Below are 142454 nucleotides of genomic sequence, written 5' to 3'. Positions count from 1 at the left end.
TGAATAATGTCTTTTAAATCGACTAATTCACAACAAGCATTTTATTTGAATATGATTAGATTAAAGCAAAGTAAATAGTTAAACAATTGGATTCACACATATTCTTGTCAGTTTAAATTGATAAATAAAAATGCAAATGTGGTCCATGTGTCCATCCAGCATATCAGCTTGATAAAACACATCCGAGTAGCAGCCAAACATGAAATTGTCATGACATTTGGTTTAATATGCATACCTACTTTAGGTGACCCTTTGACCTTTGCCAACATTGAGTCAAAATCTTGGCATTATTTTTGATTGATGATGATTTAACCTGCCAACAGTTTAGGAACACCTTTCCTAGTAAACTTATACTCAATAATAAAATAGAGATTTTGATTAGTGCCACCTCAAACAAAGCTTTTTTTTAATCATGATTTCAAATACCCAAAGGATTATCAGCCTCCTTTAAATATCCTATGGGTGCAGGCTATTCTTGGACAGTGGGTTCAAGGTGTCACAGGGTTAGAAGAGGAAACTCAAGACGTGTGCCACTGCCATGAACTTAAAATACTCCACAGGCCTGGGTGGACGCTGTGACTGCTCAGGATTTATTTATTGAAATATGTCTCGAGGTGTAGCAGCTCTGCTTGTTCTGTCTGTCGTACAAATGAATATTTTACACTGACATAACTCTCCTTCAGTATGCCATTCATCCCCCACTAGTCTAAATAAATCAGCACGTCTGCAAAACAGAGCTATTTAAAAAGCACATTAATTTTAATCAAACATAACTCAGATTTGCACATTCAGTGATTTTATAGTGTGAACGTTTTCTGACCACATTAGCGATGCATAGCAGAGCGGCTGCTATTAGTATTCATGCAGCGGCCTGTTTTTTCTTTCAGACTGTCTGCAGCATGAATGGAATAAAGATGCTTTTGATTCAAACAGAGGTGGCCAACATTTGCACTTGTGTCCTCAAGCTGAGAAACGATTTGGCTCTCCACTATGATATCAGCGCTGCTCCGAAGCTGTCCGTCAAACACAGAGAAAATGAGAGGGGCTTTAAAGAGGATTCCAGTGGGGGGGATAAGGCTTGGTGGAGTCATTCACCTGAAGAATTATCTTGATGAGTGAGACTTTAAGTAATTATGTTCACAAAGAATGTGTGCAGTGATATCAGCCAATCATCTGCTATCACGTTTATTAAAAATGACTTCAGTGATCAGAGGGAAGACAGACACTTTGTTAATCTCAAACTTATAAATGTTTTATTCATCAGATCCTCTGGGAAATGATCTCCTTTGCTTGCTGTAAGTTCCAACAAATATTTTCCTCTTATGCATTTCAATCCTGAAACACTGACTGAAGACAAAGCAGACAGAAATGAGATTATCCATAAGGCTGCAGAGTTTCCACATGAAAGATACATGGAGTAAACACCGGCACTTCACACACAATGGGATTGAGATGTGGAGTCATGTGACCGTCATGCTTGTTTATTAGCTTTACAAAATGTGTTCGTGTCATAAACATTGGTTGGCCATCGATTGTATTTTCTGAAAGATTCCAAAATCCAATGCAGGAATCCCCTTTGTTTGTTGTCAAGGGAGCCCTTTGCAATGCTATCTTCCTCAAACAACACAACTCTATTATGAACAGCGTTAAATGCATTTTAATTTAATGTCAGTCTGTAGCTTCTGCCACAGCTGTCCTGGGACTGAACTCCTTCCATGATATCCCCGAAGCAACAGTTCATGGAAAGGTTTAGCCATTGAAGTCACAATGTGTTCTTTAGCACAAAGTGTTTCCCTAACATTAGTCATGTAATCTCTGTGTTTAAGTCAGCTGCCATCACCATTATCTGTCCTTAACTGCTTCCATCTGCTCCAGTTCTGTGATATGGTCATCCAGCTATGTAATTTGCCTTTGCAAGCTGTGCCCCCCAAACCCCCCCCCCACCCTGCCTGACCCCGCCCTGCACACACATCCTCCTTCTCTTAATGTTGCCTCCTGGCCGCTGCAGTGTTATCAGGAGGCTGATGGGGGGGCACTGAGGAGTGAAGACAGTGTTGGGGGGGCTTAAGCTGCTTGATATTAGAATGGTCTGCCTCCTCCATATCTGCCCAGCGGTAATGATTCCTGTCTGCTTCTTTAAAATGTATTCTCACTGTCCTTCCATAACCTCTCTGTACTCGAGGAGGAAGGGGATATAAGAGGGACTTTAACATAAAGTTTTAAGTATATACTGTATAGGGGGATTAGGGTAAGAATGAAACGTAGAGCTGTGTAAATCTGAAATGATGGACACGGCGCTGTTTCCTATCATGAATTACAGAAATGTCACAAGCTCTTGAAAATTGCCTTTTTTGTTTTGAAGGAATACTGGCAATGTTTCATCTTGAAGTTATGGAGAGATTATGGGAATTAACTGGCGAAGTCAATTCAAAAACGTTGCTTAAAGTGGATATTTGCATATAAAGCTACACATGTTATGTACATCGTCTGTATCTCATACACTTAAAGAAGTTGGAAAGCCAGCAATTCAACACAGAATGCATTAGCTCAAACAATATTTTTTAAATGAATGCAAGTTCATTTTCGGTGTAAGTTACTTTCGAGTCTCAGAAATCAGAAATATATGGGTACCACTTTACAATAAGACTACCCTTATAAAGGATTCATAAATAGGTTATTAATTAGGTTGTAAACACTTTATTAATCATTAAGAACCATTTATAAACCAGTTCTAACATAGTTTTCATACATCAACACAGGCTCACTATTTGGCAAGATGACTAAGCCTTATATTGGCACTAGCTTACTTCGTCTTCTTCATCAGCCAACATCCTTGGTATCTGTTGTTCACTGAGTTGATTCCCTCCCATCCATCTTGATGTTTCTTGGCATCTCTTTATGACCATTTATTTACGAGTTACTAACATTTATAGTTGCCAAAAGGGAGCCTTATTGTAAAGTGTAAAACACATTCCCATGTATTAATGAGTTACTACCGTTTCTAATAAGGCTTAGCAGTACAGAGAAATGTGGGCTCACTATTTGGCAAGCAACCGGTCACAGTTGCCCTGTTTATCTCATGTCTTATAAAAGATTATTAAGGATTTATAAAGTGTTCACAACCTAATTAATAAATGATTAACAAACTATTCTCAAACCCTTTATAAGGGTAGTCTTATTGTAAAGTGATACCAATATATGTATACTGTTACTACTTTTAAGATCCTAAATTCAGAAATGTGCAAATCATATTGCAAATGAATGTGTCTTATGAATTTGAGATAATCGTTGGCATATTATTTAAAGAATATCTACATTTAAATCACAAAAGCAGTAGATTTATGATAAAGAACATTCAATGAACTTTATTAAAAAGATAAGAATCTGTTTAAATTAGGTGATATTCCTCAAACAGTTATTCAATGCTTCTGCTTTATGCATTAATGGGGGACATCTTAAATGATATATTGCGATGAAAAGGATTTGGTGTGTGTGTAGCAGGAGGTATTAAACTGTAGCAGTTTTCTGCCGTGTCTCAGTGTGATGCTGGGAGGTTAAAGGGAATTACATTAATAACAGCTAGTGATTACTGTATCTTTATTTAATCATGATTTTATTTGGATCATCATTAAAAACTAATGGTGAGTTACTTTATGAATACTTGAATGCTTTCATTAGATAATTACTGACTCATTTGTCATCCTTGCATGGCTTTTATGAGGGGGGGGGGCACGCAACTAGCAATTCATAATCGAGCAGTGGAGTGTTTAATTATTCCGCACTGAGACCTACTCGTGTATGCAGAATGTAAGACAGGGTATCATTTAAATGTGTACCAGCAGCAACACATGCTGTACTGCACGGAGCTGCGGGATAAACAGAAAGCTTGAGGAGCGTTAGAATGAGGATGCCGACGGTAGAATTAGACTGGGTGTGGGTGTGTGTTCAGCTCAGTGATGAGGTATTTTGTAGGCTGAGCCAGAAAGTAGCAAAGAAATGGCTACCGGGACTAAAACCAATGGGACTTTTCCATTGGATTTTGGGTGAATGTAGAAAAGGGGTTACTATGCTGTGTTTTCCATGCATGGTATGGCTCGTCATTTTTGATAAGGACAAGTTGTACCTAATTGGTCGGTGGTCTGCTACTGAATCGAGAAGGGCAGGTGGAAACACAACTTTGGACAACCTTAAACACTCATGCACTTCTAAAAAGGTACAGTTTGTCCTTTAAGAGACACTAAGTCAGTGTTAGAAGGCGTCCTTAGCTTCAAATGTAGATTACAAACAGAGTTTTCTTTGAGCTCCCATTAGACTGCCATAACTGTGCAAAGAATGACTGGATGTAAAGCAATGAGGCAGTTGTACATAGACTCTAAAGGTCTTTAGTGAGGTTAAGGACAGGGTAGACTTAATGAGATACGATGTTGATTATATAGCCTTGTATACAATTGCTCCAGTACTAAAGTCTGAAGCTTTAGCAAGTGGAAGTGTCAGGAAAACTGCTGTTTGTTTGTGTGGGTGGTGAACTGCTCTCTGCTCATTTATACAATGAACCTAATTTACATTGACAAATGACAAATATACATATTATGTTAGGGCAGCAAAATGTTCCGTCAGGAGTATTTTAACTGCAAATGAGACGAGACAGGATTTCAGTGCTTCAGTGCCACCCAAAGGTACACAGGCCTGACACTAGCTGAGTTTACTCGAATTGGACACTGAGCTTGATCTCCAAGTAAACATTTTGATCTTTTCTTGCCTGATCTCCAGCAGCAAACACAGCAGGATGGAGACATCGCGGCAGCAGTCCGACAGCTGAAGGATTCAGACTGACAGAGCCTGAGGCCAGCAAGCAAATATACTCATGCATCGGCCTCAGTTTGCCCAGAAACAACAATTTCCTTACAACTTTCACCCTTTTTCAAGCAGAAAAGAAGAAAGCACATGACTAAATGCTGTAACTTGGAAAGTAAGTAGGCCTAACATTGTTTCATTGGTTCCAGAAGTAATGTGCATTATCAGATTGATGAGATTATCTGTATTCTTAACAGTTAGCAATATGGAGACAACACTACTTAATATTCTTCCCTGGACCGTGGTAATAAGTCTTAAACCCTTTTTTTTGTTGCACTTTCCTGTTCCCTTGTCTAGAGAGTCAATGGAATCTGGAAAGTGTTTATGGTCCGTTAACTACAAGCTGAGGAGATTTCCACGATTTACAACACAAAATAAGTCAGTAAAAACACAGCTGGTGAAAGTCTGACGCTTGACTTGTCTTGATATTGGCGGCTGCTAACAAGTAGCCAACGGAACATTAGCCGCCTTTAGCTTAGCGGAAAAGCCATGTGATCATGTGGTCCATAGAATTATAGTTGGCAATATCAATTAACAGCAACATTATCAGTCTGCCATGACATTTTTCAGACATTTAGGATGACTAACTCTTCTGACACACCTGCATTCCCATTAGCCCTCAGTGTAGCTACCTTGTGTTTACTGCTTATGAGCAAATAAAGGATGCTAACACAATTGTGTACATGGCATGGTGAGTCATCTCACTTTGAGCAGATTATTAGTATGCAAAACGTATTTGTATGCAGCAGCATACACTGTGGCTCTATTGAGGTTGCACCGGGTGATAATTATTCTTCCACTCAACTTGAGCCAGAAGGAAAGGTACCAGAACATCTCCACCCACACATCCTTCAAGAGGATTTATGCACTGATGTATTAATAACTGCTTCATTAAAGTTTCATATTACCACCTGCACCTTTGTACAGTCCTGAAAGTGTTGTCTCACTGTTCAACAGTAATATATATTAGTATCACATATCCTATGAGGGAAACACATTGTATGACATAAGGACAGTTTGTACATGACGTATTCTTTTTGTCTTATCAAATCTTTTGAGATAACTAGGATTATATGTAAATAAAGAGAGGCTTTGATTGGTGGATTGTCTGATAGAGGACATTCTAGTCTCACTGAGCTGAGTGTGAAGGAGGATAATTCAGATCCTGATAAAGTTCTCAGTCTGAAGGAAATGTCACTCTGTAATTAAATATGTTTGTCAAGCATCAACTCCAGAGCAGCATGTTACTGCTTAACTACTTTATATATAGCTCCCCATCATCCTTCGAACAAGCACTCAAACCCATTTCTTTAACACGCTTTTCCTGTCAGTTCTTACTGCTTCTCGGTTTTATCTCTAAAGTGTTTTTGAAAATGCTAATAGGTGAGATTTTCAGAGCAGGACTTTAAGTTGTTTTGTAGTGATTACCTGGCAGTTACCTGTGTTCAGCATCTATTTCTGTTCAGAGACTTGTCCTCAGTATAGCTACCCCGCTGTGTTTTAGCCCCAGCTCCCTTGTTCCACACAATAAAGTCTTGTTATGTCATTTTCAGTGTTGTGCTAGTTACTGAAAACCAGTAACTAGTTACCATTACTAGTTACTTTACTAGTTACTTACACACAAAAGTAATGCGTTACTGTGAAAAGTAACGTTTTCGTTAGTTGAAAACATGTCTCCCATTAATGCCCTTATCGCCTTCATTTCAGTACTGTTATTGCAATGGAGAATAATACAATCTGTTGATCAACTTGACATGCATTATATGCAATCTGGATTGCATCGATATTAGCTGGCTTTCCATTTTTGTATATTCTTTCTCCAGGTAGTTGGAAAACGTTTTCCGTCCCATATGCCGTGTGCCGCCCGGACATGCTATCATGCTAACTAGCTCTCTGAAAGCGGGTGACTCCACTGTAGCAATAGCCTGCATGTGTTCTACAACATACCGTGCAATGGCTTTATCCACTTTTCCCTGGCTAGCAGTCCCTTGGTTAAAATCCAGCCGCTGTTGCTTAGGTGGAGTGGCGTCGGCTGAGTCTCTGTGGTCTTAGCTACTAGCTTCGTCCCAGCATGTTGTTTTTGCAGATGTTTTAAGAGATTTGAATTACTGGTTTGGGCAGTAGATAGGATATTTGACCCGCCAAGACACAACTTACATTTAACTAAAACGTTCTTTTCTTTGTGCTCGACAAAAGTGAAATAGTGAGAATATCTCCAGGTGGAGAAACTAGACTTGAGCTCCGCCGCCGCCATGATAGTCTTGTTAGTAAACAACACAAACACGCCCACAGCCCGTCTCCGCATGTGACACAGGAAGTATCTAAGTACATTTACTCAAGTACTTAAGTACAGTTCTCATCTCTGTTCGCCTGGCTGTTGACTATATACAAAAAAAACGGAGTAACGCACCATGTAGTAACTGAGTTACTGAATATAAAAAGTAACGGCGTTACAGTAGCACGTTACTTATAACGCGTTAGTCCCAACACTGGTCATTTTAAGGGCAATTTGAGCTCATGACGAGCAGCACTCTGTGGCTCCGTGGCAGAGTGCTGCTTGTTTCAGAAATCCAGTGATTGTCTGGCCATCTGTCGCTGCTACAGAGCCAGCGTCTGAGGCCTCACCCCCGATGTTTAATGAAATAGCACGGTCCTCCAGCAGGGTCCGTGGCAAACTGAAAGCATCTCCCTTCTCCTTAACAGTCAAACAGCTCCGGGGCCAGACGTGCTCTTCAGACCGTCCCCGCTATCCGACCACCTCTCGAGACGAGCGTCTTAGATAAGCCGTGAGTGTTTGATGGGAAAAACCGTCTCCTTTCCTTTATCAATCTCAAACAGAAAGCCTTTTTGCACCATTATTCTGCGCTCTAACTGATAAGGGTTGGAGAGCTCAGGGTAGCGTGAAAGACATATTGTGAAGGCCCGCGGTTTGCAAAGATAAAATGAGACTGAAGGACAAAGGTCAAAGGCATCGCGAACACTCTGAATGACTCTGTGGAACGTTCAAGATCATGTTTAATTCTGAGCCTTTATCCTGAAAATGTCCTGTTGCCTCTCAAAGCAACCTGGATACGATTCTGTAACAGAGAAGATAGGCGTTTAAATAATTCAACTTGAGCCCACTAGTTGGGTACAAATGCAATAGTGACAATTTAAGTTATATAACAAATAGTTCATATTTTTTATTGTGTAATTTTCTGATGATTTGTTGTATTTAAACCATATAAAGGCACTATCTCTTAAAAACTATGAACTTAATTGAATGGCTCTATGGAATAGCCACCCATGAGGAAAGGAGCTAAAATGGCACTATGAGAACCTGACAGTGCATCACTATGAGTATCAGGAAATATACAAACCTGTGTGTGTGTGTGTGTGTGTGTGTGTGTGTGTGTGTGTGTGTGTGTGTGTGTGTGTGTGTGTGTGTGTGTGTGTGTGAGGTGCTACGGTAGTATCAGATTCTGTGTGAGGCTGCCTGACCTGAATCTGCCGCCTGATGCCCCCAGCTACACCATGGGGGGGGTCACAAAGTGTCAAAAATGTCTTTCTTGACTTTAAGGGGTTTCTAAAATCAGCCCTCTGCTTCTGCCTGACATCTGGAGAGGTGTCGGAGAGGAGTTTCTCAGGTCACAATTCTGTTGAGTCGGCTTGAGTTACAAACATACAAATATGCAGTAACGCACGTCTTTAAAACATCGGAAACCAAAAATAGTTCCTGAAGTCAAAAGGAACCAAAGTCAAGTGAAGTTGAATCTACCTCAGGCTATGAAAGGCCACAGTCAAGAAGTGTTCTACTTTGAGCTTTTAGACACTTTGACGGCTCAATATCTCAACCACCTGTGGACAAGTACTGCTGACGATGCAAAAATGTTCTTCTTTCTGCCTACGAGCCTATAAGTAAAGAGACCTAAAAAGAAGCACAAGCAGAAGCGCCCCGTGGAGAGATCTTAAGTTAAAATCCTGTGCTTTCTTTTAAAGTATTATAAGGTTTGAACTCCATACAAAATGTGCTTCTTAACCTCCCATTAATTCTCCAGTTTGTTCATTATTCACCCCATCGGTTTAACTGTACCTAATAGATTCCAGGACTCCTGCTCTATGTTTAGCTATAAGGCTTTTATTGCCCAGTGTAAATGAATTCCAGCCTCTGGTAATAAACTGTGAACATCATGCGTTCAGCTAATGCAAACACTTCTCATGAACCTGGGTTAATACTGTGTGTTGTTATAGTGAACATTTATTATTCTAACAATGTTAGTCCCACTGAGATAAAGGCCAGCAGTACACTGTAAATAAATGAAAATCAATTAGCAGCCGCTTGGAACTTGCTCGCGTTGTGTGATCCATCACAGAAAACATGCAGTCTGCATTATTCCAACCGTGGTGCAGTATTTATGTTTTCACTTTGGAAAATTACCACATTGAAATTAATTTGACATTTCCGACCCAGTTAAAAATGGATAATGATGTGACTGAGCACATACCTCTACTAGCTTGTTTGCTCCACTTGAATCTGATCCTTTTGAACAGAGATTTGGTTTATACCAATATCTTGAGGCTTGTGCCCCCACACTCCTGATATTGTGAGAGTGCAGCTATCCTCACTGTCTTTTGGAGCCCAGCACATTAAAAACACCACTCTAAAACTATTCTGTCGCCACCAAGCATGAGTTGTAGTATAGCAATAAATAATCCAAGCAACTGAGGATGTTTTGATGTCATGCATTAATCAAAGATTAGATTATGTTGTAAGTATCTCACTGACTTTAAGACTACAATTTGTACACGCTTGCAGCTAAATGACCCGTACCCTCTACATCTTGTAAATGAAATATGGCAAATCCATCCACCGAATTCAGAGCAACATTAGCATTCACCTGGAGTCGGCTAATGAACATATCTGTCTCTTTAGCTGCGTAATGCTCAGTACAGAGGCAGTTGCACTGTGACTAAAACAACCTATTGTTATGATCCGTACATGTGGACTGAGGCCCCTAACCAGGGTCTGGCATCATGGGGGGTCATTCGCGAGCCATGCCCCCCCAAATGAGTAGTCACTGTGCCCCCCCAACGCAGGGAGGGCAAGCCTTGCCACTTTGCCGTTTTTTTTTTTAATCATTTAAGTGAAAACGTTTCCACTAAAGGTTTTTTGTGTGAAATACATCAGAAATAAAGAATACAAATATAAAACACAGCCTGATTGGTGTGTTGCTTGACCAATGACCCCCGACTTTTGTTTTGTTATCATTACGTGGCTGTGTGTTTAGATGAAAGCCGGTGGCAATCTGTTCATCTGTTACACTGATTATACAGTAAAGCCATCGAAAATAATATGATATACAGTACAGTACAAGTAGCCTACTTTTGGGTCTCTGTGTTTCATTCAAGCTCGGCTCTGTGTGTGTGTGTGGCACGATCACATTTTGTGAGTGTGAGAGGATCGTATAACATCAGCTCAGTGAGGTAAGGACAGTGTTTAGATAGTTCACTTTAGTGTAAGTTATCTCAGTGGGTCTCAAACGGTTTGGTCACCATTTATGTAAACAAGTATTTGCGAGGAACACATTTATATGATCATTAGCCATAGTTATTAAAAAAATAAGAGAATAAATGAAAAACGGGTATGAAATACTATAGGACAGTAACACAAGAATACAGTTTAAAAGGGGAGTGATTAGTAAAATATCCATAAAGAAAAAGTAAATCTGTGTACAGTTCTGTTTCATATGGATGCTGAGAGATGTAGGCTATCCATAGATCTCTTCATTTTGCTCTCAAAGTGCACCAGATTGATGCATTTAACTTCAATATTTTAAAAATAATCTTCCCGGGGGAGCATGCCCCCAGACCCTCCTAGAGGAGGTTAGGTCCACCCCCACCTAAAACATGTTCACATGGATAGGATACTAAATACATTTGCACACTGATCACGGGCTTTGTCAAGCTAAGCACATGGTGTAGTCCCAAACGATAGCTGAGGATTCTGGGTAGTGGAAGAATCATTTGGTGTTTTTGAGTTGATGAGTAGTTCAGATATCACTGTAAAATCAATCGACAGTAAGGAGAATACTTACTTCCGGGTGTAAAATTCTCCGTTATCCAATGGGAATGGACGCTCGTAATACAATAAAGGGGACATGATCATTATCTTTTAAATAACGTTAACTAAAGGGAACAATCTATTTGACACAGCTGAAGCTCTGGCCTTCCTTAAAAACTAACTAATTTAATAAAAATCACAGTTGTATTACACACAATGCACTGTTTTTTGAGAACAAAAATTCGTAACTAATGTAATTTTTACATTCTGAATAAAAATAAAAATGATTATGAATACAAATAAAATAAAAGAAGCCTCCGGTGAGTTACTACAAGCTATAAAGTAGATTTAAAAAACGTTTTATAGAATAAAAGCTCACTGCGGGACGTTGTAGAAATGCGTGTGTGCACCACGACAAAAGAGCCTCATTCACTTTACATTGGGGTTGTTTGCGTGGTGCCGACACGTAAATGTAGCAGAATGCGTGACTCCACCACGCAATGCGCTGTTAAGGAGTCGTGGTGGAGTCACGCACTCCTGCAATGTGTGCGAAAGACAATAGACTTCACAGCATGTTTTTTTAAAATTGAAGTTGCGTTGGTGTTTGTGTGTTGGTTGTTGACGGCAGTGTGTGCCCCCCCTTGGTAAATGATTTCCCCCCCATTCGATTTGTTCTAGAGCCGACCCTGCCCCTAACCTTTTCACATAAGGAGCATCAGTGATCCTAGTGGAAAAATCTAGTCTAAAGCCCTGACAGCACTATCGACTTACCAGAGTCCAATAAGAGACTCAAAGGCCTGAAGCCCCTACCTCCTATATAATGTTTTAGAGGTTTATTGCAAAAAGAGGCTATTTTCTACTAGGTATTTGAGATAACACTCCTGGACAACATACATACACAAACAGGAATGGGTTAGTTGTAATTATACTTCTGCATTTGGGTCTTATGTACTCTGCCCTCCAGCCGTGACACGTGATAAATATATATAGAAAGCTTATTACTGAGTGTGCCCCCATAGAGTGCCACAGTGACGCGTCCTAAAACCCGGAAGTAAGCTTCTTCCGGTTCCCTCGACAAAAAAGCAATGCCATTTCTACATCGGATTTTGGAAAATAGCTCGATATAAGGTCTGTGGTTGACACATATTTAAGAGACGGATTACGTTTTGTTCAGTCGGATAATCTCCACATGTCTACCCTACTTTTATAATACCTGTGACACTTCCCTCCCCCTCCCTTTTATTCCCTTCCATCCGTACACATGCCAGCTGTCTATCACCGGAGAATGGCAGGTTTTGGAGAGTACTTAAAGACAACTTACAGAATGGCTTCCTGACCAAACATAGCAAAGCCCCTCTGGCTCTGGCTGGAGTACGCCTGTTGTGCCTCACGCCTCCTTAGCATGGAGCTCTTTCTCCATGTCTGGCCATGGTATAGGGTGCCTCCCTTCACTGCCATGTGGGGGCGCTGTGGAGCTTTGCTTGCTGCAGGTGTGCCACAGTGTTGTTGATTCTGCTCTGCACTGGAGTTTAAATTAAACATTAAACACTGAGGAAAATGAGAAGAGAGGAGCGGGAGGATGAGAGAAATGGAGGGAGAGAGATATTCTATTCATGAAACGTCTACTTTATTTCTTTGCAAAATCTGACATAATAACACAGTGGGTGAATGATTCATTGCTCATGAGGGACGATGCATTTCAGCAAAGGACGAATATCTTTGCGTCTTGAGACCTCATAGCCTTTTTTGTATCGCAAATATCTGAGGTCCCAACAGATGTATTTTTAATTCTGCTAGGTTGTATACCAAAAACAAATCAATTAAAGCTTAACAGGAGTAAGAGGTCTCGGACGGGTTTGGGGTTAGATGTTGCATTGGACTGTGGTTAGGGTTAGGGTTAGAGATGTGCTCAGCCCTTTATTCGTGTTGGGAAGAGTTCAGATTTATGGATTGCAGATGTGATTTTGTGAATGAATAGTTATTTATCCAAATAATTGTATATCTTTAAGCACATTACAAATATATGAAGTCCTAAAATACATGTTGTTAATCTAGCTAGGGAACAAACTCACAAAAGAAACATACCATTAACCAATCAATTACCTCTTTAGCGTCAGGGTAGAGGTGTTTAGGGATAGGGTTCAGTATGTGAAGTGTCGGGTTAGAAATGATGGGGTTGAGTTTATTGTATATAATATGTTCTATCTTAATGTATGTATTTGTGGTTGCGCTAGATTATAAACTCATACAAAAAGGTACCAATAACCAATCAATAAAGTGAGAGGTCTCTGGAGGACTGGTTAGGGTTGAATGTCGGATTGAACTGAGTTTCAGGATTCAAAATGTTGGGGTCAAGGCTAGGGTTGGGATTAGGTTAGGGTTCAGAAGGTGAAGTGTTTGGCTAATGGTCAGGGATTTAAAATGTTGGGGTCAGGGTTTAGGAGGGTGAAGTGTTAGGGTCAGGTTCAGGGTTTCAAATGTTGTTGTCAAGGCTAGGGGTTGGGATTTTGGCTTGTTATCCATTTTGTTAAGGGTTAGGTATTTTCAGGATTTTATATCTTCATGTTGCCACTGTGGACAAATGCAGCAACATGCCTGCTTGCTTTCACATTTCAGGGCCAGATGTGATGTAATCGGGTGGCGGAAATGTCAAAAGTGGGTGCAGGCAGGCGGAGTGAGAGGATTAATGCAGTGGCTCTGAGCCATGCAGCCAGTTTTGCTATCATGACCTTGTCGACTAACTGTCAGTCAACTCAGACCTCAGAGGGTTTCTGCTTCCTTAGCCGAGGCCGCTCCGTGTCTGTCACGCCAAAAATCCTCCTGCCTCGCGGCCCCCCCGGAGGACGCCACATGGCAGGTAGGCAGCAGTAGCTATTCATTGAACTTCAAGGAGCAACAGCACGCGCCCCCCACACACTGAAAGCAGAAAGAGATTAGAGACCCAACTCAATCAACCTTGGCTTGAATTTTCCCTCTGAATTAAGAAATCAGCCGGGGACAATTGGAGGATTTATTCAAAGACACACACACAATAAGTGATTCTCTCATTGTGTAGCCAGGGATTTTTGTGTCTAGAAGAAAGTGAATAAATTAAATCACATTAGATAGCGCCTAAGTACTTGACACCGGTGCCCAATTAAGATCTGTAAGGCTCGGGGCAAGGAGCCTATAGCTCTTTCATAGCAAATATATAACAAAAGTGCTATGCTTTACTCTTTGATAACCTTGCTTTAATTACGCAATGACATGGCCGTCTTCTAACCCGGCTCTCTTTGGTGCATTTAAAAGCAGCCTCCACAGTCAGGGCCATTTGTTCAGCATAACGACAGCTTTGAACTTGCGGGGAAATAATATGCAAAAATCTCTCCTTTGATGAAGAGCAAAGTGCGCTTATTAAACAATTAGCATAGTTATTCTGGTGGTAATCACCCAGAGAGACTGCGAATAGGCAGGAGAGTTTAAAAATAGTCTTGTTTGAAAATTCCGTGCAGCGTTTAATACCTTCCTGCACGCCCCGCGGCAAAACATGCCTACTGTGTCTCCAGTGTGGCTGTGAAATGCAGATATACATTCATAAAGGCAATATTTTAATGTAAATGTAATGCAAATGTGTTTTAATGTTCCCTGTTATTGTTCTGTCTTAAAAGGTTATTAATGTTGCACACACGCATCTTTCCAATTCCAGTAGTGACTAGTGAGAACAGTGCTGTGAGGAGGAAGACGTGATACATCTCACAGACTTGGTTATGGATGAAATACTGATGAGGCAGGAGCTTTTTATTACCTCGAGATGCTTCAGTGATGATCGGAGCGCTTTAGCCCACATCACACATGTACAACATTAAAGTGCTAGTCCTTGAGATCAACGTTTTTCTTTTTTCCATTATGCCGTGCGGCAAAGCTTCGAGATCGGCTGTCAGTCAGTGTGCAATACCTGAGGTGCAAACTCCTAAGGGGGGAAAAGCTGAAAATAGTGATATGATGCACAGGAAGGTAGCAACATTTCTAAAACAATGACCAATAAAAGGAGTTTGCACTATATGGCCAACACATTGATATCCTTTAGTGTTGGTCTGTTCCCTGGTTCAGAAGGATTGAAGATAAATGCTTATACTGCACCATTCAATGATATGTTAGCTAAAAAGTTGCTTTCTAACTATTTTCACAGTCCTTCCTTCCATCCATCCATCTTTATCCCCCACACTTAGAATTCTCTTCCTCTCCAGGAACCATCTCCTTATCGTGTTGGAGACCTTTGTGTGTCCTTATTAACTGGGAACTTTGGTAGGGTCTCCTTTGGCAAATTGGTCGACCCAATGGAGACACAAAGGTAAAACAGGTCAAAGGAAAGGACTTTACCAAATGAAGATTCAAAGTTAGTGATCCAAACCGTTTAGTTTCAACAGGAGAAATGCTAGGCAAGGTTATTTAATATAACACGTCACATTACCCATAGCAACCATAAGTGCTTTACAGATGACACAAACAGGTCGTTGTAAGGACACTAAATCAGAGCAGTAAGAGCAGTGAGCACTCTTCAGGCTCTCACATACATAAGCTGCCTCCATTGCATTCTAAAGTCTGACATGACATTTTACCAAACACGGTGCCAGCCTTAAAAAATGTATGCATTACAACCTTGCAAAGTGTTTAAAATAATATAAATAAAGACCTACTATGACCTGATTGTCTGTTTGGAATTAAGATTTGATTTGATTAATACTAAAAAGTGAACACTATAAATATACTATTCAATTTAACTCTAAATATATGGAATGCTACCTTCTGGTAATATATATATATATAGAAGTGCATATACTGAATACTATAGGCAGGTGCCAAATTGGAAACACATAGATGAGTGTTAAAAGTAAGAATCTAATATATCTATTCACAGGTATGTTTAGGGGGCTAGGTTTTGTTGGACTCTGTTATAGTCAAAAGTAACCATTCAAACACTTACACACACACAACCGTCAGTACCACCCCTGATTTAATCCACTATCTTTTTACTCCGCTGTTGATTTTATGAGAATGTGTGTGGTCATTTGGATTCTGTAGCCAATGCCTGTCATCCTGATTTTCTTATTCTCATCCAAAGATGTTTCTGTGGGCCAACTCCTGCTTTTTTAATTCCACTTGCTCGGATGATCGATTGCATCTTTTCTCTATCTTGTTTTTCCACCATCATATTTTATCAACTGTATTTTCTTTATTGTCACTCAGATACTTTGTTTATCGCTGCACAAATAAACTCAAACCTGTTTAGTTTGTGCGGCTAATACACTTTTTCTGCTGCCACGACTTATCTTTACAATAATAACCTGTTTCATTCACATTGAAGAATTAACCACCTGTGGCAGAAGCTATGATGCATAATTACTTATTATTCATGTCGTGTTACAAGACAGGTGACAGCAACACAAAACATTGACGTCTTTGACATGAAGTCAACCCAGTAACCTTGTCACATTCTGTTCATAATGTGAGTTGATTATTTCAATGTTTTTAATCTAAATGAGAATATGTCACGGCCACATATTGACCGTTTATTGATTTTGTGTTTCACTGCTGTGAATAAAAGTGTTTCTCCTCGAGGGGAGGCTCAGCCGTACTCACACATAATATCTGATTATGAATGATTTTGTACTGAAATTCTGGAACATGCATGAGTGTGTCATCTTAATAATCACAGCTGAATGATCTCTAACAAAGTTAAATGAAGCACGGAGCCTTAACTCTTTCCACTCCTCTCAGTAGGATTCAATCTGCCTCACATCTGTTTCACAACTTCATCTTGTAACATAAGCATATAGTGCTTATAGATTAAAAAACTGTCTGATTTTGGTGTAATGCATCAATAGCCCTCTGACGTCGAGGGACCATTTCCAAACAGATGATATAGTCATATATCGTCTTGTCTGGCCTGTCAGAGGCCAGTTAAACGATGGATGATATTAGCCCGGGGCTGGTTCAATACCTAATTTAACCTCCCTCTCCACTGTCTTGAATGATAGATCAATCAAACATGGTCAATGGCTTGATTTACATTTCAAGAGAAGCAGACAGTCACACTGCATACTGCTTTATACAGAAACATCTCTGTACTCAAATAAAGTATAATTTCCGGGCAGGGGGATATTAAATATATTTCAGTAGTGTAATGATATATTGAATTTATAATGACATTTTTGGCACAGAAGGGTCAGAAAATGATTATTAAGATCCCGTCCGACCACTTTTTAAATGGACTAGAGACTACATTTGAACTTTTATTATGAAAAACTCAAAACATTTCAGTTAAATCTACTGGTAAAGACACATAGCCACTGTTTATTATAAAGATAAGCAATACCAATGCAGTTCTAACAAATACACACTTTATTAGCATGTTTAAAGATGACAAATTATACATATTTGTATGTTGTGCCTCCACTGTGACATGTTTCCATGCTTTCATTTTCAAAAAGGGCTTTTATTTTTTTGAGGTGGTTCGGGCACCTAGTTAGGATGCCACCTGGGCGCCTCCCTAGAGAGGTGTTCCAGGCACGTCCAGCTGGGAAGAGACCAAGGGGTAGACCTAGGACCAGGTGGAGGGATTATATCTCTTGGCTGGCCTGGGAGCGCCTTGGGATCCCCCAGTCAGAGCTGGTTGATGTGGCCAGGGAAAGGAACGTTTGGGGCTCTCTGCTGGAACTGCTCTGCGACCCGACCACGGATAAGCGGGAGAAGATGGAAGGATGGCTTTATTTTTCCCAAAGAAGCTTTGGCACTACTTGGTTCTGAAGATATTTCAAGACGAACACGGAAGAAAACAGAGGTCAAATCTTTCCATACAGGAGTACTAACAAATACAAACAATTGTACCTTGTTTCATACACAAGTCATTGCAGGATGAGTTATTTTGAAGCTCTGTTTGCTAGCCCACTATAAAAGACACTGTAACAGTGAAAACAGTGTTGGCACAGTCCTTGCTGCTGAAGATAATCGATTTATTTATATAGCACCTTTTGAAAACCGAGTTTACAAAATTGCTTTGTCAGAAAAAGACGAGCAAAAGCAGGATACGAGGCAATATAACAGAGAGCCAAACCATGGGGCTGAACAGCAAGAAAACGATGGTCGACTTCACATTAAGACAGATGGCGCAAAGAGAAGACAAATGATGATTAAAGATAAACAGTACCATAAATAAAAACCACAGTAAAAACATGTCAATACAATAAGGAAAATGATAAAAGCAATACAAATGACATAGCAAGTCTATAAAATCGGAAGGATTTAAGAGAGGTTACTGGTTCTGCAAGCCTTATCTCCTCAGCAGGGGCGGATCTACCGGGGTGGCATGGGGTGGCAACTGCCACCCTAAACAATAGCCTTGCCACCCCAGTTGGCATCTTTGTTTTGAAAGAAAAGTTGTGGCTCATCGGACATTTATGAGAGAAAGTCTCTAATGTCCGAGTGCAAGTGAATGCAGCACAATATGCACGTCATGTAACCCCTTCCCCGGTCCTGGCGCGAGAGTGGAAATATGATTGGTGGCGAATTCACTTGAAGGTGGGGACGGCGCAAAACGAGAAGCCTTTCGGACCCAAGCACTGAAGGAATGAGGTAGTTGCGGTCTACAATGACAGAGAAGAGAATGTCAAGTTTGGCTGTACTCAGCATTGAATCAAAACGCACTACAGCTGTTGATCTTAATACATTTGTGAGGCGTTTTGCTGAACAAAATAGTAATCGCCGCATTCAGCTGTAATAGACATGCCAACTTGATGCTCTGCTCACGGATGACTCGATGAGAATAACAAACTGTTAAGATGATGACCTTGTATGCGTGTATATATATTTTTCTTTGAGGGGGTCTGCCCCCAAAAAACAGTTTTAAGTCCTGAGAAAGTAAAATAAGACGGTGTGTAAAACTACACTGCCCAGCCAACAGAAAGTAACCACTTTGATTTAACTAGGCCAGTAGGTAAGGACCTTCCACTGGATAATAACTGCAGCGATGTTTTAGCTGAATACACGTTTTTTAACCCTAACTGATGCAGTTAGTCACTTCTTTAATGTTTGTTCTTTCTGATGTAAAGTCAAGGTTGTAACTGTATATCAATAATGATATAATTACTTGTTTTTCAAATTTGAAGGAGGGTGAGTAAGCATCTTGATGAACATTCATCATTAACTCTCCAAAAAATATAGTTTATTCAATAATAAATGAATATGTGAATCATAACAGTTCTTCACTATATCTGTAAAGCGTCTTTGAGCACCTGTAAAAACGCTAACAAATTAAATCTATTATTACATTACATTACATTACATTGCATTTAGCTGACGCTTTTGTCCAAAGCGACTTACAATAAGTACATTCGACCAGGAAGACACAACCTTGAAGAAACAGAATCATATAAGTATATCAGGTTTCATAGAGCCAAACATTTCAAGTGCTACTCAACTGGCTTTAGGTAATCCAGTCCTTTATTAGTATAAAAGTGCTTCGTTAATCGTTCTAACGCTCGAAGTGGAGTCGAAAGAGATGAGTTTTCAGTTTGCGCCGGAAGATGTGCAAGCTATCTGCCGTCCTGATGTCAATGGGGAGCTCATTCCACCATCTTGGAGCCAGGATAGCAAACCCACGTGTTTTCGCCGATGGGAACTTGGGTCCCCCTCGCAGCGAGGGCGCAACGAGTCGTTTGGCTGATGCAGAGCGTAGTGCACGCGCTGGGGTGTACGGTTTAACCATGTCCTGGATGTAGGAAGGGCCAGATCCATTCACAGCATGGTAAGCAAGTACCAGTGTCTTGAAGAGGATTCTAGCAGTTACCGGAAGCCAGTGAAGGGAGCGGAGGAGCGGAGTGGTGTGGGAGAATTTAGGAAGGTTGAAAACCTTATTATTATTATTATTTATTAACAGTGATTGACAGCTGATAGGAATAATATGATTGTTAATAGTATCATATTCATTCAGACAAACATCGATGAGACAGTTAATTAATGTACTTATTGCAGCAGTCTGCATAGATTTGGTTCCCCCGCTGGTCTAAGAGTGAGACAAACTCATTCAGTTATTGTTCAGTTAAAATTCATTAAATTACGTCTGCCACCTTATATGTAAGGCTTTACTGATGTGCCACAATAATATCACCTATGTGATTGAGTTCAAATATTAATATTGTGGCTTTCCAAGTTAACATTGATTGTAGGGGTGTAACGGTTCACAAACATTTCGGTTCGGTACGTACCTCGTTTTTAGGTCACGGTTCGGTTCGGTACGTTTTCGGTACATCAGAAAAAATTATCACAAAACATTAAAAAAAAAATTTAAATTATTATTAAACTGACTAATGTATTCAAATAAATACAAAATATAGTAAAATAAACATTATGGTGCAGCATTTCGATGAACTGAAATAATCTGTATTTGAACTGTACTAGTACCTAAGCAGCCAGCTTGACATGAGGACTCGCTTGTCATTGTATTTTCATGTTGTTTTAAAGAAAGATGAACTTGTCCACATTGCTTGCCGAAAGGGCAGATCTGCTGGCACTAACAATGTCTCCTGCTGTGGAGAACACCCTCTCTAGGGACAGAGGTAGCAGATACAGCCAGGTAGCGCTTTGCTAACATGGCAACATAAGGATATTTGGCGTTTGTAATAGCTTTGGCTCGGTCTGATCTTTCTGCGAGTGGTGGAGGCTTACATGCTAGTGGGAGTTGGGTTTGCACTTCAGTCTTTTTTCTTTTGGTACCGGTGATATTCACGTTCGGGTGATGCCTTTTCAAATGAGTGTGCAAGTTTGATATATTGCCAGCCGCGTAACCAATTTTAGTTGAACAATGCCGACAAACAGCTTTGGTTTGGTCCACCTGTCTTTGTCCGTCATCCTTGTACGTAACTGCGAAATCAAAATGTTCCCAAACCGGAGACTTCAATGATGCTGGAGGATTTTCAGCTCAACTTTATCTGCGTTCGCCATTTCGACAGTTCCTCAAATTACTGACTACATTTGAACGCATCCCTGTGACCAGCTCTCATAGTATGCCTCTCGTCCAATGAAATGACTTGGTCGCTCTATTATATATACCTGAGATTACTTCCAGAAAGTTGTTCTCAATTTATTACGTTTAACGCTATATTTATTACGTTTAACGCTATATTGGTTCGGTACACACGTGTACCGAACCTTCGGTACCGAACCACGTGTACCGAACCGAAGGGACCGTACCGAATAATTTCAGTACGGGTACGTGTACCGTTACACCCCTAATTGATTGATATGATTGCGATTTCAATCAGCATATACTTCTGTCAGGGGATGCCACCCCTCAAAATCTCCTGCCACCCTCTTGCCACCCCATGAATATTTGTCTAGATCCGCCCCTGCTCCTCAGGCAGGTCGTTCCCAAGCTGAGGGGCACTGAGGTTGCAATCTGAAGTAGCTTGAGGTAAGGAAGATGAGTCAAGATAAAGCATGATGGGAGGTTTGTATTTTGGAAATGGAAGGGAGTAAATGGGTCAAATGGAACCGTCAGAGGTGGTCAACACACCTTACTTCCTGCATCCGTTGACCAAGGACTTTATTGTACATCAGGGCAGAGGAGATTTTAGCAGACTTACTCAGAAGGTTTGAAAATAGCCTCAATGCACACCATAATCAAAATATGTCCCTGCTTGGATTGCCTTTTAAATCCAGATATCTCGGCCCAATCATCTGATGTTTTAAAGGTAGTTTTTCTGAGACAAAATGGTGCTATGAGTTGTGGCCACAGCATGTTGAACAGAATCTTTTCTGAGTCAGAAAGAGACTGTAACAAAGATTTGCGCTTGGACGATTCTCCAGGGAAATAATCCCTTCGAACTAAATTGAAAGTGTGTGCAACAAGTTTCACTTCCCTTTGCTATCTCTTGCAGAACGAGGTCCAATGACTGGGTTACTGCACTGGACAAACAGGAACCGTGGACACTTATTTTAGATTGACTTGGACAACATTCAAACATCCAGTCATGTTTGATTCAACATCAAAAGCAGCAGCCATTAAAGTAAAGTAACACAGAAGAAAATGTCCTTGGCAGCACATCAACTGATCGCTACTATCTATCAGTTTAGAGTTCAAGGAAAGACCAAAGTTGGGTTTCCTAGCTGTATGGCATTAGCAGTATCTCCAGTATTTCATTTTGGATTGTATCAAACTTGAGAGTCATTGATTGTCATTGGTTATAACTCTTTATTTTGCTGTTTTATGAAGGAGACGCCCATTTACCAGGGTGCATCATAGGCTTTTTTGTTTTTGGCAAAGATGGCGTCCAATACTCAAAGAGAAAAATCGGGACACAGACATTTAGGAATTGCTTGAATAGGAAGATACTATCTTTAGAACCTAAGTGAATATAGTACAAGCAGTTGGAGTTTTAATGTGTAATAACTCGAGTCCTCTGAACAAGTCAAAGCAGAGCAGAGTGAATATGAAATCTTATTAAATTTGACAATGTATTATTGATTCATGTTATTGTATGCAGACACTACCGAGAGGCTTATTTCACAGTAATGCTTCATTTGACGATACTTTTTGAGCAATGACATGTATATCAGATCTCTCAGAGACGAAATATTTCTATGTTTACAGATTCCCACTTTCTCTCATCACCTGTAACAAAGTTCAGACAGAATTTTCACACTAATATCCAAACCCCGGGATGCAAATCAGTAGCAGGGGGCAAATAGCTTTTTGATTAAGATTCCCCCGGCTGCCTAATGAAGAAAGCTCTCTGTATATTCCCACCTCCTCTGCAGCATTATCATACAGGAAGTGAAAACCTATTCAAATGAATTGCTTTGCTCTGGATTCGCAGATCTTGATGAGTAGGAATAGAGCGAGGTATTTCAGATGGAGGGCAGGCGGTGAGCCTATTGATCGCATCTCAAAACTCATCAAACCAACCCAAGGAAATGTCCAATAGATCTGACAGGAAGTCCATTCAGCCCCCATCATCCCCTGGGTGGCTAATGGCAAATATAAAACTATATGTCATATCGCCATGAGGCAGACGGGGGCATTTGTCAACAAGTCACGTTGCAACCAGCTCCCCTATAAGACTGATCCCTTGGCTGTTACATGATCCTGCTGAAGCTGCTACTGTAGAAGGCTTCATATACTGTGTGTACTGAGCACGGATTGTAAACAGGGGAATGGCATAAGAAAATGATTGTTATAGAGAACAATAAATGTCAGAAGAATAAGAGCTGTGGGAGGGGTGTGAAGCCTGGTGTGAAGTTGTCAACGCTGGTATGCACACATACTATAGGAACAATTGAAGTTCATAGAAATGCATTTAATGTGAGTTCCATTCAAGGTACATTGAGAAAAAAACATTACAATATTCAAGTATAAGAAAAGGTTTTTATATATCCATCAGTCTCAAGTCAATAGAATAGGATAGAATAGAATGGAACATAATACCATTGCTCTATTGTCATTGCAGCATGTACAACACAATTTAAACTATATATTTTTGATAATAAATGACAATAAGTCAATTCAATTATACGATTACTTTACTGTGCGTCAATACAAAGTCAACTTTAATCCAGGGGAATATAACTGAAACTATTTATTCAAAAGTGTTTTAGTGTGTATTTAATACTACTATATACTACTATTTGAGATAAGTAAGCACTTAGGGAACCCTACATTTAATACAAAAGTTCAGTTATTGTCGTAGACTTTCTCTAAAAAAGAATTAAAGTAAAGAAATACATTTGTCATCACGCTAAGGGCCCCTCTTCATGCAACTCTGGGATGCCTCCATCACCCCCCCATGTGTCCAGCAGGCCTCTCCTCTCTGCTCGCCCTCTGCTTCCATAAGAGGCTTTCTGTGTCAGTGAATTTTCTGCACCATGCTTCCCGTCCACACACTAACCCCAGGGGTGCGAGCCTTGTTTTATGCATGTCCTCTCCCCACTGCGATGGCCCATAAATGGTCTCTCGGTGGGGAGAAGTGGGCCAGGGCCGCTGCATGCCTCTCACATGGGATGTGAGGGCAGCTGGATGGTTATCCCGATCCCCCCCACCGAGGTTCATTAACCCCCGCGTGCTCGCTCCCTGCCTTAATATAGTCACACTCCAGCAAACAGACTGTACGGCAGTGATTCCATGGGTCATCTCTTCTTCTTCTTCTTCTTCTTCTTCTTCTTCTTCTTCTTCTTCTTCTTCTTCTTCTTCTTCTTCTTCTTCTTCTTCTTCTTCTTCTTCTTCTTCTTCTTCTTCTTCTTCTTCTTCTTCTTCTTCTTCTTCTTCTTCTTCTTCTTCTTCTTCTTCTTCTTCTTTAATAGCGGGTGGCACTTAACGTTTAAGGTGCATTACCACTTCTTGGGGGGATGTAATAATAACATTAAAATAAATAATATTAAGTTTAAATAGGTTCAATATATTATTGCTGTCAACTAACCAAAAATAGTAGCAAATGTCTCCCTTTAATATGTATACACTGTCTGGACTGATTGGAAAAATATGAGAGCAAACATTATAATTTGACATTATAAAGTTTGGGGATTTGTGCAATTTGAGATTAAATAGTGCCAATATGGTTGTGCCTATATGTAAAATATAAAGTGGTTATGGTAAATTCTTTCAAAGTTCTTCCTGTCATTCTGTTGTATCGCACACACACTTTGCTTCACTATGAAGTTAAAATGAGAAGTTAACATTAAAAAAAACTGCCGTGGTATTCAGCATATATTGCAGAGAATGAGATGAAGACACCGAGGCAGTCTGATTGGCCGGGATAATGAAACAATTGACGTTAATGCAGTTCAGTCCCCGGACGCTCTCTGGAATCGTCTTCGACAGACAAATTAGCCGCAGATTGCTCAGAGCAAACAGAAGGAAGGAGCAGAAACATCAGTTTCTCTGTGGAAATTGCAAGCCTACTGCAATGTGCCTTAGTTTGTATGCATTAACATCACAATGCTTTACTTTGCACTGAATGCGCTCAGAATCCCAAGTTCACACCGATACACTCTGAGACTTCCTCCCTAAGCGAACGGACACACATGTTGTCCCCATAGAGATAGTTGCTGTAGTGTGTAAAGCTTTCTCAAATACCCTGCAGGGATATCTCATGCTTTAGTTACAGTGCTGCTTACACCCAGCACTCCTCTCATTAAGATCTTTAATAAACAATAAGCTAACTAAACATCTGTCTCTGTCTCACCTGCAAACCATTCTTTTGAACAATTATACAAAGTATTAGTCACATTGATGAGATTTCTGTTTACATCAGAATCAGGTTTTTGCCAACAGGGTTAACACACATTTAGTTTGGTGTGTAACGGTGCACACATTAACAAAGCCAAATAAATGAAGCTGTTATCACAAAAAGAAAATGAGAAATGAAAACATCTGAAGTATGTAATGTCCAGCCAGTGTAATTATCCACCCCCACTTGACTCTTTTCACCTGCCAGCCCGATCCAGTTGTATTTGTATTTAGGTCACACAGATGCTGCTCAAAGATCTGTGGCTGAGGGAAACCTTTGTGCGGAACTTGCTGAATACTGAGCAGTCCACCTCCACTCTTTGTATAAGAAGAGATGGAGTGCAGACTGAGAGTGCAGACTGCTTTGAACCATGAGCGCGCACCGTATATTTAACAGCCAGGAAAAACCCACTGAGGCTCAGATCAAAGTGTCAGATGACAGCGAGGGTGTGTGATGTACAGAGTAGGTCTTTTTTTTATTTATTGGCTGTTATTTCCAAACAGTTTACTACAAGGGTTCCTGGAAAGATCTGTGAAATGCAATAGTGCAGTGGAAGTGGCAATTTCCTTGAAGAAATAATGATACAAATAGTTGAATTCAATTCCAATCAACTATGTTCAGCTCACCTGCTGTGTTCTGATGAATTCACTTTCTGGTGCACGAAAGCAATTTATTGCAAAGACATAATTGGCTGTGCACTCTCTGCATTTTCCCTCTAATTACAACCAACTGCCATTGTTCAGGGAGAAAAAAAGAAATGATTCATGAAATAAAAGATCTTTGAGAGTAAGGCAGTAGAATAAAATAGTTTTAACAAGGCAGAGATAGCGAGCAGGTACACTCTGCATTGTGTGTAAGGTTAAGGTTACGGTCCCACCTCCAGCAGACCACCTTCCTGCTTTTGGAGAAGTGCCTGAAAAGCTCTCCACACAGTGATGCGGGGGTGTAGAACAGTATTTGCATGGAGAAGCAGCAGAAATTAATTCCATGCCAAGTTTAAAATCAGAAGGAGTTTCCATCACTCATGCTAATGGTGGATGTAAAAGTTGAACTGTTCCTGAACCGGTGTTCCACCCAGAAGCAGCCTTTCTCTCTCTTAGATATAACTTAATTTGTCTTCCCGACCCTTAAAAGCACCCTGAGGATCCTCTTCACTGTTCAAACTAAAATAAGATGTTTTAGGTGGAAATGCAGAAAAAGATTGCAAATAAATCTAAAACAATTTGCTCTATGTGCCAAGCAATGTCTACTTAATTATACAGAGATGTAACAAGAATGGTTCAATTGAGAAACTGTAATGCACAAAGCACAATTCTGCTCTATTTTCTCCAAGAAATCATAACCCTGGTGGCTGAATGAATATATAATTAAGGGATGAGTAATGTCTCGGATGGTGCTACTAATGAAGTTCCATGAAAATAAAAATAGAGTCACTGTTATAGTACATTAAAGGAGGTGCCAGGTGTTTCAATACAAGCAGCAATCACAACAAATGGAGATTGTAGCCAGTCAGCAATCACCCAGGATTAGTTTCCTGCCAAACAAATAATCCATCTTAATCCAACATGGCAGCTGCGTGACGGTGGCCTTCCACCCTGCCACTTAGCGTCCAACAGATAGAGCTCTAATGCAGCTCTAATAAACATCTGACACCGTTTGTTTCCTCACTGTGCTGACTCACACAGCCGGGGACATGCGTGATTACACAAACTAATGCACACTGCTTATGATTTCATGTGATTAAACAACATTTCTCAAACCAGCCAATGAGAGCTGCAGCTTTGGCAGCTTGTGCCAAGGACTAATGGGTTCAGAGTGCTGCGGGGCTTCCTGCTGCTCACAGGTCAAGGTCGGGGGGGTGTTTCCCCAAAAGCTGCTCCCCAATTCGATGGCTGATAAACTGCCCAGAGATGCCATATCTAATATAAGCAGCATATAAACAATGATAGTCATGTTATATGAAATATATACTGTATGAAGGTTTTTGTTTACTGTTACTGTGAAAAAAGAGAGAGAAAAAGAGGGCGACTAATTGATCCCTGTGGGACCCCACATAGGATGTTTGGTTAATGGGAAGACGTGAACACAACGTCTCACGTGTATATTCAAAATACTGAGAGCAATGTACGTTTAATTTGGTAAGTAAAGATTCATGAATAACTGTATTGATTTGGACAAATCCAACCAAGAGTTTATAATTCATGGTTCTCTAGGGCTTTTGTTATCTAATCAATACGTTGAAAAATAGCATTATATGATGAGTTGTTTTGTGAAATCCATACCGTTCATATAATGTTGCTGTTACTATGAAAATAAGTACATGCGTTATGTGGTAGGATTGTAGGAATAACCTGTATTAATAAAGATTTCATTTTAGATTAACAAGAACATCCAGGATGTCCCTTTTATAGATAAAGACCAATAACTGATTAGAATTTTTTACATTCTTCTCTAGAGATGTCATTGCATTTATAACGAGATCTTTCGGGTCAGTGATTAGAGATTCACTATCTTTAAATGTAGCCAGAAGTCCATGGGGTGTTTCTTTTCCTGTTTAGGGGTATATTCATTATATTTCAGGTCATTTTCATACAAATCAAACATTCTCAGTTTTGTTTTTGCACAACGTACTGTAGGAGGTTAGTCAAATTGTTTTTATACCTCTTTTGGTTCAATTGGAAAATATGAGCTATACATTAAATGGTTCCTTTTTTTAACTGCATGAGGTAAAGTTCACCAAGAAATAATTTGACATTTTTCCTTCATAACATCCTAGAAGCACAATTATGAGATAATAGGCTAATTCAATGTGTGGAATAGAGGTTTGTGTACCGATATAAATGAATAAACATCAATTCACACAATTTGCGTCAGGCAACAAGGTTGAGAAACATCATGTGGCTGGAGGCAAATCAAAAATAAATAGAGGAAAAGGAGCTTTAGCAATTACTGACTTGAAAAAAACAAAGCTGCTGGAATTCATAGCACTACCCTGCCAAAACAGAACACATAGAGGAAAGCATCCATATCCTTACTGAGCTTTACAGACAGCCCAGTCCCACTGTAACGTATACAAAACATGAGTTATGAACAGGATTGGTGTCAAAGTGTCACAGCAGCCGGACCAGATTTCATTTATATCCCATTTCCAAAGGGACAGCGGCTGATATACCCCTTTGGCTTTGTCGGACTCATGTACTGTACATCATGTTAATGTTGTATGTGTTCATCCTTGGTGAAAGAAATGAATAAAGTCAATAGTATAAAGTAAAAGCCTTATAGAAGCAGAGCGGCTCAGTCCTTTGCATTGCATAAAAGCACTGTGAATAGAGAGGGATGCTTGAAGTGTATTGCAATGTATTTGTTGACATGCACAATGCGTATATGGAGTGCAGAGATGAATTGGGTGGAGGAAGGTTGCATTGAGCTGACAGCAGGAGAAAAAACGTTTTGAACATTCGCAGCATCCAGATATTCGGGTAAATAGATGGGCCGAGTCAGGGACGCGGGAAGTCAGTCAGAGTTCGGGGTGCGGGGGTGCTAGTGGAAACTGTGGCGTGACACTGTAGGTGCGCAGCGTTTGGGGGTGCGGGTGCTAGTGGAGCCTCGCAGATGGGGGTGCTGCAGCCCCCTCAGCACCCCCCCTTCCCGCGTCCATGGGCTGAGTGAATGGCCTTGGTGAACTCACAATGCGAATATTTGACCAACTAGTGTTAGGGTTGGATATTTATTTAACTAACAGAGACTTGCCTATGTTTTTATTGCGATCGTTTCCCACTTTTTATTTTCCCAACAGGTTGACACATGCACTCCTAAGATAAAAGGCTTTACCAATTCATTTAGATGTGTCAGTCAGTAACAATGGTTTCCAAATGCTACAATATTTGATTTTCAAAGCTCATCTAAGACTTGGTTTGAAGTTTTCAGTCAGAATGGCGCCAATAGACGGGTTGCACTTTATTACACGAGTAAACTGGGTTGATTTATAAAGCGTTGTGATTGAGATGTTTTGATAATGCACGTCATGACTGCTCAACTCGTCATCAGCTGCTCAAATCAGAGTGTTTTCTGACATACTGAGAGACAGGTGAATCTGATGCAATGGCCAAATAAAGAAGGCAAATAAAGAAATGACTGACAACAAGGCTTATATGTTAAGACAGAAAAGCCAGTAAGAAAAAGGGATTGCTAAAGGACAATAACTGAAACATGAGAAAAGCTAAATCCATTCTGTCTCACTCAAATACATTACTTTTACCTAACTAATGACATATATTGATTAAATGCCCAACAAACACCATCTGCACGACTGAAATATGCTCTTCACCTTAGACATTAGGATGTCCTGAACATATTGTGATCCATGACACCCCATCAGTCTGTACGCCAGCTCTCTATGGAAGCTGTCGTTTAGGGTAAGGATCAAATCTCAGATGGTCAACGGATCGCCCGGGAAATTCTGCCGTCTAAAGTCAAGAGAAACTGTGGGCAACATCAATCCACATTCATGAGACTGACGGGTGACAGGGGACGTCTGCGAGGTGCTCTCCTCTGTTTGAGTGGCAAGGATCACTGACAGGTCAAGGAGAGGGAAGGGTAAAAATATCAATGCAAAACAGGCAGTGGAAATACCTCCAGCGAATCCCAAAAAACAGAGGGGACAAAAGAACAAAAATAGGAATTTAAACAAGGGTAATACAAAGAAAGGGCTTTCCAAACACCAAACAAACACCCTGGTTTTATTATTTAACTTCTGAACTAGAGTGTAACTTGTTTTGAGTAGTGCACTTGAATGCACCTCAAGGCCTTACTCCTCACCCAAAACACACCTGGTGGCCCTCTCTGACTTTCTTTCGCTCTGCTGTCATGGTCGGTGGTGCAGGTAGGCTGCTTCACTTATTATTAAGGATACATTTGTTTCGGTTTTGCTATCAGTTTATGCTAACTTGTTGCTTCCTTGCAGATTGTCCTGAAGCTCAGTATCCCAAACCTCTTGTGGTGAGTAGAGCAGCAGCTGAATTGTTTGTCTGCCACATGGTGAGCCATTTTTAACCTTCATTCAACCATTGCTTTTGGGTTCACTTACTGCTGTTTTGTTCGGTTTGCTAACTATGTGGAAGTTTTTGTTTTCTATTCACCCTCACTGTTGTGGTGAAGAGCACCGGGGGCCAAGAGTGAGGGGCCTGTTTGCTGTGACTGCTCATGGTGAGTATTTGGTTGTACATAGTGTGGCTGTTCTTATATAGACTTTTAAAGTCACATTTTAGATAAATATTAATAATATAGAACAAATTCTATAATAAAGCTCATTTTAAATTGTTGTTTCTAATCAATGATTTGACCTTACAGCAACATTTCCAGAGTTTTCTTTTGATTGCATTTATATAAAAATAAATGTATTGTGAAACACGTCTCTGCCCCTCAGTTAACGAGCCTGCATCCTGATTTCCTGCATTGTCTTTTTGTGTCTATATCCTGGGGTCCAAGGTCCTTTATCCACTTTTTTAAAGATCCTATTTAGTATGATATATTTACATCAGACCACCCCTCCTCAAACTCTTCAAGTCATGTGATATTACACTTATTATTTGACTTTTGTAACTACTCAGAAATGAGGCACTCACAATGCTACATCCACATTTAATACGTGAATTTCGAAGAACCGGGTTTGACTTTGAAAATGGGTTATCGGCGTGGCTTTCTCAATTGGCCACACCCATGACCAATCCCCTTATCAAAACTAAATGTTCGTCACTCTCCCCACATGTGCAAACCATCATGAGTTTTCAAAAATGTCAAAAAGCTTAAAAATAATTATATTTGTCTGTGCTGGCTTTATAAGTGTTCCCTGTTAGCCCTGCGAACACCTGACCTTCATCCCCTCATCAGATCAGTGCTCCAGTAACAGCTGTGGGGGAACCAACCCTGATCGAAGTGCAAAATAACATGATACGAGTCTTCTTCAGAAAAAATCTATGAAAGGGCAGATGAACTCTAAGATTAACTCAAAAAGAAGAGCAGGACCTCTGGGCTGATGAGGCTAACGAGCTCCAGGTGTGCACATTGATTAGCTGATGCACGTGAGGGAGACAGGATCTGTAACTACTGAATTGAAGCCAAACCAGTCATCACAACTGTAAGTAAAACAAAGAAATGAAAGATTTAGCAAAGGGAAACAAAGGAAAGAAGCCACAACAGTTTGTTTTAAATCTGTCCTTTTAGTTATAAGCTTACTGGGTTACACAAGAGTTAAGCTAGCTCTGGCACATAACCACCTCAGCTAAGTGTTTGCTTGACTTGCTTACTGAATCTCAAATCCTCAAGACACAAAAAGCTTTTCTATAATAAATTCACTTCTTGCTAATTGAAGATCTTCTACTGTAGGACCTAGAAGCAGTTTTAAAATTGGTGTAAAACTATGAAGATATTACAGCTTACAGATGTTTTTAGGATAGTTTAGGTGTCTCATCCTATTACATGTTGTTGTGCTTGTTGCTGCCTGCTGATTCAAACACAGCCCCAGCTAGGCTTAGAAAATTGAGATTTTCTGTCTAGAGTCAGCTGCCAAAATGGTTGCGAGCATTGTATCCCAGCGTTCCACATTTCCCTTGGTGCATCTCAATTAAACATTTTCGTTTGAGTCTCCCTGCCTTAGCTACTTTTAAACTACGAGTTTGTAAAGCAGGCATCCATGAATATATGTTACCATTTGCAGTCTCCATAACCAAGTGGAGAAAAACTCTGGCGATATCAGAGCCACAGCGGACATTTAAGAATGTTAAGTCCTGTTCTCAGTCTTCTCTCTAGGATTGGGCCAGAACAATACATGATAGTTATATGGTGGTTATGTTTGCCCGATATAGCGATGATGAAATTGGTCAACGCCTTCCAAATCAGAAAACCTTTATGTATCCAGTGTTTTGGAAATGTAGGGCGTTACAGCAGAAAATGTAATGCATGTAAAAGGCACAAAGGATATAGAATACAGTGTTGGTGTGGTGGTCAATGAGGTCTGCAATTTTCTTTTATCTGACCCTTCCTTTTCTCTAGGTTTTGTAAAGTTATCAAAATAAGATACTTGAAATAACCCATGGTTGACAGTAGGAAGAAGAGCAATCCTATATATTCAGGGTTGGGAGGGTTACTTTGTAAATGTAATCAGTTACTGTGATTACTGAATACATGGCTCTGAAAGTAATCCGAATACAGTTACAGTTACGTGTCTTAAAAAAGTAACGTATTCAGATTACTTTTAGATTACTTTTGGATGACTTTCTTTTTCCATCACAGATGGGTATGTTTTGGTGAACAGGAGACACAAAAAGGAAACTGAACGTGTTTTTACTGTTTTAATGGCGTATCAAGAGCACAACTGAAACATCACATCTGAAACGATGTAACAACATAATAAACTTTTTGGGGATGCAGCTTGGGATGTGAGGAGTGAGGGACACGGCTTAGAACGGGCGTGTCGCCTTCTGTCCTGCCCTTTCATTTGCTCTTCCACATTAGTCTGGCCCCACTCCATATGAATGATATGAAGTCCGTTATCCCGACTGATTTATTTCCGAGATAGTTACCGGTGCGCCTCTGCTCACTTCACTGGCTTCCAGTAACTGCTAGAATCCACTTCAAAACAATGGTACTTGCATACCATGCTGCGAATGGATCTGGCCCTTCCTACATCCAGGACATGGTTAAACTGTACACCCCAGCACGTGCACTCCGCTCTGCATCAACCTAACGGCTCGCTGCACCCACACTGCGAGGGGGACCCAAGTTCCCACCAGCAAAAACACGTGGGTTTGCTATCCTGGCTCCAAAATGGTGGAATGAGCTCCCCATTGAAATCAGGACAGCAGATAGCTTGCACATCTTCCGCCGCAGACTAAAACTCATCTCTTTCGACTCCACTTCGAGCGATAGAAATACTAACAAAGCACTGCTAACAGAGCACTTACACTGAACAAAAATATAAATGCAACACTTTTGTTTTTGCTCCCATTTTTCATGAGATGAACTCAAAGATCTAAAACATTTTCTATTTACACAAAATAACCATTTCTCTCAAATATTGTTCACAAATCTGAAAAAATCTGTGATAGTGAGCACTTCTCCTTTGCCGAGATAATCCATCCCACCTCACAGATGTGGCATATCAAGATGCTGATTAGACAGCATGATTATTGCACAGGTGTGCCTTAGGCTGGCCACAATAAAAGGCCACTCTAAAATGTTCAGATTTATCACACAGCACAATGCCACAGATGTCGCAAGTTTTGAGGGAGCGTGCAATTGGCATGCTGACAGCAGGAATGTCCACCAGAGCTGTTGCCCGTGAATTGAATGTTCATTTCTCTACCATAAGCCGTCTCCAAAGGCGTTTCAGAGAATTTGGCAGTACATCCAACCGGCCTCACAACCGCAGACCACGTGTAACCACACCAGCCCAGGACCTCCACATCCAGCATGTTCACCTCCAAGATCGTCTGAGACCAGCCACTCGGACAGCTGCTGCAACAATCGGTTTGCATAACCAAAGAATTTCTGCACAAACTGTCAGAAACCGTCTCAGGGAAGCTTATCTGCATGCTCGTCGTCCTCATCGGGGTCTCGACCTGACTCCGGTTTGTCGTCGTAACCGACTTGAGTGGGCAAATGCTCACATTCGATGGTGTCTGGCACGTTGGAGAGGTGTTCTCTTCACAGATTAATCCAGGTTTTCACTGTTCAGGGCAGATGGCAGAGAGCGTGTGTGGCGTTGTGTGGGTGAGCGGTTTTCTGATGTCAATGTTGTGAATCGAGTGGCCCATGGTGGTGGTGGGGTTATATGGTATGGGCAGGCGTATGTTATGGACGACGAACACAGGTGCATTTTATTGATGGCATTGTGAATGCACAGAGATACCGTGACGAGATCCTGAGGCCCATTGTTGTGCCATTCATCCACGACCATCACCTCATGTTGCAGCATGATAATGCACGGCCCCATGTTGCAAGGAATTCCTGGAGGCTGAAAACATCCCAGTTCTTGCATGGCCAGCATACTCACCGGACATGTCACCCATTGAGCATGTTTGGGATGCTCTGGATCGGCGTATATGACAGCGTGTTCCAGTTCCTGCCAATATCCAGCAACTTCGCACAGCCATTGAAGAGGAGTGGACCAACATTCCACAGGCCACAATCAACAACCTGATCAACTCTATGCGAAGGAGATGTGTTGCACTGCGTGAGGCAAATGGTGGTCACACCAGATACTGACTGGTTTTCGGACCCCCCCAGACCCCCCCAATAAAGCAAAACTGCACGTTTCAGAGAGGCCTTTTATTGTGGCCAGCCTAAGGCACACATTACATTACATTACATTGCATTTAGCTGACGCTTTTATCCAAAGCGACTTACAATAAGTGCGTTCGACCAACAAAATACAAACTTGAGGAAAACAGAATCATATAAGTACATCAGGCTTCATAGAGCAAAAACATTTCAAGTGCTACTCAACTGGCTTTAGATAAGCCAGTCCTTTATTAGTATATAAGTGCTTTGTTAATAGTTCTATCGCTCGAAGTGGAGTCGAAAGAGATGAGTTTTCAGTCTGCGCCGGAAGGTGTGTAAGCTTTCTGCTGTCCTGATATCAATGGGGAGCTCATTCCACCATTTTGGAGCCAGGATAGCAAACCCACCTGTGCAATAATCATGCTGTCTAATCAGCATCTTGATATGCCACACCTGTGAGGTGGGATGGATTATCTCGGCAAAGGAGAAGTGCTCACTATCACAGATTCTTTCAGATTTGTGAACAATATTTGAGAGAAATGGTTATTTTGTGTATATAGAAAATGTTTTCGATCTTTGAGTTCATCTCATGAAAATGGGAGCAAAAACAAAAGTGTTGCGTTTATATTTTTGTTCAGTGTATATACTAATAAAGGACTGGCTTATCTATAGCCAGTTGAGTAGCACTTGAAATGTTTGGTTCTATGAAACCTAATGTACTTCAAGGTTGTATCTTCCTGGTCGAATGCACTTATTGTAAGTCGCTTTGGATATAAGCGTCAGCTAAATGCAATGTAATGTAAAAGTGAAGTGGAGCACACAGGAGACAACCATTTCATTGCAGACTGTTATGTTTATTGGGGAAATTACAGTGCATACATTATTTGAGATATATTTCGAACTCGGACTTCATTTTAAGGACATTTCGGCCAGGGGTGTAGAGCTATATTTGTTTAAGCACCGGATTGGCAAAACAGGAGAGTGTGTGAACCAGTCTGCCTTGATCTATGAATTCATGTCCGTGACACTCACAGTATCTGCTGCCCGCAGCTGTTTTATAGAAGGAACACCTCCTTCACTTCATGAAATATCTGCAGCACCAGGAGGCAGCTGGAGGGTTAACTCAGCCTCTGAGAAGAGGAGCGCGCAGTGCCTTTCACGCACCACCTTTCACGCACCACCTTTCACTGTGTTTACCTTCAGAATCATTAGAAAGACTAACGAGCGACCGCAGGCTGATGTGTTTTAACCACACACACACACACACACACACACACACACACACACACACACACACACACACACACACACACACACACACACACACACCACACACACACACACACACACACACACACACCACACACACACACACACACACACACACACACACACACACACACACACACACACACACACACACACACACACACACACACACACACACACACACACACGATTTAAGCAGACTTGTGTTCCTCCATGTTTCGCTGTTATTGTTTCACGAGCGGACCCGCACATTTTTTTCAAACGCTCCCTTTTTTGGTCCATCTGCAGCGGTAATAGGTTTTGTGTGCTGTGATGATTCGGCTGTACCTTTAGTTATGAATATTAAATGTTGTGAGGAAATCTTTCAATAAGTAATCCAAAATGTATTCACTTCAGGTTTACGAAAGTAGGCTAATTGTAATCAGATTACAAGCTGAATACAGTTACTTGATTTTTGCATTCTGACTACGTAACGCCGTTACATGTATTCCGTTACAACCCAACCCTGGTCCTATTACAATACTTTACATTCCTACAATACCTGCACCATGACTGGATGCCTAACTTTAGTTTCTTAATAAACAGACTTTCTTACTGGCACTGTTGGCGCCGGAGGAAAATCATGAGCTGCAGAATCATGCAATATGAACGTAAATCCTAGGAAGCTACACTCGAATGCCAGACGTAGACAAGGTTATAACATCACACTTCTTTCCTTCCAAGAGATTAACATGCATTACTCACACAACTCCAAGAGGTCACTTGTAAGGCTAATGGAGAATATTAATTTACCAAGGGGAGGAAAGATATTCCGCACATAAAACCAGAATGAACTGCATGGGGCCAGAGTTTGTTTTCTGGCAAATTGGTGGAATTTACAGAGAGTCCAGCATGGTCTCATGGGAAGGCTGAGGGAAATTGAGGGCATTAAGACCCCGGCCACACGAGGACGAAAACGGCTAAACGCATAGGATTAACGCAAACGCAATCGCAAACAAGCTTCCGTCCACACGCAATAGTTATCCGGATAGTGTCTGCCCACACGAGACCGCTCCGTTTAGCTCCAACCGCTGGAGAAGCTGCAGTACATATGCAGGAGCCTGTACGTGACGCTGTAACTTCCTCCACAAAAGCAGCGAAGAAGCATGGTTGTCATGGTTGCCCTTCTGTTTATTCTCCGCGGTGGGGGCCGAGGGAACCGGGCAGAGTTTTTCGCCAGTCAACGTGTATTCAAGTTTAAACCTTCCGACAAAATTATAAAAGTGCCGGTCAAAGGTCTTCTTTGTTATTTATTGAGCTTTAAAACAAATGAATAACGACTCTATATAATATAATAATAAAAATACACGGAGCCTCTCTTTTTCCTCCCTCTCTTCGGACAGCGTCAGTGTCTGTCTCATGCAGCAGCTGATCCGGCCGACAGTAAAAATAAACATATTTATAACTAGTTTAGGTAGTTTGAGAGGTGTCTCCGTCCTGTCAGATTAGACTTCACTCGCGTTTATGTCCATATCGAGAGAAAGATAAATAATCTGAATTCAGTGTGCAGTTTACTTTGACGCGGGGGTGAGCAGCAGAGGTGGGGAGAGGTGGGGCTATTGCCTCATCATTATCAGAAAATGATCGCTGAAGCTGCAGTACATATCCACAAAAGCAACGAGTAAGATCCCCCCCGGATGTGTAAGTCTGCTGTAGATGTTGCACAAAGAACTGTAGGATGGTCAGTAGCGTCCGGAGCACGATAGCAACTCTGCGATCCGCCATTGTTGTTGTTGTTGGTGGCGAAACACATCAGCAATGGCGCGGGGTACGCGGAGGTGAGCAGCAGAGGTGGGGAGAGGCGGGGCTATTGCGCAATCATTATCAGAAAATGATCGTATAGGGCGCACACACGGAGCTGTTTGACCCCCCAGAGCGTTGCGTATGCCGTTCTATCCACCTTGGGACCCGTTATCGTTTCCTCAGTCGTTTAGTGCCGTATGCGGTCGTCCTCGTGTGGCCGAATGGTCTATATGACACTAAACAGTAACGCAAACGGCCGTTTTTGTCCTCGTGTGGCCGGGGCATAAGTCTCTGAGCGCTCAGCAGCAGATGAGTGACCCGCATTGACTGGCAGAGTATGCTTATTTTGTGAAGTAGACCAGGGGCGTCGCCTGGGGTAGGCATCCGGGGCTTTAGCACGTTATTTAGTACGTTATTTAGTACGTTATTGTCCTTATAAAATAAAAACATACATTTTGTCCACCGAGATAATACAGGCACCTTACCCTCAAGAGATCCTCACGTGCTATGAGAATCTCCCACAATCCATTGCCGTAACAAAGCTAATGCAGGCACACGTTTGTGACACCAGATGGCGCAATTGTGTATGTGCGTGTGGGGAGTCTTGCAGTCGAACATTTGACTGTAGCGCCACCACTGTGGGCTAAGCCCCGAATGTTTCCAGGTCCAGGCGACGCCCCTGAAGTAGACTGTTAAAGATCATGGTTAAAGACTGGAAGAAAAATCTTTTCCGACTTGTCCACGTCTTCAGCAGAGAGCTATCTGCTCCTGAAGAGCTCCACCGTCATGCCTCGGCGGTCCCTATACTGCCTTTATGTAGGCCTATCTGTGCTACCCCGAGGCGACAGGGATTGTCTGTGCTTAAACACAGAGGAAGGGCGGAGTCCTTGCCGTCTCTGACCCCCCCCCCCCTCCCACACACACTCCCCCTGTATCTGTCTCTCTGCATGTGGTGACTGCCACTGTTTGTCTAAATCATCAGAGGCGCCTTGTCCTCTGTGAAGCATTAAACGGCACACTTCTTGCCCCCGACTTGTGGAGCTGCTGAACGTCTGCAGGTCTGACAGCCTCATCGTTCTGCAGGAGTGCACATGGCCACACACTCCTTCCATATACACACTCCATATTGTCTCAAATGCTTCTGCTACTTATTCTGATTTAGGTGCAAAAGTGCATCCCAATGCGAAGTATGGCAAAATACACTTCGACTAGCCACGTTTGTGTTCGCTTCTATAAACACAGCACTATAGTTATTCACGTGGTATTGTGTAATATTTGCGTATCACTGGTCTTTGAGAGAAACCATTGTTAACTTTTCGGTTAATTGAGCAATCTGTAAACTGCTAATGCTAACTAATTCTGATAGTGATGTCGTCAGTTTGAGTTCAAATGTAGAAGATAAATCTCAGGTACACACTGAAAGAGTTGTGTTTGACAGGTGTAGACGTTTAAATGGCAGTGATGGTCTAGTGAAAACCAGAATACTTTATTTATATCAGGCTTTATATTGTAATTTTCTCTGATTTCAAACCTGGCTGTATTTTGGGTGATGAAATCGTCCGTGGCAGTTCCATCCCGCAGCGGGGGGAGAAAGGTCACGTGTCGTGTTCAGAGGCGCGCTGCCACAGGTTGCAGGTGGATGTGTAATCCTACTCAACATTTGATTTGGCTTCAGCCTGGCAGCAGTGACGTCCCCTCATCGCTCTCATGAAAGTCACCGAGTCAATGTGGGCCGAGCTGCTGACTGAGGCTGATAGATACTTCAGAGGGAGGAGGATACCCCCCACCGCTGAGGGTTCTGATGTGGGGAGAGGGAATAAATCATGGTCATCAAAGGGAGGCTAGCTGCAGCGCTCTGCCTCGTCCTCAGGCTCCTCTCCTCTTCAGTCCTGCTGCAGGCCGCCGTCACTCACACCACCATGAGGAATGTTGGGGAAATCATTTCCAAGGTCCATAACTTTGACCCAGTTTATCAGGTTAAACTGTCCTGACTGAGCACACGCACCTGTAACCTTGGCTGCTGTGCTCTCAATGTTTTGTCTCCTTGTTCCTGCCTGTTGGCGTCAGCAGAGGTGTTATGCTTCTATCTTGTTATGCACAATGTTGATTATTCTCTCTGAACTAAATACATGGGTCTGGGGTAGAGTTATTCAGAATTGATTGTGGCATCTCAACCGTGTGGTCAAACCGTGGCCCGTGACATGTCTTGTGAATTCTCCGGCCGAAGCTCCAAATAAACCGTCAGTGTTTGCCATCAAAGCTCCAGCTCTCCTCGTGTCTCTCTGAGTCCTGATTCCAATTGCTTCAGAAGTTTCCCCCACAAGGAACATCCATGATTTTATTTGTGTAGATTCGATATGACCTTGATATCTCAGGCAATCCCATTTCAACTTCGGAAGCATCCATTTCCAGCTTTGTATCATTATCTCAATTTAAATGCAGACTGTTGAGGGGAAAGGATGAGTTCTGCAGATTGTGAATCTGCTGGTCGCTGCTTTCTTGAGATAAAAAATATGTGAATTGCATACGTCTTAAGATTTACATCTTCTATAAGAAAAGCAAAAAGGGGTAGGGGAACATCACGAAGACTTTAAGCATGTGGAAAAAATGCTGCATTTTTAAGGTTGAGCATCACGTTGTCCTGGAGCCAAAGCCTTCAGGATTGAGTAGCAAATGTACGTAATGGCCAAATGTTGGCATCATTTTTGTAATTTTTCCCATTGACTTACATTGGGATATTGACGTCAGTAAATCAGCATCACTTGAATAGCCCTTATTTAAACCATAAGGGTCTTAAAGTTGTTAAATGCGCAACTTCAGTGTCAATCTGTGACGTCCCAGGATGATCAGAGGATAGTCCATGTTGTTTAATTGGTGAAAACACCTGTATGTTAGAACATCTGTCCTTTACAGAAAGACCGCAGTATTGATTGTTTGTTCAAAGCGACCTGTAATTATTATTTCCTGTAAGGTGACCTCTTGTGGTCGTGCAGATAATGACGCGGGGTCACAGCAGGAAGCAGCAGGCGCTATAAGGTGCCAGAAGTCTGTCCGAGATGACACGTTAATTCTGTGTTGTTTGTAAGAGACTCGGCTGTAAGAAACAATAGATTTTCTGTCTGCTCTGTGTCTGTAATTGGTGTTAAAAGCACTTTTTTTGTTTTTACTAACAATGCTTTGTTTTAAACAGAAACCCTGCAGAAGCACACAGTTCTAAACAGACAGATCTGTTGTCACTTTCATCAAATGCCCGAGCCCAGTTTTGTGGCGATTTACCAATGTCGGAGAAAAATGTAAGCAATTTTCACACATCATTATTATTTGCTACATTTAAGACAACACAGATCAACAATAACACTATTTGGAGACCTTTATCCAGAGCTGGAAGAGGTACATTTACAACAACTCGTTATGAGACTGGCTTTTCTGAATAATATATCATCATAATATTGGATTATAATGAATCATTAATCATTTTGTTGCATCTTGCAAAGGTGGTGCTAACTTTAATGACACTTTTTAATAGTAGGTCAATCCGTAACTGCGCATCACAATTCACATTGAAGTATAGTGATCTATTCTAAGGCAACTAAAAATAAATGTAGACGAGTAAAACGCACAATATTCACCCCCAAAATTAATGGAGTAGAAATATAAATGGCAACACTCATGTGAAGTACCGTACTTAGTACTCAAGTAAATGTACTTCGTTACTTTTTATAAGCTCTGGAGCCAATTTTGTCCACATGTCTTCCATCACATGCATATGATATAACCAACACTGAACTCTTCTGTTTATCTTCATGGGTGCGTGCTGTTGCTCCCAGAGCTCCTGGGAGGAAGAGGGACGAAGAGGGAGACTCAGCCCCCCTTTACCCCCCATTCCCTCTCCCTGCCATGCTCCATGCTGCATGCCAGAGCTGCCACAACACCGCGGCTGCAGGTGATGGAGAGAATGCGGCAATCTATTGGCTGCAGGCGGAGTACATTTCAGGAGGTGTAGTCCAATGGCAAGCTGGAGAGGTGAGGGGATGGGGGGGGGGGGTGAGAGAAAGAGAACGATAAATAGAGAGAGAAGGGAAGAGATGGAGAAAGAGGGGAAAAAGTGAGAAAGAGAAATAGATAGGGGAGTGAGAGAAACAGACAGGCAAGGGGGGAGAGAGAGTGAGAGAGACAGAGGGAGGAGGGGGGAGTGAGACCTGGTTTCTCTAACACTAATCTTGTCCTCGCAACACACTCGCTCTATGAGAGCAATTAGATTCAGCTGCGTTTCCACAGCCTCTGCAATGACTCATTGAAACATCTTCTGTGCTGATAAAGCCGCATCTCCCCCCCCTCTCTCCTCACACACACGCGTGCACACACACACACACACACACGCGCGCGCACACAAACGGGCGCAGGCAGGAGGCATAGCTGCGCTGCCTTCAGCACGTCAGGACTTCTTACTTTGGATTTGCGGAGCAGGAGGCTGGACTTTACTGGGTTTTTTAGCCGTGTGTTTGGACTCGAGTCGGGACTGACGAAGGAGGGGGAGCCGGTGGAGACCCGGGCTGAGGTGAGTGCTGCCAAGGGGGGCTGAGATGCTGAGATGCTGAGCTTTCCCCTTCAAGCAGGAAAACACTGGCTGGACCTTTGTGCGTTTTCAGGCGCTCCTCCTTTCCATGTCCGGACGCGCGTCAGTGTCATGAAAAATGAGCACAGGGAATATATTCACTTTACACGGATGCCATGTATTCTGACTTATTAGGAAATATTAGCAACAATGGAGAGTTGTTTTGTCTGCAGAGGCTCATTCTTGCGCACTTTCACTTTTCACGTAAATGTTGATGGTGATGACGCGTTTTATGAAGAGTGTAAATCAGTGCAGACTGGATGCAACAGCTCGGTTAACTTTGTGCTGTTGGAGAGGCAGTGCAGCTGCTGCTGGTGGAGCTGGTGGTGGTGTTGTGGCGACACAAAGAGCATCCCTTTACATGGTAAAGCATTGAAACCGGTTTCACACCTGCGTTTCCAACTCTTTTTCTGCAGAGGCTCTGTGCGCGCATCGCTATACAAGCAGCCACAAGATGGGGGTGTAGATATCTGGAAGTGTGGGTTTTGTCAGGGAAACGAAAAAAGGGGGGGGGGGGGGGGGGGGGGGGGGGTGTTGAATAAGGTTTATGGTATGCATGATTTTTTTTCACAGCCACACTGCTGCTAATGCTGTGATTTCCAGTTGGTGCTCACACTGGGTGGCATGCAGACGGCAGGGCTCTGTCTATGTTCTGCAGCTCCACACGGGATGACCTTGTGTGTGTTGTTATGCACAGACATGCTCTGAGATTAAATCATGTCCACAGTGAGTTTAAACCTAAACCCATGGGGATGGAAGAATAAAAGTATCATAGTGGAAAATATAAGATTAGACAGATTAATTCGGCCATTTGCTCAGGTTTGCACTGCTTTTGTACCAGGGGTGATTGTAAATCCACCTCTAATGCATATATATTTCTATAAAGTGTGACATCTTCCTCCAGTGCAGTTTATCTTTGACTCGTTCTGAAGCTGATGCTGCATTCCTTCGCCATCTTAAGCAGAGATGCTCTTCCAGGTGTACGATTCACACCAACATGACATTTGAACATTATGCTAATTCTCAGTTTGACAGTGACTGAGCGAGCCCAGCTTCACATGTTAATGTAAGAAACATTTTTGTTCATGTACCACAATCAATCATTTCCCCCTTTCCTCGGATTTGGCTTCTGTCCACTCTCAACAAACTGCTCAGTTCATCCAGGATGAAAGTCATGTCATTTAAAATGGAAAGGCAAACATCACTCCTTAATCTCCTCCGACATGTTCCCAAATATATCGAGGATTCCTGGAACATGTCAGGGGACAAGTGCAGGAAATTGCTTTGACAGAGAATAATCTAGACGGTTTTACCTTCAATCTTTTTTATTTTATCTGACCATTTAAAGTAAACATGACACACTGGAGCTTAACCATCACATTGCAGATTCATTGCATCATGAATAGTAATCATTTCCCATTGTTATCACTTCCATATTGTTGTCATTTCCACTGCAGGCCTTTGTGATCTGTGCTCATGTGGCTGACGGATAGAAACAACAGGCATTGTGAGCTGCAGCAGGATCTGCTATTAAAGTAATTTATTGTGTTGTGAGATCTAATGGAGCTCTGAGGGAGAATTAGCGCACAGCTGGACGTCCGGTTGTATGTCAATCCCACTCACATTTATTCCTCTGTGCTAATGTAAAATAATAGATCTGTTGACTTTAATATTTAACCATGCATGCTGTATTTGGAACAGTGAAGAGAGTAAGGGCTTTGTTAGTGTGAGTCCTCACTGCAGACCTATGTTTATTTTGATGCTAAAAGCAGCACCTCTTCCTGCAGGGTTTAAAACAAGAACTTAAAGAGCCTTTGTTCATCACACTTTGGTTCCTGTGGTCAATTCCCTGTTTTGCAGTGTGGTCAAACCTCAGGAGCAGAGCTAGCATCGGGCCTCTTGAGTGCAAGCATGAAGCAAGCATGTCACATTACTAGAACATTTACACAGAATAGCACTTGACTAAAGCAGTGTGGGGAGCGTTAGCCACAGCATTCACACATTTAACTATGATTGGGCAGTCATTTTCTTCCGTTGCCACTTTAATGGCTCATGACGAAGTCGCTTATTTCTCAAGGGATGTGGGTTTGGTAAATTGGCATCTACCAATTAGATAGTTGGCGCTTCATTCCCCTACATTTAACATGTCTTTCGGCAAGATACCTAACCCCAAATTGCTTCATAGGCATGTCTATATTGCCAAGGTGGGGAAGGGAACAATAGCTTCATTTTCTTCTTCTTCTTCTAGTTAGAAATGCATTCTATTGGCTTTTGGAACCAAGTAACCATTTGTAAGAATGTGAAAGCATACATGCCTTATTTATTTGTGAGATGCATCATATGTGTCTATTGCACTTCCTACACCTTCCATGGTCCAAAGACAAGCTGTATACTGGCGTGTGAAGCAACCTTGTAAAAATATAAATGATAAAAGAACATGCATTTATACAACGCTCTCTAATCTCCCAGCAACTGAAAAGGCTTTTAATATACATGCAAGCATTTACCCATTCACACACACATTAACACTCAGTTGGCAGGGCTACCATACAGGTTCTAAACTGCTCATCATTCAATCTAACGCTCTTTCACTCGCACTCGACCACAATGGCGGTGCCTTCGGGAGCAATTCAGGGTTCAGTATCTTATCCAAGGACACTTGTTCTCTGGAGTAGACTGGATTCTGATTGGTGGGTGACCCGCTTTACCTCCTGAGCCACAGCCGATGAGCAGGTACAGATAATGGACGGATAGATGGATGTTTCTGAAGTATGCTTGGAAAAAACATGGTTATTGATATGTGTCTAAAGGCCCAGTATTTGTATCTGTGCAGAATGGCAATCATAAAGAGAGGCATCCAAGGATTCCGGCATTTATTTTCCGAAAGTATGTCGTTCATTGTTGTTAAGATGAAAAGGTACCAAAGCGGTTGTTTTTTCGGCACTGACGGGTTTGCTATTGTTAGACTATGGATTCTTGATTGATCAGGATAAACAGATTGTTAGTTTTATACCACAACAACAACAACAACAACAAAAACAACAACAATAAGACAGCGGCAGATGATGGATATGTGTAAAGTTGCATGAACTGTCTGAAAAGTGTGTATGTGTGTGCGTGTTGGATATTATATTGGAGAAAGTGTGTTTTTGGTTAAGGACCTTTGCATCTATTCTGTACTAATTAGCATTTGATGTCAACACTAGTTAAAAACATTCTTAACAGGCTGCTCAACATGTCAGGTTGAATGTGTCATTTAATAGCCCTGATCTACAGTATCTTCTACAAAGTGGCAGTAATGTGCAGTAGGTCTTATTAAATCTGCCCCCCATCGTGATCGTATAGTCACAACATACTGTAAATGTATATAAAGTACTGTATTTATATCAAGTATGTAAATGCAGTAATTATAAGCTGATGGGGTCGTGTAGGTCTGTGACATTTCATAGTTCGGAAGACAGGGGTCCTCTGAAAGGATCATTTTATAATGATTGAAATGCAAATGCAGAGAGCGCCTTCATTGCTATTCATAGGATTTATCTCATATAATCATTAAGAGTGAGAACAATGTCCGCAATCTCCTGCGTGCCTCCTCTAAGGAGAGCTCGCTCTGCATCCGGAGCCTTCTGAAGGACAGGTTGTCATAAAACCGCACGTTATTACACATACTGTACACGGGGTCCATTTATCACAGAAACATGTACAAGCCTACTGTGTCACCTCAGTGAACAATGAGCAACAATTTTGCAAAGTGTCGCCACATTCACTGCTTTTACAGTTCCCGTGATGCCATGTGCAAACACATATCCTGACATTCCTCATATAGTTGCAAATTGCATCATTATATAACTGCTCTTGTAGGCAAACAGCCAAGGATGAACAGCCTGTGGTTGTACTAATACCAACAAAATTATGTCTTCAAGGCAGTTTGTCTCCTGTTGCTAGGATATCTACGTATATACAGTGATATGTGGATAATTGAAAATATAGTTTCATTTCAAAACAGGTGCCATAAATGGGGTTGTTTAATGAATACATAAGCACATACTGTGTGTATTTTTGTCCCTTGTGGTACCAATGAGTTCAGAGAGTTAAAGAAAGATTGTCCTTATTAATATGCAAATGTGTGAAATGTAATGGGTGCATGGAGGAGAAGCTGAGGGGTGAAAATGAAGATCAATTATGTTCTATTCTTGGGTTCCTGTGTTCAGTAACCCATGGCCTTAATAACTCTAAGTAGGACTGTGAGTGTCCTTTAGTTTGATGATAGAATGCCTTTGAATTTAGGAAAACCTAGGGGTCTTTTGTGCATCTGAAGGATACACATGGTATCATTCTACTATTTTCTTACTGGAAACAAATACCATGAAAAGACCAAAACAAGCAATGTATTATTCTGTCTCTTTTTATATCCTATTATTTGGCTGTCAGCTCCAAACCCATGTCAGTGGTATTTCTAGAATCAAAAATTGAGTCTAACTCTTAGTGTTTCCTCCATTATATTCCTGGAAGTGATACTGGATTACACACTGGTCAAAATGGGCAACTCATCCCTGACCCTCAAGGAGCTCTACAGGCTCCAGGTCCACTATGCAATCACTTTGTGCTAATTCAATTGATTGTGTTTCTTTTAATGTCCCCTGTACACCACTAAAGCACATTGTAAACTGAAATGCTATAGGCATTAAAGAAAAGGCCTTTATTTCTTAAGTATATACAGGACTGTGCTTACATGCTGCATTGAACTAATGAATTATTTGTGTGCATAATCTAGTTGCAATGGACTGTAAATCATTGGTGGAGAACCTCAGGGATCAGTCCTAGGTCCTCCACAGATGTGACTCCAGTGTTGACCCCAGCACTATTGTTAAAAAAAAAAAATGCATTGTTATGTTTTGAATTAATCTGTATCTATCCATATGTCAATATAGACCATTGGAGAAGGGTTCATTAACTGTAGCTTTGGCCCCCTGAATAACCTCTAAAAATATCGTGTCCATGGAATGTGTGGTGGACTAACACAATGTTTGATTCAGATTCTACAAATCATCAGCCCAATCATCTGGACATGTATGATCTGTATGTTGGAAATGTCCCTCACACTTATAACACATTATCAAGTTAGTCATGATTAGGCCATTGCAAACAATCCAATATGGTCTTACTGTTAGTCCTAAAAGTAAAACCAACATTCTATCAGTCTACACATTTAGAAAAATGTGTGTCGGTCTTTGTGTGAGTGTAAATCCAGCCCGGCAAACATCAGCTAAAGTATGGATTTCTGTATGATGACCTGCCCCAACAGTGAAAGCCTCTGCGTCTCAGTGAAAGTTGAGTCATCGGTAGTCAAACATATGTGCGAAAGCCAAATATCGAAAATGCTATTATGGTTGTTAAGGTGAATAAGATGTCATCCATGTGTATAGAGCGATAACCCAGAGTGGCCCTGTGCTGCTTTCCGTATAATTTACAGTGCAGCCGGCCTCTCAAGACTTTCAGGGGATATTCAGAAATGAGACATGAAATCAACAGTAGCAGACATTTAAGAGACTAGTTTCCTCCAAAAATATTTTTAAGGGCTTGTTAGTATTGAAAGAATACGGTGCCACTTGACAGCAGGTGTCATTGATTGTTACCATGGCAACACAGCTGCTGACTCTGCCTTAGGGTAGAGAAACAAAACTATTTAGTTTTAAAGGCTTGGTTAAACCAATTAACAAAAACATTGTAGGTAACCTGAGGGGTGATTCAATTCAACATTATTGTTGGCAAGACAGTTAGTATAATCTTTGAATTTCATTTCAATTAATGTATTCATTATTATTTATAATTATCCCGTTTTTGTGTAGGCCTACATTTGTATGTATTGATGTTTTTGGGCTATTCTGAGGTTTTTGTTTATTATTGTTAACAGACAGAGATTTATCTGGAAAGCAGATTCTACTGCGCATGTCCAAACGTTGAAATGGTGTTGGGAAGTGAAAGACATTCACACAGGGAATGAAGCTTTTAGGGGCGATACAACACAAGATGTTCATATCCCTTCTGGGTTATTATCATGTGTATATCAACTTAATTTAACCTGCACAGGATGATCAGTGCCCGTCTGTGATGGCGTCTTTCCAATACACCCTGACACATAATAAACCTTTTTCTGCTTCATTCGGTGATAATCTCTGCCGGCTCCATCTCATGCTGCCACCTGTGTTAATGTGGATTCTCAGTGGTGTCTGTACAGCCATTCTCCTGTTCGAGCTAATGTGTTCGCAGGCAGGCAGGCCTACATGACAGATCCCTGCAGCTGTAGTCAGTAACCACTTAAATCCTCTGTTCTCTATTACTAATCCAAGCTGGAGAACTGTTCATTTTGCTTTGCAAAGATTGGCATGCACTTTGGCTCTATTAGCAGAATTGCGCTCATTTATTCATGCTGCTTTTTCATATATATATTTGATATCAGAAAGGAGTCAGTGCTGGTCAGCATGATATTCAATAATTGATTTGACTTTGAGTGGCATCCTGTGTTATTTGACTGAAAGGTTAATTAACCAGCATCTTTTGATTGGAGCAGTCAGGTGTGAGACTTTCTTCAACCAAACCACTTCAAATTTAAAAATATATATATTTGAAGGATGTCTCCAGACCTGGGGCGCCCAATGAGTCCAGAGCTCATTCAGGAAATTGATTTAATGGATGAGTTGCCATCTAGTTTTCACCATTAGACCATGAGACGGCCCAAGGCCACAGAGGGGATTTCTAATTCTGGGGGCTTTCCAAAACTCCCTCACAGAGAGAAAAATAAATAACAGTCATCAAATTATGTCAACCCATCTAGACCTCAGCAGGCCTCCACTTATTAATACATTTCTCTAAAACCCACCAAATGAATTGTCAGTTTATAAGTGAATTTTGAGAATTAAGATAACTTTTATGGCATTTAACTCACAAGACAAAATAATTTAAAAAAAACTTTTAACAAGACTAAGAGTTAACAGAGAATATAGAAGCTATGTGGCTGGTCATGACATTAACAGGAAATAAAAAATAGACAACCATGATAAAAAATATACAGTAGGTTTTATCTTTTCTTTGTGTGTTTTTCAGGATATCCCATCAAGCTGGAGCCAAGGTTACCACAGAGCGTCGTAGGCCCTCTCCTGACCCGGACAGGTGAGTCGTTCAGCAGCCGCCCGTCTCCATGCAGGCTCTCAGGATGGGGAGCTCTGAAGCTGCTTTGATTGGCTGCGGCTCCTTTGCTCAGCTCGCAGCCTGAGGAGCATCAGGAGTTCATCTCGGTGGAGGGGAAGGGGGGGCACGAGGACCCTCCGGTGGACCTTAACCACGACCTGCCAGGCTCCGGCTCAGCACCGCAGGAGCATGTCACCGCCAGGAGGCCCTTCATGGATGTGTTGCTCCACGGCCAGGGCCAACTTCCTGCTATGGGTGGGGCTGGTGTCCATCTGTGGGGCCGCCGCTCAGGCCCAGCAGCCCCCCGTGGTCACTACAAATTACGGGAAATTGCGGGGAGTGAAGGTTACATTACCCAATGAGATCCTGGGACCAGTGGAACAGTATTTGGGGATCCCGTACGCGCTGGCCCCGACGGGGGAGCGGAGGTTCCAGCCGCCCGAGCCGCCAATGTCCTGGCCGGGCATCAGGAATGCTACTCAGTTTGCTCCGGTTTGTCCTCAGTTCTTGGAGGACCGCTTTTTGCTCAATGATATGCTCCCAGTGTGGTTCACCGCCAACTTGGATACAGTGGTGACCTACGTGCAGGATCAGAGCGAGGACTGCCTCTACATGAACATCTACGTCCCCACGGAAGACGGTAAGCCAACGGAGTCTTCTTATATCTGTTACCTCTTCATGTATGTCTTTGCGTGGCTTCCTATTTTGTTCTATACTTGCTCTTGCCGGGCTCCCTTGAACTTCGAGGCTGTACTTTACCAAAAGTCATTTTCCAGCCACAGGAAATTGTACGCTACTTGTTACTTATGTTTTATCTGACACTTGCACATTTTCTGCAGTTTGGGTCAAAGAAGGTCCGGGCAACTTTTTTGAGTGTTGAGTAGTTCTTAGTAAGCATGGAGCAGGATTGTTCCATATAAACCTTGTCTGGCTCCTGGGGCAAAATATATGGAGATTCAATGCTATGTTGCTGCTGTGTTTTCCATAGCAGATGGGCGCTGACAAGAACCAGGGGGGTTGATAGTTTTGCCCCTCAGTCTGCCAGTTGTTCCGGCCCTTCTGCTACAACCTCTTATCACTGATTGGTAGTTAAATATTTGAAACTATTCACAGTGGTGTTGCTGAGAATGCTTGATTAGCAATTGCACCATCTTCTGTTTTGAGAATTACAAGTTGTTCTTTGAAGATAATATGTGTCAAATTTTGAAAGATTGTGCAGCCGATTTGACCCAATTGAATGATACAATAAGACCCTTTTCTTGAAGAGATAATATTTCAGGGCGTGTAAATTGTTTTCTGATATTCAGGAATCAACACTCCACTGTCTCATTATGGCCAGTGCTAAAAACACAAAAGGTTTAAGCTGAGTCAGACCGTGCCCTTTAAATGAAAAGTCATCAGAATCATGTTTTTGGAGAAATGTGACAACCCTAGTCATAACCCCTTGAGATTAACATAATGCTGAAATCAAACTTGTTTCCCTGTGCACTAATTACATGGGAGCCCTTCAGATAAATCCCTGATTTTGCCTGTGGGGTAATCACTGGGCTGTCAGACGGAGAGGACACACAGGGTCTGCTTCGTACTATCACTGATGAGAGTGCTGTTAAACAAGAGCGAAGGAGGTTAGCACTAAAAAGAAGCACAGCCTGCTCCTGTATTGCTATCAGCTGAAGGCTCCTCCGTAATGGCTTGTTTTCTGCACTCACCTGTTCCAGAGAGTACTTGTGACTTGGAGTGGGTGTGGGGAGCACTTTACCCACCTACGTCCTGCAGCGGTTGCATGAACAAGACTTTGTGTGTCATATGAAAAGCACAATGTTGAACATCACCTGGGGGGGAAGTGTCGGGCTGTTTTAGGACAGTGTGAGGACAGTGGGACACATTAAGGCGTGTGTCTGAGATCTTTGACAGCTCCGTGCTAAATTTAGTCTGAGCTCTGGAGTACGGGGTAGATTAAAAAGTGTAGGCGAGGGATAATGTCACAATCCTGTGTCGGTGCACATAGTGGCTTTTCTCCAATGATTCAGTTCCTCCAAAAAATAAGCCATTGTACTCGAGCCAGAGCATTAATCAGTAAACAGCACTCCTTTATGTACATTACAAATTGTACTTGTTTTGATTTATCTTCTACAGTGACCAATGTAGTTGAAACTATAAATAAGTAAATAGGGTCTGTACTGTCATAAATCAGCCTTATTTTTACTTCATGGTGCGTTCAGGGGTGCTTCCTGCCATTTACTTGCTTTGCTTTTTTGCTTTGGGTTTGTCCCAATTGTCCAAACTGGGATTTGTCCAATATAAGAGTGGTTACTTGGTTTATTGTGAAAAAGGGTCAAAGTAGCATGTCTGTCCTCAAGAGAACAGGGTGTCATTGGCATTTCAATAAAATAATTTCTTGGGATCGGTCAATATTGCAGAGTCTCTTTAGGGTCTCCGTTAACTGGAGGTAGAGTACAGTGATACTCCACACTCCCTTAGTTGTTCTGCTGTATTCTGTCTCCCTATTTCCTAGATGTCTTGCTACTAAGCGCTCTCTGAATTTGTTGAGTCCCTTCCTGTTTCCTGTCCTGAAGGCACTCTTTTTTTTGAGTGCCTAGATGTCTTTGAAGATCCGGAACTTATTGTTTGTGGACAATGTGGTTCAGATTCGACTTGTTTCACAATGAGGTTGATGCATCCTAGCGTCTAGGTGTCTTCACCATATGGATAGGTCACTATTCCCTAGTTTGAAGCCCCTGGATGTGATGTCACCTGACTTCCTTTGTTGTTTGCAGATGTCTGCCAGTATATTGTACCAGGTTTTGATTGGACCTGCCATAAGGGAGAAGGTCTGCACGTCACATCTAAAATACGCCCCTGTCTGATTTATTGCCTTTGTCCAAAAATGCTTCAATTTCCCAAATATACTGCACTATAACTTCATCCATTTACCCAACAGGGTTTTGAAAGGTTTTCATCAGAGCGGGATTGTGAAACACTACATTAGTCCAGACAGCAGCGTGTCTCTGAGCGATGTTTAATGGCTTCTTGAAAGCAATGGGAGGCAAGTGTGTGGGGGGGTTGAGGTGGACATGCAGGGAAGCACACCTCAGTGGCTCCAGACATGGCCGTATCTACCATTGAGGTCACCAAGGTCCGGACCTCGGTAATATTTTCCGAGCTGTGTGACAAAACTTGTGAAATAATTGCACTAAACGGGGTTCTTTGTAGTACTTCCATTTACTGACCATGGGGGCGCTGCATAACTACGTAGCCTCGATTAAAGCAAACAGAAGAAGACGACATGTATCAACAAACCACCGCAGACCGGACTTGTACCGGAGCAGCAGAGGAGTGATGAGGTATCTAGAGATCTGAGTCCAGCGGGCTGCTTGTGTTTCTGTTCATCAGGACATCATATGAGCAGCAGATCCTGTGTGAACGCTCTGTTAGTCAGTGGACGTCCGACAACATGCACACTAACTTATATTGCAGATATAGGCTATACTTTGGTTTACATTGCGTGAATAAACTAGCTAGAGAGCTACAGTTAATTACATTCATCCAATGTCAGAAGGATTACCTTTCAACAAACGTTGTAATGCTTTTCTTTCATTTCAATTTGAGTAAAACATTGAAGATATAACATTGTATTTTCTTTTTACACTGACTCAGATATAATGAAAAGACTACGTCAGTCGAAGCTCAGATTTGGTAAGAGAGAGACAGGACAGGCAGAGAGAAATAGAGAGAGAGAGGGAGAGAAAGTGATGGAAATCAGGGAGGAACTGGAGTCACACAAAATAATGTAGGCTTAATAAGACCATCTATTTATTTATCTATCTATTTATCTATCTATGTATCTATAACAATACTCTTCATTTACAATAGGTATAATTTTAAAACATACATCTATTGCAGTTATGATGTCATAATAACATACAATTGTATAAAACACAATTTGCTTACATCTTTGTTCTCTTTTGAGAATCAAACAAAACAGATTTAAATTAAAAAAAGAATGCAAACAAACGAGTGAAATGAACTAAATTGCTGAATTGCTTTTAATTCACTGGCAGGAGCGACAAGTGAAGAGGAGCAAAAAGTGAACAACGAGGGAGAGGTTGAACAAAGAGAAAGAGTAGAGGACAGAGAGAGTAAAGAAGATGGGAGAAAGGCTGCAGGTTATGGAAAGGAGAGAGACATGGAAAATGAATGTTGACAATGTTTTGTGATCATTTTAGCCTCTTCTGCATGTCCAGATCATTAATAGTAACAATCAGCTGATTCTTATGTATTACACTTTCAAAAATAATTGATGCTGACATTGTCAGCCCACTGACATGGTTTGAAATCGATATATTATCCAATTTGGGACCCCCCATAGGACTTAAAAAGCACCTAACTAGATCATGAAAATCCCAAAAATCTCGGGGGGTATCCCCCGAACCCCCCTAGCATGTTTGGACCTCGGTATTTAGGAAATCCTGGATACGGCCCTGGCTCCAGACTGTGTGTATAAATCACCCAAAGTTCAGATATATAACACAGAATGTGACGCGACCAAAGAGCACTTTGTAGATACAGATAATGTACATTATTTCCCGTTATTTATAAGCAAATGTGTGAGGGGCGTGGAAGATATGGCCTCTAATAAGTGTGTGTGCAATGTGAGCTCAGTGGGAGCGACACATCTATCCCAGTTAGAGCTCCCCGTGCTGTCCATCATCTTTATATCCCCAGAGTTGGCCTTTTCAGAAATCCGGTGTAATGTCAAAATATCCTGGCAGCCGAGGATCAGGGAGGGATTTATAGTTTTTACTGCACCTCAAGTGGGATGACAGATTAAGCGATGCCTATTCTTTGTCATCTGATTTGAAGCTGAAAGGAGAAATCCACCAGCGAGGAGTGTGCTGTCCCAGCCTTTTACATTTCCTGATGAGTTTCCTCAGTGTGTGTGCCCTAGACGTTATCAGATTACTGGTACCTTTAGAAGTATTACAATGTTACAATACATTTTATAATAATATACATGTGCATACATGTTGTTGCTTTACATAATACACTTACAAAAAAGATCTCATATTTTTTTCTGCTATTTATTTGCATTGCATTTGATATTGAGGTGTTACAAAAGTAACCAGATTACATTACTTTTGTGTTGTGAAACATTGTGTTAACAGGTAATTAGTTACACTGACCAAAATACATTTAAAATAACCTTTTCCAACCCTGTGTGTGTGTGTGTGTGGTGTGTGGTGTGTGTGTGTGTGTGTGTGTGTGTGTGTGTGTGGTGTGTGTGTGTGTGTGTGTGTGTTGTGTGTGTGTGTGTGTGTGTGTGTGTGTGTGTGTGTGGTGTGTGTGTGTGTGTGTGTGTGTGTGTGTGTGTGTGTGTGTGTGTGTGTGTGTGTGGCCTAGCATTACTATACTTGTGGGGACCTAAATCTGTTTACACAGTCACGTATAGGGACTCGCCTCGCTTATGGGGACAAAATGGAGGTCATGAGGGGAATCATTAATTTTAGGGTGAAGACTTGGTTAGGGTTACAGTAGGTTAAGGGTTAGGTTAAGGGTTAGAGTTAGGCATGTGTTGGTTATGGTTAATGTTAGGATAAGTCTCCAGGAAATGCATGTAAATCAATGTAATGTCCCCTGAAGTGATGTATACATGGTGTGTGTGGTGTGTGTGTGGTGTGTGTGTGTGTGTGTGTGTGTGTGTGGTGTGTGTGGTGTGGTGTTTGTGTGTGTGTGTGGTGTGATTTATTTTATTGAGGGGGGGGGGGGGGAGGGGAAGGGAACAATACCAAATCCTGGAGTAGTTTTTAATTGTCAGCCGCTCCCACATTAGCTGTGTTTTACTGCTCAAACACTCTGGCTCTAATGTAAAACCAGCGCCGTGTTTAAAGCCGCATTTCCCTTCACTTCCAACAGTTAATGTTGCAGCAGCAGCCGTGATTTATTCCAAGGACCAAAATTCATTTTTCAGCTTCCTGTGCCGCGTCGGAAGCGAGCTGTTAAATTACAAATACTCTTTGCAGCACTTTACAGGGCAAGATATACAACGAGGTAAGCCGAGGTAAACAGACAGCGGGGAAACGGCTTCCAGGACTACATTTTCCACTGCAGCTCGGTTTTATTTACTTGCATCTTGATGCCAAACACATCAAGTGATTATGTAATTCGCAGGGTGTAAAGTCAGCACTTCCACTTTATGTGTGCGAGCCCGCAGCCCGAGTCTGAGCAGGACTCACACTCTGCCTGCAGTAATGTGAGGAAAAGCCTAATCTTTCTGGGATTTCTCAAGGTTTTACAGATATTAAAATGCTAATCACTTGCAGAAGAAAGCTATTATTTTTGGATATTTTTGCAAACTGCAGTGATATAACAATAATATTCATTCCACAACTTGCATAACTGCACAACACATGTATGGTACATTTAAAATGTAAATAAATATAATAAATACCATGCACATTTATTACTGTATGCTACTCTAGGTATTTCATTTATTGTGGTACATACCATTTAAAAATGTAAAAAGCTTGATAAATAACCTTTTTACCAGATTTATTTTTTACATTTGAATAGTTAACATAAAAATAAAACTTTTAAAAGTGTATTTTAATCCACATCCTTTAAAAAAAAATGTTTTTAATGAAATATTCCATAATGATTTATTCTAGTTTGTAACATTTCTGCTAGTTTGGGCTCATTAGAAGCCAATGCACTAACATTTCCATTCCATGGTTTGGTTATTGATAGCTAATTCACCTTGCTTTTGAGTGTGTGTATTCACGGTTGAATACAGTTATTGTGAGTGGCTTTTAATAAATGTTTTAAATGGAATGTACTGGCTCGAACCCACTGACCCTCTCATTGGTAGACGACCATTTACCAGGAGCCACGGTGTGTGTGTGTGTGTGTGGTGTGTGTGTGTGTGTGTGTGTGTGTGTGTGTGTGTGTGTGTGTGTGTGTGTGTGTGTGTGGTGTGTGTGTGTGTGTGTGTGTGTGTGTGTGTGTGTGTGTGTGTGTGAGTGTGTGTGTGTGTGTGTGTGTGTGTGCAGCCTGAGCAGATGTGCATGTTCACGCTCGGCCTAGTTACCCCGACATGGCACTAACCCTTGTTTGTGCAGCTTGCCCTCAGTGAGCAGCTATATTGTGCAAACACACCACTCTGCCACATCATGCGCCTGTCGGGACCCATTCGCCACCATTTGTTGATCAGTGACTGCTGCAGCACACATGGAGGTGGTGGGGGCGACCATGCTACATCCAGTACAGCTCAAGGACTGTTGGGCGGCATGGCTAATGAGCGCCATCTTTTTGTGTTGTTGTAGCAGAAAGCCTCATTTATATCATGTCCGCTTCATCTCATCACAGTGAAGCAGCAGGTGGAATAACAAGCCTCCATTGTAGCTCCCAAGGTGAAGATGGTTTTGCCCGTACTACGCAACCGTTCCATTTTCTTTGAGTTCACCGTTGGTAACGCAACATGACATTTGAAGACATAAACACTACACTGTGAGAAATCTCGGATTAGTGCTGGATTAGGGTTAGCAACATGCTTTTCTGTTGTTGTTCTTCTTCAAATAAAAGTCCACTTGGTGTGATTATCAACATGTGAGTACATTTTGAATTGAACTTTTTGGTGTTTTTTTTGTCCAAAAAAGCTTCTCTTCTCTTTCTTTGTAAATGCACCTGCAGACCTCACTTTAACTCACCCTGAAGTGCTTTTAAAGTGCACCACTCATTTTTTAAACTAACCTCTTTCCTTTTTGGAGGTGAGAGGGCCCCTCAAACAGGAAGAGGGCCCAATTACAATCTCGTTTCAGCTATGCATGATATTTTTATAAACTTTTAAAAGTCATTCGACATTTCCTTTTTTCTTGCGTTGCTTTGTGAAGCATGAGCACTAACCCATGTTGTTTTGACAGTGGGATTTTGTCCATCGAAAGGAAAAAAGTCACGTCTTTTTTTCCTTTCTGCTATTAACACCTCGCTCCTCTGCATGATAAAGCACTCCCTGCTGGCTGATCTGTGGGGACTGGCAGATGACTGCAGGTGGAAAAGACACTGGAGACGTTTCAGTTAAAGGCCACCGTTTTGTCTTGCGGGGAGAGGAGAGACATGCAAGCGGTGACATTTCGGAGTAACATGGGCAGTTGTTCAGTTTTCACGGATGTTGCTCTGGCCATAGATGTTTGATCCTCAGCGAGTGTTCTCCTACAGTTAGCCAGCTAGCTCTGTGGGCTGAGTGTAGAGCTTTTAAAGGGACCCTACTATGCCCTTTGGGGGTTCCCTTTCCTGTAATATACGTTTTTGTGCATGTTAATGACCTGCAAAGGACACATAGACTGGATCGCTCATTTGATATATTCACTGGGATCAACCGGCATTAACGCAGGTTTTATAGCATTGGAATGAAATATGAATGGATAATGTTGCTGATCTGGAAAACGAGGCTGAGGAAACGAGCTTCTATTAATATCCAACACACTGGTTGTTTATGATTATCATGTGCACACTGGTTCGACATCTACATCAAAATATTGAGGGGGGAAATGGGATTTATTTTTGGCTTTCTGAGTGATTCGATGGGGGCTCATATTTAATTTATCTTCATGCTTGAAGCAAAGATGAGGGAAAAAGTGACAGATACAGTGATACAAGGTAAATGCAGTTGGATTACGATTTGTTGAATACATTAATGTTCATGCAAATTTTAAGGCGATTTAATACATGCAGCAACATTAAGACTATTTACAGGGGCATATAAATACATACAAAAGTAATGGTTAAACAGATAAATTGCCTTTGGAAGACAATACAAGAGAGTAAGCAAACAATTTAAGAAAATAAGGAAATGATCTTCCTCTGAAGAGCAAGTGCAAATAGCATTGGGAAAAATAAACAGCTTTTATTTGTTGAATATAATGTTTTTTTAATAATACGCTGAAGAAAAGCGACCAAAGGGAGAAGCAACCAAAGGGAGATCTAAAGTTGTTGTTTTGTGAAGTATAACTTATGATTTGATGTGTGTTTGGCTGATTTTACCTCAGTGTTACTCAGCCCCCTTTGTTGCTTTATGACTCTGCAGCACCACTTTAATATTTCTGTGCTTAGTGATCTCACATGTATCCCCCGCTGCTGTGGATCAGGTGCTAATTACATGCAAATGTGAACACAAATTGAATGAAAGGCGCAGTGCACTTTATAAATCTGGCCCTTGGTGGTTTGTTGGCCGGTTCCATCGAGACAATTGTTGCTAATAGAGGATCAGTCTGGTGTTATTCCATCAAATTGAATCTTTAGAAAATACTTTCTAACTCTTGTCCCTTAACCCTTTGGTTCCTACTGAAACAATAATATTTTATAAACAGCTCACAGTCACAAGTATAATTTTTAAGAGGCTCAGCAAGAATTTGTGCTGTATTACGACTACAAAGATATCTTGATTTAAAGGGGACCTATCATGCAAAATGCACTTTGTGATATCTTTAAAGCCCCTGTCACACTGTCCCGAAATTGACACCCGATGGACACACGATAAAGGAAATGTTCAAATTCGGCTGTGATCGTAGCAACATCGGGCCATTCGTGAGGGCATCTTAAGCCATCGTATGACCGCCGGTGGAGTTTCTCAGGCTCCGGCAGCAACTTCGTGAGCGGCAACTTCGTAAGGCACTCGTGAGGGCATCTTGTCAAATCGTGTCATCTTCGTGTTATCATCGGTGCATTCACCCTCACTCTGATCGGGGCGAATGCCCGATGGCACCGATGATAACAAGATGCCCTCACGACGGCCTTACGAAGGGCAAAATTGACACACGAATTCAACACGAAAATGAACCTTCGCAAGGTCCTTCGGCAATTTTTTGGCATGCCAAAGATTTTGCCACCGCTCACGAAGTTGCTGCCGGAGCCTGAGAAACTCCACCGGCGGTCATACGATAGCTTAAGATGCCCTCACGAATGGCCCAATGTTGCTACGATCACAGCCGAATTTGAACATTTCCTTTATCGTGTGTCCATCGGGTTGTTTTATTGCACAACAAAATCATGTAAACATATTATGTAAATAACCCAATTTGTGTTCTGTGAAACTAAAAAGGATATAATATATTATTTTGAAGGACAGTTGACAGGAAGTTGTTGTTGTTGTTGTTATGGAAACAACATTACGGAGAAAACGTAATATTTTCTACATATAACGACGGATAAAGTAAAGAACAACGTCTGAAGATATCAGTACAGTATCATAGTACTGTAACATAATTGTTTTTGGTACTTTCATTGCAGTTGTATGTCTTAAATGTAATGTAAATGTTGCCTTCGTGTGTGGTTCGGGGCCATCTTCGTGCGAAATTCACAATTCCATATTCATGTGTCCATCGGGTGTCAATTTCGGGACAGTGTGACAGGGGCTTTATACATCAATATGTGTCCCCGGTGCGTCGGTGAACTCACTTAGCGTCAGAAAATAAAACCCTCTCTCTTTTTCTCCATACCCAAATATTTTAAAAACGGGTGTACAACGAGCGGATACAGCTTTCCATCCGAACTGACGTGTCCATCCGAACTGACGTTGGCGGACCCACAGAAAGTTGCTATCAGAAACAATGCCTGACGTGTTTTGGACGTAATCTCGTCTTTGTTTACATTAGCAAGCCTCGCTAACACTCAGAGCTAACCTGTACTGAAGAGCACATGTGTTTAAAAAGCAGGAAATAAAAAAGGAACTCACCTTGTGATAAACCCGCAAGAGAAAAAGCATTTGAGCTCCATACTATTTCAGACATAATCCTTGACGTGGTTTATAACAGGATGGCGTTTTATCACAACTGAATTTAACTGTATCTCCGGTAGAATTCTGATCAGGCATTAGCTCCGCCTCCTCTTCTTTCTTTTTTTTTCAAGCTAAGGACCCAAAATCTGCGTTTCCCTAACAGGGCTTCAAAAGAGGGGTTTGAGCAGTATGAGGGATGGCTACAATGGGTGATCTGTTTGGTATTTTGAAAGAAAAACTTCACAGACATGTTTTGTATAGGTTTGGCCCTACAATATATTTTTCAAATATAGCATGATAGGTCCACTTTAAGCTCATAAACGGTCCACTATGTTGGAAGTCTTGCAGTTTCTGTCCAGTTTGAAAACATCTTGTGCATGCAGGATATTTAAAAGCCACAATTTCCTCTGAGGGAATTACACTGGTTTGGAAACACCATTATATATTTGATTTGCACCAGCAGATGAAGCATAGCACCTGAAATTAGAAGGGCCAGATATTTAAGAGACGGTGATGTGTTGTTAAAAATGAATAAAAGCGCACCATCTGCCCACAGCTGGTGCGGAAAAAGCCAATATGCCCGTTGGGATAGCAAGGAAAACCAATATTTAATTTCAGGCAGATGTGTTGAGCACAGGTTGTGTGTAATAGAAATAAAAGAAGCAGTTTCTGCCAAAAAGAGAGAAGTCTGAACAAAGAGCATGTTCAGGCACTACTTTGGCTTAACATTGTTCCAGGAGAGCACGCAGGATCGATGCTCCCTCACTGTTTGAACATCTGCAGTGGCAATTAATTACTGCTAAGGATCCTCTGTGGCCCCCCCACACACCGCAGCACTGCAGACCACCTCACACTCGAGCTTTTGTCTCAATAATTTTGTCTCCTATATGAAATCCAACCTCTATTATATTTAACCAATTATTTCCCTGGAACAAGTAGTGCTAAGGGAATCACAGGAAATCCTTATTAAACTAATTAACTCTTATACAGGAGTTATTATTTTTCCCATGCATGATGTATACCATTGTTTGTCTCAGAAAAATATCAATGCCAGGGTGTGTGTCATATTTGTGCTTGTGTACACACTTTGGGAACGTGACTATACGTCCAATACTGGAGGTTGTGTATTATTTAATCTATGGCCACAGGTTTGTTTTTGCCATTTTGTGACCGTGGAGAGTAGTCAGCGTTTCAGCAGAACTGCAGAGAGGCGGATGTGTGGAGGGCAGGCGGGGACATACAGAGCTGATGGCGGTGACAGTGGGTGAGGCGACAGGGGACACATTTTACATCGCCCCTGTTAACTGCCATTTGTATTCGTCTGGCTTACAGTGGGAAGTGATGGAAAATGCAGATAGACCCCCTGGAACAAGCTCCGCCGCAAACACCTTCCCCCCTGCCCATATAAAGATGAGTAATGTGTGCAACCAGTGGAGGAATATTTTATCCCCCCGGCCCGGGTGGCAGTGATGAATGTCCCGGGCCGACTCGCTGCACAGTCACAGCCCCGTAGACCCTCGGATAGCGAGAGGGGGGGGGGTTACTTAAAGCAGTTTGGTTTCTGTAGTTCTAAGTGCACTCCACACTGACAGGATCTGGACACAGTGCCCCAAGGCCAGCCTCTCCTTCCCCAGCGACAACACGCGGCTCTAAATCTGCAGGCCATCTCTCCGTTTTATCAAAGTGCCCCCCCCCCTCCCAAAGAGACGGGTAGTAACAGTCTATTTGCCTGTTTGCTTGATGGAGAGTCGGCGCAATAGTTGTGTCTGCGCCCACAGAGGCCTGCGGCGACCATCAGATGCGTATCAGAGACTATGACAACTTAATGGCGGAGCGCTTGTTTTATGTGCCTCTTCAAGGTTGTTCCCGCCCGCCCACTCTGCTCCAACAGGGTAATGTTGAGCTGAATGACAAACAAGAACCAGCTGGGCGTCCGGCCTCTGTAATCAGCTGGCCGGTGTTTAACCAGCGTCAAAGTGTCCGGGTCAGTCCAGGACGCAGACCCCAGCTCTTCCATCCTTACACCCGCCACCCCCCTCCTGCTTGGTTGAAGGATTAGCAACCCACTCAGAGAACAGCGGAGATTAATAACCTGTCACTGTGGGTTGTTTTCCACTCCTTGCCTCACTGTTTTCTTTTGCGGAGGAGGACAATGATACACTCCTCCCGCCCTTCGCCTCCCTGGTCCCGTTGCTCTCTGCCAGCCCCTCTGCATGTACAGTATGAAAGCAGCAATGATACTTAAACAACATCCTGCAGTGCACCTGGCCTACGTGGAGCACAACTCATAGAAATGACCATCGGAAATCTATTGAGTTTTAGTAACAGGAAGACCCATATACCCATGCAGATCAGAAAAACATGAGATGGTTGTCAAATCTTTCTGTTTTACCTTATGACTTCTTCCCTCTGGCTGGCTGTGATGAATGGTTTTGCAGCATGAAGAAATAAAAGCCGGTACTGATAAAGGAAGAGTAAGAGCCATTAAGGAGAGATGGGATTACCTGCACTATAACTGCTCACTCAATTCTGTACATCTACACAGCAGTTATTCATATATATTCTGGGCCCTTTTTGCTTTATTTGAGCATGGTTAAGCTACTTCCTGTTCTAATGTTTACCATAATGACAAATCCAGTCAAATACTGGCAGGGTTAGAGATTGTCGATCATTCCCCAAGCTCATTGGTTAGGGTTATCCAATCGCCTAACCCTACATGAAATTGGGAGGGAATAATTGCAAAAGGGCATGTTTTCAAATGTTGTCAACGTGTGATTTAATTTCACCATCCTGATTTTCTAGAGGTCCATTTCAATGTTTCAACCTGGTTTACACGCACTGTCTACTTTAAACATTAGATACAACACATTTTATAAGACGTACTATCACATGGAAATATCCCACTACAACACAAGACTGGACAGTTAACTGTCTGTATATATCGCTCTGGCTGGCCGGCTCCCCTCTCAGGTGGACATTTCCTCAGCAGATGCCCTCATCAAGGATGACATTTAGGGGACGTCCAACAGCCTGATGGGCAGGGCCGGGATAATGGCTTCTCTCAGCTGATGCTCCCAGGCAGCCCAAGCTAACTGTAGTGCATGAGAGACTCTGGGCCATGTGAGGACAGCAGCAGGGAGACTTTGGATTTTCTTAAAATAAATGTCAATTGATGCTGAAATGAGTTCCTGATGCTGATTTATTGTCAACCCCAGGATTTATATCTTCTCCTTCAATCTTCTGTCATGCAAAGGACCCACTCTTAATGCATAATCACCACCTACACATGTACTAATCACCCGGGCCTAATCACAACTGGAGAGCATCATCAACAAGGTATTCACCTGGCCTAATTGCAGCGTTCCCTACAAATTACAACGAGAACAAATGGAGCAGGCAGGAGGGGAGGAATAAGTAGAGAGCAGCCTTAGAAAGTCTTATCAATCTGCCAAGTATATCTCCAACACCATATATCCCTCTTAAATATGATCCCTGTGAAATGAAGAAAGGTCAAGCTATTTTCATCGTTGTGTAGACACTGAGGCTGTGTTTTGATAGCATCATCAATTATTAACGTCGTCAATGTTTCCTATGCAACTATATGCCTCCTGTGCTTCGTTTAAAACACTGTAGCCCGGGAGCAGTGGAAGATCTGTGCATCGCGTCTTTGTTCACTTCCCCATTGTGGATGTTTTTGCTTCAATGCATGGCTGTGTTGCAAAACATTGGAGAGACAAAATCCCCAATAAATCAGCCAGACTTATACACAGTAGTCCAGCCCATCGCTTCAGTTATTGACTAGTGCAGTGCCTGTTGCTGATGTGCTGACTAAGTCTATATAAAATACAACGAAAAATCTCCCACACAAAAGTATTTAGGGATCCTGTTTGACATGTATTGTGTTTATCAGCGGATATGTCATTGTTGTTGATGTATTTCATTGTAGGCTATTTTACTGCTTTACTGTGCGTTTATTCATCCACAGCACAAAAGATACCTATATGTCTTCATTTTCTCCTCGTCTTTGCAGATATCCACGATGAGAACGGCTTGAAGCCTGTCATGGTTTACATCCACGGGGGCTCCTACATGGAGGGGACCGGCAACATGATTGACGGCAGCATCCTGGCCAGCTACGGGAACGTCATCGTCATCACCATCAACTACCGGCTGGGAGTCCTGGGTGAGTCCACCAAGGGGGAGGAGCTTTAATGAGTTCGGAGGAGGCCGATTGAGTCAGAAAGCGACTTATTGATTCAATGACTAATTGGCTCCCACTGTTTGTGTGTGTGTGTGGTTTTCAATTGGCGTACATGCAGGGAGAACCCTTCTTAATCTGTTTTCCACTACATTTTGTATCTTTGATAGCTTGTATCATTCTCATAAAGCATGTGGGTGGTTGGGTTTTCTGCCTCCAGCTATATATGGGTTTTCTTTCTCGCGGTGCCAATCAGCTGCTCCTGGCCTTTTGCGAGATCATTTGTATTTTTCTACATTCTTCGCTTTATTTCAAATGCTTGTATTCAAATGTAGCCTCAAATGACTCCGAAAGCATAAACTAATCACATGCAAATTAGGTTTAGACTTACACTTTTAGACTTTCCAATTACTTTAATCATTGTGCAGCATCAAACAGCCTCGCAAATTCCACGCTGGCAAAATGGATCTGTAGCGATGGAGCCGGTATCTGCGGCACAGCGCTGTGCCTCTTATTTAGCTCCCTCTGTAAGATGAAAGTGCTTTCTGGCTCACACAGGGATACTTTAGTATGGGTAGTGTAGTGTCTTCGGCCATCCTAAACTCAGAAATGTTGACAATCGCAATGATGCTCGAAATGTCCCTTATAGGCCTACGTCTGTTTCCGGTTATTTTTATTTTGAAATTCAGTTCCTGACGGACGCCAAAAAAGCCAGAGATTATGGAATTAAACCAATAAATAAAAGCAAGGATAATTGTGTGTTATTGGTGAGTAAATAACAGTGTGTTATTTTGAAAAGAATAACAAATGATTGACTATACACAAAATAGATTATTCTGGTTTCTGAAAATGCAGAACATTTAAACGGATTTCCAGTCAATGTTAGCACTATCACACATCAAAACTCCTTCTCAATCCTGGAGTTTGCCATGAGCTTGGGCCTTGTTGACTTTTCTCTTCTGGTATAATGAATAGTTTTGTGTGATTTGGAAACCTTTCTCAAATATCCTCTAGGCCAACAGGCCTCCTAGGAATGTAAACAGGCTCTTGCAGCACAGATGTTAGACCAGATTATTTAATCATAAATTGAATATAGATACCAAACATTAAGCTTTTACAACCTCCAAATTGTTACATCTAGAATGACTCAAACAAGCATTTCCTGATCTAATACCAAAACTATATCATGTTGAAAAAATGTGTGTGATCATACAAAACGCTTGAAGTTAAGAAAGGATAGGTGATGGTTAGAGAAAGTGCATTGATTGTCAGAAGGAAACAGGAGACATAGCACTGTGAGGGTGTGATTTGAAGTAGCTCTCATCCGTTTGTCCCTCTGTTCTTTTATAACAAAGTCACCGGACTCCATTCTCAGTCATAAATCTCACAGCCACTAGAGAGATTTGCCACATGAACATAAACAGATGCCATTTTTGGACCATTGGCTGGAACATCTCATGCTGCCATTTGTCTCAATTTAAGCACTGCTGCCATATTGCTGGAGCACGACTCCATAGACAATATGGAAAAGGCCTGTTGTTAATATCTAAAAACCGCGCTGCTTCTGAGGATATGAACCCTTATAAAGCACATCATTATCAGCCTACATGTATATGATCACAATCCTGATGTGGTCCATTGTTGAAGTGAAGCTACTCTACATCCGTATGCTTATTGCTGCTACCTTTACTGCACTCTGCTCGGCTTACCATTCGTTATGAGGCCAGGCTGTCTGCACCAGGCGCTATATTTAGTTGCCTGAGAGCCGGGGGGGGAAAGGTGTTCTGGAAAAGTGTGCACCGCAGAGAGGAGAAAGGAGATGAAGCGGGAGACAGAGGGACGGAGAGGAAGAATGCAGATGAGGACTCAGATAGGAACGGAGAGAACGTCAGAGTGACAGCGTAAAAAATGGCGATCTTGTCAGGCTGCAGATTTGGAAGTAAAATCGCGTTCGTCCACCCAACAAAGTGACAGAAAAAGAGTGTTCCGTCTCCACTAATTGACATACAGAAGATTCACCCTGTGTGCTGGTAATAAATTGTCGCAGTCACTGGAGGGAAGCCATCTGTGCGCGGAGAAGTGACAACACTTAAGCCTGTGAGCCAACACAGCGCCGAGCAAACTGAACCGGACTCACTGCTGCTGGTCGCTCCCTTTGGTGCCATTCTGCATAAAGCACTACTTTCAACTAAGAGTCTGTCCCTAGATTCTGTTTTGTTATCGAGTGGATAAAAGCAAAACAATGTGTACTAAATATGTATTACCTGCTCGCATTGTGGAGCCTCTCAGGTTGTATGTCCCTATTTTTCACAATGAGCTCATATGTTCAATCTGTTGCTGAGTTCTTTGTCTGTTGGGAAGGTGCTGAGGTCTGAGAGTGTGAAGCAGACATCTTGTGAGCTCTGCAGGCTTGCAGCTCCCAGATTGTGTGTCTGCAGGCAGATACATAGAAGAGGAGTGTGAGCGGAGTGAGAGAAGTCATCAGACACTCATCACCCTCAGACAGTACCCTCAGACACCCTGTCGGACAGCTGTCAGTGGCTGTATCACTTCCACTCTTTCCCTCAGCTCACTTTCAAAGGCACCACTGTCCACACAGTGAGAGTAACTTCATCTCAATGTGGAACGTCTAGTTTTCTTTGTATTTCAATGATCTGCAGCACCTTCAGCTGGATTTTGAAACCATGCTGATCCTTCCTTCTAGGACACGAGGAGGCTGCTGCTGGCCAAGGTGCTCTCTCACGGTGTTTGCTTTTCTCTCCACAACTAAGAAAATATTGTCCGTGCACACAGATCCATCACCAGAGGTGCCTCCCTGCCAGTGTGTATCGGAGCGCGCAAATCCCAGGGCGCAAACATTAGCATGACCTTTCAAGGACGACGTAAGACACCGAGGCAGTGGCGTGGAAATCGACAGGGCCAATAGGATCCCCCTCTTTGAGCAGACCGGCCCACTGGTTGCAGCCTCCACCATGCGGCAGGGCATCAGTGCGCACAGATTTCGGTTCCAGCATTAGAGGAACCAGGATGAGGCCTCGGATTATACTGAGTGCCATCTGGCTCCAGGAAGCTGTCACATGAGCCAGAGTGACGGTGAGCTCCATTATGCTGCCCCGCGATCTGTCAGATGGTACTCTCTATTTTCCCTCCGTCTAACCCCCCCCCACGATGGGTGCCTGATAATGGTGTTGCCCTCTATTTGTTGCAACCCAAAACAAAACAAATCTCTGCAACCCATCTGGCTTTCTAAGAGTTTGGATAGTGACACATCCACAGTCCTTCTTTCTGTGAACACATCAATGATCCATGGACATGTGCGTGTGTGTAAACAGTACATGTGTCTTAACCTTAACCTCATCCCCCCTGCCCTTCATTATCCGTGTTGTTGTTGCCCTTTTATGTTTCCTTTATTTCATTCTGCATCATTCTATTCTAGTCTGTTAGTGGCCTCTGTCGTCGCCCGAGGGCAGGCACTCATTTCCCAGCTGCCTCCTCTTCCTTCTTCTTCATGACTCCTGCGTCTCTGCAAGGACAGTCATGGCTGGGAGGGGGTCATTACCACTCCTAAATTCCTCCCCCCTGGCGGTGGAGTGACGTGGAGAGCAGGAGGGGAAATGTGCCGTCGCCAAAGCGGCCTCACGACGATCGCGTCCGCTCCGTGGTGAGTCAGACTCTGAGGTGATGCCTTCTGACATGACACAGAAAGGCAGAAGTTCGCAGCTGCAGCTCATAAACCTGCAAAACATGCAGCCACACGAGATGAGTGAGGATGGGGGGAGGAGGGAGAGGGGAGTCATCTGTCGCTTTGGCAAAACAACACGACAAATGGTGCTCTGTGTGTGCTTTGGACATGTGTGCCACTGCCCTGTCCAATCACAATGAGCCTCTCCTCCGCCTGCATGTGACAGCATGTCTCACATTGACTACAGAAATGGTTCAATATGACTGCAGAGAGATGAGGTCATTCTCACATCTGTGTGTTAAGTATGTACGGAGCTGGAGTCGGGACATGGTTAATGTAGGAGCCTCAATGCTTATTTATCCTGTGTTTAATATTTAATTATTGTAATTTTTTGTTTAGAATCCATGGATTGTACTGAGATATTATCACTTCGGACAATTGTCAACTGGGTGTGGTTTCAGAGTTCTTACTCCAAAGTGGCCAAACTGGGGTACAACTGTTACGTTCTACTCCCTGAGAAAAACGCAGAGTTATTTTCCCTCTTCATTCATTTGACTGAGTTGAGAGCGAGTGATCAGGCTTCAGTAAAACTCAAGTGTGCACTCTCTATGGGTCCACATACAGGTACTTTCGGAGTCCACAGTTGCTCCACTTTTGGCTCCATGCTCCAGTGAGAGTTCCAGTTCTCTTAATACATCCGTGGTTAAAAGCCACAAAGCCTAATTTGGCTGCAGAATGTGTGGAGCTATCACGTCCCTTACCTCCATTGTTATTAGAACTTGTTTGGAAAGCTTGTCCCTTTAAACGTCTGCGTATTCACGTTTTCTTTGCCAAGTGAAAACAAATTGGAGGGATGGAAAAATATGGCTTCAAAACACTATGGAATGAGTCCGGAGCATTTATTAGCTTTTGGAGCAGCTTTCTATACAGACTGTCATGTACAGAATGCAACAGATGCACTGCAGGGATTTGAGGGGCAGATGGTTTTTCCCTCGGAGGACATGGACGTCCCCATCGGCTTGAACCTGCACATGGACACGGGTGGGCTGCGGCGGATAAAAGAAAAAAGAATGTCTGTGTTCCGGTCAGCGTCTGAGTTAATCTCGGTCTTGTTGATACCCTGTCGCTTACATTATCTCTGAGAAGTTGTAAGACCTTTCCTTTGAGTAAATGCCGTTTTAAGCAAAGGATAGTCAATATTATTGCCCGCCGCATATTAACTTTCAGCCATTACAGTTTCTGAGACGGCGTGCCTGCAATTGAAAAGCAGCGCAGCAGGTCTAGTGGATGATGAATAGCTCAAATTGATGCTTTCACAAAACAAAACATTACAAAATATCTCCGGAACATCTAAATCAGAGACGGCAAAGTGGAGCAGAATGACAGCAAAGAGTCGTGGCGGCTTTTAATCTCTGACAGCAGTGTGTCTGCAGTTTCTAGAGCTGCATCCTCCAGTCCATTTCCCACATAAGTGCATCGATGTGTAGCTCCACAGCAGGGGTCATCAACCTTCTTTAGGATGAGAGCTACTTTCAAAAAATAAAACAAGTCGTGAGCTACTTTTACTCCTCTTTTTTTTGTTTTTTGCAGTGTATATATTTAGCACATTTTAACATTATTATATGCTTAGCTTGAACCTTTGTGTGCTGTTTGGGTCTGTGGGACCCATTTTCAGTGTTCACTAAAAGAACATGTATGCAATTGAATTATTTTAACCTGCTTTATTTGGGGCTAGACCTCACCTCCCTAGGGGGGTCCGGGGGCATGCACCCCCAGGAAGATGTTTTTAGTGAAATGCATCAATCTGCTGCACTTTGAGCACAAAATGAATTGATGGATACAGCTCTCAACACTCAGATGAAATGGAGATGTATACTTTTCAATAATCCAAACATCTTTAGAATATTATCACAACCAATAACAAATCATTTAAACTTGTTTATTATCTTATGTTACCTAGTTAGCATTCTTTCTTTCTTTTTATGCATATTTTACTAATCACTCCCGTTTTAAACTATTTTTTTACTGTCCTATCATGGTGTGCTCTCTCTCTCGCCCTCTCTTGCTCTCTCTCGCTCTCGCTCTCGCTCTCGCTCTCGCTCTCGCTCTCGCTCTCGCTCTCGCTCTCGCTCTCGCTCTCGCTCTCGCTCTCGCTCTCGCTCTCGCTCTCTCTCTGTCTCACAGAGGCTGTGTGCTCCTCTGTGGCGATGACGGCTTGCGTTAAAACATTATAATAAACATATTTGTAAAGTGGGGACACACAAACGGGATTTCGAAAATATATATATGCAAGTTGCAACACACACACAGTAAAACTCTGCGCTGTTGTATAGGCTGGCACGACTAGGCTGTTCAATGGGGCTGATGTGTTGTGTAGATTCTGCCAGAAGGAAAATCACGGTCACACTCTATTTAGGGGTGTTAGATAGATATAGAGTTGTAGTAAGTAGATAGAGTTCGCTATGATTGAGGTTTCGTTTATGCATTGGGTAGATTCTTTTAATTACATTTCCTTTTTTGTTTTGTGTATTTTTTACATTTTGGATTTGCTTGGCGAGCTATTTTTAGAACATGCCCCGCGGGCGACTCACGTTGCCCCTGCGGGCGACTTGGCTACCCCTGTTCGGGTCAAACAACGTTTAACTTCTCGTATCATTTAGAGGACTTTGTAACCACTATTCTATTTGTGGCTCTAAAAACACTTTACTCCGCCTGGCGTTAAATATACATTTATCCTGCGGTCAACCTTTCTATTCAGTATGTATTGTGGATTCAGACATACCAGCTGACATGTCACATTAGCATTTTATTTTCAAAGCACGTTCATCTGCACAGTTTAAGATGTTACCGAGCCCGGCCCTGAATCTGACAACTGAGGTAACAGCCGTAATATGAAACACTGAACAGCATTGAAGAGAGATGACTGCTTTGACAGCTTTGTTCCAGACGACTCAAAGGTGAATATACAACTGTCAATGTGAAGTTCCAAAATCACACTTGCTGGCTGAAGAGCAGGTTGTGTGCACAAAGGCTCAGTATACCTTTATTCAGCTCCTGCAGACAGTTAGTACATCAAAGCCAGCGCTTCCTTACACTGGCAGAAAGGCAAAAGCTTCCGTCAGAGGATATTACTGAGATTCTCTTATCTGCAGACTGTCATAGCTTGAATTTAAGAAGTATGGAAATGAGGAGAATGGAAAGAAAATAGATGAAAATGGGCATTCAGTCTCATAGTTTAGGGATTCAACCATTGAACTGTACATATTCTTGGCAGACGCAAGGGACCGAAACATACTTGAGGTGACATCCATGTTCTGGTTTCCTGGCCATTTCTTCCTGTGGATACTTTGCCAGTTGTTGATGATTGGGTGTCAAAGTGAGACAGCTGTGCTCTATACTGTCATAGAGTTTGATAGCTGAAAATGTTTCATAGATCTAAATCCTCAACAGTAAATGTCAGGTTTTGGTGTCAGAAACAAAGCTGCTGCTTGGCACTGACATTTAGCGATCACAGGGAGAAACCACAATAGGGGAAGAGATGCCAATCATCCACCAGGGTAGACTTAATGGAGTATAATGCACTGCAGTCACATGACATGATATACTGGAAAGACACAAATGATATGCCAATGAAGGGGAGGAATTGCATTATCCTCTCTAAACCCAAATGGCTTCCATTATCTTCTATGATAACCCTAACCCTAGGTTGCCCTGATATAATTCCTAACTCGGGGTGTTAACCAGACGTCTATCCCAGTCTTGAGGCTCTTTGAGCAGCCACCCATGTGCTCCTGATGGTTATTACCCATAATGCACAGTATGCTCTACAGGGCGAGTATAGCCAGCCTGTTTACCCCACCTCTATTGGCAATCTGTCCATCCGTGAACATAACACTGCTGCTGGCTTGTGACATTTGGGATTCTAGGACTTTGTTTCCTGGGTAGAAGAAGGCATTTGGACCTGCTCATGGTAGCAGTGACAGTGTCCGTATCCCACAATCTTTGGACAGCTGTTCAAGATGTGCGCCAAGGGTCTTTAAAAGGGGGGTATAGCAGTGTGTGTTGAACGGATTCAGAAACAGAATGCACACAATCTGGGGCCAATTACATGAAGCAATTTGCTGGAACTGTTTAAAACATGACAGGCTCCAGAGTCTTTCTGCACACATATTTGTCGCTTATGGGTATAAGTGTGGGGTTTAGGGAAATATAAGTATTTTGCTAATATACCTGTGTGTACAGTAAGTCTAGAAGCATGCACTGCAGGGGCTAGCACAGGTAAGGTAGTTAACTTCCTGCGAGATGTAAAGGACGAAATTGTTAATACAAGAAGACACTTGAGTCCGATTTGGTCTTTCCAATTGGCTGGACATTGGGGATTCGGTAATTCAAGTTAAGGACGATACCCCATCATGAGTCAACAGAAAAAGACTCACAAACAAGAACTTTATTGAAGGTTAACTTTGTATTCTCTTGAGGAAACGCAGCGCTGCCTTTGCCCAGGCCTGCCTTGATCCAGTCTCCCATAATGATGGAGTATTCTGGCACTGACTGCAGCGTGGCAGACCACCAGAACGCACGATGCCTCGACACACAGCGCTCCACAAAAGGCTCACTTGCATGATATCTTTGGGGCCGAGTGCTCCCCAGATGCAAAACGGATTAAAGAGTGATGTCGCTGAACAACTCGAGGGCAAAGAAAGAGACGAGAAAGATGGCCGACCACTAAGCGGGCCAACGCTGCTTTGATGTTCTGAAGGCACCAGCATGGAGGTGGCAGCTGCTGCTTCTCTACCTAATTAACCCATATCAATCCTAAGCATTTGCATGAATCAGAGCTCCTCCACGCATAAAACTCAGGTTTTCCAGTCTGAAATAGCCACATTTTAATACATAACATTTGACCTGTATGCATCAGCATTTTTGTGTATATTCCAGCAGTAATAAGCAACATATTTTACATTATATCTTAATATTTATATAGCAGCAATAAAGTACAGATCAAAGCGGCAAGTCTACAGAACAGAATCAATTATCTCTGTAAAAATGCTGCTACAACGAATACTGAAGAATGGGACCACAATCAATCAATGGCATAATAAGGTGACTAATATAGTTATCTACGACAAAAATAAATACTAACGTAGTGTCAGAATATCCACAGTTTCAACATAACCTGCAGTTTTACTTAAAGTAATGGTTCTATGGAGCGGTTTTTCTATTGTTTCTATTCTCAAGTGCACGTGGATGGCATAACACCCATCCCTGCAGCAATGTCATAAATCATAAATGATACTCCTCAATAACAGTGTTTTCTGATCTTCTACCCCTACGTTTAGAGTTTGGATATGTTTCAGAAACTGAAAGTGCTTGTGTAGTAAAATATGAGGACGTTTGGTGTGTAATAAAGTAAAGTAAAATGCTATCAAGCCATCCAACCAATCCCCTTCTTAAAAACAACAACATCAAGCATCTTTTCCAGAGGCATGATTGCCAACGCTACAATAAATGAGGGTGTTTTGAATTGACATTTGGTAAATGTCTGCACGTAGGGTACTTCACTTTATCCTTTACATCTTTTTAACCAAGCTGATTGATATGCGTTCCTCTCAAAGTCCTACTGGCTGCCGTTGTAATGATCACAGCTGAGCGCGTTGGACTGCCGGCTGTGACAGGTGCGCTCCTCTGGGCTTCACCATATAATGGAACATCAGTCACTTAGAGCAGGGGATCGGCATTTCTAACTTGTAGTTCATTTTCAGAAGTTTCTCCTGTCTTCGATACAGATTGACTTATTATTTGTAAGTAGTCAAAGGTGTATTATTGAGCATGGATCTACAGATGGAAGAGCTTTCTGTCTCAATGTGGTATCGGACCATTTCCTGATTTGAGTATTTAGTAAATGCACACATGTACACAAGATCATTTCATTACAGTCTTTGCTGTCTTTGTTCTGTTGTGGGGATATGTTGGTTTTTTTACACCTGGAGCCTCCATAGGGGTTTTGGAATGATGCTTTCAATGTCTGTCCTCATATCCAATGATAGTTACCCTGATGAGTGTTTAGAAACTCATCAAAATGGTTTCATACTCATAATATTAGTGTGGCCTCAACTATCTGACACTCTCCAAAATGACTGCCTTTGAAATCAATAGACATAAGAAAACTGAATTGCTTACAAGTGTTGGTTGAGAATTTCTGAAGATTTGAAGCACAAAACTATTCGGTTCAGCATATTTATGAAAGAGACATATTTATAATATTTTGTAGGCAAGCATTTCAAGGCTCAGCTCCGCCACAAGAAACCCATGAAAAAGGATGTTAGTGTTATGAGATATTCAGTAGCTTTAATGACAAAAGCAACAACTCATGTACAGTTGGAGCAAGGCTACTTATTCCCTTTCACATGGTAACTATGACAACCTCAGTGCTTTAAACAGAACAGAGCTCGCCACTCTGACAATTAAGATCCATTATTGAGGAGGGCAGTGAATCACTCGGAGCATGTTTCTGGAGGCAAAGACTAAAAGTAACGCCGGCAATCATTCCTGCATGTATTACATTTCAATAATAGAGCATTGATTTCACATGTGGGGGTGGGGGTGCTGTTTACGTCCCTGTCAGCCTCCCTGTAGGAGCCGCTGTCGGAAGCCCGCTGCTCTTGACAAAGAGGATTAGCCGCTGCTTCAACATAGCCTACTTGTTTGTTTGCTCACTATTGATTACTTATGTCATTTTGTTTGCCTCTGCAACGTGACCCACTTCTAAGACTTGGCACTGAGGCGAAAAATAAAAACAAGACAACGCTCCGTCACCAGTGGCCCCGAGGAGTCAGCTTGATGTGTAATCGCGCGTATTGATTGTTTATTATAGAATTTCTCCCCCTTGTCCCGCACATAAAGCTATCAGCGCTCCAACACGACACGGCTGCAATTTGATTTGGCTCCTCCAGAAGTGTTCAAACGCGTGCTAGTGCTCGGTTGAACAATGTCGGCTGCCGCTCCGTTCCCCCTTGTTTAGCGGTGGAGGTCAGTTTTCTCATCTCCCCTGATTGATTTTCTGAAGTTAGAATGAACATCAGAACAACTGGAGCATTTTACGACCGGGGTTGACAGTAAAGATAGCGGCTGGAAAAACACCAGCTGTGCCGAGGTTAGATCTGAAAACTCAGCCGCCGTGTTTTTTCTTCTGTTCCCCGCTGATCTCTGCTGGTGTTCCTCTGCACACCAGACTGTATTTATATTATTACTCTGCATGTCTCCCCCTGTCTCTGTCTCTTTGCTTCTTCTCCTTTTTATGGTCACGTTCATCAGTATACAGCAGCCTGACCAAGAATGGTATAATATGGAGCGATCTCTATGGAAGGTCATTAGGGCCAGAAACACTTAAGGAGCTTTCTTTCCACACCGAAATGCTAAAACTAAAAACTGCGCAGTCCTATTGAATCCTTTTGAATATTATTGTTGAATTAACGTATTTTTTTTAATGAGATGTGCGCAAAAAAATAACAAGAATATTTTTGGTCGTGCATAGGAGGTAACAGGAGATTGGATACGTTCCTTTAACAACAATGGCTAATAAGGTTGTACGTTTTATTGTTGTTGACATTTTACTTATCTTATTTTATCTTTTTATTACACATCTGTAGTTCTTATGTTTGAAAAATACTTTATTTTATTTATCTTTTATATTTTATTTTATTCTACAACTGTCCCAAAACTTAATTTCCCCGGGAAATGTAAAGTATTTCTCACTCTGATTCATAGCTTATATTGCAATCGCCTTTATTGTCATTATATATAAAATACAATGAAATTCCGAATGCTGGTACCAGCGGTGCTTAAAATACATACACAATACACACATATACACAAGTATTTGCAAATTAAAGACGAAAACAAGAATAAAGACAATTAAAGTGCTTTTGATAAATAAATAAAGCAGTTATATGATAGGATAAAATAAAATACTGGTGGAAAAAAATATGTTTTTGAGTTCATGATGTGGGTTGAGAGTCCCTGTGTGTGTTTTGTTCAGAGTGTGTATGGCTTTGGGAAAGGTGGTCTGGGTCTCTATCGCTCTGTAGCTAGCAGGGTTTCTGCACAGGTTTGTAATGCAGTGTGTTAGTCCTCCCTGGTGTGTGTGATGTAAGCGAGACGTGGCTATTGTCAGCTGGCGGCTTCATGTGCTCTGGGAGGCTGACCTGCTCCCCCCGCTGGATTTGATAGCCAGCTTTAGGAGGACAGATGGTATGTAGTGAGGTGAACTTAGTGGGTGTGTGTGCGAGGGCAGCTGATGAACAAGGGGATTGAATGACTTGTGACCCAGATCCAGCCTGAGCAGTGGTGTGTGTCCAGTGTGCACAGCTCCACATGCTGCACTACAGTCTGTACACACACTTTATTATCTGCTTTTACTTCAATACACCTGCAAACACCCCCGGGTTACTGCACTATAGAAACTCTGAGAATAGCAGGGAGCTGATGGCAGAGTGTTTGAGCGACTCCCCCTCCGTCACTGTCAGACAGCTGTCCCCCACCTGGACGAGTTGTCACTCCGACTGGAGATCCCCCCTCCCCTCCTCCAGCCCCCCATTATTTCCCCTCGTCCCGCCTGTCCACCCCGCGCCGCTCGCCACACTCACTGGGTTTGCCGCACACAGACTTGATACCTGTGACAGCTCTGTCACACATCATACACCCTGCAATATGTAGGCAGGCAGAGGAGACCGGGGGGTGGGGGGGGAGGGCGGCACAGCTGGGGTCGGAGCAGGAAAGCTTGTTAAGCTGCGGACCACTGTCGCTGCCGCCTCAAAGCTCCAATTTCCCAAGTGTACAGTGTGGACGTGACAGCGAGTGTACACCTCAATGTCTATGAAGAAAACTGCTGCAAGACATATTCAGATCCTTAGTAAGTATCAGTACAGTGGAAAAATACTTTACTAGTGAAAGCCTCGGAGTCTTTTATTCACCTAAGATTGAAAAAGGTCAATATGAGGCAGAGTGTAGGAGGAAGGAAGGTAGGAAACAAAGAGAAAGCAAGAGAAAGAGTACGAAAAAAGGAAGGGAAGTGTTCATAAAGCAAAACATTTACTGGAATTTACCATCTCCTGATACAGCTAAACTGAATTCTGAATTAGGTCTTGAGGGAAACAGATTTGATCAAAGATAATAACACGTGCCTCATCCTATACCCATGCTAGTTCCTGACCATGTACCCATACCAGTCCCTGAACCTGAACCTGTACCAAATTCTGTACACGAAAAAGGAGATATTAAAAGTACAAAGAAATAATGGCAAAAACAAAGAAAGAAAGCAAATGAGGAAGGACAAATGGAAGGTAGGTGGGGAAGGAATAGCAAGGGCAGAGACAGAAAGGAAGGCAGATGAAAGGGGAAACAGGGAAATAGATTAAAAGCTCAAGGCAAGGGTCAAAAGAAAGAAAAGGGAGCACAACTAGGAAGCAATGGGGACGAAAGATGGGGATTAGGAAGGGAAAAGAGGAAGGAAGTGGGAATAACATAGGAAATGGTACACATGAAGGAATAGCCCAACACTGTACTGTAAATATAAAGTACTCGAGTACATACTTCCCACCTCTGAGGATGCGAGGGCAGTTCTGACTTTGGTTGGAAGTCTAGGTTTTTTCGCCCTAATCCATAAGCATCCTCATCAAAGAGGCCGCATTACTCATTCTGTACTTTGGTGCAGTAAAAACCAAATAATTGGATATCGCGTCCTCGTCCTTGCACGAGTATCCCGAAGGTCGGCCTTTATCCGGCGGGATGACTAAGTGACTCCTTCACCCTGTTTAGAGAGCTGCTTCCAGTGGGGCCGTCGCGCAGAGGGAACGTCTGCTTGTTGCATTTTGGAAACGTATTTCTCTCCATGTGCCCTCATTCCATCCTCTGCCCGATGCAGATCGGCCTCGGCTGGCTGGTTTTCGGGAGCAATTTGGAAACCTAAGAGGAGGCTGACATCCCCACTCAACTCAGGCGCCTGACGGGTGGAGGAGTTTTTTATAGGAGGCAAAGGCAGAGAGTATTTGGTGGGGAACTCTCCCTGTTGGCCCTTTTCCCCTTGTACCAGGCAAACACTCATTTGACTCGTTTATCAGGATCTTTGTCAGTGATTCTATATCGAGGCCTGGCCCAGCAGTGAGGATCTTTAACGATGGGGGTGTAGCAGCCTCCCCCAGGCCCGCCGTCACGGATAGAAGTTATGGAAACGAGCAAAGAGGAAGTGGCCCTGACTCGGAATGACACATGGTCTGAGTTTGACGCTGACATTTATGAAGTGACAAACACTCAGTCACACGCCCCGGGATCCCTCCATCACACCGCCATGTGAGAAATTGAGTGAGCGGCTCGATTCTCAAGGTATTTTGTCTGGGTTTCTGCTCGTCAACGCTGAAGTGTGGATTTCATACCCCGTCCCTGCTGTCGCTCAACGGCGCATACTCAGAGTGTTCAACCAACACGATTTGAACAGGGTGTCACCAACTGTTCCCATGGTGACACTCCTGCTTCCTGCTGCCATGTGCACCTAAAATAACTATTTGTTCATTTAAATAGTCCTTACTGTTTTACTGTAACTGTAGACATGTTCATATAAAAATGATATACAGATATGTTACTTCAATGATAACAATGGTTCCATACAACCCTTTTTACGTTATATATCAGTATATACATTAGGAGGACCAGGTGTCCTGCTTTGTGCCACAAATCGAGACTATGTCAGTCATTTTATTGACATTCCCACTAATAAAACTTGGTTTTTATCCAATGGCTATTTGGAAGCAAGAGAGGCCATTAGCTGTGTCAGTTTTCAATCAATCAACAATATCCGGAAATGAATTGACTTATGGGTCTAGCCTAGCCGGTGGAAAGGGATTCCCAGAGAGTTTTTGGCGACATTTGCTAGAGTTTTTTGGGAGACTCACAAGAAATGCCTGGCTCATAAAGAAAAATGTGATCTATGGGTACATACTGTAGATCTATTGAACAGCTACAATAGGATTTTTAGTTTTTAAGGGTTAGATGTTGAAATCTAAACAGCATCACAGTAACATGTCCCACATTCTCATCCACAAACATACCTATTGTCCCACATGTGGCTTGTTGTCACCCTAATTCATTGTTTTTTTTAAGGCTAATGTTCTTTTTTTTAGACCGACATCCTTAGTTTAAGCACTAAACTGATTGTGAGCAACAACACATTGACTGGGAAAGAGCCTAATCAACATATAATACATATAAAGTGGCAGACAGGAGTGGGCGTATCCCCCAGGGCCGCTAACCCTGTGTGTCAGCTGCTTTTTGATCATTTGATTAACTCTGGAATATGCACCACTAATGCTAAGAGCCTTTGTCCTGCATTACCACCTGTGTCCGTCCACATTTACCTCGAGTATCAGAGGGAACAAGCCTTGGAAATAAAGCCAGTCGTGAGGGTCTTTCAGTGAGTCAGCACTCACAAATGAACAATGATAAATATGGGCTGTCAGGATGACTTATATTGTTAAAGCAGGACTTACAGCCCAAAGTGCTTTGACTACACGCACGGCTCTGGCTAATGAGACGTTTCTAGTCGAGCAGTTGGTTTATTTCCGTAGCCCACAATACCTTGCTGTAACGGCATCTTCTCCCATTCAAGATGCCTGCAGTGTGCACGGCTGCTTGTGTCCGTGAATTGTGTGGGCACTTCTGCATGCTGTGCAAATGTCCCCCCAAGGATGTCAAATAGATTCTAATTAGCTCGGCAGGTTTTAATGAACATACACCGGTTCATCACCGGGGTAGCGGCCCGGCTGAATGCATGTGTAACCAATCGCACTTCTCCACAGTTGAGAGGGGCACGATGCCTCTCCGGAACATTCCCTCTACGTCTTCCCCAAGAAAGTATTTCACTAAGGTCGATGAGTTTTAGTTTTAATACACTTCTCTTTCCTTGATGGCCACATTGATTTCCTTCAATCAGACACAGTTCTTGAACCAAATCAAATGTCACAGAGCAGAGACGCTATTCCTCAAACGGCATTAGCTTGTGTACAAAAGGTCACGCTCCAGAGACCTGCGGTATACTCACACCTGCAATTAAAATGCAGCTGTGGTACAACTTTCAAATTGAAGGGAACACTGACATTTTGGGAAATACGCCATCTTGCCAAGTTTTATGTAGAGATCAATATCAAGTCCATTGCTATCTTTTTTTAGTGCTGAGATACAGGATGTTTCCTAACTATCTTAGCCAAGGATCTCCACAACAGATTACATACACTTTCCAACAACTCCAAAGCTATTTATTATGGGTAATGTAGTGTTGTGTTTTCGGAGCTGCACCTTAGCTGTATGTTTTTATATCCTGGAACTGTTATTTCAGTCATTACCAGTGACTTAGTGATTTCGATTTTGCACCAATTTGAAGGGAGAATACTATTGAATGTTAGAAAATCAGGTGTAAACCACGCCCACTTCCTGTCTTTTTTTCATTTTGTTGGTTGCACGACGCCGATAATAACGTCTATGCGCCTGTATACCTTGAGCAGCTTTTGAATTGCTGCTCGACTGAGTTAAAACAGTTAAGGCAGTCCTCTACACATACACATACACACACACACACACACCACACACACACACACACACACACACACACACACACACACACACACACACACACACACACACACACACACACACACACACACACACACACACACACACACACACACACACGACATCCTCCTCTCTCTGCAACATATACCCAGCGCTGCCTTTTGATCACAGCGACTTCTCCAGCTGTCAGACGCCTGCTCTGTCTTTCCTACCGCTGCCACTGACAACTGCTGCTGCTGTTCATATAGAAGCAACACACTTGTAACCTAAGTTTGCTGACACTAGTGTTTCTACAGACACTTGCATGTAGCTGCCAGAGATATATAAAAGCAGCCCTGTCACACACACAGCACACACACACACAGAATACATACATTTGTTTCTGCTCCCAAAGCTCGCTCGTCCTAGATCAGCCAAATGTTGTTTTCCTTTGAAGCCGAGAACAAACATCTGTCATTGTCAAATGAAACAAGGAGGAGACTTGTTATCGGGAGAGGAGTCACATCTCATCAAAGAGCTTCTCACGGAAAATGAGGAAAACCCAGACATCAGATTTATATTATTTACCTGCTCCGAAAATGATTAAACTGAGCGCCATCTGTGTGGCTGTCGCTGATGTGTTGATCGAGTTCATGCAATCTGGTATTAACGCTATAATTTGGCTTCGGTTTCTACTTAGATGTGTGTTTAACAAGCTTATCAAACTTGCCAAAGTGACCTTTAAGAGTGTATTTCTCTTAATACTCAGCTCAGAGACACACACACACACACACACACACACACACACACACACACACACACACACACACACACACACACACACACACACACACACACACACACACACACACACACACACACACACACACACACACACACACACACACACACACACACACACACACACACACACACACACTCCTTTTGTTTTTGCTCATAGAAAGCCAAAGCATGGCTGTAGTTCTAATTTAAGACACGGGTCACTCTGTGTTGTGTCTGCTGTTGTGTGGGTTGAGATTAACCCACGTACAGTAATTACCCATGCTCGGTTCTATAGGACAATCCTGCTTTGAAACAGTCACCAAATAATAGTATAACGATGTATCATTAAGAGAAAAAATATCCTTTATCATTTGAAAACACATTTGGGTAGTTGAAGCAGGTAATTAGCTCAGTATTCTATGTCCTGTTTAAAATATAAAGGAATGTTCAATGGAAAAGAGCCTTACTTTACACTTTTTTTCGCTGTTCCGTGGCAGATATATAAAATAGTCAATTTTTGAGATGTTTTAAAGTATTTTTGTTCATTTAGACAAGTCTTTTTTGTACATATTTTCAAAGTATTTGTTAGGAGAAGTAATACTGATGTAATGTGGCAACCGGTGTGTGTTTACTGTGTATATATATATATATATATATATATATATATATATATATATATATATATATTAGCATTACACAGTTTTACAACAGCTTTAAGCCAATCAAAATCAAGGAGCAGAACGGTAACAATTTCCAACAAGCCCTTAGACTTTAGTCCTTCACCTGATTTGGCCTATTGTGGTCTAAATGGTTAGTAAGGGATACAACGTTCCCTTCTGCTACGCTGTCAAAATCTAACTTTCAAATCACACAGTATTTGAATTCTATCAAGCTATGTAGTAGAAAAATATGTATCTGTCAGCAAACCCCAGGAAAACATTTCATTTTTCATAAGCAGTAGTACATCAGGGACTTGTATTCTTTCTAACATGACTTTATGACTTGCTTTCTGCCTCTAGTCAGTGTGCAGAGATCAGTGTGTGCCTCACTCTTCCTCCAGCCTAAAGTCAGTCTCTGTGCACAGTAATGTGAAAAGTTAAAATAGCCTCATTAAACTGCTCATTAGCTGCGTGATAAAGTCACAGCAGGACAACACTGCGGAGCACGTGTTGTTGAACAAGATTTAAGAGTGCCTTTTTGGACTTTGGGAGGTTAAGAGAACCTGCTCTAGTGATAAATACATTTAGACTTCTCCACAGGCGTTAATGATGATAGGAAATAAATGACACTGGTGTCGCCCTGGATAAATGTTGTGTAGTCTGGGGAGACAGGACGCAGCCTAGCCATGCAGCTAATCTGCAGCTTAAGAGAAAAAGGAGAAGAGGAATGTCCACATTTATTTTTTTCAGTCATTATCATAACTTAGTGAGTCATAGCTCGGCTGTCATCCAAAATCTGCCACATGATGTGACCCTCAGATGCAGCTGCTGCCCTGCGAGAGGCACGCTGTGTTTGTTTCAGTCAGGGCAGGTTATGTGTAACACCAGGCGGGCCCCATGTGGCTTTAACACCGCCGCCTAATTACAAGCCTCGGCTGATCGTTTTCTCTCCACCTCCCCTCGCCGGCCTGGTGGGCGACTTCACTCCGACAGACTCTGCACGGCCGCGCTGACCTTGCTGAGCCTTTCCCTTCCCATCATTCCCTTTGATAATTAACATTTCATGTGGGAGCTGCAGGAGAGATTATCTTCTGGACAGGGAGCACAATTAAGCACTATTACTGTCATGTGCTCGACATCGCTCTGTGTAAAGGACCTCCACTTTCTCCTGCTGCTATATTTGAGGGATATGGGATGCACAAACTAAACAAACTCTATTTGTGATATGACCAAACAAGATTTAAGATTAGACTAAAGTCAGGATTTATGAGAAAAACTCAGTTTTTAATCTAAGAATCCTGAGAGAAAAAGAGAATTCCCATATTCAGACAGCAACAGTTTTGGCTGCTACATTCATAATAAACGTGTTTGTGGACCCACCCGGTGTTGGTTTGGTCTTTTATGCCCATAGGCTGTTCCAGAAAAGTCCATCCATAATCCGATGAACTCACCCAAGATCCTATAACAGGGCCAAGACTGCGTTTTACTGTTAGTGTGTATTGACGATAGGAAGGTTCTAGAAAGTGTTTGTTGTGCTAATGTTCGGTGTGATGACGTTTCGTAGGCAATTTATTTATTTGTATTTATTTATTTTTTATTTATGTGGGAGAAATGATAACGTTTGTACTATTTATTCTTCTTTAGTCACACAATCAAACTTCCAGTCGAGTGAACAGGAAGTGGTATCAACCTATATTTGAGGTGCATGTATAATATTCCAAATCAACCCCACTCCATAAAGAATATAACAAAAGCTTCTTGTTACAGACGTTCCTCTATGTCCAGCGTGAGTGATGTCATTTAATGAAATGAATGTTATGCTCAAAGCCGGAGCTCCTGGCATTCTGCCGGGTCACCGTCCCTCCACAGAGCCGCGGGGCCATTTCACTCCGTGTCACTCACGCTGCTCTGCTGGCATCTGACGCCGCTACTTTTTAACGTTAAACTGTCTGCGAAAACATGCTGTGGCATTTAGATAACACGCTGATGGTATTTCCAGGAAAAATCATTTCAAATTCCAGCTGAGATGATTTGTGCAGATTAAGTGTCTGTGCTCGTTGTTGGCTCTGTAAGCACATTCCTGCTAAATAGCTTGTCCCCAAAAATGGCAACATTTTTTAATTTAATGACATGGATAGTAGAATTGAGCTCTGTTTGAATACTGACTTTTCAATATATCACATTTGGCTAGATTCATTGCTGCTTTTCCATTTTATACCAACCACTATTTAGAAATGAAACACAACCATTGCACCAAAGTATGAAATATTGCACATTCTTAAACTATGAGTAACTCCTCCATGTTTACAATGCATGGTACATTGTCAGTATGCCGACGATACAGTTCTTTACAACCTAGCAAAAAAACAACTAAGAACCACTTTTTTAGCAGTGTAATTGTTACTGTTTTTGATTGTGTAGAAATAGTAGGCAGTTGTTGATTTCCAGAAGGAATTGCTTTGAAACTGCCATATTATACATTTGTCTAATTGTAAGCTTTCTGGCTGAGGAATAAATAGTACAAACTTGATCATTTCTTGGCAATTTTAAGAACTGAAATGTGCCAGTCTGTCACAATTGGGAATTGGACCATTTAAATGTAGACAGTTAACTATTCCTCATACTCCGAGTACTATTATTACATTAAATTAACCGCACTTGTCACAGTGGAAGAAGACACCCTTTATATTTCTTCATATAAGCATGCAGAAGGTTTGTTCCACGTACCTTCAGAGTGGTTTTCAGTGTCATATTGACAGCTCTCCTCTGGGTCTAATTTCACTGTTGACTCTCTGATAGACACAGCAGGAGTGATATTTCCATTTCAAGAGATATTTTTACCTCCTAACATTTAAATCACTGTCAGTCTTTTTAAAATCATGACCATATCAGTGGAATACATAACCTTCTCTCCATTTCTCAGGATTTAAACAAGGACTTTCTAATATCAGAGGCTGTTTGATAGGATTTGTGATGCTTGTCAGTGAGCATAGAAATACTATAAACTGCTGCCATCCATGGTATTACTGTGTACACTTGCTAGCTGAGTATGTCTTTTTTTTATATCATATCATATAAACGCCATTTTTATTTACGTCTGGTAGGTTTCTGATCCGTTTTCTCAGACGTTGTTCATGATGTATCTCTGGTCTGGGTTTAGTTGTGTATGCAGTCTATTTTCTGGGCTTCTGAAAAGAAGCTTTGACTAATCTGCACACATCCTGGGGAGCGCCTGGTGGGCATGCTCCTTCGCTCGGTTCCTTTGAGGTGAGGAGGAGTCAAGAAGGGTAACGGGAGAGAAATGACTGGGGGAGAGAGCAGCCTGTGGTCATCCTACAGGATGTGAGAGGCTGCCAGAGGCCGAGTAATCCTCCACCCCTTCCTCTCTATCATCCCCTCCACCTCACCATGACAAACCAGATCGGCTCTCTATCAAAGAGCCACAGGCTGCCTCTCTCTTCTTCCTCCTCTTCTTCCTCATTTGTCATCCACACTGCCTGGGTCTCGCTCTGCTCGCGGGGACAGGCTGTCTCTGTCAGGCTTGGCCGCTGAGCTCACAGGCCTGGCATGGCGGAGCCCCGACTCCCCCCCCCAGTGGCAGCGCTCATAAAGCCACTTAATGGGTTTAGGCGCGTTTGTTAATTTGTCAACAAATGTGCGATTCGGAGCCGCTGCCAGGCCGGTTGCTCTGGCACTTGACTGCAAGGGACCTTTTGATTCCTGAGCCATGGGTGAAATAAAATTCAAAGGCTTGCACATCGTCCACTATTTACATGTTGGCACCTAAGGCAGCAGATCTCCATGCTGAAAGGCTTACAAACAGGCCGAGTGCTAACCCATTATTCTATTGTCCTAATGTAGATGGATTACCAACGCACGAGCAAAGACAATATATAATAATTACGCCTTGGCATATTTAGCATTGAAGATGATCGTGTTTAAATTCTGTCGGTGGCCCATTTGTTACGTTTAATTTGCAGAAGGCTCAGTAATTACCTTAAACAGCTGATCAAGGAACATTTCTCCAATTAAGGTCCATTTGTTTGGGGCTATTTTCAGCGGCGGATGAATCCACCTTAGAGTTCTAGTAGCTGGATTCCTGATAACTTTATAATATTTTTCAACTACAATGGAGTTGTGTCGCATAGAGGAGAATATATACTGTATATAAAGCTGTGATACTTGTTAACTTCTCAAGCAGGCGTTACCTGTTCTCTGTTGAAAAGAGTTGGCTACACACACAGTTTTTCAGGTCACATGGACATAGCTGTTTAAAGGAGATAAGTACAACTCAAATGCAACAAAAGAGCTATTATACACAGAGTACAACCTGCTATTTTCATACAATGAGAAGGCGAGTCTCATTTACTGAGATGAAAGCTTCTTTAATTCATGCATTTAACTGTGAAGGATGCATTTTACAGAGATGCTGGCCTGGAGACTCACATTTGGAACTTCATGAATTGAATAAATAAAATACTACATAAATGAAATAATGGAGGAGAAAAAAAGGAAGGCGCGATTAGAGTTCTGGTATCACCTCGATGCATGGTGACCATCTTCTTAAACATTTGCTTGTTTTCCACTGTTATTTTGTACCCTGTCTTTCCATTGCATTATGTTGGGGGGCTGCAACTTCAACTGTTATCTTTTTTTATTTCAAATAAAAGCAGAGAGTGAGAAAAGCACATTCCCATCTGTCATATTATCATCTGGTATACCAAGTTTGTAAAGTGCGTGATCCAAAGTGAAGATAGCACCTGCTTAATCTCCTTTGGAATGAGCTCTCAGTTTGGATTAATGTGAAATACCTTTCAGTTATAAAGTTTATATCTCTTTTCCCTTTTCATCAATCCAGGTTTCCTAAGCACAGGAGACCAGGCGGCCAAAGGCAACTACGGACTGCTGGATCAGATCCAGGCTCTCAGGTGGATCAAAGAAAACATCCAGGCCTTCAAAGGAGATCCGAAGAGAGTGACCATTTTTGGCTCTGGGGCCGGGGCCTCGTGCGTCAGCCTGCTCACCCTCTCCCATTACTCAGAAGGTGCGTCTACGAACTCACAGGCATGCAGAGCCACACAGAGATACGCTCACACACAAAGGGCAACTTCATCATGTTGTCTTTGACGCTGTGGATGTGCATCATGCTTTGATACATGGTCACATCCAGAGCGTGCCTTGGTTTTGTTAATTTGAAGGAACACTCACCCTGTGTTACCTTATTATAGAAAACTGAGGTATGCCTAACCCTAACCCTAACCCTTTATACACTATAGTAGACTTGGGCTACAATCCAAATTGATAGGGTTAGGGTTACTAACTCCAGTGACACTTAGTATTAATGCTCCAAAAGTCCTGAAAGTGATTGTGTCTGGATTGTTGATGTGTCTAACTGTAAAAAGATAACTATAACCAAGAACAAAGAACTTACTATGACTGGAAACTGCTTTATTATTTGGTTTGCATTGCAAGGCCTAAGAATGGAGTTACACATATGGCATTGGTTTAATTTCCCCCCAAAATACAAGTAAATGCAGTTTTTTGAAACCTATTATGATTAATCAATTAACAGGATTACATTCGATTGACAGCACTATTAAATATTTATGTGCAAATTCTAAATATTCCTTTTTATTTATCTTTCAAACCACCGGGAGTTACTGGTCTTTAAAGCACTTGCTGGGATAGTCAGTTCTCCATCATCATGGGACCATTTACTGCAGACTTGTATTCAGATTTTGGAGCTGCGTATTTCCAGAAAGAATGTTTTGCCTGGTATCGCCTCGGTGCATTCAGTGTTGACAGGCAGTGAATGAAACATTGCTGAGTAAATGTCTTGTGATGGTGCACAATGGAGTCTTTGGGGGATTGGGCACCATCAATCTTCATCCATTTTTAAAAAGAGGGGAGATGACATGAGTAGTAGGAATATCCCCGATGGAGACTGGTGGTGGTGCGGGGATGAAGGGGAATGCCTGAAGGTGTGGATTGATGAAATGTAGAGCTTCTGATGGTGCGAGGTACCAGGGGAGGAGGAGTGGAGGAGGAGTGGAGGTGAATGGAACGAAGGCGTGTATATTGATTTCACATGGCAACATAACTATATGATTTTATTACGAAACTCGAGGCAAAATGTGGTTTCACTGAAGAACGCCCACGGTTAGCTGATTTAATTGGAAGCCAGAGATGGAGAGATTGAATGAAAAGCATAAATAGTTCCCGAAGCTTCAATAAACACTGTATAACCACAAGCAAAACAAACTTTGTAGAGTGCACTGAATACTTTCAGTAGCATCAGTTATTCAAATATCCCATTATGCACATTTTCATCAGAATATTCACAACATCTATTTGATCCACACATGCAGAGACAACCAGTATGTGTCCATTCGAGTGTGTATTCTGCCTCAGTATGAAAGCATTAGAGGAGAAATTGGAATGGGTTCTGGATTATCATACTGTATTTACATTCTCATCTATATGTATTATTAATGGATATCCAAAATCTCATGAATGAATGGTTTTGTGCAAATTATATAACAAGTGAGGAAAAACATCAGAAGTTTCAGAGGATTGGAGCTTCTTGTAAAGTTGCCATAAAGACGAGAGTACCATCATCAGCAAACACAGGAAGATCACAAACAACGCAACTCCTTCTGTATAGTTTTGAAGTTACCGTTCAGACTTGAACAGATACTTCACATTTGAATAACAATGGCAGCAGTAAAACACACTGCTAACCAGGCCTTGTGGGAAATGTCTGCTGTGTGCAAAACATAACTCTCAAGTCGGCCTGATTGAGTCACCACCACTGTGTGTTTGCATGAGTATTAATAGCACTCTCTGAAACAAAAAAATACACATAACTCCAGTGTTCCTAGTGTATCGTGGCCTACTTGCTGATTGGCATACCATGAAGCCTCCAATATAACCAGGATGTGAAAACTGCCTGCGGTCTAAAAACAGAACATCTTTTATATTCCTGTTTGTTCATGAGGCACACAAAGACGTAATTTCAATCATCTGAATTATCGTTGGATTTGTCTTGCGATTAGTTTATGCTGTAATGACAAGAGATAGAGTTTGAGAAGGCTTTGTTTGTTTCTCTCAGTGATTTGGAATGCCCTGATCTAAATCGGCCATAATATTAATGTGGAAATGAATAAATAATCATTTAATTTAGCATGAAGCAGTCATGTTGCCAGACGGGCGATCACACTAACAAACAGCGAGGCGGGAGATGAGACATGCAAGAGCCGGAGACACCCAGCAGGGAAAAGGGCACTGCTGACACAGTCTGCAGGCTACATCACTAATTAGAAAGTCAGCCATGGCACATTGAATATCTCAAAAACGTACCTGCAAACATTACTTTGTCCCTTTTAGATTCTGGTTTGGCCCACAGTCTTGAAAACCACTGCTAACAAAACAATGTCTGCCCATTGCCAGCTACTTTTACGTCCTTTTAAAAATACACATCCATGCTTTTGTCCATGTGTGAGTGTGTTACTAATACCAGCTCCACTCTCAGATCTGTTCCAGAAAGCTATCATCCAGAGCGGCACAGCGCTGTCCAGCTGGGCGGTCAACTACCAGCCGGCCAAGTACACCCGGGCCCTGGCTGAGAAGGTGGGCTGCAACATGCTGGACACCATCGACCTGGTGGAGTGCCTGCAGAACAAGAACTACAAGGAGCTGATCGAGCAATACATCACGCCCGCAAAGTACCACATCGCCTTTGGGCCTGTGATCGATGGCGACGTCATCCCGGATGATCCCCAGATCCTGATGGAGCAAGGGGAGTTCCTGAACTACGACATCATGCTAGGGGTCAATCAAGGGGAGGGGTTTAAGTTTGTAGACGGTATCGTGGACAGCGAGGACGGGGTGTCTGCCAATGATTTTGACTTTGCCGTGTCGGACTTTGTTGACCATCTCTACGGCTATCCGGAGGGGAAGGACACTCTGCGCGAGACCATCAAGTTCATGTACACGGACTGGGCGGACAAGGAGAACCCGGAGACCCGGCGCAAGACCCTGGTGGCCCTGTTCACGGACCACCAGTGGGTGGCCCCGGCAGTGGCCACGGCCGACCTCCACGCCCAGTACGGCTCGCCCACCTACTTCTACGCTTTCTACCACCACTGTCAGAGCGACATGAAGCCCAGCTGGGCCGACTCGGCGCACGGCGACGAGGTACCCTACGTGTTTGGAATCCCCATGATCGGACCCACGGACCTCTTCAACTGCAACTTCTCGAAAAACGACGTGATGCTGAGCGCCGTCGTCATGACCTACTGGACTAACTTTGCCAAAACAGGGTGAGTGTCATGTTGTGCCATCATTTGTTGATCATGCATTCCGACTGTATTGAAAGTAACCATTTAAGCAAAAACACAAAGAGTTAGAGACATTTTATTGGTTTTGTAATTTCCTATACAGAGGACAACTTTTGATATTCAAAAGAGACTTGGGTCGGGGTTTCAAAATAAGCTTCTGTCATTATTTGTGTATTGATGATTAACTCCAAGAGTCAAAAGGATCAAGCGGAGGTTAATAAAACAAGTCGAATCCTCCTCTGGCGCTGCAGCAACGCTGGATTTGAGAGGATTTGCTCGCTGTTTAAATTTGGATCACGTTTTTGTTTCACACACCTTGAGATTAGGTATCCGGGTCTTTGCAGCCCAGTCATACTGAAAATTCACTTTAAGTTGAATAAATAAAGTCTTGATCAGCTTCATAGGCTGCAGCGTTCCCTCCATCGCTCTCTGTTTGGCTCCCATCCTGCTGATGCCTGATCAGTGGGGGATTGGCTGCCTTATAGAAAATCCAGGAAGCCTCTTTTCTCCTGTTCCTTTTTTAAGTGCTCTGCCAATAAAGCAGTATTTAAAAGTGGCCAATTTACAACAAATCTGCCCAACTCTTGGAGAAGTCTCCCGTTGTGCATCATGGCTGGTTGATGCCACTTTAACTAATGTCAGTGCAACAGAATCGGTCTGTTTGGATATACACACAATGCAAATCGAATATGAGTGTGAATTTGTATCGGTTGGGTGTAGAAGTGAAATATTTCTATCTTAAAGCATGTTAGGCCTTGTGGAGACATGAAAGACTACTGAGACAGATCAAAGAAATAGTAAAAATTATGCTAGGCTCACATTATTATAGGAATCACAAGATAGGTCTGAACACAGAGATAGCAAGTCATCTAGAACAACTTTTGGTCATCAGTCCCTAAACCCCATATGGATTAGGGTTAGGGTTAGGATCACATTATTGTTTTGTGTGTTGTTGTTGGTGTTTAGTTGTAATTGGAAAATATACGTTTGCGTCATAATAATAATAGATTTATTTTGTTAGCGCTTTTACAGGTGCTCAAAGACGCTTTACAGATATAGTGAAAAGAAAAGAAAGGAACAACAAATAAATATATAGTTAAAGTCAAATAATACAAAAACAATCACACATTAAAAGCCAGATTGAAGAGGTGAGTTTGTTGAAGGTGGTGAGGTCAGTGCAGTCTCTGATGGGTTGTGGGAGTGAGTTCCAGAGGGAGGGGGCAGCGACGGAGAAGGCTCTGTCCCCCCAGGTCCGGTGATTGATGCGGGTGGGGATAGATAGGAGGTTGGCTTCTGATGAGCGAAGGCAGCGGGAAGGGGTGTGGTGGTGCAGCAGGTCTGTGAGGTAGGGGGGGGGCTGATTGTTGAGGCTTTGTGAGTAATGAGGAGGACTTTGAAGTTGATTCTTTGACGGACTTTTGACTGACTTTTGACGGTCATGTTTCATTGGCTTAATTATCACAGCTTCCCACAGCAGCACAGTGGCAGGGCAACATTTATTGATGAAGTCATTGGCAGCACAGGATCACATATTTTAATTCATATCATTACAGTTTTGTTGCCGAAACCTAACAAAGTAGCAGTGTTGCATGTTTACCTCCACCAATAAGGTGATCTTTTTGGTCCCATGTCCCTTGACATCCAAAAAAGCTGAATACAGCTTTTAGGCCAAAGGAGAACTCTTTAGCACTCCAAACGTATTTTCCAAAGGGTGTCAGACATACCCCTCCAACCTCTCCAACAACATATTTGGCAGAGTGAACACTAACCCATGCTGTGTTATTGATGTTTACCAGGCATCAGCCAACTTTTCCATTTTGTAGTTTGGCCAACTTTGAAATTAATACAGTTCATAAATCTTTTCAAACTTTTCTAATCTATTCCAATTGATCGATGGTTGAAACGCATTGATCCTGCCATGATTTCATAGGGAGAGCTGGGGGCATGGAGGTTGCAATGGTGGGATATTTGAGTTTTAAAGGGAGAATTATAACAATAGCAACTGAAACCCTGCACATGTACTCTGCAGATAAATAATACAAGCCTGCAGCTTAAACAGTCGCAGTATAGCTTGTATATGTCTCGTGGATGTGAAACTTCTCTGGCTCTTCATACGCACATACAACACACACATCTGCAGTAAACAGATGTATTTCGATTACGATTATGTGATGTCACCACTCTCACACACTCCCCCCCACACACACACACACACACACACACACACACACACACACACACACACACACACACACACACACACACACACACACACACACACACACACACACACACACACACACACACACACACACACACATGCAAACACACACACACTGGGAGAGCCTCTTGTATCTGCTAAACTATAAGCTAAAACACAGGCATTTCAAAGTGTGTGAATAATATAATAAAAACAGACAGAATGATGACACACAAATCTTGGCATTGAACATGGTATTAATATGGACTACTACATTTCTGATTTGTTGACATACCTACTAGGACTAGTCTAAAATATCGGCTGTTTTGATTTGTGGCATCTAATTAAGGGTTTTATTCATTAAATCTTTTCTTATGTAAAAAATCCTCACAAAAGTGAGATGTTTGCACTCATCTTTTCCTCATATGATTGTTGTTTAAGGGTTATGGTAAATACATAAAGGTTTTTGGATTCTTGGTTAGCCATTAAAGGATATTCCTTTTAGCATCTGAAAACTCGCTATGGCTGTCAGACATGGTATGTCATTTATAGACAATAATGTAAATTAAAATGATTGATAATGCAAGGAAAATAAAAGCCCATGGATTGAAAAGCCATTTCATGTATGTTTAAACAACACTTCATACAAGCTGATCTTCTCACTGGTGTCAGACAGTACAGCGTATCAATGAATCCATTACAGCTCCTCCAAGGTACATGAAAGCATCTGCTCTGGCACTCTGCTGACACGTAGTGCAACTGTGAATGTTCTGTTTTCATACACCTGACAGACTGAGAGGAGTGCATATTGAGTAACTCAACCTATGGCAAGCAGTCACTATCATTAACCACAGATTGCTTTATGGAAACATATGCGAGCGAAATATGTAATTTGCTGTTCAATGAGCATGGAAGGCCCCGGGCGTTTTCCAAGCAAATTCAGTGGTAGAGTAGTGGCATATTGTTCCAGCATATGTGAGCGCTGAGATGACACATGTTAACAGTGCCTTGTGTATAGTTCCATATGCAGACACCAGTTGGAGGGTAGACCTCGCCTTATGGCTGAGTCCAGCCTTTTTAATGAGAAAAGCAAATCAGGCACAGGTGGAGCTGTGTGTAAAAGATCCCCTAATGTTGTTACCTTGGCAACAACTATTCTTCCTGGGGTCTATACTCCCAAAATAGACTATCACAACAGAATGTGAGAGAAAATGTTGCCTCTTTTTTTCCTTTGTGCAATGTATCTATCTACAGTAGTTGAGTACTTTTACTCAAATACTGTACTTATCTACAAAATTACATATTTTGCTGTTTGGTACTGGTAGTTGCAATTAAGTAAAAGATTCAATAAGGGTGAATTATTGGTTACGTCATTGATAACCGGCAGGCTTGGTAGGTAAGGCAGATTTAAACGTGAAGTTCAAGAAGCTCACTTACTTTCATCCTGAGGGTCTTGAAGGAAGAAATAACACAAGCATCTTGTTGTAAAACACACTGTTGCTCAGTGCACTAGATGTTAACTGACATTAATTAGGCAGATCATTGGCTCCGACTTTGTTACTCCCCACAGGGAAACAGCAAGCTCAGCACAGCAGGGAGTGGGGAGAGTAATGAAGATGAGGTAGCATAGACTCAGAAACCTGGGTGGATGTTGGCAGGATGTTGGCTTGATGTTGGAAGTATGCTGGTTGGACTTTGGCTGGATTTTGGCTAGATGATGGCCTGATTTGGCCTAAATGTTAGTCGGACGTTGGCTGTGATTGGCCTAAGGCTCATTGAAGCTAGCTGACATACTGACAAATTGGCATAAATGGTAGAATATAGAAACGGCTGAGCATAATCATCCACTAAGCAGGGGGCCTGTAGAAAACAAGTGAAAAACAAAATATATTGCATAATCACAAACAGACTACAGGCATCAGCTGTGATGGACGAGTCTTACCTGTGATTGGCTGATTCCTCTGATATTGTTTTACTAAGAAATAATCCATGGTTGGATTTGAACTTTGCTTGATATATGTTCCGGCCTCCCATAAAATCCTTTTCAAACGTAAGGCTTAAAGAGATGTTTGAGCCGAACAGTTCCACATTATTAAAAAGTACAGGATGTACAGCTGGACAAACATCGTGTGAAAGCTGAGAGTAATAATGTGAGCTTTGTATTACTCACTGTACTTGCTGATCATACAAATATACATTCAAGTGCTCCAGGCACAGCTGTGTGCAACACGTTTCCGAGGTCAAGATGTTTTCCATTTCTTCCAGTCAACACAAACACACCCACACTGTTTGTTACTCTTACTGAGTTCATCAGTGTTCTTTGGTCGCCCCCAACATGCAATGCATGACTCATGATGAGTTCATCCTCTTTTTTAGATATAAACCTCAAACACACTCACACAAAAATACACAAACACTCCAGTGTGTCGGATCTAAGGTTTTTGTCTAGCCTTCACTCCCCCTCACATCTCCAAAGTTAATGAAACCGCTCCCACAAAGTCACAAGAGAGGCGGCCCTATTCCAAACAACAGAAAATAACACCCAGGGTGAGATTGAATATTAAGAAAATGTGACAACAGACCTCAAAATGTGTCATCGGTGAATGAAGGACATAGAAAACATCTTTCAAATTCACCTCAAAACGCATTAGCTTTGACAGCGGGAGCAAAAAAAAAGGAAAGGCTTTGACTTTTCGAGTAATGACTCATCTGAAAGTGTCACAAAGAAATGAGTGCTAAGTGAAGCTAATGTTGCATTATTGAAGGATATCATCATGCTGCTTGAAACTGATTTGGAAGAAAAAGTCACATAAATATGGCAACTGTGTTTTAAATTGTGATGAAGGTGAATGAAGTATTTAGCTGTGAGGAACGACATTCATTTTGAAGAGCTCTTTGGTTACATCTCGTTGATTATCATCTCTTCTCCTCTTTCAGGGATCCAAACCAACCAGTTCCACAGGATACAAAGTTCATCCACACAAAACCAAACCGTTTTGAAGAGGTAGCCTGGACCAAGTACAACCCCAAAGACCAGCTCTACCTTCACATTGGTCTCAAACCTCGAGTCCGCGACCACTACCGTGCCACCAAGGTGGCTTTCTGGTTGGAACTAGTCCCGCATCTCCACAACATCAATGAATTCTTTCAATACGTATCCACCACCACCAAAATACCTCCACAGGACACCACCCCTTACCCTTACACCAAACGATTCCCTGGCAAAAACAACTGGCCGTCCACCACCCGCCATCCGGGGGACCCGTCCGCCAACACCAAACAGACCACAGACCAGCGCAAGAGTGGCGACCTGACGGACGAGTCGGCGGTGGTGATCGAGACCAAGAGGGACTACTCCACCGAGCTCAGCGTCACCATCGCGGTCGGAGCCTCGCTGCTCTTCCTCAACATCCTCGCCTTCGCTGCGCTATACTACAAGAAAGACAAGCGGCGACACGACTCCAACAGGCGCGTCCCCACCCCGCAGCGAAACTCCGCCCCCACCAACACGCCCTCCACCACCAACGACGTGGCCCACCTGCAGAGCGAGGAGCTCATGTCCCTGCAGATGAAGCAGCAGCAGCTGGAGCTCGAGCACCACCACGAGTGCGAGTCGATGCAGACCCACGAGCACCTCAACTGCCCCCCCCGACTACACCCTCACCCTGCGCCGCTCTCCCGACGACATACCCCTGATGACGCCCAGCACCATCACCATGATCCCAAACTCGCTGGCTGGCATGCAGCCTCTGCACAACTTCAATCCTTTTGGTGGCAGCCAGAACAGTACCAACCTGCCCCACGGCCACTCCACCACGCGGGTATAGCTCCACCAGACGGAGGGTGTTGGAGACCCTGTGGATCGGCCACTGACCTCGCCAGGCTAATTTGAGTGGCTGCCAGTGTGAAGCACAGACTTAGCAGATGTTATTTTGCTACCATGCCTTCTCGAAAAGCATATACAGTATTAATTGATCATGAACTCATAAAGTGAATGTTACTACAGTAATAACTACTTGGAGCTCAGCTTCATGGAAGGTTTTTGAGGAGTTTTACCAAAAGAAAAGGCAACCAGGGGATGACTATTATTATTCTTACAGGAAAAAGTGAACAGTTGGAAAGGGGCTTTTGTGCCATAAATACACAACAGGAAGACCGCTGTTGAAAAGCATCAATTGAGACATCATCTTTTCATGATCCTTCATGACACCTGACTTGGGCACAGAATTCTACACCCCAGCCTGAAATGTATTTATGAAAACTTTGTAAAAAAAGAAAGAAAGAAAGACAGAAAAAGGTATATAGTTGTGCGTTGAAATTTAAAAATCTAAAAAACGCTAAAAAATATGTTAAAAGAGCTTCTTAATTATTTATTTTGGCTGAGATCTTTTGGGTTTTTCAAGCTTGTGCTTTCTGTTACGTGCGTGTAAATATATTGGAACATTCATCAATCTTTTTACGATCACAACCCATTGTTTTTTTTATCACAGAACGACCAAAATGCGAACACAATCCCATCCGCGGAGAGTTGCAGTGTGCCGGTCATCACATGCAATACTGTTTCCTGCTTTCGCTTCGTTTCCATTCTTTACACATTGCATGTCCAGGAAGAGCTTTACTCTCCATTCTCAGACACGTTCCCCGTCTGAGAATGAGGACTGACTTAATCCCTTCACCTGCTGTCATCCTGTTATGTTTCCAATAGTTTTCTTTGTGGGCTTTTTTCTGTCTTGCAATCTCAGCACTGCCTGAGCTTACGATGTGACCAGCAATGTATTATTTAGAACTAAAAAAGGCAGTGTTTTTTTGTATGAATATTGGTTGGATATGTTTGTAAAGAAATATATGTTAGATATTTCAAAATGTCATATGCTAGCAATATGTAAAGTATTGTGCCAGGCTTGTGATTTTTTTGGGTTACAAAAGCAAGTGAATGAGTGTAAATATTAAAGATATTAGTATCATGAAATTACAACAAAAGTAACCATTAAATCTCTTTCCGTTTTTGCATCCTACTACAAAAAAATGGAAGTACATCCAGAAGATTTTAAGCTACATTTGTAAATTCTATAAAAGATATATTCTTGCCATTTGGTCCCTAAACCAGTCAAGATAACAAAGGTTTTAATGTAGAGTTTCAAAATGCTTAGTTTGTCTAATTTCTGTTTGCGGTTTTTGCCTTAAGTGATAATAGAGATATTTCTGGCTGGACACCTGTATACACTTTTTCTGCAACATTTTTAATAAAATATCACAGTATTTTCTAAAAAAAGAGAAAAAGAACATGGATTTGATTGGTTGGTTGTGTGCATTGTGTTTGTGATTTAATATCCGCCTCTCAGTCGATAATGCAGGATACATCAACCCTAACCCTAGCCAAGCGGCATGGGTATGTCTTGTGTTCTTCTCATGTCTCTAGGGAGATACTTTGGATTCATGAGATAATTAGAGTGATTCCCAACATAATTTAGGTGTCTAGGGATACAGTACCAAGAAAATGAAAATACCAAAACATGAGAAGTTTCTCAGAACACAATTGGAAATCATAGAAAAGGAAAATATGAAGAATATGTGAAAGATTGTTCAGGTGCAATATTTTCGTTCCCATGATTCAGTGGTAATCCTCCTTTCAAAGCAGGTCGTCTTACTCCCGTTGCAGCTGTGTGGTTCTTATTGAGTTTGACTCGATCAATACCAGCAATTTAGCGCTTGAAACTTTTGAAACATTGAATTGCATCTGCAAACAGTTTGGACTCGGCCAGCTAAGCTAAATTTCCTGACTATTTGGGCTTTTGTGATTTGCTGTTGTAAGGGAAAACGCGACGTCTGAGCTGAATAGCAAAGAGTTTTGCCGAGCCTCCCCTGATACTCCAAGCCTCCTGGATTCAGTAAAACTGTCTTGAATTCCCCCCCCTCCCCTCTTCTCACTATTCAATCTATCGATCCCTTTTGCAACAAGCCAAGCAAATTAGCTTTTGACTTAAAACTGAAGTGACAGGGGGAAAATTGAAATCTTTAATAGTAATCTGCAGTTACTGAGGCGCGGTGGATGTCTCCATACCATCCAGTGTGACATCTGCAAAGCCCCCCGATAAGTAAAGTATGATGTGACGTGGAAAAATGTCTTTCATTAGCAGAAATGGTTTGATCCATAATATATGATCCAGCAAACAAGCCTTATACGTAGTGGGATGAATATTTATTTTCAGACTTGTGGTGCAAACAAAGCAGTGTGATTGTGCAGGCTCCCTTTTAATTGGCATGTTGTTTATGCTTAGGGTAATGGGGTGGAGGCGGAGATGGAGGTGGAGGTGGGTGGGCTGAATGAGGGGTGATGCAGGGAGAATGGCAGGGAGGTGGGGGTGAATGTGAATACTGGAGACTCGACTGGAAGTTAATTAAGCTGGCAACAGTGCTCCATCACTCAGCACTGGTCCCGGAGCTGTCATTCAAGCGCACCGCTCTCCAGGCAGCCATTACCGAGGCGTATCGATCGCCACGGTGACAAGGTAGTACACCAAATGGGAGTGGGCAGGGGTGAGGGGTTTTTCTTGGGTGTGCTTTGCTGTAAGAGTTGTGTGGTGTTATATGTTTCTCAGTCAGAACCTGCAAACAGGAATTAAAATGCAGGTAAATACCTCAGCGGCAAAGCCAGTTGATTACATTCCCCTCCCTGGGTAGCTGGAGCCTTGATAGATGCATATGAAATCTTCAGTCAATATATATGCAGTTAAGTGGTAAAAAGCCTGTGTTGCAGTAATGGCCTCCAGAAATCCCCTAACAGTTTATTTGGAAAATGTTGTCCTCAACTCACGTTCAGCCTCCTCCATAGTTTTCCTGACCAGGGGAATTCTAGACATTACTTGTTGTCCATGTTAATGAGTCTGGCATGATAGCAAAGGATTATGGGAATTTTGCCATCTAGTCTTTTGTATTTTTGGTGTTGGTACACTCACCAGTAGGGGACCATCAAGCCAACAGGGGGACATTGGCAGCAGGTTATTTGCCACTTATTCAGGGCTGCATTAACACAGCAGGTTGTCCCAGAGTCAAATTGATCGTCCAATGCTAATACTCTCATTGCATTTCGCCTAATATCGTGCATGCTTTCAAGTGAAGCGCACAGGCAGTCTCCCAAATTAGAGGATAAAACATCGTCTGTTGAACTATTGTCTTACTTGATCCAGCAATCGGTCATTTACTTTTCAGAAACTGCCTCAAAGACTCATAACTCGTACTATAGCTTAAGGGCTTTGTCACTGTATCTTGTTACTGGGCATTTGCTGAAATGACTGATGCTTTCATTTTTCTTGGGTTGTCACTTTCGTTTTTAGCCTTTTTTTTCTTCTTCTACAAATCACTTTATATTACATTAAACCATTATCCATCAATGTGTGCAACCAATGCATCTGCAGTTATGTCTTAAAGGGAAGACTGAAAGGTCATTCAGAACTGATATGAGCACTTTCCTTTCAGGGTAGAACGGCATTGTAGCTTTTTGGAAGCATGCTAAACCATTCAGTACACACTTCCTGCAGTGTATAACAACTTTAGCACTTAGCTAAATCCAGTTATACGTTACATTTTCTCTAATTCAAATTACGTGAACATATTTTTGAGTAGGGGTTTCATGATCCGTACTACAGGTTCCTGAGATTCTGAGGTTACATGATAGCTAATGGCCTGTTCCATCAATTCCTTTGTGCTGAATTCAATTGGAAAATATGCAGTTTGCCTCACTGGTGATCCTGGATGGACTCGTGCTGTAGCCTGGGGAAGCAGCTGGCCTGCTCCAATGTCCTCATTTCTCTGCACTTTGTCTCATCACAACATCACATGGATCCCATTCAATTCAAATGTTTTAAATAGACAATGGGAGAGGGAAGATTTCAGAAAGTCTGCTTTGGGTTGGATGGTTGATACACTGTAATTACACTGCTGGCTGTGGGAGTGCTGAGCAGATGTACAGCCATCTTGTGTGCTAAGTTGTTGCACAGTGGATCCCATTCAAACTCACAAGTGGGTTTCAGAATGTTTTATTGTTAAGCGTTCTCAGTCTAAGTGTGTTTTTGAGGTACCGGCAGAAATTCATGTTGGTAGTGCCAACTAACGCACACGGCATTCAGCAGTGAAGCCTCTGGAGGAGGATGTAAAAACGCTCGGGCTCAATATTTTAAATGTTTACCTTTCAACCATCTAAACTAGATTTAATTAAACCTTCAGAGGGTCCATATTTCATTACCTTCCTTGGAGTTGTATTATTGAAATTACTTATTTATGCCCCCTCTGTGATACTATACAGAAACACCAAAACAATACTGAGAAATGATTCCATCTCAGATGAAAGGTAAATACCCTCTATCCTGATTCAATTTGTACACACACTGACAGTGTTAAATAATACTGCATAGTACATTAACATACCAATCATTTAACAGTCTCAAAAGGAACCCATGTTTATTTATGAATCAGTCAGATGCAGCAAATGTGCATCGGCTCATGTCTTTTGGTTGAAATGTATGTCAAACAGATTAAGTGGCTTTAAACATAATGAGAAAATGTTGCTGGAGAATGTACATGTTCTGTAAAAAATTTCACTTTGAACAGTTTCATTTAATTTCCCGACAGCTTGCTTGCCAATAATGCGTGATTTGCATATTTACAATTACAGAAACCAAACAAAAAGGCTTACTAATTTAATTTATAGCACAAAATCATAGAAAACAAAAGAAAAACTTTGGGGAAAAGGAATTAGGTTTGTGATTAATTACCTGGAAAGGGGGCGTAACATTGTTTTTATTCATGTTTTTGGCTTGTGTTGGCTTTTGTGTAGGAAAAGTGCTCTAAGAACAAAGTTTGATTTGATTTAGAATGAATTACATGTGTTTACCAGACTAAAAACCCATACTACTTATCAGCTGATCCATGAAAAGTATACTCTACAAGAAAGACAAGCGGCGACACAAGGTCCTTGTTATGTTCAGTTCTACTGGCTTGCTGTTCATAATATGCTAGATGGGGACCAGTAAGGAATATCACAGCTCCAGCTCTCTATTGTGCAGCCTGTAACCAGGAGGCAGTGTGTCTCCCTCTGATGGAGCCACAGCCTGGAGGACAGGGAGGTCAGTGCTAGATTATATTTTGCCCTGCCGCTGCATCTCCAGATGAAACAGCTCAGATGATTTATGGCGCGGGCGGCTGGACGGCAGCGGCTCAGGGAGCAGTGCTTCCTCCGACCCCGGCAGACACACACCAAATTGGGTTACTCGCAAAACGCAAAGGGTCTGTCTCAGACTAACAAATGTAATCATGGCCTTCCTCCCCTGCAGGTTGTTTTAATACCGAGGGATGACAGAGGTCTCTCATCCCTCCATGCCTCTTTACGGCAGACACAGATGTAGTCCTGTCAACGTGTCTGCGGCACACACACAGCAGACCATGAGTTGCTTTTGCCAGCTTGGAACATAAATCACAAGTTTGAGACACAACCCAAGAGTTCTGTAGACTCTATTCTGTAATGAGTACTCCTAAAGGCTGTGAAAAGAGAACAATATCTGTTTTCTTGTAAGTCTCAATCTACCTTACCATGGAATTTGAAACAAGATTTACTTTAGCAAAGAAATGAATAGCATTGCTCTTGGAAAGTGATTTAAATGACACCCTACATGGTTTTAAGCTTCATCAACGACACTACATTACACTGAGCTTTTATTTAGCTTTATTTAGCTTTTAAGAAGTCTTATCATATACAAACCGCGTGGGTCATATTCTTTTCTATTTTCTGTGAAATTCACTAAGTTGTTGATCCTATAAGTCGACTTGGTTTATGCCACTGTTAAGCTGGCTCTGGTTATAGTCAAGCAAATGCCATGATAATCCAATTTCAAAGTCTTGCATTGACTTTAATGCCACAGAAACAAGCAGAGAATAGCTGAAGAAAGTACAAATGCTGACTCCTATTTAGGGTTTTATTGTTTATTGTTTATTTATTTATTGTTTTACTGTTTATTGGAGTAAGCTGCAGGGGGGAATCAATACATGGCATGACTTAGAGTTATAGGAGCATGTATGGATTATGATAGAAGCTGTTCATGGGGACATGTACAGTACCACGACAAACTGGAAAACCTTGAAATAACAAATGTTTGACACATTCTACTGACAAGCTAAATGTTCCTTCTTAGCTCCTAAAAGAGGTAGAACGAGAACCAATGACATTTAAACCAATCAAACCTGAAATGTATCTCATTTTATGTTTATTGTAATTGTATTTTGGAGAGTTTTACTTGATACCACTGTGATAGGAGCTAATCAAACACACTCTCACTGTTTGAGCAGACAGGGGCGTGGTCTAAGCAGGTAGGAGGAGGCGGGGTCAGAACTGATGTCACGTTTTGATTGGTGTTGACTGACTCATTAGCGTGAATTGGAGGCACCTGCGGGAGACTGTTTGAGCTGCTATAAAACACGACTCCAGAGGGAAGACATTCTGGGAGACAAGGGGAATTAGTATTAGCAGCACCAGGTACTGTTGTGTCTTTAATTCTTTTAAATTAAATGAGAGTCAGGTAAAGCTTCCAAATGCATTAGAAACCTTAATATGAAAACTAAGAAAGTCAAGTAAAGGTCACCTGTCAAGACGGTGTGTTTCCAACTTTCACATTCTGTAGGCTATTTTGGAAAAGCTCCAAATGTTTTTATAGCCTGCATTTACAAACGATTTTCATTAAAAGCCTCCATACCCTGCACACAGACACATGGCAGAGTGATTAAAGCCTCAGGTCATGTGCTAATTGCCGCACTGTCATATGTGTCCTCATCAACACCTCGCCTGTCAGAGCGACACATCCGACTCACGCACAAGGAATGTCACACACACTTTTCACATGTCATCCCCAACACTCCCCCAGCATTGAGTCAGGAGCAGGGTTTGTTTGTTGGATTTTGCTCCATGTAAGATGAAGGGTTGGTGTGGCTTTTTTCAGCCACAACAAAAAGTGCTTGTTTTTACTTGTCTGTGGGTTTTCCAGCCTTTTTTGATTCACTATCCTGGCCTTATTAGTTCCACCTGTTCCCCATCAGCCCTGCCACACCTGAGCTCCATCCCCTCTTCAGATCGGCTTCTATTTAAGTCCTGCTTCTCTGATCAGTCATGGTTTGACTATTGTGTGTCATGTACTCGGAAGTTCTGCAAGGGCAAAATACATGAAAGTACCTGCAGTGGGGACCTGTTTCTCAGAATTTCCACATTAACAATGCATGGTTTGAGTTTTGTGAGCTGAGCATAATCTGGTCGTGTGATGCTCCACAGGGCCGAGGCGCTGGAGTAATAAATCTGCTCAAAGTTCACTCTAACAATTAAAGAGAAGGCTATGCAGAGGACTTGAAAGGTCAGATATCAGGGCACAGAGGCTGTCAGAGTTTATGACCTATATAGCTGACATTAGCATGGTCTGTAGCCATCCTATAAAAGACAACTGATGTATGTCCATAGCTCACATCCTTTAACCTCAATCAATGATGGGTCCGATTCCAGTTAGTCTCCGTTTTCCTTTCTGTTGCCCCATGCTCTCTATTTGATAGGATTTGTCTATCCAGGGTTGAGAATAGTCAAGATATTAGACAAGATGTTACTACTAAAACTCTGGATCTGAACTCATTTTGATGGGTTGACAGAACTCTCGAATTGCACTTCATTTGTTAGATTTATCCTTGCCCTGAAAACAAGTTATGTTTGTAGAAATAGTCCAACAGTTTAGAGAATTTTCCATTTCCATTTTCATCCATACAAGCTCTGAGGTGAAACTGTCTGTGAGTCAAACTAAATAGTGCATGGACAGGAGAAGGCACTCCAACATGCTCTCATTCTGTGGCTGAAATAGTCTCTGCAGAAAGAAGTGGTTGCTTCTACTGTCATGTTGTGTGTACAGACAAACCTCAAATCCCAATCCTGTCTCCTAAAAATTACATTCCCACAGAAATAAACTGCATTCTCAATTACGTTTAGCTAGAAACGTATTTTCTCCCACGTTACGTTCGTTATGAACGTATCTCAAATACGTTTATTTTCTACATATCTTCTAGAAACATATTTTCTCCCACGTTACGTTTCTTATGAACGTATCTTAAATACGTTTATTTCTACATATCTTTGCCATTTATTGTCTTGCTTATAATAATGATAATAGTCATTTATAAATATCATTTTGGAGCACACACGAAATCAGTAGGCGAGGCTGTAATTTCGCCAGCTGTTACTCTCATGAGCGAGGCAGAAAATAATAGTTTTAAAATGCCAAAAAGCTGCTGTGTCGTTTATTGCAACTCAAACATTAAAACAAATCCAGAGTTACGTGTTTCTGTACTTCCTCTAAGAAGAAAGGACAGTAACAGAAGATCTCTGTGACGCCAGATGTGGTGTTGTTAATGCAATATTTATCCGAAAAACATTTCAGTTTAGGATGGCCGAAGACACCCATAATCCCCAGCTATCGTTTGGGACTACAGTCCCATTGACAAACCCCGTGATTAATCTTCAAGCTCTGGGATTGGATGTTGGAGTGGCAGTGCGTCAAGGTTACGCCGAGCGTCAAGCGCTTTGAAATGGAACGAAACCACGGCTGACTATTCAAAACTGGACTCGAACGCCCCCCGAGAAATACACATGCTGGCTATTGTGTTTCACAACAGTCTATGTTCGCAACATGTTCTCTATGGCACGTCTCTACTGGGAATTGTAGTTTTAAAAGACGTTTTCGTTTTCCCCAAAATTAGAAGTTGACAGTATTAAACTGTGTACAGCCCTGGAGGTTTAGGCGACAGGAAACACATTGGTGTGTACAAATTTAAAACATGTAATTACTAAATGGGTGAAAATCGCTGATATCCATAATGGGCAGCATTAATATATACCCACATGACAGCTCATTGTTACTTTGTAATTCTACTCCACTACAATTCAGAGGTGAACCTGGTATTTTTACTCCACTACATTTATTTTAGTTACTTTGCAGATTCTGATTAATGATGTGAAATATAAACAACCCTTAAATCAGACTTTAGTTACACCTGAGTAAAATTCAGGGAAAGGTGATTGTCAAGTGCCAACAATCAGGAGAGATATTTGATTGTTGGTGCTTGAGAAGACTAAACATTTATCTGCAGATCTCTATAAAGTATATTCATTACTCGTTATTCTCTACTAATAGTTAATTAAAAACTGTATATAATGGCTATTTTGCACATCCCTTTCAAGATTTTCAAAGGTTTATTGACATATCATATACACAACTATGGTGTAGTTATGTAATGAATGAAAAACTTGGGTCACAGGTTCCTCAACAGTGCATTACCAGACATCTATCAATATGTGTGTATACCTCCACCATTAAACTGTCATATTCTGCACATTTCTTATACTATCTACAGACATAAGAGTATAATTCATATAATATCAGTTAAAATAAGTGCTTCAACATAGTTAACATTGCAGGAAATAAATATATTAGACGTTAAGTACTTTGTCAGGCTTAATAGTTATCTGTAGATAGATACCCCGAAAGCTTTTTTCTTATTTGAAAGAAGACTTTAACCTAAAGTATTATTTAATGTTTAAATAGAGGTTAATTCGTTTGTCTGTTTTGCACATCCTCATATTAATATCTTTGTACATCGTGCACTAAACTGTTTTATTGTAGAGATCACTTACAGTATCTTCTTGATTTTTTTATATTCTATATTTATATCATTGACCTTCTACTTTCCCCCTATGAAAGTATGTACTCTTATAATATTGTGTTCATCAAATAACATTATTCAACAAAAATAACATTATTCAACAAAAATAATTCAATAACGTGCTTTAACCACTAGGCGGTGCACACAAGGTACACACAGCATACTAATAATAACTTTGTATTATTAGTGTAGGACACTATGTATGTATAACATCTGAAGATGTGTAGTTTTATTCATGTTTTTAAATAATTTTACAGGATATTGCTATACTATTTCTCATGTTTTACTTCTACACATTAATATCTGATTTGTAAAACATCACAGACAGAAAGGCATACCCGTCATTTAATGGTCAGCTATTGAAATTGTGATTCCATAGATGTGTCTCCCATCACCCAAAACCCCTGACTATTCTCTCAACTCAGTATTTACATTCTTATATTAAAAAAAAATCAGTAATATCTTTAAAAACTACAAATCCTTTTCTATCAGCTGTGCACCGTTATGGTGTAAATATAACCTATTATCTACCAATTGGATCAAATATAAAAGTCAGCCGAATTACTATTGATACTGCAAGGAGACGTATTTTGTGAAAAGAAATGCAAGATGTTGTTTAATTGTTGATATATTTATGATCCACGTCACATATTCAGTTTTGGCGGCAGTTCTCCTGTTTGTCTAGAAGTCTTCTCATCAGGGGTTTTTGATATCCGAAATGTTTTCGGATATCATATCGCATTAACATCATATCCCAACATGCATTGCGGCTAAAACATCCAATCAACGAGCTTCAAACTGAGGATCTTGGGTAATCTGTTCAGTGGGTTTGTGGTGTGTATCGCTCGAAATGTCCCTTATAGGCCTACGTCTGTTTCCGGTGACTTTATTTATGGCTAAAAAGCATGCTAAAAAGCCCAATATTATAGAATTAAACGAATAAATAAAAGCAAGGATAATTGTGTGTTATTGTTTAGTAAATAACAGTGTGTAATTTAGAAAAGAATAACAAATTAGAAGGAAAAAAAGATTTTCAAAAATACAGATTTCAGTATTTTGAGGCTCTAAGCCCCATTTATTTTCCTCACAGACGGGAAAAAAGGTCCGACATTATACGATTTAAAATAAAAAGATGAAACACTGGCATGTAATTTACGTTAGAATAAATAGAATGGTTTTTAATAATAGATGAGAGTAAAATCTCTCTCACTTTACAGCCCCGCCCACTTTTGGGGAAACCAACGCTGTCATTTGAACAGCGATCAAGCCTGAAGGCACAGAGATCTTCTGTTACTGTCCTTTCTTCTTAGAGGAAGTACAGAAACACGTAACTCTGGATTTGTTTTAATGTTTGAGGTGCAATAAACGACACAGCAGCTTTTTGGCATGTTAAAACTATTATGTTCTGCCTCGCGCATGAGAGTAACAGCTGGCGAAATTACAGCCTCGCCTACTGATTTCAAATGTGTGCTCTAAAATTATATTTATAAATGACTAGTATCATTATTATAAGCAAGACAATAAATGGCAAAGATATGTAGAAAATAAACGTATTTAAGATACGTTCATAACGAACGTAACGTGGGAGAAAATACGTTTCTAGCTAAACGTAATTGAGAATGCAGTTTAGTTCTGTGGGAACGTAATTTTTAGGAGACAGGGTTGCAAATCCACAAAACGTTGTTGGAATATATGCAAAGTTAGAGAGGATAGTGAATATTCTACCCTGAATTTGAAACCAAAATGTAAGCTGAAATTTAGCTGTTTGACATGTTTCATGATTTAAACAAAATCATATTAGAAAACTCCCACTCAGCAGTGGCCCACCAAGAGTGAATTTGGGGACATAACATGGAAGCACCAAGCAGTCACTAGTCTGTTGATATGAGCTGGCAACAGCTATCCGCTTAAAATGCAAAGTAGCTTACCCTGACGCAGGCTCTAATGTTAACAAATGAGCTGCCAGCTATCGCAGACACACTGGGCCTGAAACGCAGTGGGCAAACACATGAATCATAATCAATCAATCCGCCAATCAATCATTGATCGGGCCGGCTCAGTGGCGGAGTGCACAGACGCCTCCGCCATAAACTGGTTAGAGCCTGCTGTCTGGCGGGGGGGCCGCAGTGTAAATGACGCAGCGGTAAATTAGTCCCACTGGGAATGCCGCGGAGTGGGCTCTGCGTTCACCAGCAGGAATAATAAGCCTACAGTCGGAGTATACTCGTCCCTCTGCACCGCCAGGAAGATCTGAAGCAGTCGCCACAATTATTCCACCTGACATTTTCTATGCAGAATACTCCGACCTATGTGCATAGATAATTACAGGGCGCGTGATCTGGGTGGTCTCGTCACGTATGCCGATGACTGTTTTGTTTATATGTCGCCTGGATGATGATTATCACAGCCTGGGTGTCACCGTGAGCCCACATTTAACATTCAGTGACATTTGGTGGTTGATCATTTTTGAATCACAAATACAATAAAGCAGCTCAGAGTGACAAGGACAGGAGGCTGTGAAGAAAAACAGCAACAGACTGCGTGATTGATCTTCAGAAATAATCTCCGTAATTCCCGTTTCTCTCCACCGGGCCAGGTGACACGTGGTTTATGAGTAGTCGTTTCATGGGGAGCCACTGTCAAAGTGCCAGGCAGCAACAGGTGGCTAATATAATCGAGTCGACAGCAAGCGATATATGAGAGGAGTGTTTGTGTGCCGGCATGTCAAGAGTCCATCTCTGTCTATTATTGCCTTATTGTCCCGGACTACTTGTACAAACACGTGCAGTGCTCTGAATGCAAATGATTGCTTTACTCGTTGCCTTGACAACAGTGTAGTGCTTGGAATATATCTATATATTGGATGGCAGAGACAAAATGATACAGAGGAAAGAAGATCAGAGCAAATATTGGTACAGTCTGTGTACAAATAGACTTTGAGTTTAGCATTTAAATACTTTCTAGGACAGGCCCGGTTCCAGAACAAAATGACTCAGGGTGCATCTGAGATTAGAGAGGGTGCAGGGGTAAAGTGCTATTTTTATAAGTGGGGAGTGGACCTAACACCCTCTAGGGGGGTCCTCACCTCCTCTTGGGGGGTCCGGGGGCATGCTCCCCCGGGAAGATTTTTTTTTAATATTGAAGTTAAAAGCATCAATCTGGTGCACTTTGAGAGCAACATTAAGAGATCTATGGATACATCTCAACACCCATATGAAACAGAACTGTAAACAGATTTACTTTTTCTTTATGGATATTTTACAAATCACTCCTCTTTCAAACTGCATTCTTGTTTTACTGTCATATAGTATTTCATTTTTAGTGAGTGAGTTACTCAGATGAGTACCAGGAGACAGCGGTTGGTACTCTGGTACAGTTGTGGTGAAGGCATCTGACGTACTTGAACCGAAATGTCTACATGCATAGCTGAAGATGGCATCTTTTTCACATGAATATTCCAGCCAATCTCTGTTTTTAAACCATGAGCTGCAAAATAAATGTACCCCACTGTACAGGCGAGTTGGGTACTCGACTGTGGCCGTGGGTAACGTAATGTCCCCATGATCTGAACTGTTATTACCTGCAGTAGATGCAGTGTTACTGCTGGCGATAAGAGCTGGTAGTTTTAACCATTTTCTGATGTCCATCATTGACTATATTCTTCTTATTATTCTTGTTAGTACTACAATTATTATTATTGTTATTATATATGTAATATTTTTCACTTTAGAATTTTTAATTGTAATAGTTTGATGTTTTGTGCTTTTTGTACAATCAATATGTTTCTTGCGTTGATGTCGCAGTATGGAAACTGAGCAATGGCTCTTATGAGAAACTTACCCCTTGTAATGTCCAAATGCATCTCCTCTTATCTGTTTTGCTAAGGGTGATATGGGCTCAAAATGGACACTGTTGCAAACAAATGGCCATATATTAAGTCCTGGAATGTGTCAGACATTTGAGAAGCTATTTACAGGACTGAAAATAAAATATGTGTTTACCTTTTGGGTCATTTCCATTTACTGTTTTCTGGCCGGGGAGCAGTAATGTCACGGACCATTTGTCAGGCGCCTGGAGGAGAATTGATAAAAGTGAAGAAAAGTTAAAACGTCTTCATCAGACAGTCTCGACACAGACTTTATTGTTAGTTCTCAGCTATTTGCAATCCAAACACTGCTTGACCTGAGACCTGCTGCGGAATAGCAAAGGGATTGCTTCAAAGCAACGGGAAGCTGTTTGTCGAGACACCTGCAGTGCCCCGTGATGGATTATGCTTCTGAATTTACAAAGACATCCATCATATTGATATCTAATAGAGTTTCAGGCGCAGCAATGTTCTATGATAAGGGAGTGGAGTTTGACTCTTAATTATACACTAGATCCCAAGGCACAACAATGGAGAACAACAAGAATTTGAGATGTGACTTAAAGCCGAGTTTGTCAATCTACAAAGGGACATTTAACACAAGCAACATAATAGTAGCATTGTCTCTAAAGCCGGTGTTAGTGGCAGCAGAGAGAGCTGCTGCTCTGCTGAACAGGCACACGGCTGTCTGAGTTGATGACGGTCAACCTTTTAAACTTGTCATTATGGCTCTCCACGTGACCATGGCAACAACCTAATCCACAATGAGGCAAACAATGCAGGAGCACATTTTAATGGCCAGCCATGGACAAACATTAATCAACAAAAATGTTTTTTGAGCAACATCAGCTCCAATGATTTATCATTCTGTAGTGCTTCCAACGGGCTGGATCTAGATGGCAGGTTGATGGCAGAGATAGATAGCTAAACGCTGGGGGAGACAGGCCACTGTACACTGTTATTCTGACTGTGATTATTACTTTAACCCTAACCCTAACCAAGCAGCTCAAAGTTTGGAGATCTCTACACCTCCTTGATGGATTGGGATCTGTTGGTTGAGACGTTAATGGTTCCCTGATGATGAAGGACTTCTAGGATTCATTCCAGTGCCACTATCATATTGACATTTATGTTTCATTGAAGTGTCGACACCTATTGCCATGACATTTGTCAAGATGTTCATGTCCTTACACTCACAGAGACTCATATGTCTGTAGACTCTTAGTCTTATTACTTGATACACCTTTCCTAAATTCATTTGGAGATGTAGGTATCCAGAAAACCTAATTTCATGTCATTGAAACTAGGCTGGAGCTGGGGGATATATTTTGATGTTCATGATTTACTCTGCTTTTTGGTTTACCTGGATTCAATTTTCCACTCAAACAAGTTTGTTTACAGTTGTTGTGCATCACCACTGCATAAGTGGGAAGGACTACTTCATAGGGGAAGAATTCAAAAGCAGTTTAAAGTGATGTCAGTTGGGTCAGAAGACTATATGTCAAAAAGTGAGAAAGAAGCGAGTAGCAGACCTCTGCTCATCTCTGCTCCAGGCTACACGCTGCAGGCTTCTTCAGGGCAAGGGAGGGAAATGGAATAGAAATGAAGAATCTGTGGCTCTGCTGAATCCAGTTTGAACTTTCTGTTAATTCTTCATCTAAAGTCTGGCAAAATTAGAGAACACTGATGAAAAGCAATCTTTGAAGTGTCTCTTTGTAATCGTATTAAGCAACGGAACACAGTTCACTTATAAGCAACTTACATGATCAGTGTAAGGTTACATGTTTGCTGTCTGTGTTTGAATGTACACTTACTGTAAATACATCTCCTTTTGGACGATTGATCTGGCCTCAGAAGAACTGGCAAACCTGATGCTGGCTTATAAGTTGGAGGCCTCAAGATCTCAAGCCTGGAGATAGAAAAGTGGGAAGGGCTTTCTCTCCCACCTCCCCAACTCAAACGGTTGGATAAATGGACGAGCTAACCACCCGTCTGCAGTGACTGACAGCGTTAAGTGAACAGAATCAAGTCAGCATATATCTGATAATTGGCAATTGCCGAAGGGGAGAAGGGTGTGTGTGTGTTTGTGATGAAAGGATAGATAAAACGGAGGGGAAGATCCCGACCTTCTCCTCCTCCACCTTGTCTTCATGTCTTGTCAGTTCCTGGCGACGAGCCATTCCTCATTTCGTCTTTTTCATCATCTCCCTTGACCTTTCTGTTGGGTGGCCTCCCTCTGCTCCACATCGCCTTGTTCCCCGAGACCACTGCCCCCCCCCCCCTATCCTCCACTAAAGTGTCAGATGTTGTAACTGTCACAGGCAGCCAGCCCTCTCTGTGTCTTCCACTCATTAATGTAAATGTCTCTGGGTGGCTCTATTTCTGTCCTTGATTTCTCCAACGTAACACCTGCGTAACCATCGCCGTGGCAGTGACAGTTGACGTGTTTTTCAGCTGTGTAGCTGCAGCTCCGTATCTGGACTGGTCAGACACAGACACTCTCGCTCTTGGGTTACACCTTAAGGTTGTTAAGTAAACACATTTAAATGGGATTCGCATCTTGGGGACTTTTGGTGCATTACCCACTACCAAAAATATTACATTATGGCCAATGTATGTTGGTAACCAGGCGATGTATGACACAGGTTACATTTCTGGAACGACCAATTTAAATATCTACCTATTAATGTAATGTTATTTTTTTAAGCTAGCCAACTAAGACTTTCACATTTTGATTGGACATGTTGCCTCAAATTCTGATAGTCATCTGGGCTTGCTACCAAGCTAACTAGCATGGTAGTGGTTAGCTTGTGAGCTATAATTAACCAGCCTTGCAATCTCTTATATCGAGAACAATTTATATAAAAATGACTCTTTTTATAAGCATTTCATTAAGTCCAACATCGCCCCACAGTGTGATCTCATCAGGCGATGCAGGCAGGAGTGTAATGACGTGCTTTAATGACAGCGCCCTTGTGTCCACTTCAAGTACCTTACACTGAAATCTCTTGCACACATTTAACTCTCCACACACATGAGGTTTCTGTAATACCTCCTCCTTCATGCCTGTTGAGGTCCAGGAGAGAGACAGTTCTCTATCTTCTGTCCCTCTCTGACAACTAATTTCATGGAAATGATTCATGAACCGGCCTGATGTACAGTAATCACTCCTTCAGTCCTTTCCAATGCCATTTTGTTACAAGGGACTGTACATGTATTCCTAGATAGGCCTTATGAATGAGCAACATTTTCCTGGTTATTTGTATATGGAGTGATTGGTGAACAGTGTTCCCAGAAAAACCTTGAATTGTTACGATTTTAACCTTAAAGTCTATTTTAGTAATGAGCTGAAGCAAAAAAATCGTCCTTATAGATCTGAATTTTGAACGTTGCATTTAGCGACAATGTTCTTTTGTTCTAATGCAGTAAATGGCCACGTGATTAATCTCACACAGAGGCATATGCACTCTGGCTGTATAGACTGTAACATGGCTGGTGATTCCCCCTTAATGCACAGCTTAGAAAGTGAATTGATCCTGATAACTAAATGAGTATGGAAATGAAGGAGTGATAAAACAGAGAGGGGGGGAAGAGAGAAGTGGAGGGAGGAAGAGAGAGGTGGAGGGAGGAGCTCTCTGTGTGAGAAGTAATTAACTTGAGAATGAATGAATGAAAGAACAGAAATAGAAGCACAAGAATGAGAATTAAATATTGCACATGGGAAAACGTGGTAATAAGCTGAGTTATCAACGTGGAGATCTCTAGGAATATGTTGAAGCCCATGTGTTACCATGTCAATTCCATCACATCATCAATTTGCATGATCTGCATCACTCCCATGAGTTAAGAAGGCAGCAGGAAGCAAGAAGAACGGCATAACATTTGCATATTTACAAGAACAAAGATAAGATGCGTTCATTTGCCACTATTTATTCCCTTCTCTGTTAGTTAATAAGAAACAGTAAAGGGCAAAACATTAAGGCAAGGTTAAGGTATATATATATATGTACCTTTGGTTTATTGCTGTTGAAAGCTAAGCCATATAGGGTTAGGTTTGGGTAAGATATTTTCAAAAACGATGATCTGATAACTGATTGAAAACTGGTTTCAGATGTGATTGCTGTTTAACCCTCTGTGTCACCTTTACTAAATGTTAGCAGCAGATGTTCTTGAGTTGTATCTTTTTTACATTCTTTTCCACCTCTGAGGCAGTCGTGAATAATTGACAGGCTACAGTGTTGTTGCACTCGGCTACACAAGGAGGTCAACAGACACCAGGTATCCTGAGAGTGGCTTTAAGGATTTGCTGCCACTGCAACCTTTGCTGAGGCTGCAGATCTGGGGGGCGGCGGGGGGATTACCATGTCTTAACTAGCCACTGGAGCAGGTAGTGGGTCAATGTGACTTCCACCGAGGAGGAGAGGGGTCACAAGTGCAAAACAAACCCCCCAAAGCCTCAACCTATTTCCACACTGTCTTACTAAAAACTACCCCGTCAACATCTTGGAGGTCACCTGGCCAAGCTCTGTACAGGGTATCTCTGACATTTCAACTACTCCAACCAGTCCCCCAGCCAAAGGTCCAATTAAAAAAACGTGCTCTGCTTTGTCGCTGTCAAGAAATTGCCATCGCCCAGTGGCTCGATCCTTCCAGTAAAACGCGTCTAAACGGCTCGGCTGGGCGATTGCAAAACTGCTGAAACATCAATGCCCCTATAAATGATTTAGCTAAAGGTGAATATTTCACATATACTTGAGAATACGGGTCAGTATCCAGTTTGCTGGATACATATTTGAAGATCAATATTTTATGGGAGTGAGAGATATGGTAGAGGCCCTGGGGAACGGATGAAAGGTAAATAGTGACTTGGAGGGGAATCAGCTTCATTGTATAATGTGTACTGTAGCTCTGGATGGGGCGTGTTGTGCTTCTGAGTCAAAGAATGTCTTTAAAGTTTAAGAGAAAGAAGGATGGATTGAGTCTTCTCCCGCCTCTCAAAAGGAAGCATCACCCCCCATGCATTATTAATGATTTGGTAGTCTTTTCAAAGCAACCTAATGAAACTGAGGTGTGAGGGTGAATATCCCTAACCTCTGCAGCAGAGACTGAGAGGATAAAGCGTTCCCGCGCCGTGTTTGGCGTCGTCTCAGGTTTTGTGTCACTTGATATTGGCCAGGTGTTGGGAGATTTGTCGTGCAGAGCCTCACCTTCAGACTTAATTAGAAACCAAATTGATTGGATCAAGAGCAGATGTAGTTCTGGGGCTGGAGGTAATCCGAGCGCAGACACAGTATTTGACGGGTTATTTGTTCAGTTTTTCCACTCTCTGTCGCAGAACCCTTAATCCACTTCCCCCTTTTAATTTGCCATGGTGAAGCGTGTAGTGTTTAGGACTGTTTGTTTGCGTAAGGGTGTTTATTTGGGGATTATTTTTTTGGAGGTGGAGCGGGTTCGATGTGTTTAAGGTACTGTTGAGCTGCCGTTAAACACTTGCATGCACACAGAAGCACATCTTGGTGGAGTCATGGTTTACACACACATTATATGAACACATGATATATAAATGTATATAAATGTGCATTTTATAGTCATTTTCCTTCAGTGTACCTACTGTTTTTCACTCAGGAGCTATCTTAAAGGCATAGATAAGATGCTTTATGAATACCTTTTATATCTACCAGGATCCAGTCTTTACTGTGAAGGGGACATTCCTAGAAAATCACATAACTCTAGGGATTTCACTCAGAGCATCTCTTTGTAGGAAGTTTCATGAATACGACCCCAGGAGTACAGCATAAAGCTATTGGCTCATCATTTAGCTGAGAATCAATCAACATCATGAATTAAGTCAAGGACATACACTCCAGGGTGTTAATGACCATACATTTTACTTGTATAATAAATGCAAAACAGTCTCTAGAATGATGAGTATGAACTATCATGTTGAGTTGATCCACGCACAGAATTACACAGCGAGAGAAAGTCGTCATTTCGCGGCTCTTGTGCCAGATGGGTTCGGACAGCCTGCTTAAAAGCACTTGAAAAGACATCTATTTTGCAATGCATAAAATAAATGAGAGGCATGCAGATTATAGTGTACATCTGTTTCCAGTTAGGAATGATTATGATGTATACAGACTCAGGCATTGTGGGAAATGTATAGAGTCAGTATAGAGAAAGAGTCCATTAGCAGAACGGATGTGTTTGTATAGTCAGAAACTGCACCAGAAAGTCTGACAAACTTCTGCTTTAAATTACATTAAAAACAAACAAACCAAGGTGCATTGATTATATGAATTAATCAAGTTATGAGCAAGCGGAGGAATAAAGGATCAACGCAATATCAGTGAGCAACAGAGCAGCCCTTGAGATGTCACGTCGATAGTGTATCGGTCTCAGTGGAGGCGTAATGAGTTTTCAGCAGCAGAGGCCCTGAGGTTTCTATAGGGACTGTCACAATCAGGTGGATGGTGATGGGAAATCATAAGGCTCATTTAGCCCTGCTGGTCTGCTGACACTAAAGGACCCTCATTTACATGTCACAAGGTGATCCTGAGCTCTCTATTGAGCGGCCGGCCCGAGCCACTGATGTGTATAAATTGCATCTGTAACAGGTATGGACATTTGGTTTCAGGCTTAGTTACGGCACTGAATATGTGAGCAACTAATGTGCGGCCGGTCGATCACGGATTCATTTTGCCATTTAGAAAAGGGTCTCTTCCTATTATGTCGTTGAAATGAGTCCCTTTTCATTCTGTCCGCTCAACTTAAAGCTGGCTAGATATGGGAGAGAGTTTAAAAGGTACACTTCAAGACGGATTACAAGTTGGACTTTTCTGTGACAAGATTCTCTGCACAGGTGACTTATTTTAGAGTCGGAAGTACTTTAAACCATATGAAAGCTGGTGCTAATGAAAACTCTTCACTTGTCTCCGCCTAAAATCAAGATTCCTTTAGCCTTCATATTCACTTATGTCCACTCAGGACCCCTCTGAAGAACGCAGCTGACAGGAACTAAGAAAATACTCCTCACACTCAGATGTGAAAGCTAGTGATAAAGCTTCAGAAGTTCTCTTTGAGCAAGGACAAGTTTAAAGATGAGAATGCATGATATCAGCATAAAAGGAATAACAATGAGTGTGTGGGAACTGTTACAGAAAAACACTAAAAGACCCCGATGGCAAAGCGCCCAACAACCGAAGAAATGAACACCTTTACGGCCTGGTTCAATATGGTTTCTGTGGTGTTTTCGTGCATAATGATAAGTAGTTACTAATGTTGCCTTAAATTACAACTCAATAAGTCTAACCTTGAAAACTTAGGATCAGCAAGGCCTCGTTTCCTACTCTGAGATGCCACTTTACACATCTAGGTGTAATTTCTTCTGCTGTAGGTTGTCATTGAGAAGTTTTTCTGTTTGAAACGCAAAGCAAGGACGGAGTGGGGAGGGGGAGAAAGGCAACAGTAATTCCTTCACGGCGCCCAGGCTCCCTGCCATGGATGACCCCCGAGTATTGGTCCAGGCAGCCGGCTACAATTATCATTCAGCAGGAGTGAAGGACTCTGTTTGATATCTGCCAAGGTAATTTAGTGGGAAAGATTGAACAGAGCTTTTTTTTTCCTCTCTCGCTCAGATTGACCCCCTCTGCATAGGGAGTGTGGATTCCTCCCGGAGCCGCAGCAGTATCTTTATCCTGGCAACAAAATACATTTATAAGCAAGAACAGAATACAGAAAAAAGCCTAACAACTATTTACCTGACAGCAAGACCTTTTTTGTTAGCGCTATACCCGTTTGCTAGGCTGGTTTAGATCAGGTTTCCCTAACTAAAGACACCATTTTTTATTTGAAAGTCATTTTCTACGTGCGTTCCCATCATGCTAATCATCCTGCCTGTGATCAACACCCACGGTAACACCTTCCACGGATGCACATTAATCATTTCTGCACCGCTCGCTCTGACCGTCTTTGCATCTGAAATGAAAGTGGAGCTGAACATATGCAGAGATGCAACTCAATTCTCCTTCAAAGTCTGTTGCACCTTAACAAAATGTAATAAGCTATGAATAATTCAGTTGCAATGTATTTTTCAAGAAGTGGTTTAGAAAAATAGAGCACGTCCTATGTAAACAAATAAGAGAGTAACCGCAAAGTTAGCACGTTAGCGAGCGTGGCTAAGCAGTATTCTTCTAACAGTAAGAGCCTAATCTATGCACACAAACTCATGGTCCTTTAAAGATTGTAACAGCCTCTGTTTAAGAATTATCTATGGAGTTCTGCACATGTTTTAAAGATTTGGACCCAATTGCTTCAAATTAACAAATGGACACCCAAGGCATTGTGAATAATGCGTATGAAATCTGCTCTTATCTTGCTTTGAATGCAGAAAGAGAACTCTGCATGTGTTTATGTTTGGTGGCTTATTAAAATAAAACTAAAAACGGTCCCACTGTGAGGTGGTGTGCAAAGTGAGAAATGCTGACTAGAAAATCTCTTAAGAGTTGAAAACCCAAGGAGAGGCGGCGATAACAAGGTCAGCATCACGCCGAGGGCAGCGGCTGTGAAAGAGCTAATGTTGTGTTTGCTGCACTCAGTAAAGCTAAATCACGTCAGAGCAACCCCGGACTGGCTGTCAGCGCACCTTTTTGCCCAATAATGTCATTATTTAGTGGTTTTATTAGGTGTAACACTAAGCAGTGAGCTGTAACCCGGCACAGCAGCAGGACCCGGGGCTGCAGGTAAACTGGATCTCACTAACAGGAGACACTGAATGTTTTCAAGATTAAAAAAGAGGAACAAACTTGGCAAAACTGGAGGCAAGCACTTATTTTTATTGATTTAGCTTTTGTGTTGGCATCTAGAGATAGTGTACTGCAGCTGCTTGCTCTCTGGAAAACCAAAGTATCACAAAAAACTTCTACATAATCAGTAAAAATGGGAATAAATAGCAACATATATAAAACAACTATCAATAACTGAGTTAAAAAATATATATACATAATATTCCATTTTATATGAATAATTATGTATTGTTATTTAAACAATGATTTAGTTTTCTACGCTACATTCAGAAAAAAAAATATAATTACACATACGGTAATTATGAATTCATAATATTTTATATACTTTTTATTTACTAAATCAAATTGTTACAGTATTTATTAATACAAGGCGTATTGCTGATTTTTTTCAATTGAATACACAGAAATATACAGTACTTGCTCACAAAAAAGTATTTTCCTGTATTTATTTTAAGAATAAATAGCATTTAATAGACTGTTATGGTTTTGCTGAATATCACCCTACATAATTCCTTGCAGGCGAGTTATCACTTGACATGTTGCTCTATCTAGTTACATGGAGTCTAAGCACATGAATCATTTGTAAAACACTTCATATACTACTGTACCTGCAGAGATGTCCTAGCCTCGGCTATGCTAGCGTGAGAAAGCAACAGCCGACATGCATAATCAGATGATGTAGCACGTATAATCATCAATCTATTAGCATCAAGAGAAATGTCTGTAGGTGTGGGATCATTGCAAAGCGTCGAGCTAATTCTCTGTGGCAAACCGGGCGAAGATTTATGTGCACGCTGGCGTACTCTTATGGCGTGACAAGGAGAAGGATGACCCAATGCATATCTGCTTCACTTTTAGTGCTTGATAGATGGAGCCGTCCAAACATGACTGTACCCAGCTTAATCCTCCGCAAAAGGCTGTGTGAACTTTATATACCGTCGCTATTGACAGTGGTGACTTATTGGAAATGTCGAAAAATGTCTCTGTCGCCGTTGATTAGCCGAGGTTCACAATGACCTTTTGGCTGTAGCTCGATCAGATGTGAAGGATTTAAGAGGCTGGATATCATTCACATTGTGAAGATACATAATATATCACATTTGGGTATCATGTATTTGATCGAAGGATGTAGTATTAGCTGTGATTGCTGGGACCTGACTTCCTGGGACCTGTTGCACTTTCTAAGGCCCCCTTTCTAAATTGAAACCCCACTTCCTGTCACCTTGGCCCCAATTGTTGGCGATCCCCACACCATTTCTTTACCACCATCAGGCAACAATTTCCTTTTCGACTCACCATCTATAATCATTTTATTGGCATTTCTTTAATACCCTGTCTGTTTCTACTTCCTGTCTTAGTGTATCCCTTCCTGTGATTGATTGATTCTTTTCACCTGGGTTTCTGCCGGCCCTCCCCAGCTGTGTCTTGTCCTTGTGATTAGTTCTGCTTGTATATAACTTCTCGTTTTCTGTCAATTCAGCAATTGGTTTACCTTCTCCAGTCAAGATGTAGACCTTGAATGAAAGCATTTTTCTGTTAACTCCCTCTGTCCGGCATTTGGATCCACTTTGCTCCGTTTTATCCTCACATGACAGTGTTTTGGTTAGATGCTGGAAATCAATCTTTGGTTGTCATAAGATTTTCAAGTTTTCTACAACATAAAATATGTCAATAAATACCCCACTAGTGAATGTTTGAAGGTTTTTTTTTTTTTAAATGTGGGTTGCTAACAAAATTAGAATACTAAACATTAGCGATGGTGACGTGGAGTTATGCAGCCGTGATTAATTTCGTTTATATCCTTACTTTTGACTTCTGGTGATTAGGTTTATGCTTTAACTATTATAAAACGTAGATCATTTCCAGCAATAATCCAAATTCCAGTCCCATTTGGAGTTGAGAAGTTCACATGTTCTTTACCTGTGCAGTGCTATTAAAGAGGATCACAGATGCTCCGTGTGCTTAGAAGTGCTAAGTGAACTCTGTCAGATCCGGTGTCCCTGCCTTCCCAACTGTTTAATTAGAATAGCAGATGTGATAGTGAAGCCCCATGGACTGACAGCTCTCCCCTGTGGAGGTACGCTGACCTCCGTCTGCTCAGGCCTATCCAGAGGCAATTTCCATCCAGCTCATCACCTCAGGCTCAGTTTAACATGGGAGATTCACACAATCAAATTTTCACACATCATAAAGTCTGACAGGAAATACATGGTGTGTTAAATGCAATAATTGTGCTGCATTCCTCTTCAGGACTTTCTGAAGCCGTGTTATATATGGATTATTTACATTTCGTCTAAGTACAGAAAGGTCGCTATGATTCACTCCATCCATACAAAATCCTGCCTCTGTTAAACAATTGGAGCCAGAGAATGGCGCTTAAGTTTCTGCAAGACAAACATACCTCCAGTGGCAACGTTATTACCTTTCTGTGGTGTAAATCGAATGCAGCTTAGGCTGAGTGATGGACCGCGGCAAGACAAATCTTCGTCCTTTGAAAAGTGCTGACTTTAAGGCAAAAAATGGTAATAGATTCTCAAAGTGAGGGGGCCATTACTGGGCCAGCATGCAAATGATGGGTGAAGAAATAATCTACAAGGTGTTATTGAGCCCTTGGTTTAAGGAGGAAGGGAAGGCCTCTCCCCATTCCCCCGCCGAAGCACCGTAATGTGCGGCTTGTAATTAGATATTGATTTGCTTTGTCAACGACTATTTCGGACCAGTGTCCTCCCTCCAAAGAGAAGGGGATTCACGAAAGTCTGAATGCATCTTGTTAGGACTCAAATGTAATATCTTCATACAGGTGTGCGATTGCTACAGGGCCAAGTGAATAATTACTTATCTCTAATGGAAATAAAGAGCAACTGGTGATTTGGTTGCAGGGAGGTAATACTTTCAGGGTCCTGGGGAGCTCCAAATGCCTTACCAACGACAAATGTTTTCTTAGCTTTTAAAGCAGATGTCTTTACTGTTCAGCCTCCAGTGCCTCCAGTGCCTTAAGATTGGATGTATAATTCTTAATCGATCATTGATTTCTTCTTAAAGAAGTATGGGATAAGATGGATTGCAATAAAACATGACGCAAGAAATGAGTGTACAATAATTTCAAATGAGATAGAGAAGGATTTAAAAACAAAATCCTGTCTCTCTCATTGTAGTTTGATGTTGTGTACAATGCTAATAACTGATAATTTGGAGGGGGGGGGTACATTGTGTATAGGAGATTAATCATGCTCAGTTAAGTGCCTCCTCTGCTGTGCCCGCTGATCCGTGTGAACGAGTTCAGCAGACAAACTTTGGGGATAAATAATGTGAGGCGATGAATATTGAATGCTGGGCTCCTGATCAGGTATCTCCTCCAGTCAAACTGCAGCCAGCGCTCGGCTGTCTGTCAGCGCTCTGATTGGTCTGTCCCTTCCCAAACTGATGTATCTGTCCTATGAAACGGAGCAGATGGCTGAGGCCTTACCTGGGTGATTTAGGCAGGCGCTGAGTCAGCACCCTGTCCGTCCTAATGGCTTCCTGCTGTAGTGAATGGCTTAACCTGAGGAATTACAGCCTGACTTTGCTCCGTCTTTGAATTAGAAAATCCAATACACTTATTTTCAAATGAGCACAGGCAATTTTATGAGTTTCTCTGAGTAGGATCTTAAAAAAACATCTCAATGTGTAGCTAAAAATGTAGATATGACATGCCTAATGCATGCTGGTGTTACAAGGTAGTGTATTTAAATACATGATAGCAAGAATACAATATATTGATGTTAAGCTAATGTTGGTGTTAAGCTAATGTTAACCACTCCTGATATTAAAAAGGCATTGATGCAGGTAACGTCATTAATCTACTTTCTGGTCCTTTCTGGCAGCTTTTGGTACTTTTAAAGTCATGTTTTTACCAGAACATCACCACCATGTTCTCGGCAGTCTCTCTCATCTTGCCACCGGCACATCGTGTACTTCAGATCCTTCTTCCCCCCCGCTTTCCCTCCCCTGTCACCCGTCCGCCCGTCTGCATCAATACTGAGCCCTTTATGTGATCCTAGGCTGGTTCGATAATGCCGTGTGCTCTTTTAGGCTGAGTCCTCTCCAGGGTCCTATCTTGGCAAATAAGATATCGAGGGGACAAAATTAAAACGCCACTGTGATTGTCTATAGACTGTGCAGTGGGTTTGGGGGGGGGGGGGGGGGGGGGGGGGGGCTGTGTGGAGGAGAAGATCCACATGGAGAGTTTTGTCAGCGGCAAATGCCATTTAAGTACATCATTAATTTTTCTCCTACTGTTAATGCTAGACTATTAAAATACACCCTTATCAGCCTAAATCATTGAGCTGTGCTCCAAAGAAAGGGCATCCCATTCTGCTACATTAATGTTGTATATCTTTTAAAACAGCCCCACCAGTCTCAGACAGGAAGTCAAATGGGGCGAAGGAATCAAGTGAAAAGCACCAAAACAGATATTATGAACCTCCAACTGACCTTAAAGTCATTAGATAGTTAATATTTAATAAAAACTTCAGTATTTAGTGAAACGTTATGTTTAAACCATACCCTGAAGAAATCAGCGATATTCCCCGGTAAATAATGATTTTATAGCTCTTTTTTTTATCAAAACCTGTATATTCCGTCAGGCAGCTGCCATTTTGGCCATTTTCAGTAGTCACATGATCCGAAAAACTAGGTCGTGACGTCATCTATGCGTTCACTTTGTAAACACACGAACAGCTCATTCGACGAAAACATGGCGGAGTATTTGAGTTCGGACTCGTCAGCCGAGGAAGAAGTTTTGAGCAATGTGGAGAGATTGATGGGGGAATTCAGCCATTCTTTCACACACAGTGACGTCACGAGCTACCCACAATGCAACGCGCGCCATATATCTATATAGAAATACGCCATTTTCCTGGAGGTGCTAATATCCTGGAGGTGCTAATATAAACAGCTAGGTAATGTTGCCAGGCAGAGCGCACTAGGTTTTTTTTCTGAATTAACGACCGAAGAAATCGCTGCATGTCTTCGGATTACATCTCTGGATTTGAGGGGTGTGCTCTAGGTCGTTACCAGCGTAAACTAGAGCTGTGTGGGTTGTCCGATTGCCCTTACAGACTGCCTGCAGATGTATGGAAAAACGACTCTCGAAAGTGGCCTTCGGTCGATTTTGGCAGCATCTACGTCTATCTTCTGGAAACACCAGGTGAATACCCCACTTGTCACAATAATATTATCATGCCAATGCATATATGTGGTATTTTAGAGTTGACTAGATATTGATTAAGGCAATAGACTATGATATTCTGCTTGCACCTCGTGTGAAATGGTGGATACCGGAAGTACGGTGTCGCCCTCGGCCCAAAACCCGTATGTGTGTGTGAAAGCCAAGTGGCCAGAACCGTCAGGAATCCAGGGACAGTGACGATGAACAGCACAGTGATCTTGCTGGAGACGATCCCTTCACTCGTGCAATTGATTTCGGGGGGCGAGTAGGGAGACCTGTACATGAATGGTGTACTTGCGATCGGTGTGTAGCCATGGACAATCCTCTTATGAACATATGTTGTCATGAGCTTGAAGAGCTTGAAAATGAACTGTTCACAGACGACTTGGATTGCATATGTTTACACAGGGAATTCGACACTGTGGTGTTAGAAAAAGCTGTATTGAGAACAGCACTGGTTGCCATGAAGGATGTGAAACACACCTCTTTGGTTGAACCAATAAATGAAAGGTGGGTAAATTTGACGGGTACCGCCCTTTCTTCTTAGCAATGTTTCGCGATACAATGAGGTATATTTCAATAGAATTGTGAGAGTAACTAGAGTAAACAACCTGAACAAAGCACATACGTCAATTTGTCCTCGACACCAAGCGCATATTTCACGTCACTTCCGGTAAAATAAGTCATGTGACTCGTCAAAATGGCGCCGCCCACAGGGTTGATGTTATTTCGGTAATGAATCAGCTTAAAATCACTGATAACGTCATCGGATTAAAAAAAGAAAGAAAGACTGGCAGAGTCTGGTCTGTTTTATCGGATGATAATTATATAAAAATGCGTGTCATGAGGATTGCCTCCCTTTAACGTCATTTGAGCCCTCAGATCTTTCGTCATAAGACTTCCTCTCTTGGAAAGACAAAGCGCGGGTCTTTTTTTTAGAGCATACCTTCAATGCATGAAACTTCAAATGATATTCTCATCCCGACACTCGGAGGATGATGCCATACATTAAAGCAGGGGTGGGGCCCGCGAGACAATTTGGTACGGCCCTCGAGGTAATTTATAAACACACGCAAAAAAGAAAAAAATGTAAGAAATCTAGACCGAAAAAAAATTAAACAAGCGAGTGCCTGTTTTTCCTGGCCACGGCCAGGGTCCTTGAACACAACACGAGCCTAACGTGTCATCACGTGCTATATGTCTTGACATGGGCCCCGTCTCAGGTCGGTTAAATGAAATCCTTGCTTCCCTCACTTGCGTCGTTTCCCTGCGTCTCTCCCACCAGGGACGCATGGAGGGACGCAAGGAAACCACGAGAAGCAGGGAAATGAGTTTTAAGAGCAATGGGACGTCCTTTTCTCCGGAGCGTCACGTGAACCGAAGTCCGTTTGTGATGACGCTGCACAGCTGATCGTCTGATAGCAGCTCTGTCCCCGTTATTTCCACACACACCCCCGCCTCTGTTAGTACACATTTACTGACACAAACATTTGTATCATCTGTTGCAGACCCCAATAAATAAAATAAAATAAGAACTCATTCTCAAAAAAGATAAACGCCATTCTTAAAATGTATAAATGAAAAATAGTTAATCAATTAATATTGATTAGAGTGCACAATAGAAATACAATAATTGAGAGAAGAAAAAGATATATGTTATCTATCAAAACCCAGTTAGATTAACATTCATTGGATTGCACACTTTGTTTGAACGTGTGGATATGTAGCACATTAACATTTTAATAGCACTTAATGACTGACTGAATGGAAATGACAATAAATGAAAATGTAAACGAAAAAAGCGATCATGAAAATGTTTCCAACAAATGAATAAAATGATTTTTCACCACGTTGTTGTTCAGATATATCACATATTTGTAACTAAATGATACATGAATTGAAACAAAACACAGTATAAACTGAGGAGTGACTCTCGTGAGTTTCATTTATTTTCTTCACTCCGCTGGGAAACTGCTCTCATGTCAAGAAGCATGAGATCAGTGCATGCACTGCATCGTCCAATCAGTGAGCGATACACAGTAAGGGGGCGGGGCGAGTGTCTGAGGATTTCATCGGAGGATGGTCTGGTGGTTCCTCGGTTATCGCTCCTCCATTATCGCTCCTCGCTCCTCGCTCCTCGCTCCTCGCTCCTCCGGCAGAAATAAGAGCCATGGGACGGTACTCAAGATGGTGCAGACAAATCAACTTCCGGTGAGACCGAGGACCGAGGAGCGAGGAAATGAAAATAGTCGAGCTGAGACAGGGCCATGGTCTCGACTGACAGGGGTGCAGTTCTGACGGAGAGCACCAGAACGCCACTCCAGCACTTCACAAATTGCAGTACCGATAAGGAGCCGTACACATGCCGCAGTTTTTGCGTGGCTGTGTCTTAGTTGTAAACTCAGTGGCGATCTGTTCATCTGTCACACTGATCATACAGTCAATAACTTTGTTGTTATTAGCATCTGGTTAGCTAGCTATGCTAACGAATATAAGAAGCTTTTTCTACAACCAGTGAGATAAAGGCACATCTTTATATGATCATTATAGTTATAAAAAAAAATAAGAGAATAAAGTAAACAGGTATAAAATACTATATGACAGTAAAAAAAAGTTGTTATTAATAAAGAAGAATACAGTTTGAAAGGAGGGTGATTTGTCATATTCATAAAGAAAAAGTAAATCTGCTTACAGTTCTGTTTCATATGGGTGTTGAGAGATGTATCCATAGATCTCTTAATGTTGCTCCCAAAGTGCACCAGATTGATGCTTTTAACTTCAACATTTAAGCATGCCCCCCGGACCCCCCTAGAGGAGGTTAGGTCCCCCCCCCCCACTTAAATCATGTTCACATGGATAGGAAACTAAATACATTTGCATTCATCTTGTGTCCATATCTTTATGTTTTGGTGGTCACGCCACACCGTGCACGTGCATGCATACGCGAGTCATGGTGAGATATCTGGATTAAGAGGTTGCTTTTTCTTTGCACAGAATGAAATGAATGGGCTGTGATTTTAGTTTTTTTAAGCAGAGGTCAATAATTTGTACGGCCCTCTGAGGATATTGTAAAAATTGAAATGGCCCTTGAGAGGAAAAAGGTTCCCCACCCCTACATTAAAGGCTCCGTCTGCGGAAAATCTCTTGATATGATCCATATTGTGAGGAACACTGTGAGAGTTTTCTTTGTTGAAGGCATGAGCAAACGTTCATGGTAAGATTGCATCTCTAAAAGATCCACAGAACAATGATTCCCAAGGATTCTGACAATCAAAAATTTAATAATTAGGTTTTTTTTCTTAACTCACCTGTTATATCAAGAATTACAATTATTATCGCCGTTATTCAACAAGCAACAGTTCACAGGATTCTCGGGTAATTCTTCAGGGTCTGCCAATATGAGCTTCCTTGTGCATTTCTCTGCTAATGGTGCTCCAGCTGTGTGAGTGCTGTGAGGGCTGAGTGCATGTGAATCATGAGCATCCCAAAACACAGAGGTCACAGAGGAATTCACATAGGAACAACCCGCATTAGCACCACGGATCATTTGAGTTTGTTGAATAGACTCATTATATCTTTTATCAGATTTTATAAGAAGAGAAAATAGGGAAAAGAAAAAGCAGAATGATGACGGTTCTGCCATTGATCAGTTTAGAGTTTGTTGTGAGTATCAAGGAGATGAACTTGCGACCTCATATGGCCAAAGGGTGCTCAAAGCATTCAGCATTATTTTTCCAAATGGTTCCCATTCTGTGCTTTCTTTTTCTTGTAGCTTCATATATTCCACTGAGAGGTGGAAGACAAGAAACAACGGTCTTTCTTTTTAAATGTGAGTAATGTTTCAAAACAGGCTTCAACAGATTCAGAGCAACATGATGATTCATCTCGTTTTCATGTCCACCTGATGTTTGTAGGTTCGATATTTACCTTGGTTTGAATGGAAGATGATTAGGGTTGGTTAGGGTTAGGGTTGGTTAGGGTTAGGGTTGGTTAGGGTTAGGGTTGGTTAGGGTTAGGGTTGGTTTTGTGAGAATAAATTCAGAATTCCAGGTAAAAAAAAAGTCCCACAATTCTGTCTTTTTTCTCAGAATTCTGAATTTCTATTGACTTCGCTCTCTGAATTTTTACTTTAATCTCAGAACTCAAAAAATAAAACTCACTTTTGATCAGATTTTAAAAATGAATTTGACAGATTTGGCTCCAATCCTGTTCCATCAGTTTGGTCTCCAACCCAGAAAAAAGACCTTTGTCCCTTCGGCTTCTGCTAACAGCATGATTTCCTGTTTGCTCCACCAGTCAAACTCCCGGCAGAAAAGCGTGCAGTTACACGATTTGGCATTTCCCCCCGCTCTAGAGGCGTGTTGATCAATACACCACTTGTTCCTAAAATCATTGTGCCATCCACATAAATTATCGACGTCCGCGCAGGGTCTGCCTCAGAGATACTTTAAACTGATGATGATTCAATTTGGTGACCCAGCACAGGTCAAGGCACACGGCTCAATATGTCGATACCACAGACTGGCCGGAACGCCACGTGAATAGAAAACACACGCGCGCACACGCACGCACACACAGCTTTCCTTGACTTACATCAACTCACGTTAATACATTGTGTGTTAGCAATGAAACATGCCTACTTTGATGATATTATCATTGACTTAGACTACATCGATAGCATTAGCAGTATGCTCCTCTTTAAATAAGTGACTCATAATTGAATGTATGACTTAATCCATGATGTATGGCGATGACTGCTAAGGCTCAATATTAATGAAGGACTGTATGATTACTTTTCTCATTATAATTCACAGTAGAGCCTATAGGCTTAACTACATGTCATGAAATGGGCTCCTTTTTCAGAACGGGGGCACATTTCATGTAAATTGAATGAAAAGCAAAACCATGCACTGAGAAACGGTTTGATCATTTAAATTGGCTGAGAACATATCCTGCTTTAAATATGCATTACATAGTGATGAGGTGGGAATAACTGACCTGCTTATTTTAAAGAAGGAATAATGGATTCTTCATCTAAATGTAAGGCAACACATTCATTATAAGAAATCAAATGTATCAATGCATCCCACAGTAGCCGTCTGATTGGCCTAATTCTTCACCTCAGCTTCTTCTTGAAATGGGTTCTCCAAAGATTTGTTACTGCCAAGAAAATAATCTTACCACGATTTAGGTCAGGACAAAATGAAGACATTCATGGTCCATTTGCTAATAAAGACGATCAGAAAGTCCACAGCAGCGGCTAAATGGACCAATGGGACGGATTGTTTTTCTTCACCGCTCTTTCCAAGGTCAACCCTGAACGGAAGGATTGGCAGCTCTTAGATTGTCCATTAATTGTTGGTTTCGGAGGTTCAATGCCTGGCTGCACATGTCGAAGTTTCCTTAAGGAAGACGAGGAACCTAAGATTGTTCTCGATGGCCAGACCCCTGCCGCTCTGCTGCCATCAGGGTGCGATGGTGGAATGAGAGGGTCATTATGAAGTGATTTGCCCTACTTCAGTGCTATATACTGTAACTGCAGACCACTTTTTAAACCCTCAGCCTACCAATTGAACCATCTTTGACGAAAGAATAGTGCTGAAGAAGAACATGTAAAAGAAACGTTACGGATCAATCCAATCAAATGGTGAGGGGCAATTTCCATTTTGATAGAATGCATCGTGATAAGCCATTTTCCAAAATCACCATACATTAGCAAATTGTCAGGATTGCATTGCATTTGATATCGGAGTAATCCAAAAGTAACTGGGTTTTTTACAGGTTGTATTGTTCCTGTAACTGAATACATTTTAAAACTGGTGTCAGCTAATGCTAGTTTTGCTAAATGGCCTCCTTTAAGTCTTTACAAGTCAGTGTGATTAATAATGAAGAAGTCCAAAGATGTTTGATGACATCCCTAGAGAAATACTTGTATTACTCCCAACTCCCAACGTATAGCTGGTGCAACAGGCTGCTGATATTTGTGCCCCCATACTCCAACTTCCAAATCACACTGGAAATGTCAAACAATCTTAGTAGTATGTGTTACTTCCAAGCTCACAAATCTGAACCTAATACTGAACAGATGTAGCAGCTTACACTGTTATTCAACACGCACTCCTGGCCTCAAAGCTGAATCACTTCCTCTCTGACACACTCTCAACAAACAAAGAACATGTGAGGCTTCGCAAAGAACACATTTACTGTCAGTATGATATATGTGTGGCCCTTGAGGTCACATTACAAACATCCTCGCCCACCTGTCGAGCTCATAAAGCTGATTGAGTAAGATTCTACCCGGCAAATCTCTTGATTCCTGCAGGTCCCGTTTTAAGTATTCCTTTTGATGACTTATTTTATATCTTCCTTCATTACATTCCGCCTCATATAAGCTTTTTACATCTCCAGTGGGCATGTAATTATTCTGCAGGGAGAACAGCCTCCGTGCAATATAGGCTTACAAGTGTTGTGAATATTTGTAGCATCCATTTTCTAATTCAAAAGAGTCATCGGGCCTCCTTTGAATTCCCACCTCTGGGAACACATGTTCTTTCCCGCCATTTACCGGCTGTGGCTGCATTTCCAACAGAGGATGAGGAGTCACAACAAATCCCAAAGTGCAGAAATAAAGATGAATGAATGGCGGACCCAGCGGAGCCTGAAATCAAACACGGAAAAATGTCTTTCACAGAACAAAAGGCTCTAGAGACATTCTGTCCAGATACGGAGATGTTGGGTTGTGTATCCAGAGATTAATTCAGCAACATGATTAATTATGTAAACAGTGTTATCGGTGTGGGGATGCTAACAGATCGCTACAGCCGGACATTTGGATTCTGTCGGCTTGTGTACCTTCATTAATGGAGTGCCAGCGTCCAGAAGCAAGGTTGTTGGAGGTTGTAGCTCCTCTGATACACAGGAGGCGTTTCACCATGATTCTAAAATTAAAGAGGTATATTCAGCGTGCATTGTGACCTTGTCAGCTTAGAGTCCGAATGGATCAGTTTCAACAGAGAGAAGGATACGTCCAGGCACGTCCTACCTGGAGAATTAGAGGTTTTGTTATTAAAAGATATTACAATTATGTTTCTGTTGAGATTGCAATACAGGTGGAATCTGTCAAATATTTGCTTCATAGGCTTAGTGTGTTTATATAGCACCTTAAAATGAGTGCTAGAGGACGGTTAGACGCTGCACCAGTGATGCTGAAAAGCCAGACATGAGATAAAGATCTAAGATTATTGATTCAAAATGATTTGTTGGCTAGTGACCCCACATTAGTAATTGCAAAGCCTCACTACCCTCTTAATAGGCTCTAATGAAGACAGTGAGATATATAAGACGAGGTTCAGTTACATTCTGGACTAATAACTCTCATAATTAGTGATTTCTCAGTGCCACTAGAGAACATACATAATTACACCAGCTTCAGTGAAGTCAGCATGGCCTGTTGTCAGTCAGCACAATTAGATTTCTCTCTGTGGGTCCATGTAGTGATGACGATGCAGGACGATGCCCACACTGTGTGAGTAGTTTATGTAGGCCTATGGGATGTTGACTGCTCACATTTAAAGGGGCCTTTTTATGCTTCCTGGGTTTTCCCTTTCCTCTAATGTGTTATGTAGATGCATGTGAATGGTCTGCAAAGGCTAAAATCCCTCCAGAGGGAGTTTCTCTCCCACACACTGTTCCCCCACCTGCCTGAAACGCCTCCATTTGACTCCTTTGTATACTATCCCGCTTCCATTGGCTAGCGCTCCAACACATCCTAACTGATATGCTAATGTAGGGGCGGTTAACCAATCACAAGCAGACTCGGCTCTGGGTTATTGTAGATTTTATAAGGTCGATTTTAAGTAAGAAAACGCATTATTTGTGGGTTGTCCCTACCAGAAGAATGTTGTCCCTACCAGAAGACATATCTCAAGTCTCATGAAGTCAAGTCTAGAGTCCTGGAGGGCAACAGAAAGCAAAAAGGCTGTGCTGGTGCCTTTGAGTCTGATTCCTCCGGACAGCCTGATGAGTGATCGGGATGATTCCTCCGTCCACTAACTCCAAATGAGGAGGAGGACGTGCGGCCATGACGACCACATGACACAGAGACAATACCGTCGTCATTACAGGGTTCACACTCATGGGCGCTGGTCATTTGTTGGATGTCAGAGCTTGGCGGGACAGGAAGCACTCCGCGGGCTACAGCACGCAGCGCTAATGACTCGTCAAGTCATCATTCAGACGCTGATAATGAGCGCTATGGTAAATGACAGGCTGCGTCTCTGCTTTACCGCCAGCCCTCGCTCCACACATCCACTTTGTTTTTCATAATGCCAAGGCTCTATTCATTTGTGAGGCTGTCACTGTCCTTCACAAATGTGATAAATGAAGGAATTCGGTTTACAGAAACGTCAAGAGGGCAACAGGAAGCGCTGAGATTAGGAGTGTTTATATTTATTGTATGTCCTTGACACTATAGAAATTGAAAGTGTAGTAACAATGCTTGAATCATGTCAATATACTGTCAAGATATCATCATTTTAACAGGGTTTGTTTTGGTTAATATTTTCTCTATTCTATCTACAATTGAATCAGTCATGCACTTTGCCATGAGGGAATTAGGTTCCATTTCAATATGCATGCTCCAATAAGTATCGCTTAGTTCTTTTTGCCTGAATTCTCCCCAAACGCTCATGCATGATTATGACAAACCGAGTCATAAGTTGTGCTTGCCTAAGGAACATTCCATTGTAAGACTGAAAGGCCCTGCCATGAAATGCAGGATGAATCCCTGCAATAAAATCTCTTTCCAGCGGTTTGAGTTAAAAGAAATAAGATCTTAGTTCACCTGGTTGATTTGTAGTATATCTTTGGATCCATGTTTTTGATTATTCTGCAGCTAGCTCAAGTTGGTCCCAATTGCTTTTTTCTCTGTTTCAAAAGGAAGCCTATTTATCTTTTATCTATTATTTAATTGTCATAAAAAAGACACCGTAATTGCCCTAAAATCCCAGACGTCCTTGGATGTTTTGATTGCTGTATAAATGGTGTTGTTTGTTTCCTAGAAATATGATAATGCGTTGAAATAGCTGAGGATCAATGACTGCTAAAGTGTTTCCCTTTCACGCCACACTAAGTTTATCTCAGTAGTTGTCACTCCTTCCAAGTGGTGTGTTTGTAAAATATGGTGTGTGTGTGTGTGTGTGTGTGTGTGTGTGTGTGTGTGTGTGTGTGTGTGTGTGTGTGTGTGTGTGTGTGTGGGTGTGTGTGTGTGTGTTGTGTGTGTGTGTGTGTGTGTGTGTGTGTGTGTGGTGTGTGTGTGTGTGTGTGTGTGTGTGAGACCAGTACTTCAGTGTTAATGTGTTGTGGACAGAGAGTGCTGCGGGGGTCATTGGACAGCAGCAGTAATGGGGTGCGGGTGCTGTGTGAGTTAACATGGGTTCAGCTCTCAGTAAATACAGACATGGTCATCAGGACACACACACACACACACACACACACACACACACACACACACACACACACACACACACACACACACACACACACACACACACACACACACACACACACACACACACACACACACCAAGGGCACATATTCTAAACAGCCACACATGTCCCCCCCTCAGAGTAATGCTCCCCCCCCTCTCATTTCATTTCATGGGGCTGTTCATTTCACACCTCTGTCCCTGTGAGTACACTCTGTGGGAAGTGCACACAGACTGCTGAAATACTGCACAGTCATGTGTGTAAATGTTATATCTAAAATTGGTCTGTCAATATTGGTTAATGACAAATTGATTGCACATTTTTATTCTGGTGTTAATAAACCTAAAAAGGGTATTGCACAAACATCTATTTAACACATTATTGGAAAAAACTGCATAAAGCCATTACAGAGCTGAGGGAGGTGTATTACAAGTAATAGTGATTTATAATGCAGTTTGTATATCCAAATAAACATAAATATTACAAACATAATTAGCTCTACTGAGTTTATTTGTTGCGTGTTGACCGACATGTTTGAACTATATAAATCAGTTAAAGTTTTAGGAAAGATACACAATCATGCTGTTTTTTTGGCAATGGATTAATGAAGGAGCAAGAGAAGAAAAAGAAGAGGTACAGCATTGAAGCCCGATGATAAATCAGGATGTGCTACTTTGCTCTCCTCTATTTCCCTCCCCACTGCTCCGCAAAGCATCAAAGTGCTGCCGATGATGAAAGGCTGAAAGGAGTGAATCATTATCAGCGAAAATGTGGAGAACCCAAATGCTTTTAATTGTAAACCTTGATCTCTGCAGCCACCTCTACACAAACGACAACAAAAGCTCAAACCGCAGAGGGACCTTGAGGACAATGTTTGAATGTGACTTTTGTGTTGAGTCGTGACAGTCCTCTGGAAGTTTGCCATCAATTTGGATTAATTCTAAGAAGAGAAGAATCATGATTTGAGCATAGCCTGTAAACAGGAAGTGTACTTACTGTAACCGCCCTGATGTCACAAATTGGTTTCTGGAATTGTGTTTTGAAGCCTTGAGTTGGCCAGCTCGTATCTGCCTCCCCACTCACATGACTGTGCCACTGTGAGAACTCACACGTTCAATTTGGAGTTATTGAGTCTTAAATGAAGTTAGGTCATGTGAAAAAGCATAGAAGATGTAACAATCACTTTCAGCCCACGGCGTCCTTTAGACTCCGGACAAAAGGGCCCACAATGAAAATAATGGATTCATTCTGTGCTGCCGGAGTGAAGATTGAAAATTGCGCTCGGCCATTTATTGGTGCAATCTCCTAAATGGCTACTTCGTTCACGCGGCAGCCTCTGTGAGCGGCGCTCTGTGCACTGAATGGAGACCATCAAACAGACGTCAGGAGGGAAGGGAAACACAATCAGGACTGAGCCACGCTGAGTCATTTACTGTCGGCTCAACGAGACTGAGAGGTCAGGACCCTGGCGCAGGAAGGACGCTTTAATTATCTGTCTTGTATTTTGATATTGATAATACTCATTGTCTATCAACTACATTGAAGCCACTGCCCTGAAACATGACATCTAAACACCCATAAGAAGAAAGGTCTATCAAAAATGCCAAATAAATATATAATAAACAAAGAGCTTTTTAAATTGGAAATTAAAACAAATTCAAATATGCTTAAAATAAACCTCCTTAAACTATCAAAATAATCAAGATTGCTCAATATTTGTCCATGTGATTGATTACTGTTCTTTTTTTTGTCATTATTTATGGTCAATATATTTATATTTTATGAATTTGTACATTATTTAAATGTCACAGCACTGGTGGACAACAACAGTCCCATAATTGAACGTTAAGTGTGTTTGCATCCCTCAAATGGAGCTCTGAGTCTAATTGTGATTATAAAATAGAGAAAGATTAATCACACCAAATAAACATTTGCATATTTATAGCACTGAGTGCAATCAAAGCCATTCTGACTTCTCTGGACCTAGAGAAGTCATGCATATAACACTTAGCATGGGGAAGCTTTTTGTAAATGTTTGTGAGTAAACTGTTTTGCTTTCTTCTTCTGAGATTTTACAGACAGCAGGTACACTCGTGTATTTATATTTCACAGTCAAGTTGTAGCCAAAAATGCTTCCAGTCATGATCTGTCATTGTGTTTCCTGTTGATTGGCTGATTCTCTTCACCTGTGTTTCCACCTGCCCTCTCCAGCTGTGTCTGGTCCTGGTGATTGGCTCGGCTTGCATTTAGGTTCCGTTCCTCCTGTTTAGATCCTTGTTTGTCGTTCATTGGAGAGTTCTGGTTTACCTTGCCATGAATTCACCATACAAATATATTTTGGCAATGTATTCACATTTAGTAGCGCCGTCTCTCAAACATCAGAATATAAGAACCTATTTCCAGCCTCTGCAGTCGTTTATTGCTCAGCAGATTGTTGACATGGGGACAAAAAGGCCCGAATCCAAGCTGCAGCAAGCATGACTGATATTTATGATGCAAATGTTATGGTAATGTATTCCCTGCAAGCTTACTATGTGCACTAGTTAGGTATCCAGCTCCACAACTGCTTGAACTAGCAGCTTTTCACAATAAATGCAGAAGTGGGTCCTGAATAAAGGGAACACTTGGTCCCTGCGCTCCTCATCTATCATGCACAATGTGCTGACCGCTGGCTTCTTCTACAGGGTCTTCTGCACCGAGAACTAGGTTGAGAAAGTGGCCATGCCCATACAAATAAATAACAGTCCCCATCTTGTGTTTCCACATCATGATATTATGTTTCTCAGCGGCCGTGCTGCTGGCGGCTGCCATTACCTCAGCATCGTGCCACTCTGCTCTGTCGGAGGTGTAATGTGCTCCCTGAGGATAACTCGATTGTGCCTCATCGCAGAAGTCTGCTCTAATGACCCGCTGTGTGTGGAGGGAAAGGGCCATGAAATGGTGCCATTACGCCCGGGGCGAACCTGAGATACAGTAAGGATAGTGACTTAATGAGAGGGAGACATTTGGCCATGAACGCTTTCACGGATCGTATCTGTCACAGCACGCGGGTTAAACACATCATATGTTCAGTTTGTATATGGAGTTACAGTAGAGTGAAGCTTTGACTAGGAGGCGTGGCCATGACATGGTGACATTGGGGAATTTGCTGCATAAGACATTACAAAAAAAGTCTTAATGGCAACCAAAATAATGGCAATAATTTCTTTCTTTATTTGTAATTTTCTTTTTTTCTTTAATAGAGATCATTTTCTGGTATTTTTGTATTTTATGTTATTTATTCATTTGTAATTTTAGGTTTTTTATTTATTTAATTGAGATTGTTTTGTGGTATTTTTTTGCCAATGTAATGCTCCAGACTCCATTCCAGTAGGTGGAGGTAAGGAACCTTATCGTTGGTTGTGAACTTCCAATAAACTCCGAAGACTAGTGGAACGTTAGGAGCAACCTTTACGCTCATAAATCTATATTTATTTCAGATTTTTTTTCGTGGTTGTAGCTCTCTTGGTAGCAGTGCCATCAGTGACCCTTTAGTAATGGTAGATAGATAATCCCCATCCTTGTCCCCCTCAGGCTGACCTGTACGACTTCCGTGATCCTCTGACTTTTCAGTAGTTATTAAACAATAAAAGCAACTATAACTTAGACAGTTAAATGTAAAGATTTAATACCAGTTATCTCTGTGAATCCTCTCTGCATGTCCTTCAGTACGCCGTGTCCTTAACCCGGCTCACTGTAAAACTTTAATCATGTTTTTACTGCCTTCACATTAAAGCCGAGCTGTGGAGACGCCTCTGCTGGTGCAGAGACAGAGGGCACTGCCCACTGTGGAGCACAGCTGATGGACAATGAGACGATTATGGGATGCTGCTCCTGTTGTGTATTCAGAAGGCCAGGAAATATTATGACATGCTTGGTTATCCTACTTGTGACGCAAGTTAAGGCAAAGGATTGTAGATTGGTGAAGGGATGACGTATTTTAGAAGGCCTACACCGACAAAAAGTGAGATCTTTCCATTGGATTTTGGAATATTGCAGAAAATATAACTAAAATATGTAACTTCAGGTCACTACTGCTAAGCTAAAGGTTGCTAACGTTAGCCGGATGACGTTAATTTAGACACTTGTCAGCCATTTTGAAGACATGTAAAAGCTTCAGAATCGCACACAAGCATACTTAGGAACAGGAAGGGGTTTAGTTTACTAATTATATGGGTTTAGGAATCACCCTACTGAATTAGGGTGTTAAGGAGCTGCACCCCCAGTGTCTCCTGCTTACAGTGGGACCCCTCCCCCACGTCTGCAGCTGATATCATGCTGCAGTCAGGGCAGATATAATCGTGTCTGATAGCAGTGGTACTGGTCACGATTGCCACCTGACCACGAGCCCATTAGAGCTCCGTAAGTCCGCTGTGATTTGGCTGCAACTGCTTGTTTACAGCAGTCGTTCCTGACAGAACGAACAGGTGCTGCAGTGGTCCTGGCTGGACCCCCGCCATCAGCAGCCCAACAGAAGCGTGGCTGAGCAGATGTCCCCCATCTCTGAGTACAGCCACTGGATCTTAAATATCCACTTCAAAAATACGAATTTCACTCTGGATGACAAAACGTATCTTCCGTCCATGCTGTCAGTTATCATCAATGATCGAGCTCCAAATACTTCACATATTCTTCTTTTGTTAAATGCCGGGTATTGAATATGACAGTGGGGATGTTAGTGAAATAGCAGAATATAAGTTTGTTTTCATACTGTAGTTACAGCTCAGCAAGGGGACACGTCTGTGGGAACACAAAGAAGGAGCCTGGGGACTAAGAAGAATAACTAGAACATGCACAGTGGATTTGTCTTACTCACACTGCTAAAGAAATATTAGCTCCCGTTGAGCTTTGTAAAAGTATTTTTGCACGGGACAAGAATAGTGTTAAGTGCAGTCAGATTGTCTTTGCACCGCAGTTGTATTTTCCTGGTGAAATATCCTTAACATCGTTCTGCAACCCCATGAGGTTTTCCCCTAAAGTAAAGGAATAGTGGTTAGGAAAATACATAGGCGCTGATTTTTTTTGTGGCGAATTCAACCACAAACCAGTACTCTGCCAAATGAGGAGGACTTGTTGGGCAGAAGAGGCTCTTTCCCTTTGAGTTATTGGTAAGAACTGGTCAGGAGCAGTTTCCAGAGGAGGCTTTACCCTTCCTTCCCCAGACAGCAGCCACAGTGATCCGTGTATTTGCATCAGCAGCGGATGGCCTCATTATGTTCTGAACATCCTCCACACTCCTACAGTTTGAGCACATTCTTGGACTGTTGACAATTACCAGGAAACACAAGCAGACACTGTGTGTTTGTATATCTAAAAATTGAATATATTCACGACACACTAGACTTGAATGTGTTGGTCTTAACCGAAGTCATGGATCCGTCATTTCCTCCTCTTCTGGCATTCAGCTTAGCCTCTCGAGCTTGCGTAAAAGCAACAACAGTGAGATTATGTATGGGTCTGAATGTGAAGTGTGAGGTCTGTTTTTTCCAAGCGAGCCGTGCAGAGGCTCAGCGTTTTACAGACAGATTTAAATTCCGACACGTGAGGATGTAGACAAAAACGACACATGTTCTGAGCTAATACCCCAAACAGCAACACAACAGTGTTTTCAGTACATGTGCATTAAACTGTGTGTTATATATATATGTGTTCTTGTTTTGTTTCATTTCTAATTAAATGTCTGCGGCATCAGTTGGCTAAAGTGCGATGAATTATGTTATTTAGTTTATGAGTTGCCTTCTTATGGAATTGTCTCAACGCCCAACAGTCCAGGATTAATCAGACATATTTAATAAAACAGCTAATATGATAAAGCCATTAAGCTCGAAACCGTGTTCTCAAGGATGTATGTATGTTTGTATGAAGCTATTGTGTGTACCTGCACTGTGTGTACACTCCTGGAGGATCTCATTTGTATTTATGATAAATATATTATCTGAGTGGGTAGGAGGATGTGTCTGAGTGTCAGCACATTATTTTACCGCTCACAGAGAAGCATGTCCCCAGTTAGCATGCTCCCACCACAAGGTCACGTGCCGGTGCAGCGCTCCCCATTAATTACACTATCCCTGCATTAACATACGCTAAACAGAGTGTCAGTTGGAGCGGCGCAGTGTTTACGGGAACACATCCCCTCTCTGCTACCTGGGTAGGTCATCCTCTAAAGATGCTATTCATCTTCTTTTTAATTATGGATATAATGCCATTGTATAAAGCTGGATTAGTTGCACAGATTGATCTTTCTTTTCCCCCTCCTGTATATACCCGCTGACAGTGTGTGGGCTTGTATAATTATGAGGAAGCAAAGGAGGAGGATAATCTGTAAGTAGCCCCCCACCCCCAAGCTCATAAAAGCACAACAAGCAAATGAAATAAATAGATAGAATATTGAATGATTATGAATAGTTAAAGCTTTGATAAAAATGTATTTCTTTTAAAAGGCAACTTCTCGTAAGATCTTACTTCAGGCATCTAGGAAAAAGCCTATTCCAAAAAACATGGAAACAGGAAGTACTATAAATCCAATTTATTTCATATCCGGGTTTTAGGAAACATTCCTTAAACATCTGACATTCTGCAAAGTAAACATAATCATTTGATGGATGAAAGTTATGGAAGAAGATACTCTTGTCTGTGCGCCTAATGTTACGCCAGCAGCTTGTTAGCTTAGCTTAGCATTAGGACTAGACACAGAATGGCTCCGTTCAAAGGTAATACACCAACACCAGCGCCTAGAGCTCATCAATTAACCTATTTTATCTGGAAAAGAACAAATCACTGTTTTATGAGGACGGTCTTGCTGGGCTGTTTGTTGGACAGGACCAGTTGCCAGGCAACCAGCCATATTAGAGCATAATAAATGTTGTCCTCTTGCCCTTGGCAGTCCATTGGAGACTCCGGGAAGTATCTGGTCCCCAGAATAATTGGAGCACAGATGAGTAATTTGTATTCGTTGATTACTGTCAAGTTATTGTATCAGCAGGAAATGAAGTTACCGGTTGTTGTGTCCATTTATTTCCGTTAGGACAGTGCGTTAACGATGGAGATGCCAATGAGAAAGCCTTTCTAATGAAGTTTTCCACTTTGGTTTGTTTTAGATTGAGATCAATATACATGCTTATAAAATATTTGAGACGTTGTAGTTTTTGTATGATAGGTAAGAGAATGTCTCTCTTTGGATTAACTCACTCACAAAATGTCTTCATGTAGTTTAGAGGTCAACATGTTTTATGTCCTTGACTTCAATGTCAGACCTTTCAAATTGCTGTCGAGAGGCACATCAGAGACATGAGGCACATGCGTGTATAATGTAGGACCTGACCCTGGAACAGTTTGTGCATGAAGCCCCCTCATTGTGGCTCCTCCGTGGTCACATTCTGCTGCATTGCACTTTACAAAGATCATTATCAGCACATTTAAAACAATGAATGCATGCATTCATCTCTGGGGCGAGAGCTGGAGGTCTCTCATTATCATCACTTCCACTCTTTGTTGCTTTACTGAGGGAAAGGGCTGTGGATGAGTCTGGAGCTGCAGGAAATGTAGACATCATGTTGAGATAACGTCTGTACGCTGTCGAGCCAAATATCTTTCTTACTGTATGTCCGTTCAATTTAAGCTGTTTACGTTTCCTAATCCCCCCACTGTATACTCATCATCTTAGCTATTACATTTAATAAGGATGGAAAACAGTGAGTACTTGATAAGATCATCCTGATTATTTTCAAGGAATCCATTTAAATAAATTAGATTCCTTTGATCACATGGTGAGATGTTCATTTTTTCATTTATGTGTTTTCCACTGCTCCACGGCTTAACCAAAATCACAATCCCTCTCCAGGCTGTGTCTTGTTCCTCTGATTGGTTCTGAGCGTATACCTGTGGGTCCCCCTCTGTCACTTCCTATGTTAGCTCTGTGATCTGTTCCTTTGTGGGTACGATGAGCATTCTTTAACTCCATAACGTCTCGTACGAAAGGGAAACACATCAAAACAAATTACAATGAATAAAATACAAATGTGTGAATACATGAAATTGATTAGTACTCTTGTGGCACAGTACTTCAAGAGGAGGGATGAGGAATTCCAGCTCTCCCGTTTAAAAACAAGCAGTAATAAATAACGATGCTTATAGTTTGATCAAATACAGTTAAACATATACATGTTGTTTACCAGTGCCAAGGGTTTTTATAGCCATAACAGCTGGTTGTTCTCAAGTCAATTATAAGCTGAATCACTATAAAAATGCAGTTTTTGATTTGGAAAGATTTGGAAAGACCCAATTTCGGATAAGCAGTTATTTAGTAGCACTGATTTGTGTCTTTTTATGTGAGACAAAATCTCAAAATGACATTTTCTGAGCCTCGGGTCTACTGGGAATATAATGTAGATTCAAAAGTTTCTGAGGGGTGTAAATTGGTGACAAGACAAACTTTTGCATTTACTCCATCATGACATCACAGGTTTGACAAGAGCTGCTCAAAGCATTGCATTCACTCAAGCTAACATATTTTAACTAAACTGACACTACTGTAGATCAAACGTCAGCTTGACACACGTCAGCGACGAAGGTCTCACTTCTTCATATTGAAGCGGGGGGGGGGGCGGGGGCTTCATCTGCATCAGACTTCACCCGGAGAACAACAAGGCGTCACGGGGTGTCATCAACATCTCCATCTTGACACATCAATCGGCTGCTGGTGGGCTGAACTCTCAGCACCGGTCCTTGACGAGGCTCCAGGTAAACGTCTCGCAGCGTGTATCAAGAGGCCAATGAACAGCAATCTGGCCTCCCCCCCCCCCCCCCC

General features: G+C 41.8%; 1 protein-coding gene across 1 annotated transcript; it reads left to right on the top strand.

The window, feature by feature from the left end:
* Positions 1 to 41624: 41624 nt before the first annotated feature.
* On the top strand, positions 41625 to 97794 carry nlgn4xa (neuroligin 4 X-linked a). The gene is given in 7 exon segments (XM_034216888.1): positions 41625 to 42040; positions 49202 to 49925; positions 64084 to 64236; positions 86831 to 87016; positions 89504 to 90293; positions 95449 to 96141; positions 96143 to 97794. Coding segments are annotated over 6 exon segments (2469 nt in total). The 5' UTR covers positions 41625 to 42040; positions 49202 to 49474; the 3' UTR covers positions 96339 to 97794.
* Positions 97795 to 142454: the final 44660 nt, after the last annotated feature.

Source organism: Gymnodraco acuticeps, unplaced genomic scaffold (assembly GCF_902827175.1).
Source record: "Gymnodraco acuticeps unplaced genomic scaffold, fGymAcu1.1, whole genome shotgun sequence".
Taxonomy (NCBI): Eukaryota; Metazoa; Chordata; class Actinopteri; order Perciformes; family Bathydraconidae; genus Gymnodraco; species Gymnodraco acuticeps.
Note: the sequence above shows the minus strand (reverse complement) of the source record. Positions and strands in the feature narration are given on the sequence as shown.